Consider the following 136,490-nt stretch of genomic DNA (forward strand, 5'->3'; position numbering starts at 1 on the left):
TCTTTAAAAACTCACAATAGAAACTTTTAATAATTTTTGTAGAGCTCTTCTCTATTGCATCTTCTAGAATGATCTGATTTAATTAATAAAGCCTGGAGCAAAAATAAATATTTGCATTTAGAGTTACCATGCTTATGTCAGTGGTGCTAGTGAGTTCTCTTTTGATGAGCTAAGCTCCTGAGCCCATCTTTATCGCCATGAAGTCTAGAGCCTGTGTTTTGTTGTTGTGCGTATTTTTTAATTTAAAATGAAAGCTTTCGTTCTGCAGATTCTGAATATACCACACAGAACTCCACTGCTTAGATAGGCTGCACACAGTAATAAGGGTGAGGAGCTGGGAGCTTTGGCTCAGACTGAACAATTCCTGACCCTTAACAGGGACAGGCTGATAATTGCTTGGAGATAGATAGATAGATAGATATATGTGTGTGTGTGTATATATATATATGTATATATGTAAAAAGGGTATAAAAATATATTAAGAAGACAGTAAAATACATAATTTATTGATATTTCTCTTTAAACCAAAACATACACAACCATAAAACCTGAGTGATTTTATTTCTCACACAAAACCAAGAGAAGGATTTTGTCTAAGTGGTTTAATGGTAACACTGCAATTCTCATACTACATACAAAATTTATTCTAGATAGTTTTACATACTTTGATTTAAGTTTGTATTAGTGATGCCTTAAGTTTTAGCTTTCTTATTTTCCAGATCCTGTACTGCATTAGTATATAACTCTGAACTTCATATAAAGTGTTAGCAAGTTCTCCTCACAGTTTACTTAGATAAATCATTTTCCAGCCCAAGAACCAAGGACACCACTACAGCTTCAGGCCCAAAAAGTACAAGCAACAGTGAACTGAGGAGAGCAATCTGAAAGGATGAGACTTTATAACCTGAAGCTGTAATTGGACAATTAACCCCAGTATGTAAATGGAACAAAACTTATAAAAGTGTGAAAACATGTGACCCGTCGTCCATCTTGGGTGGAGCCACAGCTGGACTCCTGTACATCCCAAGCTGTATTCTTTGAAGGCCTATTAATAAATACCTACTTTATTTCTTTAACACGGTCTAGCCTCTGTTCTAGGTAGCCTCTCAAGTTATCATTAGAGTTGCATAGGTAAAACTATATGACAGACCACAGCAGATGGTAGATAATAAGTAAGTCCATGTCCTTCCCCTTGATGTCCAGTATTTCAATCCTATTGCTGAAGAGAAGCAATAAATGCTGCATCTAGCATTAATGATGAACTGGTGAATACATGAAAAGCCATGAACTACAGGCAAGAGTACAGTATCACAAAGAAAAAAAGAAACAAGACCTTACGTAGTAGTACAAAATGTTAAGATTAAATCCAGCCAGAAAAACAGTAGTTGACTACTAGGTATGGAGTCCTTAAATAGCATCTAAAAGTCTCTGTAGCTGGTGTTTATGGCTTAAACATATACAAAAGTTCTTCCTCATTTTTTTACTAAACACTTTCTGGGTTTATTTTATAGCATTAAGAATCTTCATCTTTTGCAGTATCCTTGAATAGCGTCCAAAAGTCTCTGTAGCTGGTGTTTATGGCTTAAATATATACAAAAGTTCTCCCTCCTTTTTTTTTATTAAACATTTTCTGTTTTTTTTAATAGCATTAAGAATCATCATCTTTTGCAGTATCACATACCATTTGGTAAACATAACAACTGAATCTCCTGTTAGGCTTCTGTTCTATATGTAATACAAGGTCTTTGTCAAAGTAAACTTCATGACTGTAAGTCTGAAATGAGAAAAAAAAAGTTCAGATTGCAGTCTGTATTTCATAACTTGATAATATCTGTATCATTTTCCACCAGGAACAAAAATTATTTAACAATGGTGAACTCCATGATCAGGCAGAAATTTTGTGTGGATACACAGAAATTACTCTTCCCGATAAAGGACAGAATTTTAAAACTTTGAGAGGTTTCTCACTCCCCTATTTTAGGAATCTAAGTTCTGAGCATCTGATTTAAGTTGTCTATGCAGTCAATGATAAAAGAGGTGTAAGAGTGCTGAAAATTTCAGACCATCTAAATTGGATGTTCACCTAAACTTGGACTGTATGAACAGCCCATTCCATCTTCCCAAATATACAGTGAGGTCCATGCTTCATTTTATGCATGAGTACTTCAAGTTAAACTAGGGAGACTATTTACAAGTTGTAAAGTTAGTCTGATGTAAATCCATATAGCCATGGACTATTTAAGTTGATAAATACTTCAGAAATACATTAAGGACAACCCTTACCCCAACCAAAACACCCCCAAACAAATGAACCAACCAGAAAAAAAAAAAAATCACTATTTCATATAATGGAGATTTTCAGGTAAATTAACTACTGTCTGATGGAGTACTTACAATTTTAGAGTTGAAATTATTGTTTTATGCAAATCTCATCCCTTTGCAACACTACTTACATATCTGCTTGAAATCAGAACAGAAGTGGTATGTAAATGACTATGGGCAAGAGACAGTGAGAAAAAGACAAGAATTTTCCTCACCACATCCCAGGACTCCTTTAATGGAATACTCTTAAGTAGAATCCCATGTTCATTGCAATGAAAGTCAAGGTGAGCTCTTCCATCAGCTCCTATCTGAGTAACTGCCACAGTGGATAATAAATCCAATTCATCTTCATAGTCCACAATTTTGAAAGTCTTAGGAAAAACAAAACCTCAAGTTTACAAATCAAACATAAATTCACATTCTCCTCTATCTAAATTGCATAACTCTTTTCTTCATGTGAAAGCAGAATTTGGCAAATTCTCATTCTTAGTCTTCTCATCCAAAAGAAAACTTTGGGAGCCTAATACCCAACAGGCATTTTTCCCAACATGAGCTGCCAGAGTATTTCAGCAAAATTCCTTAAGCAGGAGAAAAGGACATGATGTTCTGAAAAATACTAATGTGAAAGTACATGTATTTCATATGTAGCATAGAGAAAAGAAGTATTTCTGAAGTAGCCAAAGACATATGTTTAGGCTCTTGAAGCACAGATATTAAGAGACAGCGTAGCTTTAAACCATCATTGGTTCTGAGGGAATGGGTACATTAGAGTCATTCCATGAATATCTGTATGTTCTGTTCAGATCTCTCTCTTGCTCCATAGATTAGGTGTCAGTAAAGAACTGACACCAAAATGTGAAGATAGCTCACAGTCTTAATCGCCTTTATCTCATTGTGACATACTCTTCAAATTCATGCCAGTCTTTTTCTGCCATAATGTAAAAACATTTGCTAGAATCACAAGTGTAACATGAGGGAAAAAATAGTGTGCAATTATTTTTATTATGGTTAAAAGAAAAAGTGAATAGAAATAAACTACAGACTCTTAAGGATTATACTGGACTGTGCTATATTTTTACCACAGTAAAATCTATTTCCTCAGAATTAAGAATAGGAATTACTGCCAGAAACTGATGAATTTTACCTGTTGTGCTTATGTCAATTAGATCCAGCTCTAGATAGACAGCTAATTTTTTTTTTTCATAACCTTTTAAGAATCAAGTGTTTTTTTCATTCTCAAGAAGCAATTACTTAAAGGAAAAGTATTAAATGCCTTATTTTACAATCCAATCAAAGTAACTGGGAGAGAAAAATTAAAAGTTTAAAGATACAAAAAGGAGGATCCAAAAGAAGAGGAAAAGCAAGTTCATAAAATGCTTTATAAGAAATATAAATATATTCAAAGTAGATATTTAAATGGAGAAAAGAGTAATGATTTGTCACATTAACATATCTTTTCTGTGCCATTGAAGTCACGTGGTTATGGTATCGTGGGGCATAAAATCAGTTCTTGAAAGAAAGAAAAAATACAAAGCTCAAATGTCAACCAAGGAAAAAAGATGATAAACAGGATGTGAAGCAACTGGAAGAAGACAAAGAGAAGAGGAAAAAAGAACTCAAGGATATACACACCACTGCACCTGAAACAAGAAGGGCTTCTGGCTAGGTAAACACTAAAACAATCCATGAAGTGCTTTTACTACATCAGTTACCTCTTGTTCTGGGTCATCATCCAGCAAGGGAAAACGCTTCTTCACCACCCGACCAGAAGCTGTTACAGTAACACTGTTGTTCACCTTTGGAGAAACATTAAAAAAGTGTCTCTAGACTTCGGAGCAATTTAGTTTCTATCAACTGGATAATGTATCTGTTTCATATATTTTTCTTTCTGATCTGTTTACTCATATTCAGAGGTGTCCCACAGAGGTGGCAAAGGTTCTCAGCTACCATAATTTTTTGAACAGAAGTGACTAGAACCAAGACACTGGAATGACAATTAAGACTGCTAAATCACCACCTTTTTTTTCCTAAATTTTACTTCCAGAAGATGGGAAAAGTAGCATCTCAAACCACCGTGGCTGCTTCCACTGGGCTTCATGAACACCAGAAATATTAAAAAACAGGTCATCAGTGTCTTAATAGAAGTCAAAAGGAATAAGCACAGCAAAGGCAGGATTAGAACTCATATTTCTTTGTTCTTACTGTAACAGAAGAGACCTACACGACTTTCAAAAAGCAGTATGGCAACTTTTGAATTCAATGCAAGTTTGTTCTTGAGTTTGTGTAGATTTTTAATACACAAACCTTTTTTCCTGCAAAAGCTTGAAAATTAGCATCACAGATTTGCAGACATTTTACAGTATTCAAACCCTAAAAACTTAATTTTAGCTAAGACATAACCTTGTCTGCTGAATCAAAATGACAGTTCCAGGCACTACCTAGAATTTTTTCTAGGTGCTCTTTAACCTTTTTGACATTAGATTGTCTTTGACTCTTTATCACAAAAGACTTCATAAAACAACTGAGGTGATTTAAGAGCTCAGTTCTACCAGTAGTTTTAAATCATCTTCTCACACTTGATTGTACCTTTCTGCACTCTTCTGACCTACTGATGAGTCAGTCCTGTTCTGTTCCAGTTCAGCAAAACATGCAAGCAGAAAGCACTCACCTTTTCTGCCAGGTTATTATTCTGTTATTTCAGTGCACTGATTTGGCTCACCAAGGGTTAGATGAATGCCAGACTTGTCACAAGAGAATGACAGTGTGCATGGCCAGGAAAAGGAATGGACTTTTGAAAGCAATGCAGTGTCTTTGCTGTCTTATGCAAACTTACCCCTAAGGTATGAGAGACTTGAGACATTCCTAGCATTTGTAAGATCAACTTACCTGAGCACCAGAGATGCACAATTATTGCTTGGTGGCACCTTCATTTGAAGGAAATCTGTCACCATCTTTTAAATATGTTTTAAGTCCATGATACATGGTTACACTGCACACATTAAAGAATGCTGAAAACTAAAGAAAAGACTGGAGGTTTCAGAAATCTGTCCTGAAAGTGTTACTGTTAAATTCTTTTCATACTGCTTAAAAGTCCAATGAAGACAGAAAATGTCTTTCAATAAACCTTGGATAAAGCCCATAAAACAGTGATTACTCAAATATGCAAACTCCCTGTTTATAGCCCAAAATCACACATTGTGATCTCAGACACTAAACTCACACAGTTTTCTCTGTTGGCTACAATCGTAAAATCTTCTGCAATCTCCATTTGGTCTGCATGATTTTTAACTTCCTTAAGCTTTAAGACTCTACAAAAGAAACAAATTACAAAGTAAGTAATATATTCTAATGTGCTTACTACAACATTTCTATATGATTTTTTAAATCTACTACATTAAAGCATTGTAAATAAATAAAATGGAAATTAATTATTTTTGTAATTTATCAGTGAAATTTTGACACAGTGGTCCTTGAGAATTTTTCATATCAAAATTTAAACTACAACCTCTGGTACCCACATTCATCACAGAAATCTGCAGATGTTTCTAGAAGAACTTTTGATTCTGACAAGTTAATATATTTTACAGTTTCTATAGTCTGAGGAGTGTTTGGGCCTGCAAATTGTCAGACTACTGAATTTATGCAGTTACACAACTTCTCTAATGAATTAAAGATTTGAGAAGAAAAGGCTCATACTTTATCAAATTTGGTCCCACGTGGATTATTCTACCTGACATATCTGGATGGAAATATATCCAGTCAGGTTCAAGTGAACAGCATTTCATATCCTGTATGCCATTTTTTGCCTGAAGAAGAAAAGGAAAGCTTAGCATATTAGTATTTTGAAAGTCTCACAGATCTAATTAAAGAGGAAATACTGACCTCCTCACTACATACCTCTGGACATTTTAAGTATTGCTCCAAAACTAGACCAGAAAGTATGACAGTGCAACAATAATAAAAACAACAATAATAATAAAAAAACCTCAGTTCTGATTCTCAAGATACTCAGTGGAGCAGTTTTGAGATTTTTAATACGAAATAAGCAATAACCTTGTAACTTAGCTCTATATTATCCTATCTCTCCTGAAAATAAGCAGAATGAAGATTTAACCTACACTGTGCAAACACTTCAACAATTCCAGCTATTTGAGTATCCAAGACATGGGATGTGTCAAGACAAGCAACAAACATTAGCACAGAGTTTGACTTGAGCCACAAACCTCAGGCTTAGCCTCTTTGGTGGATATTATTTGTGGAGCATGTAAGCCTGGAATACCTTGTGATTTCAGCGATCAGATGCAAGCCAGTCAAAATCGTGGGATTTTGGCAGTGGCTTTCTGTTAAATTTAGCTGACATCAATCATTCAAATTGCCAAATATATGAACACATAGAAAAAAAAAAAACCAGATGAGAAAGGATTCTGCAAATCTATTTGAATCAAAATTGATCTTCAGGTACAACTGTGAAACATCAGTTTTGAAAATAAGATAGGAGGGAAATAATTGATCAGGAAAGCAAAAGAGATAAGGACGTTTACAGATGAGACTTGTTTAGTCAAGAAACTCTGAAAAGGCCCAGAAGTTGCTTGAAATACAGAATGATCTTCAGGTCAATTCCAATTCAAAATAAAAGCTGAGATGGAGAGTTCACACAAAATAGTATTCGTATGATGAACAGTACATAAACAAAAATAATAAGGAACAGATTAAACTAACTAATAAAACCCTTCTAGCGACAGAAGGGGATTAAATTGAGCAGTCTAATATTTTTAGGGAGAGAGAGAAGGTGCAAGTCAAAGATAAACAACAATCATTAAGCTCATTTATTCTGCAGTATCTTAAAATTTAAAATAATTCTGTAGTCAGCATTTAGTAGGCTGACTAGTCAGAAGTGCATTAGGATGTTACCAAGCAAGGAAACAGCTAATGAGACCTACCTTTTATGTCATGAATACCATGCTGTGTAGCTCTGACAGCACTACTATTGGATTGAAATGAAGGAAATATGAGAAGCAGTACTGATTCAGAAGAAAGTATTTTACACATGACTCCATAGGATAGCTCATTTGATACTGGGGTGAGCCCTGTGAAAGCACTACACTGGTAAACAAAGGTATAACCTACTCAGCATAAGAGATGAAGACAAACATAATAGACATTAATTTCAGAGAATCTCCTTTCTGAATATATTACCAAAGCATTGTCTTTCAGAGAACAAATATGGAAGACTCCTTTATGTTTTTTCTTGTTAGGTGTGATGATATAATGCCAAGGGTAACCTCCAATTTGAAATGCATTCTCCAGAGAAGATGCTTCAAATAGCAGAGGTGGGGTATCTGCAAATATTCAGTAATGTTAACACCATTAGTAGCAGAACAGTCATCATTCCATTGATCCTTACAATACTAAATTCCAGTAAAGCTACTAATTCTTCAGAACTTTTGAAGATTGGTGGAAACACATTGGCTATGAACTCTTTTCCAGTGCCAGCTATGCTACCTCACCCAGCATCCAGGTGCATATCTGCAGTTCCCTCTGGAGGGTTACTGCTTTCTAAGATCTTGGTGCTGAATACTCTTTGACTTATGAGCAAAGACACAGCAAATAATTACAATTAATCCAGTTCATCTGGTTGAGAAAGGATGCATACATGAACAGATCAGAGACCATATCAAAATTGTCCCTATTGTCTAAGGAAAACCAGTGATAAGTAACTGGAAACAGCAAGCAGCAACCTCAAATAACAGAATTAAATGCAGAAAGATAGAATATTCAGATTCTGCTTTCTCCTTTTGTGTAATACAACAAAATAATGTAGACCACAGTGGATGTAATCTGTAGCTGAGTTCATAAAAATCCATCAAAATATAGAAATTTTTGCAATTAATAGCAAAAGGTATCTAGTTTTCCTTGCAGTTCAGTTGGGATAAATTACTGACATGTACCAGGCCATTAGTACAAGTCATCTGTTTACTAAATGAGAGGCATCTTTGAATGAAATGGACTGCACAGAACTTCACAGCTTCTGCCAACTAGCTAAATTAAAGCAATTTCTACAGCTGCTATAACTGAATCAATTTGAGACTGAAGATCATCTCTTTCTAACAGTACAGAGAAAAGCTGGGGAAAAAACTGACAAGACATGGAGAAAATCTGCAATTTCAAGGGGCATTTAAACAGGCAGAATACAAAAACCCAAACTGAATTAGTGCAAGGAGAACAAGTTCTTATCTGGACTTTGAGTCCCAAAGGTCTTATCCAAATTTTGACTTGTCCTTATCCTGCTTTGTCTAGATAATTATCCTGATGCCAATGGTGCTGTCACATGACATCAGATATTATGTTAATGGAGTGCTTCTCTCTTCTTCCTTTGTTCATTTTTCTATCAATTTAGCCATTTAGATTGAATGGAATTAGTTCACTGCCAATGGAAATGAAGTCTTTCCTAAACTGGAAAGTGGCTGTGTCCCATTTGCCTTTTGGAGTGACACACAGGAATTGGGAGATTCTGTGCAAGACATAAACTATAGGTTATAGAAAACTCCTGCATCTGCTGGAAATGTAGAGAATGTTGAAGATGGAAGCATAAGCAAAGGATCTACTGATACTAAAATCCATCAGAAAATGAAAAATTATTTAAGGAAGTTTGTGACATTTTACCCAAACAATTTTATAAATATATCTTTTGTATCAAAGTCCCTCAAAATATTCTGGTAGATGGACTAAATGATTTATTATTTATACAATTAAATGTAGCTCAATAGAATACCGAGTAGCAGAGGCTGCTTATAAAAATATGCCTTTCCTTTTATGTTCACTTAGCAAAGATTTGCAAGATCATAGTCACATCAACCACTGTGATAATGTGATTCTGCTGCCTCAGCTCCATATTTCCCACTGTATGTCACTTGCTCTTGTTGCTTAACACTTCCTGTTTTATTGTTTGCAAGTCCTTTCCCAAGTCTTGCCAGTTTTCAATCTCCAGTTGAGCTTCTTTGTTCGCTTACTTTAAACTTTGCAAACTTATCTAAATGAAGTCATTCCTGGCAGCACTAACAAGTGTTTGTAAAACCAAAGAAACAACAAGAAAAGTTTTCTACAAAGTATAATTCTCCTTGCTTTTTTTCTGAAATTACTGTATCAGCTAACAATAAATCAAACTACAGTTTTAAGTTCAGAGAGCAACTAAGCTATCTGAAAATGTTTAACAGTTTTCTTGTTATGTTCTATATAATTATTACTGTAATTACAAGTAAAGCAAAACACATTTTACAATAATGTAAATCCAGAAATACATCTACAGCACAATAAGAGCACAGTAATTTCAATATTCTCTTAGTGTGAAATAAGACACAATCAATCCATAAAAGACACAGTCAAGGCAATACAAAGATCATAATTACCTGTTATTTTAATGTTACATGGAAGACCAAATGGATATTTTCCTACAACTCCCACCTGACCATTCCAGTTGAATTCTTGTCCCAAATCAAATGGTTGTTCCATGAACTAAAATAACACAGAACAATTTAACTTTACAGATGCATACTTACTTGCTGTTTAGTTTTACTCTCTATTACTACTGCATTCTTTCTCTTGCTAGTTACTGCTTGAGGTCTTATTTTTGAAATAATGTTTGATTTTTGATTGGAAGGATATAAACAACTCTAGCTGCAGTTCTGTTTGACATCAAACTTACCCATGCCCACCAGTTTCTGTCCTTAACAATCATCTATAACTACAGACTACGTGTGTAGGGAGAAGCACATCTGATGTATCTCCCCAGAAGTGCCTGTCTGACCCTGTATCTCTTATGTTTTGCCACCTGTAACTATTGCAAATAATTTTTCTGATAGTGTATCCATTTGTATTTTCTGACCCTAAATAGATCTAGGCAGGAACCTATATACCCCACATACTTGTGTAGAGTACATGAATATTTATGACTTGTTCCCCAAAAAACAGCACTGACTGTATGAAACCTCTTTATTTCATTACCTGTTCCAAAATGGCCTTGAAGTTATAGAGTCTGACCAGACCCATGCTATACATTACAATCAGGATTCCATTAGAAACAGCAACATCTGTCACACTATTACCAAAAATCTGGAATAAAATGAAGCAAAAAATATTCTATTAGAGAAGAAATTGAGAGAAAACACAAATAACTGACATTATAGCCTCAATTTTTCAATCACTTTATTTTTTTTTATTCTGACCAAATTCTATGATCAGTGTTTTCTGTAACTCATCTGTTTTGCTGTTTCTTTAATCCACTGCACTGCAGTAACACCTGAGGTTACATTAGTCATAGTCTGCAAGCAGATTCATGCTCTAATCAGTTCTCAGTATATCTTCATATCATGCTACCCAGTTATTATCATACACGAATAGATTATATTATTCAGCATCCCATGTTAGCAAAACTAGCAACTCGATGCAAAAGTCCTGATTTCAGATCTTCTGTTCTTTCTTCATCCCCAGGGTAAAATACTAGTCTAATCACAACTCTATGACTGCGTACAGCTGTACTAAAACTACATTATCCAGCTGTCACAGAGTACAGGGTTTTCTCTGAATCCAAATTAGACATATACATGAGAAGCTGACTTATCTTTTTTAATCATTATGCACTATTCATTTGTGCCACTGCTTAACACATCACTGAGCAAATCCCACAAACTAATTCTTAGTATTTAATACCAACATGTGAAGTTGATAGGGTTTTTTAATAGATAAGCTTGAAAATGTAGTTTTCTTTAATCTGACTCACTATGTGAAAAAGCAATTAAATCAGTTAAAACAGGCTTAAAAACAATAAAAAAACTAAAGAAACTCAAAAACTTTAAGACACCTACACCTTAATACTACCAGCAATTTTGTGATCTGTTTGGTTCTGAAAGACATATTCACCCAAGACTGCCTTCTATTTAGTTTTATGGCTCTTTCTTAATACATTTGTTACCTTAGATCAGTGTCTTTCAGACACAAACTCTAATAATGTTCCAACCCTAAAGTCTCCTTCCTGTCCTTGACACCTCAGCCACTCTGAACTCAGAATATATTGCGGCACACCATCTCAGCAAAGCTGACCTGTGAGGTGCATTCTGAAGCCTTAAGCAATAACACTAAGCCCAGCTCAAACCTAACAGTTACATTCCACTGATCTGTGTCAGGTCTGGCACTGCCTTCCCTGCTTGCATCTCCTGCTGGGTGGATTCTCACATCCCAAGTGCTGCCCCTTCCATTACAGTTTTAACAATTTCCCTGATGAGTGCTCACTACAGACCAGCTGAAGAAGTGCTTTTTCACGTGTTTTGCCTACTATGACCATGATGAATGTGGCATGCCATTCCTAAACAGATTGAGAATACCTTTGATACTGATAATGTTTTTTCCAGTCCTAAATACCAACTCTGAACAGAACAATACACAGTACCTCCAAGCTTTCATGGGCCCAAACGAAAAAGTTTAACCCCTGCCTTCACTTGCCAGGCCCGATTTCCATTACTGCCTCAACCCAACCTAGCACTAGCTAAAACTCTAGCTTATAGCTCCAGACCCTAAAAGACACTGCACCTCACAGAACCTAAAAGACAGAGTTTCCATGTTTGTACTGTTTCATGCTTGTATCCAGAGCTTCCTTGACTTAAAATAGAGCAGTCAAAACTACAGTCTGGCTCAAAGTTTGTTCCTAAGTATATACACTAACTTATAGGTCAGAAACTGAACTCAGGTTGGTTGTTCTTGACTGATAAAGCAAGACATATTTACTTTTGTCATTCAGTAACACTGATAATAAAAGTGTGAAACATTTATAACTGCATATAGAATTCATATTACTACGACTAGGACTGGGTCAGAGGCACATCTATGATTCTTTAAAGAGGTGAAAAGAAGTGTACAAACACTTTAGGGTTCGCCAGTTCTTATGACTGCTCTATGAAAAGGCTGAAGTCCTGCTGCATCTCAAAGAGTAACCCAGTAATAGAATCCATCTGTATCTTCTCTTCTGGCCATTAGAATTAAGAATATCTACCCCAACACCCCTATCAGACACAAGAACTGCTACTAATTAATGTTTCAATTGCTTTTACAAACTGTAAGTATGACTTCTGAAATTCTGAAATACGTGCCTAAACTATAGCTGTCATAGAACTACATTACAGATTATATATTATTAGAGAAATTAAATTACCTTTTTGTTTATTTCCAACATTCCAATGAATGAAAGAGGCAAAACTTGGAATACAGCAAGATAAAACAATACAGTCTGTTGGATTCCTGCCTGGGAAGGAACAATACTGAATACAGTTATCAAAGGTAGGACACCTTTATCTTGTACCATAATAACCAAGTATAACATCCCCATCTTTGTGCTTGTAAATTTTTTTTTGATCAATGTTGTAAAAAAAGTTTTTCAACACACTTACCTGCCGTGCTGCTGCAGGGAGCTTATTCTGAGCTGACTTTACAATCATTACTTCTTGAGGAGTATCCCAGCTCAGATACCTATTTGTGACAAGAAAGGCCTGTCTTAATCACTTAAAAACCACTTATTAATATATTATTTCACATCAAATGTAATCAACTATAACTAAGCAGTTGCCTGTGCCCAGGCAAACTTCAGTATTTGATTTGGAAGCAGTGCTCAAGATGTTTGCTGTTTGAAATAATGCAGAAATCCATGGAATTAGGAATGACTTATTTATATAGGATTGTGAGAAAAATTTGGAAAGCATGAATATTCACTATCTTAATTTTTCTCCTTCCCTTCATAACCACCACTTTCTTATCCTTCAGCCTAAAGAAAACATATTTTTTCCTGAAAATAAAAAAAAAAGAAGCAGTCCACTAGAAGCAGTAACTGCCCTGCTTTAAAAGAGAAATGTGGCTACCTTATGGAGAAGAACCTTTACAAATTAAAAACAGTTCAGACTTTAAACATATTATTTGTATGTTTGATCAGGTTTGGTTTTCAGCTCTTAAAATCCTCTCCTGATAGGTTGCCATTGCAATAGTAAAGGCTGTAAAGTTGTCAGAGAAAAGCAAATAGTAGGCTAGGTTCTGTGGAACTTGATACCAAATTTGACCCCATAATTCTTAAGCAGATTAAATTCTTCTGCAGGTAGGAGCATGCAGGAACAGTACTCCAGGTAATGTTCTAGATTAACAAGCCTGTTGTCAGCCCTAGGGTAGTACCAAAATAACACAATTACCCTTCTCCTCTATAGTACTAATCACTGTTAATTAAATAAACTCTCCTTCTCCACTGTACTACTACTGACTGTTAATGATACAAAGCCTAGCTGTTGTTTAATACCTGAAGAATTTGCAACAGGAACCAGCAAGATACACTTTTTCCAGTACTTCTCCACTATCAGCAGAGAGACGTAGAAGCCAGTTCTGCACTGTCAAGACTATCAGGGAAGCTTTATAATCTGATGGACTCGGTAGCATTTCCCCCTACATAAAAAAAGGCTATTAGAAAAAACTTTGTATCAGGAAGATACAAAATATTTTGACACAGTCAGAAGAACACATAAGTAAATACACATTCCTCAAAAACTGAAGGAGGAAAGCTGCCTGCTAATCAGATCAGTATCTCTAAGCTCCTGTCCATGCCAAATAATTACCTATGACATAATCTGCTGTCTCACTTTCTGCAAATCAGTTACCTTTTCTAAAAAAGGCACCTGTTAAAAAATCCTTGCCTTGCAAAACTCGACTGCTTATTTATGTAATTTATACCAATCTTGAAGAGAAAATTGCTTAAGTATTTCAAAATAAGACATTCAGTGGTAATTCAACAGTAATTGCTACAAATGGCATTTACAGTTTTCATTTTAGGCACTGCTAGTACTTCTAAGCTCTGTGGGCACTGGGTGAAGGAGAGAAGTTATGTAATTATCAGGTAGAAAGAAACATTAGAACAGTTTTTGGGCAGGGTCACTTCAATGGGTCTCCAGTGTATCTGCTTTTTGGGTTTTTTTGACGTCAACAGATCTGAAAAAAACTAAAATTCCCAGCTACTGTCCTTTCCATTTAAAAACTAGAGAAAAATATAAGTAGAATTTATTTTGTAAGGAATTCAGAATTAGTTGCTTAAGAATAAAAGCACTGGTTTTTAAATCTTCCATTAAAGCTTATGAAGAAAGCACTTGAATGCACTATTGAGACATTCAGAGAAGTATACCTCTAAATTAAAAGAGGTTAATATAAATAAGGCACATGTTGCAAACCTTTAATGACCTAACTCCATAAAAACATTGAGAAAATAGCTTGGAGGGAAAAAGCACTCCATCCTAAATGTTTAATCAAATTTTGCACAAAATGCTCTAGTAAAAAGTAATCTTACCAGTGGGCATTCCAATAATAAAGCATCTTCTATTTTTTCAGACTTGGCACACTTTGACTTTTGATAAATTAGTCTTGGCTGTTGTGCAATGCTAGAGGAAAATGATTGCTGATCATTAGTCTGTTTTATAGACCACTTTCTATCAAGTCATTTCATACAGTTTTATAAATCCTGCCTCCTCACGCAGGTCTGAAATCTAAGCATCTTATTTTTACTTTGTAAATATACCTGAAATTGCTCTCAAAATAAGGCCTGATAAAGAATAGTTAATATAATGTAATATTTGAAAGCTAACCTCTAAATCTTTTTGTCTGATTTTTTTTTGTTTGTTTTCAGTTTTGGGCTTACTTTTACTTCTAGTTTTGTTGGGGTTTTTTTTGTTTTAAGTAACAAACTTAATAGTAACATTCTTGCTCTAGTGATATACATTAAGAAGGAAGCATAATTCCAAAACTAATGATCATCCTGAAACCTTCCCCTCAAGTTCTTCCAATGCTGCCTTTCATAACAAAGGTGCGGCATCATGTTCAGATATTTAAAAAAAAGAACTCTACTAATTAAAATTGATGCCTTTTGGGTGTTTCCTGTTATACATTCTCTATATTCTTCACACATATATTTGTAATTCTATCACTTATTGTATTAGTAGCTAGTTTTCCCTGCACTTTTCCATGGCCTTTTCCTGGGCAGAAAGACAAAACAAATTCCGGAGCTCCAAGTCCGGGGATGTACAAGGCCCCTATGCTATCTTGGTTCTTCCTGGGAACCAAGGCTGAGAACAACTCTTGGAAATACATTCTCATGGACAAAGTACAACTGGTGCTGAAGGGGGGACTTCAGAGAAGGGGCTTGACCTGGGTGAAGGGGGAATTGCATCACCACTTGTCCTCCTAACCAGGGCTTTTTATCAATTATGCTAGTTTCCTAAAACCTATAAATGTGTACTCATCCCTGTAGGGGTGGGTTTTTGTGGACATCTTTCCATAACTGCCTCTGAAAGCCTTCATTAAATATCCCCTTTTATATTACCTCCTTACTAAGATTGAGTTTCATTTCCAGGTTGGGAAAAAGGCAACAAAATAAAAGCTTTGTACTGTGCAGAGTTTTGCCCTCTGGGAGAGGATGAGACAAAGAAGAACATGAAAGATGCTAGACAGGTTAACCCAATACTGAAAACATTCAGATAATGTAGGAATAAAAGCAAATTTAGATCTCAGTTGTGGGTGATAGAGTAACTTAATTAACTCTTAGTGGTTTACCCTGACAGAGTAGTTTGTCTCTTATGTATCATATAAGACTATCTCAAAACTGCTGTGCCCACAACCTCCTCAGCAATGCAGCTCTCGAGTCCATGCTACTTCCCTCACGGCAGGGACAGGCAAGGACAAGGGTGGGTGCACACAGATTTCCTGTCCTCCACCTTACCATGTGCTGCCTTCTAACCTGTGTCTCTGCAACTGACTGTGCAACAGGAGAACATTTTGGATCAGAGAACTGATCTACAAAATACGGTTGCCAAAACTAGAACATACTGCAGGCTGTACTTCTACATGAAGAATAATTTACTTATTTTATACAGAATTTACATAGTACCAAGTTTGTTACATAGGCTGATTCTGTGACACTCTTTAGCACAGTACAAGTTGCCAGACTACAAAGAGGTACTGTTCATTTGGCTTTTTTTATAGTGCAAGACTAGAAAACTGTGTTAATCTTGCATTCCTGAAAGCTGCGGTTATACTGCACCAGAAAGATGAGATTTATCACCTGCTTATTTTTTGTTCCCAAGTAAACTCCATTTAATTCACAGCAGCTATTTGTATGAATAAAGTTAGCAATATAACACAGAATCAGTCTCAAACCCGTAACTCACTACCTCACAATTGTAAATTTATTACCTGGTAATACAGCACTGGTAATTGTCCATGTAAATTCTTCCTCTTTCATATGCAATAGGAGATGCAGAATGAGTTGTCCAAACATTCTTGAATTTAGTACTTTCCTGAAATGCAATAGTTTTAACAGTGATGGCAGTTTGTAACAAACTTTGCTTCTGAAAAAAATGTTATTTGTCATTAACTGCATTGAAACTGGCAACTAAACTTCCATGGTGACTTTTGAAATCAAGGACTAAGCTCTCAGAATATAAATAAGCAGAGAATTCTTTTTTATGTAGTTAATTTGATTTATTAAACACTTAATTCCATTCTGCTGGTGGTACTTAGTCTGAAAGATAGAAAAATGTATTTACTGTTATTTGCAATAAATGCCCAAAATGCTAATAAAATAAACTGCTCACATTAAAGTTTCTTGCATGTATTTGAGAGATCAGGAGCCCTACACCATTAACAAAGGTTCCAATCTTAGAAAAAAGAAGTGTAAGTCAGACATACTTATTTTTATTTAAGTAAATGTTGCATGCCTATTGATCTAGTTACATAAGCAGACACTTCAGCTGACTTCCAATAAATGTATTTTCAATATAAGATAATTGCTAATTAATTTCCACATTCTTTTCTGATGTGTATCAACTACTGTATGGAAGCAGTAATTGTTTTGACAAAAAAAAAAGTTCACTTCACTTTGTAGTGGGTTTAATTCCTATTTTTTTCTGTAACATCAGTTTCACTGAGAACTGGGGTTACATTTACCTGAAAATCTCTTTATTAATTATCTTATTATGCCAACTCTTTTCAAATTTAACATGAAGCACTAAGAATTTAAGATTAGTATTAAATATGAAGCCATCTTAGGGGAACAGGTGATATAAAATCTCATAAAAGCTTATTTCTAACACAATTATTAGATATGCAAGTGCCTGTGCAGTTTTTCCTGTCTGCATTTCTAGGTCTGAGCCTTGTGAAATAAATTTAACCACTACTAACTGTTTTCATCAAAACTGCACCTTTTTTCTCCCCAGACTTGTCCTCCGGCGTGAGCAGGGATCTCCGGAACGCCTGGGCCGAGGACTGACACTCGGCCCCCTCGGCTGAGAGCCCGAACCCGCAGGGCTGCAGCCAGCGCCGAAACGCAGCCTTATTACCTGACACATGATCTTTCTGAGGAGTCCCAGGTTCTTCCTGTGGGCGACACCAGCATCTCTGGCATAGAAGCCGTGGGCCCTGCGGGTGAGGAGGCGGCAGACGTTGTGCACCCCGCACGCCCGGAGGGCGGTCCTGTCCCCGCCGGCGGCCGCCTGCGGGCATATCCTCGGCCCGCGGGGCGGGATCGCCTTTCTCCCCCGCTCCAGGCTCGCTCTCGGCAGGGCGTGCAGCCTTGCAGGGCTAGGCCCGCGCCGGGTTTATCTCCAACCCCGGCCCTGCCGGCGAGAGGTGAAGCGAAGCGGGGCCCGAGCGGCCCTTCGCTCCTCGACTCCCGAGCGAAGCAGGCCGAGGCCTCCCGACGGTGCTCCGCGCCCCGCGCTTCCCCGGCAGCCGCAGCGCCGGTTTCCGCAGACGCCAGGCGGGGACGGCCCCGCGCCGCCTCCCCGCGGTCTGCCGGGTACTGTAGTTTTTCCGCGAGTGGAATCGCCCGGCGCGCCCGGACTTCACCTCCCGCCGTGCCCCGCGGAGCGCCGCCGCCGCTCGTGGCCGGGCCGGGCCGGCTGAGGCGGCCGCGCGGTGCCCGCGGGTGCCGGGCGGAGCGCGGTCACGTCCGCGTACGGGAGCGCTGGGCGTTGGCCCTGATGAGGCACCGCTCCGGGAAGCGGGCAGGAGCGGGCGCTGCGCAGGGCTTGGTGAGAATCACCGGCGGCGGCCGCTGGCCGGTACCGCGGAGCCGCCCGCGCACCAGGAGCTCTGCCCCGGCCCGGCTCCCCGCCGAGCTGGAGAATGCGGGCGTGCAGATAGAAGCATCTTACCTGTTTTTTTTCTTCTTTTTTTTATATAATGCAAGAAAGTTTTGTTAGTGGTAGCTAGTCAAGGAGAGGTGGGAGCGGGTATCTTCTTTCTTCTAAAATATTCCTGCTGTAGAGCTCAGGAGCTCAGTCCTCGGGGTTGGGCGCGGGGCATTCCCGGGGGTGAACGCCCGGGCTGGCACCTGCGAGCCTTTGGGAACCGGCCGCAAACCGCCCTGGGTACGGCGGTGTGGGATTGATGTGCACCTCCAAGTGCCGGGACCTGGAGGGAAGGTTAAGGGATTTGTTCAAACCCGTTTAAAACTCCAAGTCAACAGAAACTTCTTAAGATGTATGACACTTCATTTTTGTATTTTTAGAGCTACGTCCCAAGTGTTGGCACAGTCGTCAATCGCTACTTGCCGGCAGAGCAACTGAAGTGAACGGACTTGTTTCTCCTCCTTGCCAGAGGCCAAGCGCCCAAATGGGGTAATCGAAAATTTCTGATCTTTTCGTGTGCCCTTATCTATTCTTCAGGGTCTGAGTGGAACCTTGAGTCTTCACTGATACTGAAGGAGAGAGTCCTTTAAGTTTCTGGTGCTTTGCAGTTACTGCTTGAAGGGAACTAAACACAAACACAATGGTTGCAATTGCTCCTTCGAAGAGCTGATTAGCGCAGTAAGTGGAGCGTTGCGTCCGGTGGATTTGCAACGTCGCCAGCGACTTCAGAGCTGGCAAGGCAGGTTGTAGCTTATCAAAGTCCACATGGACATCCAGAATCCTCTGCAAGAATGTAAATGGTTGAGATTCTCACATATAAACTGTAGACAGTAGTAAAATTCATGTTGCTCTATCCCAATTCTCATCACCTTTAATAAAAAAAACACATAGTTGATGTTGAGGCAAATAATCTTCTGTTAGGCAATACGTTTAAATATTCAGTTTGTAGATAATATGGTTAAAATAGTTTAAGTGATTGCACTTGGAGGCTTAGATATATCTTCACTGTGCAAGTATGTGTATATATACACGAAGTCTCACTAGCTCTTTTTTTTTTCCCCTTTTCACCCTTTCTGTGTAAGTAGCAGCCAGCAGAGGGTGTGCAGGGTAAGGAGGAACCCTTCTTCGATTATTCAAGCAAATGTTTCCAGTAAATCAGCAGGATTTATCTCCCCTTCTCTTTTGTAGCATGAACTATTTCCTCTTTGCTCTACTATTTTTAACAGGCTACCTTGCAGCTTGTGGAAGAACAGGCGCTTCACTCAGCATATGTATATGTGATTAAAATCATATCTGGTGGGGCAGGTTTGTTTGTTTTTATCTGCTTTGCTTTTTAACTAATTTTAGCTTTGTTGTCTCTATAGGAATCAGGATAAATCAAAGTATTTCTTCTTTTGTTTTTCTTTTCCCCTCGGAGGCACTGCTTTGCTGCAGTTTTACTGAAGTTGCTGTATGCTCACAGGGAGGTCTGCATCGTTCCTGGTGCATGAGAAAGGAAAACAGTTGAAATTTTCAGATCTGCTGAGTTTGAGAAGTTGTGAAATACCCTGTTGTTTCAAATGTGCATAATTTTTTGGAAGTATATAACTGAAAAACTAAGCATGAAGCCCCAAGAGAGCATGATTAGTCACTTGGGCAAATGGAATAGGATTAAGCACTTGGCTAGTGAATGAGTCTGGTTGACAGCAATGTCTCCCCACCCAGATTGGAAATACTAAGAAATATTAATATGTATGTATTTTAAAAATAACCACTGGTAATTCATAGTTACACCTCTGTGTTGCCATTATCTTGATTTTTTTTTCCCTTCTGTCCCCGATAACCACTTGAATCTGTTTTGTGTAAGGTGTTTTGAGTTTTGGTTGTGTTTGATGGTGATACTACAGATAAGCAAGGCTTTACAGAAGAACATTGGGGTTTAATGGTCATATGTTGTCTTGATAAGTTTCTAGGTACCAAGCAGGAGTAATTGTATGAAGTCAATTGTTTCCAGAATACTTTTCTGTATGGAATGGGAATGTAACAAAAGCTGTGCATACTGTTCCTAATGTAGGCTATTTTTGTTTGTATAACAGAGACTCTACAAGTAGACTTAGTGATTGGAGATGGAAGAAGTTGCTAGATTTGGAGCTGGGCCAAATGTCAAAATATTTTCATCCATTAAGTTCATTAAATCAGGTTCTTGGACAAAAGTAAAAGGTTATTTCTGTTCTGTTTGTTTTGGGGTTTTTTTTTCCCCTCTGACATCTCTCTCAGAATTGATACTTTTAAAGAATTTTTCTCATCAGTTAAGTGATTTCATACGTTTTGGGGTGTAATTCACAGTTAAAACATCTTAGAGCAGTTCTTTTCTCCTGTATCTATTTTTTCTTCCATGGGTGTGACTGCTCAGGGTTTTAATGATGACATCAATTAATTTAATGCTAACTTCAGGTCTGGATAGCAGTTGATGTGTGTACATTCTTCTGCACGTTCCCCTGCAAAAAGCTGTGCTAAAGATGCTTTGTTTGCTTGTGTCAGAAGGGAAGGAGTTTTAAGGCTGTTTCTTAAAATTTCTCAGTTAAACTGAGGACCTGATCTGTACTTGTAACAATGACAGAATTGTAAAGTCTAAAAGGCAGTCCTCCACAGGGAAGCAAAGACTTCCATGTTGTTCTTCAGCATGGTTCTCAAGTGCATTGTTTCTTTAAAGGCTTATTTTCCTGAAAATAGATATTATGCCACAAAATTATTTTTTATTGTAATTCAGTTTTATGTTAATTTCCTTAAAGATGAAAGTTGAATTGTTTTGCTTAATAATCAAATTTAAAGTATTCCTGACTGTGACTGTGAACAGGGAAAGAACTCCTAAATCTTTCAGGCAGCATTTCTTACTGTCATAACTTCAAGGTACGATCATTTTACCTGGTAACAAGAAAAGGTGTTTGCCTGTTTCATTAACAAACTTTAGTTAAAAAATCAAGCAATGACTCACTTCACAAAATGTAGTTTAATCTTACAAGTGATTTAATGCTTTTTGAGCTTTTAGTAGCTATGTTGCCCACTAATCTCAAAATCTGTGGATGATTTCTAGGTATCAGGTATATACATGCATGTCTTAAGGGAGTTTATTTAAATTTAACATTGATTACAGCAGTAAACTTCCTCACCTACCCCACTTGCCTTGCGTTTGCTGAATTTATATGCTAAAATTGTTCAATTATCACTCAAAGGCTCACTTTTTCATAGCAAGGCTTGCATAGCTGGATTTTACTGATGTAAGATCATCTTAGTCATCTGACTATAGTTCCCATCTGTGAATCTTTTCATGTTCTTATTGAGATATTTAGGAAGCCAAGAAAAATTATGTGACTAGCCTAGCAGCTGAATCATTGTATTTTATGGTGAATATCAATGCTGGCACAGGAAATGCAAGATACTAACTCAGGTCTTTTCAAATAATTGAGGGAAGAAGAGGATTTGTAAACAGTTTGTAATATAATAATGGAATCTTTATCCAAGCATTTCTGTAATTTAATAATTTTAGATTGTGGTTTGGGGTTTTGGAGGACTTTCTATTTGTTTTTATTTTGAAGAATTTTTTTTTCATTGCCTTTATGTAAATTACATATTTTGCAGAAGTTGTCGTGATGTCTTAATTTTCGTATCTCATTATTTCATTATATCACATATATGTTAATAATTATGGATTATGTTATGAAAAATGCATACATATTTTCAAATAATACCCATGAACAGCTTGTAGTAATTGAAGTATAAATTGGAATTGTTTTAGTTGCTGAGCCACATTTATTAAAAAAATCCCAAACAATAAACTCATTAACATTAGAAGTTGTTTTGATTTTTTTTTTTTTTTAAATAGGCCTAAATGTTACATTTTCACTGTATGGCAATGCTTCCATGTTGTGGTAATGTTGCAGTCTCAGCAGCCAAAATTAACAGTGGTTTTATTTGGCATTGTCAGCCATAAGGCAAACTCCATTTTATTTAAACTTTGACAAATACAAAGAAATGTTAATATTTTTTCTTTTTTACTGTAAGCTTAAAATGAATAAACAATGCCCTTTTAAAAGCATGACTCATTCAAAAGTACATGTTAAATGAGGAATTGTTCATTTAATTGAAGTGATTGTTTTGCCAGACTTTGTATTGATGTGTACATATTAACAATTTTCAATTCGCAGTACAAGACTTGTGATCAAATACTGTTTTCCTCGAGATAAAAATCTTTGTTTTGCAACCAGTTTGCACAGAATGTTTTTAGTAGTGTCTTGAGCCTGTTGTTTTGTAACTGCATATTGTATTTCCAGTGCATTACATTTGTAGGTCTATTTTTTATAGAAGCAGCACTGCAAAAAAAGAAGAGAAAAAATACAGGCGGAAATAGGATTTAGAATAATTTTAAGGAAAAAAGAACAAAAGCCCATCAGGGTTAAAGTAGTAGGAGGGGTATTTCCTTTTACTCGTCTCATTGAAAGCCTTCATTAACAAGAATATGCAAAAAACCCCACCAAAATTGCTAATACTAGCTACACACTTTTTCTCCTTTAATTATTGATCCTTAATGAAGATATTCCAAGTAAAGTAAATACAGCAATATAAGATAAACGTATACACGTACTAAAAAAATCTGAGTCACTTTTTAATTTCCATTGATAAAAATTAAATATGTATAACCATTACATTTCAAAGACAGCACTGAACAGGGATCAGGAGAATACATGGCAGAAGTGTTGGATGTCTTTATGTACATTATGTTTACACTTTAAAAAACTTATTTAATTTCCTATTTAAAAGCATAAAACCATAGTCACAGTTCTAGAGTGAAATATTCTGAAGAAAATGAGTGGGGTGAAAAATGTCAATTTTGCTGAAGTGTGTACCCACTAGACAAAGTGGTTTCTTTACTCATCATTTCTTTGCTTGTGTTCGTAAAGGTACAGTATCAGTCTTGGGTTATTGTTTTATTGTGTATTTCTTCTACTTCCCCTCCCTGATAGGATTTGAAATGATATCAGATAATTTATCTTTTGAATGGTTTCATTCCAGTAGCCTACTTTGGGATTATTTGGGCTTTCAGCACACTGAGGGAATGGTGCTGTTTTCTAAAAAGCATTTGAATTGATATTTTAGTAAATTATTTTTAGTATATCTGATACCTGTTCTTGGTTATTTGACCAGTCTCTCATATAAGTGACATAAACAATTAGGTTACTGCAAAACTGTAATTTGAGTTAAATGTGTTTTCAGGTCTCTCAACACAGTGAACTTCATTACAAGGCTTTCTGCTTTATGTCTGAGGAAAAGCAAGATGCAACACAGGCACCAAAGTAATAGACGACCAGCAGTTCCACTCGGATCACGGATTTTAACTGATCCTTCTAAGGTCTTCGAGCATAACATGTGGTGAGATGTTTCTTCAAGGCTGATTTTCATATAATTTTGTGTACTGTTTACTTTGCTGAATAATGGTGTGGGTGTATAAAACAAGGTGCTGCCAGAATAGACATAGGAAGGTAGCACTAGAGGAAACCTGATGGCTGTCACAAATTATCTGATAGTTATGAACTCTCAATGACTTGCATTAAAAGCTGCCAAGCAAATAGTTGGTCAAGGAGTGAAAGGCAAAATATTATTATGGATCAGTAATCAATTAGGAGACAGAGACTGTAGAGATAATATAGTCCCTGTTATTTAAAATGGCAGAAACTTTCTAGGTGCAATAACGTTGTGTACTGGATTAGTGTCCTAGTCTAAAAATGACACCATTTTGAAAGGAACATGTAAATTACTTTTGTTCTTGTAAAGGTGTACTGAAGATGTTACAGGTAACTCAGCAGAAATTTTCATGTACTGTGCAATTATCAAAAAAACTTAAATAAGCAATGTAATAGCAGAGAAGACATCAATGTGTAAATGCTGACAAGAATAAGAATTGCCCCATCTCCATCTCTAAAAGATGCTTTCATGATTAATGGGTGCTTAGAAAAGAATGAGACTGCTAGTCAACACAATGGGAAAAAATGAGACTGAAAAGCCTAAGGTTTTTGACTGTGGAATGGAGATGTACAAAAAGCAAATAAGTGATACAGGAAATGTTAGGAGGATAGAAGATTATCTAAATTTATTTAGAAAGTAGAGTATCTGGTCTCCCAGATATCTACCTAAGATATATGGGAGACCAGGAATTTCTATTCCTGAATTTCATCATTAAACCCAAGGAATATTTGTTCAGAAGCAAGAGATTTAGAAGCTATACAAAAAATTACTTCTTACAAAATTTTAACGTAGTTTTAAATTATGTCACCATTTTTGAGAGCAAAGGTTTAGCAAAATTAGGCAAAGGGACTGGATGTGGGTAACAATAACCAATGGGTAATAAATATAACATAGGAGTAACATGACACATTTCAGAACTTAAGATGACTTCATAGAAGTCATCTGCAATTCTTTTACTTTCCTCAGAGGTGTCTTCTGCTGTTAGCTGTCGGAGAAGTTACTGGACAAGCTTTTAACTTGCCAGGGATTTTAAAATATTTTTTTTACAACCCATGTTATTGTTCCTCTCGGCTTTTTAATTGAAATTATTTCAAAAGATTCTCTATATCAATATTCTGATGAATAAAAAAAATCTTAAGAATATGATAGAGAAGATTTTGTTGATAAACTAGTATCTTCATTACTCCTTTTAGTCTTTAAATTTGGGCTTAACTCATTAGTTAGATACACAATTAGATTTGTCACCTGTTAGTTCTACACTAGATGTCCCCGAGCTGTGGTCCCTGACACTTATCACATTAAGGCTGAATTTGGAGTTGGCTGTACTTCCTTAATCAAGGAAGCTGAAGCTGTGTGATTATTGTGTTAGGAATGTAAAATTTGTCTCTGTGTTTCATAGATCTATATGCAGTGTAGTTCTTAAGCATTTTCCAGCCTTAGTGCTTCCTGCTAGGTGGGCAAATCCTTTACATGTGTAAATGCTGATTGAAATGTAGGCTATATAATCAAGGTAGGAAAAGATTTTAAGAAAAGGGGCCGCCCTTTTTCTGTAATACTGTTTTTTGATGAAACTGTTTGTTTGTTTTATCATTTCCTTCAGAAAATTGATCGTGTGTAGCTTCACTATTTCCTGTTACCCTTTGGTGACAGTCTAACACAGACTTATCAAACTTTGATGCAGGTGGTTGGGATGGATTGTGAAGAAGGAAGTGAAAGAAACAGGGCTGTTCAGAAAGTGGATCTGCAGATGAATCTGTGTAGCTCAGACGGGGAAACAGGTGAAACTGAATTGAAGCAGAGGTGCATGCAAGTTGTGATGGTCTTGATAAATCAAGAACCTGGGGTAGGAATATGGGGTAGGTCATTGTTTCTGAAGCTCACTGAATTGGCAGGATTCTCACTAGGGAGATAAGGAGAATTAGGATGAGTGGTGGTAGTGATAAATAGATTATACAGGATGAGCATAAAATACTCATCTTCTCTAACATTGATGTATGACATCCTTTTGTTTTCCACTTATCATCTTTGGTAGTTCATAAAGTGGTGTTCTTGTTGTGTGAATTGGCAGAGAGCCAAGAGCTGCTACCATTGCTGCTAGAAATACTAAGTAAATTAAATTTAGGAACTAATGCTTTAGATGTTTATTGTGGTGCTTTTCTGTCGTTTGAGAGAGAAGTAATGAATGATGCTAAACATGGAAGCAAAAAATGCCTGCTTCTATTCAGGTCAGTAATTGACACAGATTTCACATTTTCACAGAGATTATTAAACCCTAAGTTAGCAAACAAGTTAGTGGAAAAGGACTAAGTTGAATAGACTGAACTGAAAGCAGCACTGTTTGATCTCATATAAGACCTACTCATGCTAACAGTTCTGGTGTGGTTAAAATGGATAGCTTGCTTTGCTGCCCTCAGTGTTTAGTTTAAAACACTTCTGTATTTGAGCACTTCTGTGCTTAGAATTCTTATGTGTCCTGCCTTCCTTCCAACTTGTATTGCTGAAGGAGCTGCCTCATTTGAAGCATCCATACTATGTAAATAATTTGTATAAGAGCTATGCAATGTGCCCTCTTTTGTAGATTTTGGTCAAGAAGTGCTGCAGCAGTATTATTTGGGATCTACCTTATAGAAATTTCTATAAAAGCACCATAAGGTGCTTTATGAATTTTCAAGGAGGGAAAAAAAAGGGGAAAAATATAAGGCTATTAATGAAGATGGAGGGCTTCAGGCACCTTTAGTATTGTGTGCAGAACCCCTAAGGGCTCTGACAGACACACAATGATGGATCAAAATTGATCAGCTAAAGATTACAGTGCAGCAAGTCATCTCTCAGAAAGGCTGACTGTGTATTATTGCCATCTGAATAGTCCTTGGTTTCAGCTTGCTGGAATAGGCAAGGTCAAAACGGGTGATAGCAGTGAGGGAAGCAGGTCTTTCCAAGAGGATGTCTGCCTGGTGATGTTTCAGTCATTCACTTTTATTCTACTGCAGCGTGTCTGTCAGAGCCATGACACTGCACAGGAGCATTTGGTATATGGACAAATACAGGAAGGGGAGAGGCAACCTGCTGGGGACAATAATGAGAAATATTTCAGTAGAGAGGCGGAAATCAAGTCTGAGGCAAGCAGACAAATACATACCAATTAGTCTCCCACAATTAACTAAAGAGGAACAGTGTAGATCTAAGAATTAAATTACCTATATGTCACCAAGTACGGAAAAGGAAGATGCTCATTAACTTTTAGAGACAATCAGCTCTTTTCAAGTTGGCACCTTCTTCCTTTTCCCATAGTAACCAGTGGAATTTTATTCATGGGCTTGCAGTTAGCCGAGTTCAGTAGGATTAGGATCTAATAGATTACTTGAATTATATTAACTAATTTAATCTGTTCAGACTGGACAATTTGGAGGGACAGCTGACTGACTTCTGAAAACATCCTGCAGCACGTTTTTGGGCACTTCCCATTGTGGTCTGAACCAAACCAGAATCTGCAGGGAAGGCAGTTTAGTCATCAGGATCAGATCTGGGCTTGGTTCTGTGACCATGGATTAACAAAACATTTAGGTAACCGCTTTACACAAATATAGATGGCATAGACTTTGGAAACATTGCACCATTGCTTGACTTTTCTTACAAATGTCTCATTCTGTGTTTTTTGTTTTTTTTTTTAATGTTGCCTTTATTCCTCGGAAAAATAAAATCCTGTTCATCAGTTCCACCTGTTCCAATTGAATAGGTTGATTATGCTTCCTGTTTCAGAACATCCAATTTCTTTGCTAGTCCTTAGTTCCTCATCATAAACACTATTAATGTGAGGTGTTTCTTTCATGTTTGTTGGTAGGTCTATTATTGTATTCAGTTAAATACAGTTCTAATGGGATACTCAAAATACACTCCTGTAAACACATTCAATTTGCAGGATATATATAATCCTGTTATTAATCAAAGAAATGCATTCTACTTCAGTCTCTTTGCAGTTGGGGCATGTTTCTTAATCACTTGACTTTCACCTAATTAGTAATTAATTTTTATCTTACATACACTGAAACTTAGTTTTGCAGTGTCAGTCTCCTTGTGGTCATTTGCTTGCATTCAAAAAACTAAAAAAAAGGTATTTGAGACAGTGTAGCTAATTCATGGCTGTTTTTCCTGGGAAAAAATATTATGAAAAACCCTATTGAAAAGCTGGTGTTTTCAACTGCCTTTTGCAGGGACCATATGCAATGGTCACAAGAAGAAGAGGAGAATGCCAAGAAAAAAGCAACAGAGAACTCTCTTGTGAAAGTTCAGTCAGAAGACCAAGGTAACAAATTTCTAATAGTATAAAAATTATTATTTTGATGCTCTGTATTAAAACATTGAAGATGCTGTAGAATTCAGGAACACTCTTTTTATTTCTACATTCTTTTGTCAAAAAAATTAAATTAGTTTTTGAGGGATTTTTTTCCCCTTTGTTGCCTCAAAAGATCTCACAGTGTGTTTTTCTGACAACACAGTTACTTATTTGAATAGTATTACAATTAGGGTGGCAATGGACTCTTAACAAGTGCATCAGTAGTGCAGTTGTTCTGACCTCTTTTGCAGTCCTTCAGAATACAACTTCTACTACACAAGGCTTTTACAGAATTAAAGGGAATGAATTTGCATTCAGCTAGGGTGCTGGGGATGAAGATTCCCATGTACAATATTCAAATGCTTTTTAGTGATTTGTGAACTATTTAGAGAGCTTGTATTTGTACATGGCACCGTATCTCGGTCGAATGCCATGGAAGTTGCAGTGGTCCTGGCTGGTCCCAGCTTGCTGTCTGTGCCAGGTTGAGCTAGGAGTGCTTCAGGAATCAGTGTGTTCACTTGGTGTGGAAGGTGTTGTAATATGTCCTGTACTGTCAGCTCTGTAAGGGATTAAGGAGTTTTGTGCCTGTCTTCAGAAGGGAAATTTAATATATTCTTGGTTTCTGAAGAGTGATAGCTCTAGGTTCAAACTGGCATGCTAAACCCCAGACAAAACTCTAGGGTAGTTATGAATGTGAAAGCTGGAGTATATACTTGATAGTAGCATGGAAGACTGGATTCTTAATTTGTTGTTCTGTTAGAAAGATATTCTGAAAGTGGTTACTTGGATATCCTGTGCCTCAGTTTACTTTAGCATGTTGGGAATCTGTCAGATAGGGTCATTATGGTCCTGTGCCTTGGTGTAACTAAGGCACGTGTTGGAGTTTATTTGAATTACCTGAGATTGTGCCTTGCACTGTGTGCCCTTCATCACCTTGAATACTCTGAGATGGTCAACCTGCCTTTCTCTGTTACCTCTCACATTCTTTATCTACATACAGGAGTATGTTTGTTTTTCAAAAATTGCATCTGATACCTTCATTTGATTTGTATAAAAAGCTGTAAAAGAGTTCATAATTGAAAAGTAAGCTGTGTGACCCTGTGGCTCATGGAACCTTTCATTCTTCATCTACAATCGATTAGAAGTTAGTTTGTGCTGGTGAGAAATGGAATAATCAGCCATTTGTCTATTGCCATGAAACACAAGAATCCAAGGATATTTCCTATGAATGCCCCTCTGTTTAGAACTTGAATAGGTGAGCATTGCTGATAATGTTCCTTCAGAAAGCTTCAGCTTCATTCTGCAAGTGGAAGTACATTTTGGCCTATTTGTGTAAACAATGGACTAGACCAAGGCTAATGAACAGGTTATTTTGGGGCCTTGAAAGCTACAGTAAGGGGGGAAAAGACAGATTTCAGCAATACTATTATATTACTAAAGTAGAAGAGCCCTGGTGAGCCTTTTCAAAGCCAAAGAAGTTAAATGGAATGAACTCATGATACTACCTTTAGGAATCTGATTTACTTATTAGCGTGTGCACTTTCTTCTCAGGTGTGCTTGCTTGCAGTGCAAGATCCTATTATGGAGAAAAATCGATAGGCAAAGTAAAAGGGTTTTTATCTGTTTGTTTTTGGTGGGGTTATTTTTTGGTTGGTGTTGGTTGGTGGGTGAAGTTTTTTTGTTGTTTGTTTTGGTTTTGTTTCTTTTGTTTGTTTTGGGCTTTTTGTTTGGTTAGGGGTATTTTGTTTGTTTTTTGTTTTTTCTTGGAAATTTATGTACTTTTTAGTTACGTAATTTTTACATGCTTTGGAAAATTCTGTGGGTAGGCTAATTAAATACACAATTAAATACACAATTAAATACACAATTAAATACAATGAAATAAAAGTTTGATAATACTGCATGCATGTTATGACGCAGAGATGCAGAAATGATCAGTGCAACAATGCAAAGAGTTCCTTCACTTGAACCCATGTAATTCTATACTAGTACTGTTTGAAAGGCTGACTTTAGCTATTGCTTTCCTTCAGTTCTGAAATCTGGAAAACTTGATGTGAATTTAAGTACAAGAGTTCTGAGCAGACTTGTAGGAAAATGGTGACTGTAGAAAGGAGTGTTAATAATTAAAGAATCTTTTGACTAGAAGGGTTTTTTGGTTTTTATGCTGAAGCTGAGCAATCTATAAATGTACCATTTAAACTGTTGAAATCTGATCTATATGTGACCTCAATCAACTCTGAACTTTTAATATAAAACAGGCCTGTACAATTACAATTACATGACTGGGTCTTGCCCTTTAATAATACAATTGGATGTATTAAATGTTAATTTTAAAACATTATGCAGATTTCTAGGACAAGGCATTCTGCCACCTCCTTACCACTTCCCACTGCCTGTCTGTGCCTCTAATGTAATTCTCAGCCTTGTTTATCTCTGAAAAGCTGTAGCAATTTAGGAAATAATATGTTAAGTTTTTAAGAGAGTAGTAGAAGTGCACTGTACATTTACTCTGTGCATTTATATTAAAAGAATTAATGTGTTGGTGTGAGTGAGAACAAAATAAGAAAGGCAACACATTATATGAGGTGCATTTTTGCAGCAAGAGATGTCAGGGGTAGCAAGATTGTTCTGCAAATGCTTTGGAAATAAGGGGAAAAAAACAAGAAAAAATATTTGGTTTGGTACTTAGGAGGGATAAGGAAGGAAAACTATCAACAAAAGAGACATTGAAAAGCTGTAATTCTGATCTTTTTATCAGCCTGCTTTTGAAAGGGTTAGCTAGCTCCAGTCCAGTGGCTAGCACAATTAGTGCTAGTGAGAAAGAGGAAAGATTTTGTTCTTGAACTGAGAAAGAACAGGTTACAAAGTGCATCCATAGAGTACATGGATGAATGGAAAAGCAGAAAAGAGAATATTAGGGTTTTTTTAAAAGGAGGTGGGAAAAAGAAGAGTCAGATAATTAGTTTCAGTTCCTGGAAAAATACTGGAAGAGTACATCCAGAGCTTGCAGACATTGGGTTCAGAAGAACAAAGGAGATGACTACTGGCCAACAAATATTTTTTTCAAGAATAAATAATGTAAAATCAAGCTAATTTCCTTCTTGGAGAAGGTTACAAGCCCTGGGGATAAAGGAAAAGCAGCAGACGCCCTGAAGTTTATCCTTAGTCAGGCTTCTGTCTTGCTTTACTTGACATTTTCATAAGCAAGTTAGGCAAGTGAGAGCTAATAAACTACTTTTGGGTGAATGAATGCCTAGAGAGATCCTTTCAGAATGGAAGTGCTGGCCAGAGGAGTGTTTTATTCTGTGTCCAGTTCTGCTTTGTATTTTCATTAGTGACCTTGGGAAATTATAGAGATTTGAAGATGATGTTAAGTGAAGAGATGTTTCAGGGTGAAGGACAGGATTAAGATTCAGAAAGATCTGGACAAGCAATGGAAAAATAATCTGAAATATATACATTTGCTAAAAATGAGTGCAGATTTTTTTGCTTCAGAATAATTCCCTGAGGGAAAAAACCCTAGGTTTTGGAACAATTGACTTGGTAGTCATTTTGCAGAAGATCTGGGAGCTGTGGTGAATCACTAGCTGAATCAGCAGTGTCACGCTGTTGCAAAATGGCAAGCTGGGAGTTATAAACAGGATTACAACCTGTAAGCCTCATAAAATACTTATTTTGCTCTGCAATAAGAATGCCTTTGCCAGAATACAAGACCCAAAAGTAGTAAATCAATTGGAGAGAATCTAGAGAAGAAACACTGAAATTACCAGAAGTCTAGAAATCAAAACGTAGAGAGGTTTGGATGATCTAGAAAAGAGATTGTTTATGGAGGTGTAGTAAAATACTTCAAATATGAAAATAGGTGTTGCAAAGAGAAAAGAGAGTAATCTTTGCTTTGTCTGCTTGATCCCTAGCTGGGACAGGAATTGCTCGACCTAATTGCAAGTTACATGTTTTTAGTTAGGTAGTGGAAGAGGTTTCTAACTGTGTAGAAAATTAAGGACTGTAATATATTACTGAAGAAAGTTGTATGTGAAAGGCAGTATTTTAATAATAATTTGGACAGATTTTTATGGAGAAGGAGTGTGAATTCCCTGACTGTGTGAAATCCCTTCCAGTCCTACTCTGACATTCTAACACTCAGTTAGAATGTTTTGTGAATTAAAAGTGAACACAAAAGTCTGTTTTAAGACTGAAGTGTTTTGAAAATAAGAAAGCAAGTATGTTCTTTCTGTATTGTTGAATGGTTAAAGTGTGAATTACTGTCTATTTGCTATGCAGCAGCAAAAAAATTAAAAAAAAAAAAATCAGTCCAGTTCACAGAACTGGAGTTTTTTTAAAGAGGTAATAAGATATCAACAAATTTCCAATTAATTACAGAATTTCATAAAGCATGAAAGAACTTCAATTTACTGTTTCTTAAATAATTGAAAAGATGCATTGTTTTTATAATTTGATACATGAAAGCTTGTCTAAGAGTCTTCAGGTTGTATATTTTGGTGCTGCTGTTCTGTGATGTCACTACATTTTTTAAAAAATGCAGTCAGCCTGTCTATGCCTTCCTAAGTGACATCAAATCTAATTAAACCTTTATAGGAGTTATTTTGAGCACAAGTTAAGGTGAGATGCAAAATCCATGTTTTAATTTAAATGTACAATGTGTGGAACTATGGATTTTTAAACTGTACATTTGAAGTCCAAATTATATGTTGCTCTAGAGCATTTTCTATCTAAGCTCATATTCACCAAGGTTTTGTTCTGCTTTAATTTCAGATAAATATGAGAGAGAAGCCAGTAAATATTGGAATGAATTTTACAAGACGCATAAAAATAATTTTTTCAAGGATCGCAATTGGCTCTTTCTGGAGTTTCCAGAAATTCTTCCAGAAAAAAGGAGGCAAGAGTTTAAAACAGAAAAAATATCTTCAGAACACACAAAAATAAATAATGACAACAGTTTTACGCTCAAAAATGCAATATTTGAAGAAGGAGAAAAATACTGGAAGAAAAATTATGGAGGCGGTTCTACTGTGCAAGGATTTGTATATAATGAAAATGAAGAAAAAGCTCTTACTGATAATCCTCAAGGTAAAAACTGTGGAGAAGAACTTGGCACAGTAGAATCCTTCCCTGGTTGTGATGCCACTTACCGAATATTAGAGGTAATGCACTGAAAATGTTCTGCCCATCATATAGAGCTCCACTTAATTACTCAAAAATCTGATAAAGACCCTTACTAACTATCAAGAAAGTAAGTCTTTGGAATTTTTACATACTACATTAATTTATGGCAGAAACTTGCAGAGAAACCTTAATCTGGACTTGGTATTCCCTTCAGGGATTTTCAAATCAGAATAGGGCTAGATTGTCAGATTCCATTTTCACTGAAGGTCAGATTTCTTACTTCCTAAGGAAAGGTATGAGTTTAAGTGCTTTGTCTAAATGGGCAAGTACTTGCCTCATTCTTGCCAAATGGTGAAACTGGACAAGAATATTGCATTTTCTTATGCAGTTTGAGAGACAAATTCTCTCTTAACTTTAGAAAGACACTGGGGAGAAACATGATCATGTAAATGATTTGAGAGTTGTGGTATGAGCTGATTTTTACCTCTTCTGTCCATCATACCTTCAAGTCTAATGGGTCCTGCTGGCCAACTAATTTAAGACAAAAAATAACAAAAAAAAGGTCTTACTTGCTCATTTATTTTAACTTTATCTTTCTTTTCTGATTTTAGGTTGGTTGTGGAGCTGGAAACAGTGTCTTTCCTATTCTGAAAGTTCTATGGTAAGTAGTGTTGGATTTCCAGATATTAATGTTGTATTCACATCTTCATTTTCACTAAATGTTGGTGCTGGATCAGTGCTGCAGGAAGTGTTGAGTGAACCATTTTACAGCCCTAAGATCCTTAGTGTGTCAGACCACAAATAATTTTGGTAGCATCAGTATAGGATATTCCTCATATTGCTCCACCCTGGTCTTGGGATCATATTTGCTGACAGAGTTTGTCTTTGGGTGCATTCAGGCTGATTTCTTGTAGTTAATCTCAGACAGGTGAAATATTCTCTTGTCTTATAGATCACTGTAATGCTACCAGGTCTCTCTTCAAAACCCCAGGATTACAGAGACCATAGATAACAGCATGTGATCTACTGTGAAGTTCTATTTTTTCTGAATTGGCTGGTATATTTGTCACATTACCTGTGGTTTTAGTGTCAAGGCACAAGTCCTGTATCAAATTACTTAATTCATTGAAACGTCTTAATCCACTTAGCTTCCAGTTTTAGAAAAATCTCTTGTGACAGCTTGTCCTCCCATCCATGTAGGCAGGAAGGTTTTATTGGAAAGGCTATGTATGTTTCAAGGGTTGAAATAGATTTCTTCATGCCTTTTAGAGCTTGAGAACAACACAATTCATTATTCTATCAATGAATTCTGATTGCTAGTATCACCATTATACAAAAATACTCAATTTTTCAGATATGGAAACACAGCAGGAAGAATTGAGTGATGCACCAGGGTCATATATGAAACCTCTGAGTGTTAGCAATGCATCTTCATCCCACAGCAAATGCTTTGCTTTAGACAGCATGTAGTGAAAGGGGAGCCTGGTTTCATGTGAAAACTTTAAAAGGAACCCTATATAGAAAAACATATCATGTGGCTTTATTGAAAAAGATGAGACAAATTTTTGTGTTTTCCTCACAGGAGGCATTAGTCATAGACTGGCATTTCTGATAATTAAGCATCTACTCATTAGGTGTTTTTCCTGGAGATCTCTATTCATATGTAAATCCTTCAGTCACATTGGTTGATACATTGAACAACTTGCTTGTTTGTCTGGTATATGACCTAATGGAAAGATCTCTTATCTCTAAGTAGGCTTGGCATTATACAACAGTTGATTTTACTCAGAATTTAATAATACAAGAATTTCCATTCTGGCAGTTATATGCATATAAAATAATGTATCTATATGCATGGAATTATGTGCATATTAAAACAAGCCAGTGTACCCTGACTACAGAAGAAAATTCACTAAGGTTAGCAATGTAACTCTTAAACATCTTCCCCTTGCCTCCCCTAAAATTTAAGTTATTGCTTTTTAATACATGTGTCATGAAAATGCCATCCAGATCAAGCCATGTATTTGTCTTAAGTGAACTTTCTACATAGTTCCTATTCTGCTCTGAAATAAAAAATTTAAAAACCCAAACATTTTAACAAGTGTATTTGGTAATCACCTTAACTTTCCCAATGGACTGCCAGGGTCCAAAGCTTGGCTGCTTGTCCTCATTCATAATAAATATGTAAATTCATCAGTTCTTGTGGTGGTCACAGAGCTGATAAAAGTTTTGCTCAGCAACAAGAATGGAGTATGTTTTGTTCCAGAAGCATTCTCCTGTTGAGCCTTCAGAAGTCACTAGCTTAGCTGTGTATACTGTGAGATCTTATAGGAACTGGCAGAGTATATTGATTCCCTTCTAAAGAAGCCATCTATCAAAAATCTGAAATATATTTTTAATTAACTAAATATATCATGAGGTCATCTCTCAGTGGGTTTTGAGTAGCTTTCTCAGTTTATCTTGCAGAGGTGAAAAAACTTCTCCCTAGAATTACTTGTACCTGATGAATGGTAAAAGGTAATTAGCAGCTGGCTGAGTCTTGGATGGGAAGAGAAGAGAAAACAGTGCTACAGGAAATTCTTTTTCAACCTAGCTGGAAAACAAAGGAGATAATGGAGTACAATAACCAATAATGCTTAATCAAATCAAAAGAACAGCAAGGTGATACATGGAAACCCAAACTTCTACAGAGCTGGATTACTTTAGCAACTATCCATCCCTGCCCAAATCATATTGCTAATTAAACTGCATGAATGGGCTAAGAATGCAGTGCTCCTGTAAGAAAATGTGACCTATTAATGTGCATTTATGCATTACAGCACCAGGACACTGTCATCAGTTCTGACAGCCCTCTGTGACCTTTTTTCTTTTCCTTTTTGCTTCCTCCCTGACAAGGCTATAATTCTTTTTGTACTAACTGTCTGTTGGTATTCTTATGAATTTGTCTGCCCTGTTGGTCCATTACAACCTATGTGGCTTTCCATGTGCTAGACATCAATAAAGCATGCTTGATCAAACCTGTGGAGAGCCCCAGAGGACCCTCTGAAGTTTCATGAACACTGATGTAGACTTTCATCTTATACATTAATAATTTTGTTAACTGATGTTGGTTTTGTTTTCCTAGCAATACACCTGGAACCTTTCTCTACTGTTGTGATTTTGCTTCAGGAGCAGTGGAGCTGGTAAAGGTAATTCATGCACTTCCTTTAGAGTACCTTACAAGCCTGTAATTCAGGAGGCTGCCAGGAAGCCATCTTCATGAAAAAGAAAGTGATGGCTTTGACAACTTTTAACTGAAGTTTTCAATATTCCAAAGAACAAAGTCATACTGTATGCAGAGAGGGATGAATACCATCAGTGAGCTTGCTTCTCAGCTTGAGTAAGATACCAGACAGAATAGGCTTTTATATGAGATGTTTTACAATGCAGAATAATTGAAGAAAAAAATGTTTCTTGAGTCACAGTAAACGTATTAACTACTACTGTTCTCTCTGTGCCTCTTTTCATCTTTTTCCTGACAGTCACATTCGTCCTACAATTCAGCCTGGTGTTCTGCCTTTGTTCATGATGTGTGTGATGATGCTTTACCCTATCCTTTTCCAGATGAGATCCTGGATGTCATTCTCCTTGTCTTTGTGCTCTCTACTATTCATCCTGACAGGTAAATGACGACTAAAGGGCAAAGCAAATGGGTTAAATCTCTTTTTTAACTGGAGGTTTTCAATAATAGCAAAAGAAGATGATGAATTTTTGTCACTTAATAAGCTCTAGCATATATAAGGTATTTTAAATTCTGTTTACCATTTTCAGGCTTCAAGAGAAAGGCTAATTATAATTAGTGAGTTCCCAGTCTCCATCAAAATACATGGGTTGTATTGTAACTAAGTACATCTCTATTAGAAGTGACAGATTCAAGAAGATGGCAAATTAAAAAAAAACAAAAACAGACTGACAGTCTTCTAGAAGGTAGTTATTTTTAGTGATCAAAACCAAACATTCATGATTTGGCAACTTAAAATATGTTGATATAGACTTAGATTGCTGATTTAGCCACATTCAAATGCTTACATGCAGCCCTTTTAAACTGAAATGCATCTATCATTTTGTAACTCGTTTGAATTAAGAACATTTGATCTAATTTTCACATGTGATGTTGAGTACTGTTAGCCTTTGCTAATGCCTCTCGATGTCTAATGAACCAAATTTTATGACTGTTAAGGTTGGCTGATTGTGAAAACACCCTTTTTTAATGCAAAAAGAGTAGAAGAGAGCATCTGAGTTCAAATTCTTGAATCTAACTAGGTTATATGAAGGGACATACATGCTGTTTGTGTGATAATAAATTTATTACTTCAAGAATGTCATTAAAATGGCCTTGGCCTAAAGAACAGTATTTGCCTAAGTCTGAGAACTGTTTCCCTGCTACTAGTGAAATCTTTATACAGAAAACCCTTTATACAGAAAACCCTTCCCTGTATAGAATATTTTCTCTTTCTGTTTATTCAAAGATGAGTACGAGTCACACAAAGCCAGGGTCCAGGTTTCAAAAACAATTCAATCAGGAGACTTCAGATCTCTGTAACTCCACCGATGCTGCCAAAAAGAAATTGGACAGCAGTGATTCATTCAGTCACAGTGCCTGTAGAACCAGTAATCAGAATTCTTCTGTTCTGTCAGAATTTCTGTGGATCTTTTCCTGTTAGTCTTTAAAAAATATATTTGAGGGTTTTGTGATTTATTTTCTGTTTTGTTTGTTTTCTTTTTTATTGTTTGTTTGTTGGGGGGGGGGGTGTCATTGTTTGTTTTCGTGTTTTGTTTTTTTTCCTCCAGGCTGACAGGGATGCTTTTGTGTGCATGTGTGTGTATACACACAAAGATTTTAATGTAATTATCTGTATTGTGAGACCCACTTTCCAAAGATGTGTTAGTCATTACTGCCATCTCACAGAATTAAAATGACTGCATAAAGAAAAAAGTGATCCAGATTCATCTTGCTCAGTATTAATTTTTTCTGGAAAATGAAAAAGAAAACCAAGGGAGTCATGATGCAGAACTTAGATACTTTGAAAAGATGGAAAATACAAGTGAGAGGGACACATTTATATTCAGCAAATCGTTACTTAGCAATTTCTGTCTAGGCTGTTGTAGCAATAATCAAAAATTAAACACTCTTGTAGACAATTTTTAACACACTTCAATTCTACTAGAAGGCAGAATTGGAAGTATTCTAAAATTTCTAAAAGTATTCTAAAAATTCTCTAAAATTTGATTGCAGAATTGGAAGTATTAAAACTTTCTTTAAGCTATAAAATTAATGTCTTTTAGTTCTGCTGGATAAAATTTCTCAAAGAATTTTCACTTTTTATGCACATACACTCCTTTCTGTGTGTGCAAAACTTCTGTTTATACAGGGAAGGCTGTAATTCTGTGCACAACTACTGTCCTGAAAGGTGGTGCTGCCTTTTTGTCTGTGGCAGCAAACTTGGTTGCTTATGTTTGCAAACTTCACCAGCATCTCATCTATTTTCTAAGGATGCAAAGAGTTGTAAATAGGTTGGCTAAGCTACTGAAACCTGGAGGAATGTTGTTATTTCGAGATTACGGAAGATATGATACAGCTCAACTTCGTTTTAAAAAAGGTAATTCCTGAATGATTCTGTAGCTCACTGTTCATTTTAGCTCTTTCTGGAAAAAAAAAGTGACATGTCCTTTTTCATTACTGCTCTTATTTTCTTAGGTCATTGCTTGTCAGAAAATTTTTATGTAAGAGGAGATGGAACCAGAGTATATTTCTTTACCAAAGGTACGAATGTTGTAGTTTCATGGAAAAGGTTGAGTGTTTCTTCTGATTTGGATTATGAAAGTTCATCTTAAAACATAAATTTAAAGAATATTGTATTGGCTTTTTAAAAAAGTTCTCTGCTTTTAGAAAGCCCAAAGCTAATTGTTGTAAGAAAATAATTTCCTTTGTGTGCACACTTGTTGCATTTAGCGTCCTGTAAGGCTGTTTACAGATATTAGTGGAAATTTTTCTTTAAGTATCCTGTGTGTAATTATATGCTCAAATTTTATTATTTAAACATGCACATGATTTCTCTGTTAAAATTGAGTTAAACATGCTTGGAAGGAGAGTCTGTAGCTATATTTGGCATAAAAGTCTGGATTGTCATTTGTCAGGGGAAATAGCTTTATCTTGATAATATGTGAACAGTGACCAAATGGCATGCATTTGCTTACTCAATTATGGCATCTTGAACCCTGTGAAGAAAGGGTATCTATGGATGCTGTGAGTAATAACTAATGTGGTTTGGGCCTCAGCATAACAATTCTAACTGCAATATAAATCAAGAGCTGTGGAAATGAATTTCTAACAAAAGCCTTATTACGGGCAGTGTCCTTTAGCTTTCAAATTGCAAACCAGATTTACTTCCATCTTTGATTGAACAACAGGTTGGTAATTACTACATTCTAGACATCACTTTTTTCTAATCACAATAATTCTTCATATGAAAAAATAGATGAGGTATGGAACATGTTCAACTTGGCTGGATTAACTGAAGTACAGAATTTAGTTGATCGGCGATTACAAGTAAACAGAAAGAAAAAAGTGAAAATGCAGCGAGTTTGGATACAAAGCAAGTTCCAGAAGCCATTGCTATCTCTGCATAATCCTGAAGAAACCACCAAAAGGCACCCTTGTAAATAATTGTACTCCAGAAATGTAGTACAGAATTGAACTTCAGAAACGGAAGCAAATTGAAGTATGTATATTTCCAGTTAATGTTGTGTTAGCCAGTGAAAAATATAAAAAAGTTCAATAAATGTATTGAACTGAAAACCTTTCTCTGACTTTCTTTTCTTCGTAAATACGCATGTGTGAGTAGAATCTGGGGGGCAAAAAAAGCCATTTTAGACTTCTGCTTTACATGCAGTAATCTTTTTATGACTGTGACCAGGCATTATTTTACTCCCTTGAATATGAGTAGTCAGTAAGTAGAAGTATATACCTCATTCCTGTTAAAATTCACAGTATGTAAAAAGCTTTAGTCTGAAGAATAATTGCTGCAGAGATTTAGAGAAATAGATTATCTGTTCTCACTATTACTACAGGCTGCACTGTGTTAATTTCTGAGTCACATCCTTTCCAACCGCTGTGTCTTAAAACTGTATTTCCTCTTTGGAGGGAAATTTCTTGGTGCATAAATAAGAAAGACAGAAAATCTTTTTCTGATTTGCATGTAGGTATTATTTCACACTAACTGTGTGTGATATGTATACATATCAGATTGCTCAGGGATTTTTGTCCTCCACTGTGACTGATTTATTATGCTGAAGTCTCCACTTTTCATCTACATGCTCATAAGGAACATGTCAAATTCAAGTACAATGCATGGCATTTCAAGTGCTTTAGATTGCAAACTGAACGTGTTTCATGTAGAAAAGAATTAACAAAATGCTAAAACAGTTCTGAAACCAAATAGTTAATATTGGATTGTTGTCTGGATAAATACAATTATTTTTTACGATATGTTAGATTTGCTAGAGGGAGGAGCAAAAACAGTAGTCCTGAGTGCATTTTATTAATATTGTTATGGGGTAATATAATCACACTGGAGTGGTAATCTACCTGGCAGCTTAGATATTTGTGTTGTTCACAAAAATAAGTTGCTTTCTTAGGGATTGTTTCTTAGAAAGAAAGAAAAAAGAATTTTTTTACTGACCGGGTGGGGATCCAGTAAAGGACAGGACTACATTAGTACTTGAAATTCTTTTAAGAAGAAAACGGAATTGCAGGCAATGTTTTCAAATATAGAACGTGATCCTGAGGCTGTTGAGCTTGTATTTAAAGATATCACTATGCCACTTTGCTATTTAAATGTAATTTTAAGTCAGTTTTCCACAAGGAGAAGAGAACAAGAAACAGGTGAATTAATAAAATAAATCTCTTATTTAAACAAGGATATGGGATTCATGTAATCTATAACATGTAATTTTGAGTGCCATTAATGCTGTGATACTCAAAATCTCTTTTGTTGCTTTTTTTAGTCTGAAGGGTAAACAAGTCACAGCTGACAGCCCAACCCATTCTTTTTGCAAGTTGATAGTTGCTAAGCTAAGGAGGACTGATGGTCTTCTAGGAAGAAAACCCTAAATTTTCTAAATGGGCATGCCAAGTAGCTTCATCCCCTTTAACCTAGATGTGTTTCAAGAATGAGGTGCAGTAAGGGGTCTGTCTTGGGTTTTTGATATATTTGAAACTCCCATTAGAGGCAAATACTGTTTTATGAATTAAGAGGCTTAGGAAGCTTTGATTAGCAATGGCATTATTGTTACCTGCAATAAAACTCTTGTGGTATAAATCAAAGGTTAAAACATAGCTGCATTTCTTAAATCCCTAAGGGCTTGTAGCATCCTCAAGGAAAATATATGTCTTATATTTTAAATATTTTCTTGTCACTTCTGAATAGACATAGCTAGCACAAATCGTTTTCACTTGTAGAATTTTCCAGGGGAGAGATGATGATATGTTCTCGGGCATCATGCAGTCTTATTCAAGTGTGTGACGTAAATTTTCCATTTGTCATGGAAATGTAACGTTTGGTTTAGCACTCACAAGGATATATTGATTCTAGTGAGATTTTAATATGCTATGTTGTTAGTTAAACCAAAGTGTGACATCACAAAAAAAAAACCCCTGAATTTTGAATGGCCTTAACCAAAATCAGCTGTTTCTCTCTTCCAGAATTTGCAGTGTAAGTATTGCCTGCCTCTTTTAGAATAATGGTGCCTGATTTGGAAGTAATAAGATCAGCTACTGTTTTAAGTGTAAAATACCCACTGTCTGAACAGTTTTAAGATTCACAGAAGGGGAAATGGAAAAAGGCATTCTTCCCAGTAAGAACTTCTGAATCTGAGAAGCACTTTCTGTATTTTGGCTTTATGACACTTCAGTTTTCAGAAAGGTTTATCAAAAACATACTTCTAAAACATTTCCAAATTATCTGTACTAAGCAAGGACTACTGAAATAAAAGAAGAAAAAACAGATGCAGACATCTATGTAGGAAAGGCAGTTTAAAACAGCTGATTGTTAATTAATTTCTGGAGGAAAGCAGAACTAGTTTATTAATATAGAAAAGTGCATTTAAGTTTCACTTCTGACATAAGAAGTTGATTCTTTAATCAGATGTGTACCTAAGATTAACTGATGCACATTCTATAAGTACTAAACATTTTAATTTGTAATTGTGAATTTTCTTCAATATTTTTGTGGAGATGGTTTTTTTGGTTGTTTCAAGCATGGCTTCCTAATGGCAATTAGAGAAAGGTAATCTTGCTAGAACTGAGCTTTGGCTTCATTGGCTTTGGCTTGCTTTTTTGGAATGCTAAGTATTTTTGACCAGATGTACATGGCACTTACTAGTTGAGACCCTGCTCAATTTTTAAGCAGTGTGAGGAAGTTAGGGTAAAGAAAGTGACCTGCGTTTTTTCCTGCACTAATTTTGAAGTATCTAGTCAATAACAATTGGCTCTTATTAAAAAATGTTGCCATTTTCCTATCAAAAACAAGGCAGGTGCAGGTGATGAGGAAACTCATCATGTTGAGTAGAACTCCAGGAACACTAGGGAAGAGTTTATTGTCTTGGAAACTGCACAGATAATTTCCTGATTTTGCTAGTTAATAATGACTAAAAATTTACAGCAAACAACCCCAGAATTTGTATTAAACAATGGTGGAAATCACTTAACATAAATTTTGCTACTTCATTTTCATTTGTGGTGTGAACTTGACTGACCCAGTGTGCTCTTTGATCTGTTGACATAGGGTTTGCTTCCTCTTTTTCCTATGCACAGTGGACAGCTAAGCAGTTTCTTCAGGAGCTATATACATGAACATTTCCAGTAAAGTTGACTGGATGAGTTATTGTTAGAATTGAAAAAATTGTATTTCTTTCTGTACAGATTGCTTTTTGTGTGAATGCAATGAATTTGTATAGATGCTAAATTATATGTTGTGGTGGTACCTCTATTTTTTCATTATTTTCAGTTAAGTGTCAGAGAATCATAGAATGTTTTGGGTTGGAAGGAACCTTAAAGGTGACCTAGTGCCAACCCCTCTGTTGCAGGCAGGGACACCTTCTACTAGACCAGGTTGCTCAAAGTCCCATCCAGCCTGTCCTTGAATATGGCTATGATGTCTATGTAAATAGTTCATATATAAACCATTTCTTCTCCATAGAGCATCTTCATAATGGGTGGTTGAACAACCTTGGAAATAAAACATGTATACATGTTGCAAAAAAATTAAACACTGCTATTGTTAATAACACAATTCACTTTGCCTTTCAGTATATGTAAACTTCTCTCCATGTTTGGAACAAGGATTGGACATGAGGGTTTTTTACATCAGCTACATGCCAATTCCCCTTCTCTTAAGAATCATCTAGAATTTGGACAAGTGTAAGTCTCCTATATGCAGTTGCACTTTGTATATTGTCAGTAAGAACTACCTGGGTTGCCATGGGCATCTTAGCAGGTTCTTCATTTTGGCTGTGCCTCCTGGCATACTGGTCATGTCTGGACTCGGCTTTGAGCTGAGAAGGAAACTTCTGTATTGAGAGACCATCCTTCACCTTTCACTAGTACCAAGCAACTGAAAGGAGAACTTGCCTAATTTGAAAGCAAGAGCCAGACATGCAGGAGGGGAGAAAAAGATGAAGATGCAGCTCAAAGGCAGGCAAGAAAGGGAGTGAGTCTTTCCTCTGGGAACTAGGGTGAGAAGGAATCTTGGACAGATTGACCAAAAAAATTGAGATGCAGAACAGGACACTGTAGGCACAGTTTATGTAGAAGATTTGTAACAGGATACAGTGTGGCAGAGTGAGGATCTTGGACCTAGATGAAATAGTGGAGATGAGAGAGAGGGGACTGACTGTTCATCACAAAAATAGGGTGAAGTCTGGGGAAGCAAAGCAATCAGTATAAGGACTGGAGGTGGAAAGACCTATCTTCAGAGTTTTTACTCTCCCAAGTGGTAATGTATTTTCACATCTTAGCAGAATTTTACAGGTGTTCTCTTCCATCCATATGTGCAACAATGCATTTCAATATATTTAAAAGATGGAATGTTTCATTTGTTGTAGTTTGTCTGTGCTATGCACACATTTTCAACAGTGCAGGCTAGTGTGTGGTACAGCTGCTTTTGCTTTCTCCTTAGGGAACAATGTTTTTACCTTCTTTCAAGTAGAACCCTATAGTGACAGAAGCTACGTTCCTAACCTCCTGGGAAGCAAATACCAGAGAATAGCAGAAGTGTGTATCCTGATTGTGTGCAATCAAGGTAGAACAATTAAATTTACTCCATGTGTTCTGATGATATCCCATCTAAATCAAGACAATATCTGCAGATTATCACTGTGAAGAGCCTCCCAATATCAGTTTCTGTTATATTTGCATCTGTTCAACAGAACTTAAAAAGAATTTGTAAACACTAGAAAAAAAACTTAAAAAAAGAAAAGTAGAATAGGCTTCATCTGGGAGCACAGCAATTTAGAGATGGAATATGTTTTGTTATTTTGAAACACTTATGGTTGCAGAGGAGCACTTATCCAAAGGCTGAAAATTTCGCTTATTTGAGGTATAATGTATGTCAAGAATATTAAAGCTAATATCTGTGTTTTGAAGCTTTGTATACTTAATGTTAGCTAAAGATATCTTGTCAGTTGTTGCTGTGAAAAAGGAGTTAGCAACAAGATAGTCTCAGTTTCAGAGGATGTTTTATTGATCGAGTTCCTACAATTTTGAAGGGAACTCAAAATATTAAGGAAGCAAGTGAATTAGCTTAATAAGGCTAAACCTGCAGATGACATATACAATTTGATAAATAATTAGATTAAGAATAATCTAGGCATTCATGTGTTTGATACTAAATGAAATTTTAAGTTCATTTAAAAAACAGACTTGGTGTATACTGCTAGTTGTAAAAACAACCAAAATGTTACATTTTTAAAGTGTGATGCAAAAACAGAATGCTGTATAGCTACTGCATAAATCCAGTGTATGGTCTTCTCTAGTGTGTCCTGTTGAGTGAGAAGAAAAAGATGCAGTAAAAATAGATAGTGAAGTTTTCTCATGCCTCTAGGAATTTTCATATGAAGACAGTTTTGGAAATGGAATGATAGTCAGTGTGAGAATGGCATATAATGTTATGTTTTAGTGTTTAGAAAGTCTAATTTATACCTTTACATGATACAAAAAGTAAAATAAATTAGTCAAGTTGGCAGGCAAGAAACCTTCATTGTATATATTTATCACCATGCCCTATAAAAACAAGGAATCACAGTGTTCACAAGGCTAAAGATTGGTGAGTTACCAAAAACTGGTTTTATTAGATTTTCCATTTTAATTTTTTATATGTGCAAATGGGAAATTTTGCATATTTACTGTTCAAGATTTTTAAATGCTTCTAATTAAAAAACCCCAAATAAACAAAGAAATAACAATTCTAAAACCTTTTTCGTTACCTTTTGTGAGATCCTAATACTGCTCAACAGTAGAGCTGAAGAATATGCCTGAATACAAAATGGGTCTAATTTTAAGTTACCAAATTAAGAAAAGATAGAGGGAAGGGGAAAGGTAGAAAAGTAGAGAACATACTAATTGGCATGACAACATGTAATCCTGTAGCAATCATACAGCACTTAGAATTTTGTATAGAAAGACAAATTCAGTACAGCTCCAGAGAAAGACAACAGTCTTGCCACACTTCTCTGTCACTCCCAACTGTAAACTGGCACGTGGACATGCCAAAAACCAAAGAATGAAAGTAATGGGGTTGCTATAAGAGTTACAATTGATTAATTGTGCTTGACTGTGACTGGCTGTTTTGGAAGGTTTCATTGACAAGGCAGCACTAATGTTTTCTTTCTTTGGTATCAGGCACTCTCTAGCCTCCATTTCCTTCTGATATAACAAGTGCTCTTTAAATGGAGGAGTGCATCTTTGAACTTGAATAAAAGGGTTGTTGTGCAGTGTAGGATTTAGCAGATGGGTTTAGAGAATCCAAACCTACCACTAGTCTTTTATTTTGTACTAGGAAAGGCTTTGCCATTTTAAATGGCTCTGTTTGCTACATTTCCTTCTAAGCACAGTAGTCAGATGTTGTTCTGAGGAATCGGGCAGCTTAGCTTCCAGTGACATTGATTACACTCAACAGTGAGAGCATGAGAAAGAGTAGTGGGTGGAGAAGTGAAAAGGCAGTGTGAGGCATTTCAAGGAGGAGATCTGCACTCTAGCACTTGCATGTGGGTGACAATCCCTCAGAGAAACAGTTTTTACTGTGAAGTGGAACAGAGTTGAATCTTCTGTGCTCACTTCAGGTTTAATCTCCATCCCTGCAAACTACCACTGCAGCCTGTAGTTAAACGTGCATTTATTTAAAATGAAAAGAAAATAACAAGAAGAAGCTGCATCTTTAGCATGGAGCTGTGATTCCACAGAGAGAGACACTGGCATGTTAATCCCTGGCATAAATGGGTGCAATTCTCAATGACAATGCTAAGCCTGTTTACACATGGGCTGAGCTGAACCCAAAGATGACACATAATGCTGTTCAAAATAATTCATTTAATCCCTTTTGAATTTTTGCGATCTAACAACCAGAGATGTTTGTGTTAAGAAAAGACGATACGGAAAAGCTGTCATTGTCACTGACCATGACTTTTCTCTGACTTACAAATTATGACAGTGATTATCCTATTTTAGAAAAAAAGCCATATTTTTATTCAAGAGTGAATATTAGTGAATTGAATAAATTCTCTGTGATAGTTACCAAACTGAAATAAGATCTGCTTTTTAAATCAGAAACAGTCTGAGCTAGCTTATACAAAGAAAAACAAAACCATCCTGGCAGTAAGGCTACATTTTATTTTACCAAAGTTTATAATGAATAAACCTTGGGTTTAGTTTCTTTTTCTTTTACATGTACTTATTTTAATAGCAAAAGAAAGCAGATGGAAAAGGAAGCTGCATGGTACAGTCTACAAAACATGCAAGTATTATTATATCACTTAAGATATTTAACAAGCTACTAAATCACACTCTTCTTCTTGCATCAATTGCCTGGAGGCAGAGTATCAGAAACAGTAAATATTTATTTTACTTAGAAACTATGTTAGTAAAAGGCCTCAGGGTTTAATCTGAAAGAAAAAAAAAAAATCCTTGAATCTTTGACCCAAATTTCCAGTGTCATTTATGTCAGTTAAAGTCCAGAAGACTCCTAAAGTTGATAGAGCTTCTTTAAGATTCTGGCTAGTTGTCCACAATTGGAATCCAAATTAATGGTGCCTGCTTTGGTTTTGGTTGGAGTAGAGTTAATTTTCTTCACAGTGGCTGGTATGGTGCTATGTTTTAGATTTGTGCTAAAAACAGTTTGGTTATATAGAGATGTTTTTGCTGTTGCTGAGCTGCACTTGCACAGTATGAAGGTCTTTTTAACTTCTTGTACTGCTTCACCAGCAAGAAGGCTGGGGCTGGGGTTGCACAAGGATATGGGAAGGGACACAGCACAGCTGACACCAGCTGACCAAAGGGATGTTACAAACCATGGAGTGTGTTGCTCAGCTTATAAACCTGGGGAAAATAGGAGGGTGAGGGGGACATCCAGAGTTACAGTGTTTGTCTTCCCAAGTCACCTTCGTGTGTGATAGAGCCCTGGCTGTCCTGGAGATGGCTGAGCACCTGCTGGCCTGTGGGAGGTGGTGAATGAATTCATTCTTTAGCTTTGCTTGCATGCACAGCTTTTGCTTTACCCATTGAACTGTCCTTATTTCAACCCATGACTTCTCTTGCTTTTACCCTCATGGCTCTCCCCCACTCCACCAGTGAAGTGAGCAGGCAGCTTGGTGGTGCTTAGTTCCTGTCTGGGTTTAATCCATGACAGGACCTAATACTACCTGTAAGGATAAAATCACAGACACTGAGGTACAAAAATACTTTGTTTGCTACTCTTACTTTGTTAAAGGGCTGAAATTTGGTTTGCTTACATATGTTTATATTTTTGTGTAGGATAATCGGAACTTCTGTCCTACAAAATTCTGTAGTGGGTAATAAGTTTTATCAAACTTAATAACCAACCAGATAAGCGTGATTGACTAAGATAAGTGATTTGTAATAAAATCCTTAAGACATGTTTGTATTTGTTGTTTTTCTCTCAATTACTTGAGGAAGTTCCTGTGAGAAAGTATGTCTATTCTTAAACCTAAAAGACCTTTGAAGTCCAAAAAGTCCAAAATAACAATGTTTGTGAAGAAAAGAAAGAAAAAAAAAAGGGGGGGGGGGGAAATGGCTTTTTTTAATGCATTTTCAGAAAGTGAAAATTCATGTTTATGTTTTCCTATGTTTTTACATTTCACAGATGTTGTAGCATTTCATTACCAAAAGACTTTGCACAATGGTACTTGAAACTAAGGAAATACCAGTAAAGCAATATAATCTAAATTTACATTATGCTTTGGGCTTCCGTTTTTTCCAATTGTTCATTCTCCTTTTTCTAAATTAGTCAGTCAGATTAAAAAAGAAAGCAAACATGACCCTCTTTGGAAGTCAGAGATAGCTGAAGGTAATGCAGGCAAGTATTAGCTGAGTGTTTTTTCTGGTGGACTTTCCTTTCCTGTATGAGATCAAGAGTACAGCAGTCTTATCTGGTGTGTTACCAGCAATTTTTTTTAGTAGAGGTATACTATATCTATGCTTATGATACTTTATATAATTTTTGTATTCTTGTTTCCAGCTACACTACCTTCTGATTTATCTTAATAAAGCTTTTGGAGACTCTCAAGTGGAGTGTAGGTAAGTATTACTTCGATGTTTTAAGTATATGTAAGTATTACTGGTTATATACATGAAGTAAATAAATAAAAAGTTTAACATAAGCACGCATGTGTATCCTTGTGTAACTACATGAACAATGACAATTTCAGGCTTCTTGGTTTTCATGCCCAGCTTGTTTGGTGAGATCAGCAATGAACATGCAAACTTTCCCCAGGGTAGCCTAGAGCAACCTTTTCTATCTCTCCAAAAATTTCAGTATTCCCTCATTTAAAAACAAAACAATTATTGCCAAAGATAAGCCTAACAGGCTTAGATTACACATATGTATATGTGTATGTATAAAAAGAAAATGAGAACATAGAGAACATGGGCAGGCTGAGAGGTAGAGAAATGGAAATTGGCTGGCATCCAAGTAAAGAAAGGTCCAGGCATGAGAAAAAAAAAAAAATCTTTAAATAGGCAATTAAAACGAGGTAAGAGAGAAAGGTTGTTTGCTTAGAAGTTTTTTCCTTTAGCAAGTGGTTGTATGGAATGAGTAGTAAAAGAAAAGTTGATAAAGATCTTTCTGTTCTTAATCAGGAAAAGTATACAAGCCATAACTTTCACATTTGGACTTTTAAAGCACTTTTATACAGGGGGCCTGCTGGGGATCCACATTCTTCTGCAGTCATTATGGATGCTGAGTCATCAGGAAAGCTGGCCATTTGGGTTTTGGTTTCTAAATATAGAGGTGGACATTTAAATCCCTAATCTGCTAACAATGGACACTCATATGCAGTATTGGTGACATGAATGATTTAGTTCTTAATAGGCTGGTATCAAAACCAATGCTGTGCTTGTATGGCACATACTCCTGAAGAACTATGGTTTCTATGACAAGAAAAACTAATTAAAATTTTAAAATTATTAAAAGAAATATAGAAGAGCAACAAGTTTCAGTCTTTGATGGGCATCAGAACCCTCTCATGGTAGCTTGTGTATCTTTGCTATATGCAGAGGAGGTGGAACACGTAGACTTCAGGTGAGGGAACATGTGATCACCCTAAATTGAGGAAGGAAGCTTAGATTAAGCCTTAGAAGGGGTGAATTTTGACTCTTTGGTTGGGTTTTAGCTATTGTATTCAGGGAATAAGGAGTTTGTGGGAGTCTGCCTGGAAATTGTCAATTTGAAAATAATATTATTGAATAATATTATCAGAGATTTATCCTAACATCACCTTTGCAGCTGGTACATTCTGTACATAGATTGCTGTGGGGTTTATTTCTGATGAAGTTCTGCACACTTGGTTTGCTTGGAAACTTTGCTAAAGTAGAACCTTTGACATTCAAAACGCTGTGACAGAATCAGAATTAAAACAGGCGTTTTCACTTTTCGCTTTAGATAATTTTGTGTAATTCAGTATTACACAGTAGGAGCTCGTTCTTAATAAAGCAAGGTTTTACAGTGGTGGTTCAGTGTTTTATTTTGACAGCATTCTCTGCCTTCTGCATAGATCCTAGCGGAAGAGATTCTTGCTGAGTGCTTTGCCACCTGAAAATGCGGGGCAGGGAGGGAGAAATCCTGCCTGGTCAGCCATAGCATCAGTTTGGCTAAGCACGCACATGGCGGCAGCAGCATCGCACCTCTGGCAGGGCAGACTCAGCCAGTGACTGACCCCTGGCTCTCGCTGCTCAAATCTGCTGCTGTAGAGCATGTGCAGCACAGGTGCCATCTCCCCATCGAGCTACCAAGGTCTTCCAGGAAAGTGAGTCCTCAAACAAGCTGTGAGGTCCCATGGGTATTGTTCTGGCAGGCTACGTACGGCCCAGGGGCGCTCCAGTGCCTGGCTCTGCTTTGAGTGAAGCACATGCTTCATTATTTAGATTGCTTACAGTCCAAGTGGGCAAAACTCCTTGTAACTCTGAATTAAGGAAAGACTATTTGGTAAGTGGATGGCAGCAGAGGAAAGGCTGTTTTGAGGAAAAATGTTTTTTTAATTTAAACTTTGTGTCAAACCTTCATCCTGAGTATACACAGTATGTTTCAAGAGCTGTTTTTTTGTAGGTGAACTAGCTGGTAACAGAACTCTTTAACAGGATGTAAAAGACCTGTAGCTATGTTAAGTGACAAAGCTCTGGCCATTGCATCCAACATGCAGTGCTTTTGTACAGTGGCAGCTGATTCATCAGTCAAAAAAACAGCCGTTACCTTACTATAAGGTGTGAGCTTCAAAATGAGGCTGTGCCCTCATTTTCTCTAAGAACTTAAAACAGACAAAGTTTGAGGTTTTAAAACACAGTCAGCCATGCATGACTTACAAAGCCACAACAAATTAGGAACTCATTAAATCTTGAAAATACTTGAATTTTATCAGTTTCCTTCCAACTGGTATAAGACTTAAGATAATTTTACAACAGAAGGGTGTTTCTTGACAATATTATAGCAGCATGATGAGAAGAATCTTTTTTCGATTGGACTAGGGCAGAGGACTCTCCTGACACTTGTGCTAAAAGGTCTGGCCCTAGCCATAAACATCTTGTCTGTTGCTCTGATGGAGTTTCTCAGCAGCTTGTAGGTGAAGTCAAGGTCTCTGGGCTCCAGAAGATAAATACCTAATATGTGACCTACAAGTGTATTTCTGCTGTCTGTGGTAGATATAAAGAAAACAAGAAAGTTCTGGTTTATTCCACTAGTAAAAAAATCAGTAAATGTTTATTATGCAGCCCATTTCCTAATGTTCTTTGGAGAAGACTGAATCCTTTCAATTATGCATGGTATGCTGAAGGTATTTATTTGGGACTTTATTACTAGTTTCTATTATAATTATCATTATTTTGGGTGCTGTCTTCACACAGACTGAAAATCATGATACATCTCTCTTTCTTAATTCAATTCTTTACTGCAATTTGCCTATTTTCTACCTACAACATTCCAGATACTAGTTATTTAATGTGTTCTACTATTAATACATAATGGTGATGCCTTGATACTGTTGAAAAATACAGAATAGAGCTGAGATGAGACAGAGATATGGAATGAATTACTGATTGTCTAAAATATAAACACAATTCCAGCTAAAACTCTTTATGTTGTGTGACCAGTTATTATGTCTTGTTTGAACCTTATGTGAAAAGAAAAAAAATACATATAAAATAAATTGAATATGCAAAATATTTACTGTGTTCACAAAACTGCTAGTGCTTCTTTTCCCAGTTTCACTCATCCCTGTTAATTCTGACAATGCTGCCACGTGACTTGTGGTGAAATTAAACTCCCATAAAAAATGCAATATAATAAAATATACTTGTGAATTTCTCTAATGAATGTGCCACAGAGGGTCCATAGCAGCTTACTGGTCAGTGACTATTACTGTGCACAAATAAAGTCCCTCTTGTGAGAACACTTCTATTAGGACACTTATAGTGTAATAAGACATGTTTTCTTTCATGTGATTCCTAGGATGACCCTGTCTCAAATTTGATACAACAAATACTGTTCTGACCCTCAGGAACCAAGTGAAAATTTTGCCACAGACTTCACTTAAGACAAGATCTCATCATAAAGAAATTTCATAGTCAGACCTAGAACTACTGTCCATACTGTTTCAGGGATCTGTTGACACTTTGGTGAGTGTAATATCAGGAGTTTCTTGGGCTGCATTTTCTGTGACTTTCTTGATATTTGTGGTTTTATGCTTCCAGATAGGAAAATGTAAACTCTCTTGGCAAAATGAAAAGGAAAGAAAAAATGCTGCAGTTTGAGTATATCTGTACATTGCTGTGTTGTCAGACCTGCTTTTTAAATTAGTTTTTAAGTTTTTATAAGAAATGCTTTAATAAAATACTGATATGAAATGTTCTGTTCAGCAGTCATAGAAAAGAAGCAGTCCATAGTCTGTATCTACTCAACACAGAAAAGGCCTGTAATTGAAGCAGCTGAATGACTTAATATGAAGAATTTTGAAAAAGGAAACTAAGCTATACTGCATTCTCATTTATTAGATGGGGAGAGGGAACTGAGGAGTAACCTTTAAGGAACCCAAGTTGCACCTGAATAATTTGCATTTAGAAAGGATGTACCTTTCATGTTCAATTGGTTTATTGAATCCATGCTAGATTTCTGTAAATGCTACACAGGTTTTGCATCTCCAGTATTTTGCCTAAATCAAAGACTAACCTCTGGAATCTGGCTTGGCTATATTACATTTGTGTTTAGTCTAATAGAGGTGAAGAAAGTCATTGAACTGAATGGCATAAATTCTCTTGGTCCTTTGGAAGCAGCTTAACAACAATCTCACTTGGATGTTCAGTTTGACAGGAATTTAACATCATTCCTATACATAGGAACATCCTTCTACTTGAAACAGCCTTCACAAATTCATGTTTCAGTAAATTACAAGGGCAGAATGTAGTGCTGAAGGAGGAAAAGCTGAATATACTTTTAATTCCTGTGTGAAATTAAAAAAAAGGCATGTGCTTTGAGTGGTGAGCAAGTCTGCCTTCATTTTGATTCTACTAGTCTGCCATAAAGAAACTTCAAACAATGCTTATTTTACTGAACAAAGATTTTTGAATATTATTGTCTTAAGGAGCTGTGGGGTTGGTTTGAATGTTTTGTTCCTTTAGTGTACAGTATATGTTGACAATAAATTCTTCTTGCAGACAGTGGTTATAAGAAGTTTTGCCTAGGGGGTTACACAGAATACTTTATTGGAAGTATAAAAGAAATCTTGCTTTGTATGTGGGACTTCTTAATAATACACCTGTTTCAGTCTCCTTCTGTTTCAGTCTTTGTGTGTAGATCTCTCAGGTACCTTGTACAGTCCTTGTGGACAAGATAGTATTTAACAAGGTGCATGAGACTTGTAATATTTTGGAATTTGTTCGTGATTTTTATGTAAAAGCAAAATCATATTGAAATCAGACAGGATCTAATTTGTGAATTACATTCAGGAAGTGCTTTGTGGAAAAATACCCAAATCAGTAATAGGGACTAGATATTTCATATTGTATTTAATATACTCAGCAGTAGATACATGAGACTGTAAATAGTGTTTTTGAGTTTATTCTTAGCAGTAAGTACTTGTTTGTGTTAAGGCAGGGTGATAGTTTGGTTCTCATCCTGAAAAGCAGGAAAAAGCAAATGTCTCTGTGGACTCTGCACTCACACTGTCTTTAAGGGAACTTAGCAATAACAGTGCAATTGCTCTTTCAGCTGGAGTCTGGGATGTCCTGAGTTATTCTGAATGTGTGTTAGCCTCAGTTATTGGCACCCTGGTCCCCAGATGGAATTTTTTCTTCCACTCCTCTGCAGCATTCCTTGTCAAAAAGGCTACTCTCACCCTTTACCCCATGACAGTAGAAGGGCTAGAGTTTGGAATGACGGTACTGAAAAGTGAAAGCTTCTATAAAAGAGGAATCACAACTTTCTCCCAAAAAATCCCTGTGTAATCTTTGCTTTTGTTTTGTTGAATCCCATGACAAGAAACTATCCAGTAAATGGTTTACTATTGCTAAACGTCAGGACTAAATAACAAGAGCCATAGGTAAGATAACCACCATAATAAAGGTTGACTAAAGCCATATATAAACAAAGGCTTCTCAGACAACCTGGATATTTTGTACATGTCCCATCAGCAAAAAAAGGTATGGCATGACTGCAATCCTTGAGTTCAGTACAGCTGCTAAACTGTAATTAGTTATGAACCTGTCTAAGAAATTGTCCCACCCTGGTGAATAATCATCTCATTCATTGTTAACTCACTGCTTGCTCATGGTTGGGTTGGAGTGAGTGGGATATGGTAACATGCACAGCAGTAAGTTTGGCACTGTAGTCTCAGAAACTACAGGTAAGGAACATAAATATCTGTATTTGTGTGTGTGTAAACCATAATAAAAATCCCTAAACAAAATAAGTTGACTTGCATCTTCCCAGCTCCACACAGAATCGTAGAACTACATAGATAGCAGTTGTGTTGCTTTGTGCATGCCTGAGGTGTGGTCAGGAATCAATACAGAAATATATTAAAAATTGAATGGAAAAAAGAAACTAATGTGCAGAAATGTCTTGCTGCTATTTTGTTTGCCTCTAAATGTTGCTGTAAATAAACGAGTATGTGCAATTGGCCATGGATTATCCTTTATACACGAGAATCTAAAAACTCAATTTGGAACAAGTTTTACAGCATACTTCATAACTTCTTTGGATTTTTAAAAACTTTTTAATAACTTCACATATGAATTTTTGAGTGTACTGTAGTACTGTCATCAAAAAGAAGATCAAAATAGTGACTAGAATAAATGAAAAGAGAGAGATAGAACTGGCACACAATCTGTATGGAACAAAGAAGTTACCTTTATTATTCAAAGTACAACTCCTGTTGGGAACTTGTGTAGGTATCACATGAATCATCATGGAATAGGTCCTCTAATGAAGGACCATTATGATGGGAAGCAGGTAGTCTCCATCTGAAATAAAAAGCTAGGCACAATTATACTGGTTGTTAGCGTGCAAGCAGCTAAAAGAGCCCTGTGTGTTATTAGGCACTTACCCTTACTACCTGAAGTGGAATTGTCTGATAGGAAAATTGGGTGGGACTTCCTGTGGAAAAAAATGCAAATTGTGTACAAAGTTGTCTGTATTATTCTTAAGACTGATTTTAGTAGTTTTAAGTTTTCTTGGTAATGAAAGAAGTATATTGGCTCTTCCTGAGGTCTGTAAGCTTTATTAAGCACATGCATGACAAGTAATCTGATAGCAAACTAGTCTTCTTTGCCTCCCTAGACCCTTTAATATTGACTGAATCCCTTCATCTGAGACAGGCATTGCTTTCACTGTTGTTTCTATGACAGATGATTATGAATGGTGAATCTGTCTTTGGAAGGCAGAAGATGAGATGCAATTTCTTTTAGTGGTCAAGTCTCATAGACATCCTTTTTTATGTGTCAGTATTGAGTCTTATAAAAGATTTTTCAAAAGTGAAAGTAAATTTTCCTGAGAGAGAAAGATAAGAAATAAAGGATTAGTAACTCCTACTGTGAAATTCTAGCTCCATTTCTAATGCTAGGTTAATAGTTGGAATTTGTGATCCTAAAGACCTATGATTCTAATAAGAGATTTGCTCCTGACTTCAGGATGATCAGTTTTACTCCTATGGTGCAGCTGGGCTTTCCTAGGAAAGCTAATGCCAGCACATCATGAATGCAACATGATGGGAAAAGGATAACAGTGAATGACATCCATAGCCAATAATAGCTGCTGTGAGCAATCCTGTCAATCAGTGTATTAATGTTAGTCACCAGCTTGATTAATGACATGGAAACACTCACTCTTTCTCTGAATAGTGTCTGAGTGCCTCCTGCCAGAGCAATGGAGATCACCTTCTGCTGAGCTTATACATATATGCAGGGATAGAGCCCTTATGGGTGCTTCAGTGCATTGTGTATTAGTCTCTTCCACATGAAGGGTGCTCTGAGACATCATTCTGTTTTATACCTGCCTGTATTTGTTTGCACATGTAAAATCACCTGACTCTCAGACCAAGGGGTGCCTTGTAGCTTTAAGCTCAGCAGTGGCTGTAGTCTGCTTTAGGGAATTTTTCTGTCACTATAAAAGAGAAAACAAGACTCATACTAAAGATGGCCCCAGAATTTCTTTGCAATGATCCTCCCTGAGAAACTTAAAGTTCCTTGATTGCAAATGGGAAAACACTTGAGGAAATGTGTGTGCATGGTAGAGAGAACTTGAAAAGGCAAAAAAAAGAAAAAGGATTTAATTGAATAATTTCCAAAAAATAAAGTGAAAAATAATTATTTACATCAAACCAGAAGGCAACAACAGTAGTGTGAGGGGACGGAGTCATTTTGCTGTCTGAAAGTACTGAAAGTTTTACTCAAGACTAGGCAAAGTTCTGCATTGTGGTGTTAGATGTCAAAATCATGAGATACTCAGCTTGTCACAGTGAGGCTACTTCATTGCCTCATTTCATGCTAGTGTGTTTCAGGCTGTTTATTCTATGTGCAATAGATTAAATTTTCCTATTTTGACAGGGAATATCTTCAGCAGTATGCTCTGAAATGCCTTAGGGATTCAAAATGTCCCTTAATCAATGCTGCAGACAATGCAGTTTTAATTTTTTTTTTTCTCTAGTATGTGAACTATGACACTAGATTCATCCTGGCATACATGTGTCAGACCAGACTGAAAGCATTCAGCTAGAGCCACTTCATTACCAGCACAGTGCCAACAAATAGGGGACAATCTAAAAAACAGGGATTGTAATATAGCATAGATGAGAAATGTATCTCAAAATAAGGTCATAATGGAGGATATAAATTGCACAGCAATCCAGACAGCAACAGGACATCCTTAAAACATGCTACAGTTTCTGCATGCTGATACTGACTTTTACAAATATGCAACAAATATGGATTGTTTGTGAAATGAACAGCTATGGGTCAAGATGTAACATAACAGAAAAACAACTTTGCAAATATAAATATTTATTATTAGTGGACAGTAAACGCTTCCTACTAAACTTGGCAAGAATTATGAACCCAACCCCCCCTTAGTACTTATTGGAGAATTAGAAGGCTAATGAGAGAGCAAAGAAACCTCTTCTGCCTTCTAGAAAAATTAGCAAAGCTGAACCATAATGAAGAATACTCCAGTGTATTGAGAGCTACTGGGCTTTAGATCCACCACTAAAATTCTCCAGTGCCTGATACTGAACCAAGAAAAGAAAAATACAAAATGAAAAATCCTGCATTGGCTGAAGGACATGCAGAATTCTTTCCCATCTGTATTTTTTGTGATTGTTAATATTTGTGTGAAACAGTGCTTGACTGCCATACAGCAAATTACAAGCAAGAGATGAATGTGTCTGGTTTGATCTTCCAGCTTCTTTGATAAGATGCAGGTAAGAGTTAATGTCATCTCAACATATTGTGGCGTGTTTAACATCTGCCATTCCTTTCTATGTTTGTTTGCAGTTTCAGTCCTTAACTTATGGCCTTTTCTTTTTTTTTTTTTTTAATTTAGCCATTGATTACACCCCAGAACATGAGGTTCATTTGAACTGCAAAATCCCTATTTCTTGTGGTACTAATAAGCATTGTGCCTACTGAAAGCTGTAGCAGAAGAGAAAGGGAGGAGGCCTAAGAGGCTTGACACTGTCTTTTGTCTGTGTTGCAGCAAGAAAAGGAAAGATGTATAGCAATTGTCTTATCATCATGCAGATATATACATGTACATAAGCATTTTTATTTGTTTATCTAATCTCTTGGATGCTTTTTCAATGCCTGTCTTAACCCTTTGTTCTTGAAGTAAGCAAGGAAAAACTGTATGACAGGCATTTAATTTTTTTCTTTTTCAAGAACAGCTAGTGTCCCTGTGCTGAGAAGAAAATGGGACTGTGTGGAAAGCTAAATTTCAATTAACACATCAAAGGGCAGTTTGTGGTGTTTTGCCTATAGCTAGGGTTTAACTGAGTTGCAGGACTCTGGGAATTTTGTGCTTTCTTACAGGCTCACTTAATGCATTCTTACCTTTCCTACTTTTCTGCTCTTCCTCCTCTTTTCTGAAGGGGACAAATGAAAGCAATATAATCTTGTTGAATATGGTTCTTGCTGATGAATTAGATGAACAGCTGCTGGGAACAGTCTAGGAATACAATTTGGTGAAAAAAAAAGAGATACAAAAAAAATCCCTTATGATGCCATTCATTCTATATGCAGTATTATACCATATTGGTAGAAAAATGGTAAGGCCTACAACTCAATTTCACTTTGAGCTGGTTTTAAAAGAAGCAATTCTACATACATTGCAGCCACAAAAATGTATATTTAGAAGCACAGACTTTTTCTTTGCAGGTTAAAACTGCACAGCTGTATACATTTGATTTTTTGCATGCATAAGAACTTACTTTTACAGGCACAACTATTGTACTTTCTTCTCAGTTTTACCCAAACAGTTATGCTAATTCTTACATTATGTAGTTCATCTACTTTTTTTTTTTTTTTTTTTGTGCTTTAAACCAGGTTGGGAAGGGGGAGAAAACCCTATATTTTGGCATGCAGGACAATCAAAAATCCAATCCAGAAAATGGAAGTGTCATTGGTGTGTCAGTATTCCTGCAATATCCTCCAGCTCACATTTTTGTGTTGTAAAAACCCAGCATGCCATTGTGTGTTAAGATTGGAAATTAAAGCTAATGTCCTCAGTTGCTTTATGAATGTTATACACCAAGTGAAGCAGTAACATTTTGCTTTCTTGTCTTGCTACTTTAGTGAATTCTTTCACAGTTCTTTTTTACCTAGCAGAGTCTGGGAAAAACACAGAGAATTAACACACCTGTTTCAAGAAATGGGAAATAATTACATTGATCTTGGATTGATTACCATTTAGTGTAGTTCTCATAATTCACATATTCTGGAAAGGTTGATGGGGATCTTGGTAATATAGAACCTGCTAAAGCCTTTGGCCACGTGTCCCATATTTTGAATCAGATGTCTGTGGTTTACTGACTACTTTCCTTTCATCCCACTGCAGGCCAGTAGTAGGAGTTGGAATTTTTCTTGATTGGGGAGTTTAAAACAACTGAAAACCTTCTTATGCTATGTACATTTTGTAAACTACAAGCTTGGTCGGAAAACATAACCATTTTAGAGTTTTAAGCAAGCAATTTTAAATAAATAATTTAAAATGTTATTCTGGAACAGAATTTTTTTTCATGCTTATAAAAATGGAAGAGGCCTTCTTGTTAGTTATGAAGAATGGAAAAAGAAACATTTTTAAAAATTAATTCTTAGAAATAATCTAAAAAGTTTAATAGTAGTCATGAAGATTTCAACATAAATGATGCTTTGGTTTCTTTAACAGGGATTGCATGAGTTCTTGGCATGGAAGTGTCATCAGATGAACTGTAACTATAGCTTGACACTCTGTGTGTCTGTGCATATGCATAGCTTGATGTTATCTAAATATCAGTAACACTGATACCTAAAGCTACTGTGGATGAACACAGGTTTCTGATGACAGCATCTTAAGTACAGGAGAAAAGCTCTTGTGCAGTTCATGTTTATAATACCATCATATCCCTGAGGTGCTGACAGAGCTTCATTCACAGTTTTTCTCTGAGTTGTTTTTCTGTATGTCATGTATCACTTTTCTCTTTCTTGATTAAAATCATTGATATTACTTCACTTTAAATAAGGACATTGAGAATTAACATCATAATAACTTTTAAGTACCCTAGTTATTTTAAAAGAATTCAAAATTTCAATTTGACTTCCTAATGGTTGTAAAAGGTATGTTTTGGATAATGGAATGGTATTTTAAGAAATAATGTAATTAATAAAGAATATTATTTTATGCATACATGTTTAAAAATACTAAAGCTAGGGGTTTTTTTTAATTCTCTGAATTATTTTTTATTTTATGTGGAGATTTGTTTTATTTTCCTGAGGCCTTGGTTTCCCAGTTGTAACAGTTGTACTGCTTAATATGTAGCAATCAAATTAAATGAAACAGGTTCTCCAGTCCTGAAATCATTACACTGGGGGAAAAAAAAATAAGGAGGTCCAGTCTACCCCTGTTGTAGCAGGAAATGGGTAACTAGGTCATCCCTGACAGATGTTTGTATAGGCTTCTGTTAAAAACCACAAATGAAGGGGATTCCACAGCCTCATAAATCTATTCCATCTAATCTAGACTTTCGGTTGAAAGGATTTCTTTTTGTCGTTGTTTTTGTTGTTGTTTAATTTTTTGTATCTAGACTACTCTTCTTTGATGCAAATTAAGCAGTTACTTGTTATATAATTCAGGTGTGTACTGTTGACCATGACTTTCTGTATGCACCCTTTTATGCATTTTCCACCCAGTCTTCTTTTTCTGAGGAAGCGAAGCCGCATTTCTTCAACCTTTCCTTGTAAGTCATATTCTCACAATATCATTCTTGTTGATTTCATTTCAGCTCCATCCAAATTGTTGAAATTGTTCTTGGAGTGCCTTGTCTAAAATTGCACAGAATGCTCCAGCTGAGACCTCAGCGCCAGTGAAGATTGCAAAATAATTAGGTCCTGCATCTCACATACTGCACACTTCCTAATACATCCTGGAATGTGAAATGCCTTTCTGAAACATCATCATATGTAGTTTGAAATCCACTTGAATCTTCCTATCCTTCTTTGCAATTCTGTTGCCTTGTTAAAGCATCATTGGGTTATATTTATATACTCTTTTATTTTTGACAATTTTGGTCTGTCTAGTATGAGCTTATTGCAGTTGTAGTTTCTCACCTTATCGAAATGTTTTGGATTCTGATCTGCTTACCTGAGTTTGCAACCCCATTCCAGACTTTTTGCAAATTTGATAAATTTACTCTCTTTTCTATTTTCCAAACTGTTCAATGAAAAATTGAATATGATAGGATGGATGAGAAGTCCCTGAAGGATGTTACTGCAATGCCATCCTACTCTGTCAGAGTAAATAAATACTTCTTGGGAGAAATACTTAACTACTTGTGTGTCAACTGTTACTTGACTTTGTCTACACTATTTTTTGTATTTCAGGCAAAATTAAGAGAGGACCCAACTAAAGGCTTGATACTACAGATACCACATTTACTGATTCCTTCTTATTCAATAGGCCTGCTGCCCTTTCTAGGAAGGAAATTGGAGAGGTTTGACACAATAATGATCCTAAGATTACATTTTAAAACCTTACTGCCTAATTGTTTTCTATCATATTGTTCTCTTCATGCCTATACACTAACTGCCTAATAACCTATGACAGTATCTCTCAGAGATGCATGGTTATTTATGAGAGCCAGTGGCATTTTGTTTCCTAAGGCAGTATTTTCATCATTTCTAGTCTTCTTGGAGCTCTCTTACACTTCATGAATTCTCAAAAAACCCAAAACAAAACAAAACCCCACTCCAGAACTCCCTCCCCCTGCTTCTGTCCCAGAATCATCATCCAGAGATTATTTTGTCTTTTAAGTGCTCCAGGCTAATTTTTAGCTCATTTTCCTATGGAAACACAGTTCATACAATCCCACATATGACCAGTCAGGCCACACCATGCTTTTTGAACTTGTTGCTTACTCTAACTGAACTGGACCAAGTAGTTGTGGTCTCAGGGATACCACATTTCTACAGATATATTGAAAATAAGCAGGAAAATAGAGAGCCTTCCATGACAAGGAATTCAGTGCAAATGAAATCCTGGTATCAGGTATTGGAAAACTCACAGTAGAATGTTATGAATATTCCAGCCATAAATTTCAGTCATACTTTTTGCCCTGGGCTAATGCAATCAGGAGAGACAAGGCTACAGGGAAGCTGGCTTTATTCACTGCTTTCTGAACTACATGTTTAAGTCAGCAGGATTGGAAACTGGCATTTCTAATATTGCTTAACACATTCCTTCCCTTTTCTGGTCTGTGTGTCTCAGACCTTTGTTAAAATTAATTGCTTTGCATGTCTGACACTAAGATATTTTGTAGACACATTAGGCAAATAAGCATTAAATATTTCAGAATTCTTTGTGTCACATTATTTGCTCTCTTTTACTTAGATACTTCATCTCCCTTTGTGTGTGTGTAACCTTCTATTGGCTTTAAAGTCCTTTCCTAGATTAACTTATATAACCTCTTAACCTTCATTCTTCATTCTTTGTGTGAGTTTAATATTCTTTGAAACTCATTTTTAGTCATTGGTTCTTGTTTTCACTGTTTTGCATGATTCCTTCCTGTTTTTCAGTTAACCAAATAGCTCCTGATGAAGCCTTGCTGTTCTCTTTTAGGGCTTACTTTACATCAGGGTAGTCTGCTGTTGTGCCTTTAATATATTTTTTTCAGTAACTGTTGGCTCTCTTATTCTCCTGTTTCCTTATGAATTTCTTCCAAAAGATCTACCCACCCGCTCATTCCGTAAACCAAGGAAAATCCACCTTTGGAAAGCCATATTCTTTCTGTCACTCTATGCTTTCTTTGGCATCATTAATTGTATTGTTTTGTGATCAGTTTCATATTTATATCTTCCTCCTTTGTCTCATTAGGAAGCATTAACTGATGAGCTAAATATGCAAAGCAGCCTTTCTTGTCTTATCTCTACAACTGTCTGAAATCTCAGTACCCTGAAAGAAAGGTTGTTTCAAATCTACTGACTATGGGGCTGTTATTTTTTTTTTGGAGGTGTGCTTGGACAGAACAAGGGATAGGACACTGAACTGAGTGGGTGTCAGAACAGCAGCAGACCAGCTCATCTGGAGCTGGAAGGGAACAGAGAAAGAGAATCTGTAATTAGAATACTGTTATTTTCATATCTAATATTTAATCATCTATCAGACTTATTGTTAGTGTTTTGTAGCCAAAATTTGAAGGCCTTATTCAACAATTACAAAAAAGCCCCAAACCAACAACCCTAAACTGGTAAGACTTTTGCCTGAAAAAAGCATCAAGACATGCCCCATTGCTATTGGAAACCACATACAGACATGGCTCTCTGCAAACACTGTCTGTCTCTAATGGCTTAAAATCAAAGGCAACAAAATAAGCTCCAGGCAAGACATATACTTCAGAAAAGAACATATAAGGTGTAAAGAGTGAGATAGAACTATGAAAGATGTGTGGAAAAGCATGATCTTAAAAAAACATGGAGAGGAAGCCTGACAGATAAGAGGGGCCTGTTTACCTGAGAGCAGCATTGTAAAAGGAGTAGTCTGAGTATAGAAAAAAATTGCAGGGAAGAGCAGACAAGTCGATTGCGAGGGACATGGGAAGAAAAGTAATATAATAAAATGAAAAGAGACAGATGGGGAGAAAGAAAGTGAATGTAGCATCCATCCAGACTTTTTTTGTTATTATTTTTCACCAGGGAACATTAAAAACCAAATTTCTTATTAAAATGACATAAACAGGAAGATTGTAAAACTGTCCTTGATTCTGACTAAAATGTAATTAATAATCAAAGTAGCTAGAGCTGGAGCCAAAAGGAACATTTCTATGGCAAAAAAAAGCAACCCAAATTCAGCTTAATTTTTGTGTTTGGTTTGAGAGGAAGTTGTTTGCAGGCTTCTTGGAGATTTGGAACAAAAATCATCATAGCAGAGGTGGATCACTGGATCTGACTAACGGTTCTGACTAACAGTGATGATATTAAAGGTATAATAAATGCAGTTTATGACAATTACATAAATGATGAAAATAGAACTGTGTTTACACAGTGTTTGTGTCTAGTTCTTAAATGTAGGCTTAATGTGATAACATTGTTTTCATTTTAGCTTCTCTGCATCTTGATAAGCTGGTAGGGAAGATATTTTTGCTAGTATTTTATTTATGTATGTTTTTGTTGCCTTGCAACTCAGAGTTGCTAGCAAGTGACATATTGAAAAAATTGTATAGCATGTAGTGCAGTATATAGCTTAAGGATACAGCTCTAATTCAGTGAGCCTCAAAATTTATGTGATCGGGTTCAAAATAACTTTTTCCTATAAAAGTGTTGCTGCACTAAACCAAAAAAAGTGTTGCTGCACTAAAGTTTTAGAAAACTTTAACTAAACTTTAAAATTAATGTTAGTACAATTGCAACATTCCTATTTGCTCATAAATAGAAATGCTTTGTGAGAAACAGGTGCAGAAGCTGTTCCAATCTGAGATGGTGTGCTATCACAGCAATGCTCTTGCTGTCACAGTCACGTGGCATTTTACCTTGTAGTTGTGCCAAAACTGCATTCTGAATCTTCTGACCTACACAACACAGACTGGAAGATTCTAGTCATTATCCCAACCCAGACTGGCCAGTAGCATATTGGTCTGATCCAGGGAGGGTCCATAACAGCTCAGCTGTGTTAGAAGGAAGGACAGTGTGTTTGAGCTACAAACTTCTAGCATTCACCAAGACAGAAGACAGTATTTTTTTCTGTTAGGTTTTTGCAGCATAGTACATTACATCTAACCTAGAAATGTCATAAATATATCATTTTGATGATAAAGTAATTTTGGTGTTTTCTACACAACCTGCTATAGCAGTGTGTCTATTTAGTTGCAAGAATATTTTTCTACTATGCTGGTTAAATCAGATTGGCTGCTGGTGTTGGCATAGTTATACGATGTGTGTAGGTCTTTCTATATATGGGGTAGGTGAGTATGTGTATACATATTTTTATGTATAAAATTCATAAATATTGGCAAATGTGCAGTGAGGCATACTGTATTGGCTTATGCTTTAAGAAAATACTGCTATGAGTCTATTATCCAGTGCTAGGCTGACAAGGAACTAACAAAGAATTTGAAACCTCTCTTTCACTGGCATTACAAATAATTGAGGGGATAAATCAAAGGATAGTAGGTTTTGGTTGTTCTACTGTCTTGTGCCAAGTCCAAGGAGATGGAAGAAAGCTGCATATAAAATAGATGCCAAAAGCATCAGAAGTAAATACCCTAATGATCTCCAACTTCTGTCATTTCCCTGATTTGTAGCTGACAGAGACTGATTTAAGTTTGGAAGCCTATAGTTTAGAGTATATAGTTTACTGCTTTCCAAGGATATTGTAATTTCTTGTAACTCTTGACCTTCATTCCTAAAAGAACCAGCCTGCTAAATCAAGTTCCTCTTCTACCTCTACTTCTTCCAATCATCTCGTGAATTGGAGGACTTCCTTCTAATTACTGAGATAATTTTAAAATGGTCTTATTTGGAACCTATATGTAAACCTATGTTATTCACACAATCAGTTTCCTGGTATGGTCGGTTGCTACGCCTTGGTATTTGCAGTATCTGCTGCTTGCATGAAACCTAAGCCAGCTAATAGCAAATGGACTTTGGTGGGGAAAAAGAGAAGTAAGATACATGCAGTTATTAAGAACATGTATTATTTGATGTTATTAGATACAAATCTTTCATGAGGACACCAAAAAGTGCTTGGTGCCTATGAACAAAGAAGGTCTCACAACAGGGAAGAAGCTGCCATATCTCTGTAAGTTTTCCCACAGTCATAGCATATTCTTCCTTAAGAACATGTGGGATAACCTCTGGATTTTGTGTGTAATGTTTGAAATTATGTCTGTTTCTCTAAAGGATGTATGTGGAAATTTTGTAATTGACATTTGAACCTGAGCACACAGTAATCTTTATAGATGCAATGTAGATGTCTCCAAAAACGCACTCGTGCTGTAATCTTCCTTATTATCATTATTCAGATCATTAATTCTTTCCTTTAAGAACCTTCCTTTGCTATCTGCCAGTTAACATTTTTACTTCCTAGACATAGAACTTACTGTGATAAAAGTTTCTTGCATAGATAATTCCACTGACAAAATTGAAAGTTCTTACAATTTTAAAGCTTTTCAGGATTTTGTTGCTTACCTTTTTATATTTTTTTTTAATCTGTGGAATAAGGAAAATTCCTTATGCTTTTCTGTTCTTCAGTTGTCCTCAATTAGAGAGTAACTACTGCCATAAATGTTTCTAACTTTCATTTGACACATTCTTAGGAGAAAAACTGCACACCGGTTTCTCACTCCTTTCTGTTCTGATCTGAGTTTTGAGATCCTCTTCCTTAGGAATTTGCAAAACTAAATCAGTTTTCTGGAGCTCCACCTGGAATCAAGTTTTCCCATGTAGGTAGGTGTATGGCACCTTATTCATTGTTATCCAGAGCAATCCCACTGAAAGTTGATTTCTCTGTATCTACTACCTCAAGTTATGCGTGATGTTGATGGTATGCAGTGTTCACATAAACCTTGATAGCAGACTATTCTGTACCTAAAAACTAGAAGGTAAAGAGAAAGATTTAGTATTTATTATATTTCTAAAATATAATTAGTAATACTTTGTACTGTTTGAGGTGGATTTAGTGTTTAACATTTTGGGCAGGTAATGCTGACTGAGTGCTCACCACTGTGAGAGAAAGGCCCTGTCTGGCCGCTGGATCATAAAATTTTACTGCAAAATAAAGACAGGGCATTCAAGGGAAAGCATTATGTACTATTTGATAGGGGAAGTCTTGAAATTTGAAATTTCTGAAAGGTACTAAGGAAGGTGTTCTCTCCTGCCATGATACTACTAAATTGGTAACAGTGAAGCAATGTGGCTTTACAAGTAAAGGGGTACATTAAAATCAGTGTCAGCTCTAACCCAGTAAAAAACTAGGTTTTCTGTAAACTTAAGAGGGGAATATACCCAGCTGCACATATTCTTGAAGTTATATGTGATTTCTCATCTGGAGATGATCTATATAATTCAGGGTCCTTTCAATCTCTACATCAACAACTAATGAAACCGAGAGATACAGCTCTACTATGTCACAAAATGCAGACTCAACCCATATTTTGCAACAGGTACTGTGCTCTGCTGGGAAGTCCTGCAGTGCCTGCCCACTCTCTCCTGGTCCCTTGATGAGGTGGTGTCTAACCATTATGAGTTGGCACAGATCTGATTATTTTTCATAGTGTTAATGTTTGAAAATATAGAAGACACTTCAGCATTTCTATAATAATTAAACTGCATGTCTGATAGAGGAAGTAATGAATGGGATGCTCTTCATGATGTCCTGCTCCCCTAATCAAAGCAAGTAATACTTTATTTAAACAAGAAGTCTTAATTGTGTCAGTGGAATGATTTGTAGGCAACAGTTTGTAAGCAAAACTGAAAGGAAGAATACTTGCTTATATATGGTTTTATAAGGATATCAGGGTTTTGTATAGAGTGGATGCAAAGGGCTATAAACAAAGAGAATTTCTTTCACTTCTTTCACTTACGGCTTTTTACTTGGCAGATTTTAAAAGCAGCATACTGCAGCAGGATATATTCATCAAGAAACGAGGTGTATGTTCACTTATGCTATCATATGGATTGTGGGATTATGTTTTCATTTTAAGCTAGCAAGAATATTCTATATCAGCTACTAAGTATTAATATTGCAGTCAGAGTGAACCAGCACTGTTTTACTTCATTCATTTCCAAGTACTGGAAATTTCCTGATGTAATTTGCTTAGATAAAGTCTGAGAAGTCTTTAGGATCAAATCCTTAAAAGCAGGTCTTTGTTGAAATATAAGATCACTTCTTTCTGGAAAAAAAAAAAAAAAGAGTATAGCTGTTACTAGATACATGTCCTGGAACAGACTTGTTTAGCAAGTAAACATACTAGTTTTTACTTTCAATTAATACCAAATGGCAAGGAAACTTCCAGTTATGCTGTATACTTGTGGGAGGTGAAGATCTTAGATAATTTGACAGATGTCACTTTAAAAAGAAGAGACAGATTTAGTAATATGTGTGTTGTGCAGAGAGCTGCAATCCAACATTAGTAATCTATTCCTGTCATTCTCAAATGGAGGGGAAAGTAGGTTAGTAGATGGCCAGGATGTCTCCACACAGCAACCACAAAATAAGCGCCGTGCCTGAAGGATGAATATATTCTTCAGATACGCAAAATGCAATATGTCTGCAACCGTGATTTTTTTGTAACTAATCAAAGTCATTGTTATCCCTGTTATACGTATAAATATATATAAAATATATTTACCAGTTGCATTGGTAAATTAAAAGGCTTTGTTTCAGAAGTGACTTTCCATATATCTCACATTCTCAGTCATGACTATGTTAATTCTAAGGAAGGAAAAACTGAAAAATTCGGCGAAGTTTGCACTTAGGTCTTTAAACTCAAGGCAGAGGGGGACGTTTTGAAATTTGCCAGGTCGCGGTTGGTGCCCAGCTGGGAAGCCCAGCCTGGTGGTCGAAGAGGGTGAAGTGGTGGGCCTGGTACACGGCTCCTGCCCGACTTCCAGTTGATCCGACGGAAGCTCCCGCTCCTCAGCGAAGCGAGTTGCGGCTGGCGGCCAAAGCCTTCTCCCTCGGGACATCAGCTTCCCCCGAGTCTCTGCCGCCGCAGCGTCGTGTCCGGGAAAAGAAGAGCACTGAGAAGCGGCAGGCGGCCGAAAGCCCCCGGAGACGTTGCCTGAACACCGTTCACCCGGACCGCGCTGGGAAGAGCCCGCTACAGCCCCGCCGCTGCCGCCCGCACTCCCGCAGCAGCGGGCTGGGCTGGCCGCACGCCGGGGAGGTGCCGGGCGGCGCGGCCCCGGCCCCGGCCCCGGCAGCCGCGCGTACCGTCTCCGTCCCCGCCGCCGCTCCCGCCCCCGCCGCCCCGCCCCGACACCACCATGGCCGTGGCGGCGGGGCGCGGGGGCAGGCGCGGCGGTCGGCGCGGGGGCACGGGCGGACCGTGCCGCCGAGAAAACCGAGACGGAGGGGAACGCCGCGGCCTCAGGGGAGCTAGCTCCGGCTGGGCCGGGGCGGCCAACGGAGGGCAGCCCGCGGCGGGGAAGGTGCGCGCTCGGGCGAGGAAGGGAGGTATCGCCGCGGGGCGGGCGCGCTCGGGAAGAAGGGTCAGCCGGCGGGGCGGCTGCGAGCCCATCGCGGCGGGAGCCCTGAGGCGGGAGCAGCCGGCAGGCTCGGGCCGCGCGGCGCGGTGGGGCCGGGGGCAGGTGCGTGCGCGGCTGGCGCCGCTCCCGCCGGCCGCCCCTGGGCGGCTCCGGCTCGGCGGGGCTCGGCTGGGCGCCGGCGGAGCGCGGCGCTCGCTCGGCTCGCGATCGTGTTTGCGCATGACCCCTCCCCGCCTGCGCCCTCCCCTCCCCTCCCCGGCGGCAGCGGCGGCGGCGGCGGCGGGGAAGGTTGGCCTCAGACACAGGCGGCTGCTCGGCGGCGGCGACGCAGTGCAGAGGTGCGGGCAGGTTGCGCTGGCCCCGCGCCCCGTCTCTCCCGCGCCTCGCCTGCCTCCGGAGCCCGCTCCCAGCCGGCGGCCTCCCCGCGCCGGTGTCGGGCCGGCCCCCCGGCCATGAGCGCGGCGCTGGGTGTCCCCCCGCCGCGCCGCCTTCCCCGCCGCCCCCGGCGGCTGCCGGGCTCCAGGAAAGTAGCTTGATGAGTGTCCAAAGTAGCAGTGGAAGTTTGGAGGGGCCGCCATCTTGGTCCCGGCTCTCCACGTCCCCACCGAGCCTGCAGGGCTGCTCCGCGGCGGCGGCGGCCTCCCAGCTGTACGGCGCGCCGCCCGGCAAGCCGCCCAAGGAAGGTAACCAGCGCCGCGGGGCTGCGCGGGGGGCCCGGCCCTTGGGAGGGGGGGCCCAGCCGCCGCCGCCGCCGGAGGCCGGTCCCGGGCCGCCGGGAAGCGGCGGCGGGAGAGGTCGGTGCCCCCGGCGGCGGCGCGGGGTCAGCGCTGGGCCCGGTGGCGGTGAGCGGAGCCTCGGGCGCTGGGCGAGCGGGGCCCTGCCGCCCCCGCCCGCTCGTCATCGCGGCGGCGCCTCGCTGTTTCCCCCCCCACCCCCCGCGCTGGGCCGCGCAGGGGGACCCGCCGTGCTCCCTCCGTCCCCGGGCCGTCCGCCTGCCGCAGCCGCTCGCGTCTCCTCGGGCGGCCGCTCGCCGCGTCCTTCCCGAAATCGGCTCCCCTCCGCCAGCGGCTAAGTAGAAGTGCTGCGCCGGAGGATGCAGCCGCTGTTGCTGGAGGGAGTTGGGCACTTTTAGCATCATGGAGGTGGGAAGGAGAGGGGCCGACACCAGAGGTTCGTCCCCATGGGGAAAGCGCCCCCGGGGGCGGCCGGGTTTGCGGCCAGAAGTGACAGGGCGCCTTGCGGCCGCCACGGAATGACTGCAACTTTCTCCTGTCCTCCATCACGCCTTCGATGATAATATTTTTCTCCTCCCTCCCCTGCTCCTCCCCTCTTGTGTTACACCGACAGCGACAGCAGGGTGTTGTGGGTGTTTGCAGGGAATATCTGTATGAAGGTTATGAGCAAACAAGTCCCTTCGCTGTTCCCTTTCGGGTATTGTCTGCTTTTCCTCCTTGTGTTGTGTTGCCACAAGATGTAGCAGTTATACAGCCAGTGAGTTGCTCGGCGCTTTTAGCTAAAATAGCTACTTGCAGAACGCCAGTTAGTGGTGGAGGAGAACTTTTATGCACAGATACATGCATACCGAGCAGTTGTATAATATTAATTGATTTGCCCCAGTTTAATGAATACCATGTAACATTTCTTGTAGCATCTGCAAAACGTCATTGCTAAGCAGGAAACTGGCTAACTTGAAATAGAAATAGTTGCGAAGATAGGGAATCTGTTTTTTAGGTCTTCCTGTAGTTGCTTGTTTGCTTTTTGGTTTTTTTTGGTTTTTTTGGTTTTTTTTTTTTTGGTTTTTTTTTGATTGATAAGCAGTGTAGGGACTTGGTAAGCAGGGATTCGACATCGTGAAAATGTATAATGCAGTCTGGTTTCTCCATTTTCCACACCAGTAGTTGTCAGACTTGTATCACTCTGTGTCACTTTTGCACACGCTCCTGCAGGTAGATTGACGTGAAATGCTCTAGAAAATACCTGGGAAGGAATTATGGTATATGTTAAAGATGCTGAGTAAAGTGGCAGGCATTTTGTGCTCATCTTCTCTGGGAAGCCAAAGCTGTTAGAAAAACGACCAGCACCAGCCAAATCCGTAGTTTTAAGTTTATTGAGAGTAGGTTTCTTCACTGTTGCAACTCTTGTTATTAATATGCATGCGGGTAATATGTGCATGTAGGATATTTTTGGATGTATTTCAAATACCTGCCATACAAGCTTGAAATGATTGTTGCAGTATAAATTATGTAGCTATTTATTTTAACAAAAAATGGTGGTCCTTGAGTACTTCTGTTGAGACAAGAAAAATGTATTTTATGAAACTCATTTTTAATATGATGATTATGCTATTTACGCTTTTCTTTCTTACAACTCATGCTGTTGGATTTTTCTGAGTTCTGCAATTTACATCCTCTAATAGAGATTAAGGGGTGAAAAGTAATCAAAACCTTGGTGTTTGCTTGTTGCTGTAATGTGTTATATTTGCATGGTGCTCCTGGGTTGCGTTTAAATTGTGTGTCCTCACTAGGTAGCTCTCTTTGGAAATGAGCACAAGCTGCCATGCTTGGGTTCGTGTTTTGCATTCATGCTTGTGGGATATTATTAATGCATCTTATTTTATGTATATATGTTATACAAAGAAGTATCAGAAGGCCTTGAAATATGCATTAGTGTGTTCATAGACATTGACTTATATATGTGAAAAATTAATGCCATATCTAACTAATCAGTGTGGAATATTTGCAGTGCAGTGTGTTTATGGGAGCCTGTGCCGTCATCAGTTCTGAGCTTGTGATACCTTGTGATGTTAATGGAGCTTGTGAGTTTTGGAGCAGTGCATAAGGCCACCGGCCCATACTGCATCACAGCTGCATCGCTGCTGGTGCCAGTTTTGAGTGGGTAATATTTACCAATACAGTGCATTTGGCACTTGTGCAGAGCTTCTTTCCCAGCCTGGCCTGCTTGTATGTGGATTAAAATCCCTTTGGTTGGCTCCTGTGAGAGTTATGTCCCTGTTGCCTTTGGAAGTGCAGACCTTCACAGAGTGTACCACGTGTGCTGTGGTTGATCTGACATCACCTATGAAGATCTGGTGTCATCTCACATGTCTCACATGGGCGTTTGAAGATTCTGGTTTATTAAGAAATTAAGAAACATTCAACACCTTGATTTAGGAAGTTCTAAAAAGATTTTTGGAATCCCTAATAGGAAAAAAAAGCAAAAAAGAAAAGTTCTGGTATATATAACAATTGCACAAATACATTTAAAAAAATGGCAATACCTTGTCAGTATCACAAGAGATTACTTGGGAAATATATGTGAATTTGGAAGAAATAATATTTTAAAAATATTTTAATCTTTTAAAGTGCACTGCAACGTTGTAGCAGCATTTTCCATTGGATGTTATCTTCTATATCTTGATCTAGAGTGGCCTCGTAGCTTAACTGTATTGATTTGAATTTATGTTTGGAGGTTTTGAAATGAAAAGTCTAGGATGGACTTGAATGCAGTTGCATCTGTACACTTTTACTGTATAACAACTATCTCTTGTTTGCATTTTAGTGTAGCTTGTAAATGTCTGTCGTTCTGTCAGTTGTTTTATATACCCATAACTTTGGTGTGGTATATGTGGTCACTTAAGAGCCCTGCAGTAGATGTTATCAGGAATTCAGGAGGACTGTTATGCGGTATTATTTTACATACTGTATGTGTGGTTGTGTGACTAAATCTTGTGCCATAGCTCATATAATTGCAGTCACACAATTTCCTGTTTGAAGCTTCTTGACTTTTGTCTGCTTTATCTGTGTTACTAAAAATATTAAAGATCATACCTGCAAAGTGCTGTTTTTTAAATGGAGACTGTTCAGGCCAGTGCTGACAAGGCAGAGTCAGAAGAGATTCCATAGATTGCCTGGGGTTGGGAGGGACTTGCAAAGATCATCTGGTTCCAACCCCCAGCCATGGGCAAGGACACCTCCCAGTAGACCAGGTTGCTCCAAGCCCCATTCTACTTGGCCTTGAACGCTTCCAGGGATGCAGCAGGCACAACTCCGCAACTGCTGGAGGCTCAACCTGTTACAGAGTCTAACCATCCCCAAAGTAAATGATTTATTCCTAATATCTGATCTAAATCTACTCTGCATCAATTTAAAGCTGTTGTCCCTTGTCCTGTCCTTTCATGCTCCTGTAAAAAGTCTCTGTCCACCTTTTGTATAGGCCCCCTTCAGGTACTGGCAGGTGCTGTATGGTCTCCCCAGAGCCTTTTCTTCCCCAGGCTGAGCAACTCCAACTCTCTCAGCCTGTCTTCATAACAGAGATGCTCCAGCCCTCTCATCATCTTTGTGGCCTTTGTCTGGGTTCTTCCAGCAGGTCCGTGTCCTTCATTGCTCTCCAGGTGGGCTCTCAGCAGAGTGGAGTAGAGGGGCAGAATCCCCTCCCTTCACATTCTGGACATGCTGCTTTTGGTGCAGCCCAGGACATGGTTGGCTCACTGGGCAGTGTTGCAGTGTCTGGTAATTAAGCATAAGTTAAGTTTATACAAGTTATTTTTTTGTGTGTGCTGTTGGTTTTCAATACTCTGCTAAAAGCAAAATAGAATGCTAGATAGAACTTTGAATTAACACAAAAGGAATGCGAATTTCAGTTTTCAGATTTGAGCCAAATCAATATATGATGGCAAAATGGTACATAAACTTCTGCCATGTCTTTGACAGACTTTGAAGAAGTTATGTTGTATGGGTAGCAAATTTTTTGGTAACTTTTTTTCCTAAAATTTGATAAATGTGTATTGTTTGTATTTATTGTTACCTAAAATGTGATGGTAATTGTGTGTCTGAGCACAAAGGTACAGTTTATTTCCTCCTTAAGTTTCCAGTCTAGAAAATGCTTCTAGATGCCAGGTTGTATGTATGCTACATAAAATATATTAGTCCATGAATATGAAAGTGACCTAAATTGTATTAAAAATTCCAGAGCAGTTGTTTTGTGTTGTTTGCGTTTAGTGTAAAACCTCAGCTACTTTATTTGCTTTAACAGGAAGTTCTCAGTAAGTTTGTTGGTTTTTATCACTCAACTGTAGGTTAAAAATTTTATGGATTTGTCCAGTTTTTATGGGAGCAGAGAAGAACAGGAACACTTTCTGTATTTAAAAGTGATGGCATACTTTTACTCAGAATGAGCACAGCAATCATAAAAGGATATTTAGGCTGGCTGTAGCATGAGCAGGTGTTGTCTGAGATTAGTGTTGTGCCAGTGATACACACGAATTCTAGCTTGTGATATTATTGCTGGTGTTGTTGAAGATGTGATTCTCATAGTAAGCTGATGCTTATGCCAAATTATTTGGAGATCTTGTAGCATGTCCAAATGAGAAATGGGAAAGGAAACCTTTTTTAATATGGATCCTTGTTTGAATCTGGTTTTCTAAAAGGCAAGTGCTGTAGCAAATAGAGTAAATTAGTTCTTGGCCAACTGTTTTGTTTTAATTCTGTTTTATTCTGCCTGGAATAGAATTTCCCGTTAACCCATTCCATTTTAAATGGAGAGGGAATCGATATAGGGACAGGATGTTTTTATTTATTTTCTCCATTCAAATTAGAAACTTGTTATTTCTGTCATTCTTTTTTTCCCCCTCTATGTTTTTTCCTTGTTTGCTTTTTCTTTCAGCAAGTAATCTTTTTCTCCACTGAGTTGAAGTAAACTTGCTTGTTAGTAATAAATGTAGTCTGCAGTTAGCATTGACATTTCTTTGGATTTTCTTAGAACCTGATAATTCTAAATGACTGCAAAATACTGTTGTGACTGCTGGGAAACACTACCATATATATGTGCATCATGACCAAAGTTAGTTATGTAGAATTTTGTTACATTTAAGAATTGAGATTATGGAACTATAACAGGCTTAAATAATCTTTTATGCTTTTTGTGTTCCTGGTATAAGGTTGTGAAGTGGTACTTGCTCCCAATCCATTTACTACCATACTAAATTTTTTGCTTCCATGCTGAGCTTTTTTACACAAGAAAAAATGTTGAAGTTTGTAAATTGTTTTTATGAAGTAGAGTAGCTCCTGAACTCTAGCTAAAAAACATAAAAGCACACAAGTGGGAGGAAGAAAAGCTTTATGAACTTCTTTCTGTTTGGCTTGGTGTGTTTCAGCTATAAAAGAGGAAAAGGGAAATTTGGGTTGCCAAATTGCTCTGGGTGGGTATGAAGGTGGGTAGAGGAAGAAGAGTGGTCAGGGTTTCTGTTGAGAATGCCAGTACTTCAGTTGTGGTCGTTGGAGAGCAGTTAAACAGAAGCTGGCCACCATAATATAACCCAGTTTTTCAGGTGTTGCAAGTGGAAAACTTCTAATAGTTGCTGAAAATAACAAGGAACAAGTACTGCACTTTACGTTCAGTACTTAAGGACAAAGTTCGCTAGGAATAGGGAAGCATTAGTAAGCATCAAAAGGTATTTTGGATCCTACATTTCCCATCATCTTGACTCCATCCTTATTGAGATGCTTTGTTTGGGATAGGAAGTAAGGGTCTGCTTCCTTCCCAGGCACCTTCTCTCTGGAGGTCTTACTCCTTCCTTTCATTCCTGAGCAGAGCGATGCCATATACCAGCAGAAAAATCTTGGCTCCTAGGCTTTCCGTAGGGAGGATGTGTTAGGTGGCAATGACTGCTTGTAAGCTTTAATCCACCTCAAACGTAGTCCTGGAAGAAGGGAGCAGAAGGTCTTAAGTGAAGTTGGACATGCTGAAGATGCTGGGGGAAGACTGGGACTCTGCGACCCTTTGGGATGGGTCCATGCTGGAGGGATTGACTGAAATAAGAGTGACTATATTATTAATTTTAATCATGACTTAAATCAGTGAGCAGGAAACCCTGATTAAATAATTGTTTTTAATTTTATTTTGCATTTGTGCTTAATTATTTTTCCTAAAGAAAAGTTGATTCTAATTGGTCTAATTTGATCATACCTCTTGCGAGGCAGGAGGGGACAAATCTATATGCATTTATTTAAGGAGTTACGCAGCTTAGATTCTCAATGTTTAAGAAACATAATTCCCCATGCTTTAGACAGCTTTTAGCTAGCTTTGCTAGTTAAAATGAATTCTAATGGTGCTATGTACATAATAAGAAACAAGTATATCCAAATGTGCTTTGCATTTAGACCAGATAAAGGATTGTCTGGTTTGTGAGATGAGTCGGTTACTTCAGGTCATGGTTCCTTGTGAAATGTGGAGTTAACAAATCAAATCTAGTGACCAGTCCTTTGTGTTCATCATTGGGAAGAGAAAGCCAGGTTTTCCTGCTTTCCAAGCTGTTGGTTGCTCTTTAGCAGTTCTGAGTAAACCAACTGCTGAAGTGGTTGAACAAATGAAAATGGCTGAAGCAGTTGCTGGTGAAAGCTGATCAAGTGCTTCAAAACTCCAGTTCAGGCAGCCCACCCACAGCTTCCAGTGATGTGATGGTCTGTTTGCCAAGTTTATAATGTTTGAATGTATCTTTCTCTTTTATGAATTTAATAGATCATAAACTTTAAACTTCACCATAGATTCTTATTGCTCCGAGCTTCGATTAAACGTTTGGTGCTGAAGTGTTTTTAAAATACACAAATAAGAAAAATTGCCTGCCTTGTGCTCAATAGCTTTATCTGGAAAGGCTCTGAAGCTGACAACTGTCCTCCAGGGATTTAAAGGGAGGGCTAGTGATTGTTGTGTGACTGCACAACTGAGACAGGAATCTGGTCGCTTTGGAGTGGGAAAGTAAATTTACTGGAGCTTTTATGTGGACGTCAAGGAGAAGGTTGGTATTCCCTAGGACCACCTCTGCTTGCTGAGAGGTGGCAGCAGGAGCATTAAGCAGTGTATCTTGCCTCATCATATCTGCAGTTGTAAGTAGGTGGAAACTCAGGGCTGCAGTGCTTTCTTTATAATGTTCTTAAGAACAAAGTACTCTGAGCTTTGTATTTTAAGAGACAGGGATGGTGGTAAGAAACTCTAGAGTGTCTTTTACAGGAAATGAAGCCTGATCATAGTTATTTCAGGAATTGAAGAGTACTAGATTCCATTTCTATGGACTTCTAATAGATCTATACCTATAAGAGAAAAATAACAATTTTTTTGAGGAAAAAAGGAAATCCTGATGCTTTTAGAAAAATCTGTTGTATGATGTCACATCCCCAACCAGATAGCTGTTTAATTTTGTAGCTTCCTTGAACTGAAAGCATGTAGATACTTCAAGCACTGTGTCTTGCATCTGTAACTTTTGGTAGATTTGTTTGTTTGTTTGTTTGTTTTTAATAAGTAAGCAAACTTCTGAACTATATGCTGAAGAGCAAGAAATTAGAAAGCAATCCTGCAAATAAATACACAAGTTTCATAAGTACTGCAAATCTGAAACAGTATGATTTAGAGCCTGGTGTTTCCACTGTGGGACTGTGATGCTCTTGGGATCATACAGATTGAACAGCAGAGGTGTTCCCCATTCCTGTTCTCTACCATGGAACTCTTTGGCCTCTTGGTTCTATGGAGACAAACTCCAATGATGCTACAAGTAAGATTTGTAATACTTCTTTTTTTCACTCTTGTGGCTTAGACTAATCTAACCTGTACACTGCATAGCTGTATTTGGTAAATACTTTTTTTTTTGTAGTTAATGCTGTATTCTCATAGGTTCCACAGTTTTGTCCTAAATTTTGCAACAGTGCCTTAGCCAATTTTCGTGTGTGTCCTAATACCCTCTTGCTAACTACTTTGCCTCTCACGGATGTTATAGCCTTTGTTATTTCTTAGATTATTCTTAGTAAAAGTGATGAGAAAAGTAGTATTCTTTAAGTTGATGTTTTCATTAGAAAGTAATTGAAAAGAAAATCTACACATTATTAATACTAATCACTTTAACGTAGAATATTCAAGAGTGGTGGTGGTCTAGGGAGTGTGATTATTTTTGTAAAGTAAGTTTTTTTATTTTAACTGTGATAGCAGTGGTTATAAAGAGTGGTTTTATAGGTATTACTAGGGTTTTTCTGTGGTTTTTCAGTTTTTTTTCAGCAATTCAGTTATTTCTTGAGCTGGTGGCTGTTTGGGTGTGGTTGCTGTGTCTTTGACACATCTTTTAGAAGCTTCTTGACTATTAAATTAATGTCATGGTTTAGTTTCAGTAGTTTTAGTCACAGTACTAAGGTTTGGCAAGAGGCTCTCTTGTAAGCTCTCCACAACTTTGAATGAAGTGGAGTAGTTCTTCTAGTACTCATGTTCTTAGTCTTATGAAGGATCATTATGAGGAGTGGGATTTTAATATTTTAAAGTTACAAGTAGGACTCAGATAGAAATAATTCCTGAAGATACAGGTTTAGAATTTTAAGATGAGATTTAAAAAGTACTTTCTGCTGTGCATGTTATGGCCTCAGTATGTGGTTGCTTTTTTGAAGTTTATTGCTTATTTAATTTACTTATACAATCAGATTGTATATTGCCTCTTTGTAATTAAATTGTATTATTGAATGATTGTAATCCAAATGATGCTTAAGAGCAGTTACAACAGTATTCAAACTGAAAAGCAAATGTCATGTTGGTCTTCCTTCTTAGGTGGTACTTTGTATTCTGCATCCATGCACAATTTTTTTTTCAGTTGCTTGCTTGGTACATGCTACCATGTCTAGAACATGCGAGTGGTTACTATTAAGGAAGCAGCAGTTTTATATGTCCTGAATGTACACATTTTTATATATACACAAACCATTGTCTCAGTGAACTGTTTTATCATTAGGAATACTAATGTTGCTGTTAGGACCCTGCAGTTCACAAAGCAGTCTCAAAAGCAAGCTAAACTTACACAAAGATTTCCGTTGCTTTTTAGTAAAAATGTTCTAAATCCCTTTTGTTTATTATTACATACCTCTTAAAAACTTGTTTCATTTTTTTCAAATATGTAATTTTGTTAAATCTGATGGTGATTGCAGATGGTACAAAGTTTGGCAGCTGGATTAATCATGCTAGTTTTGCCATATCATGAGTTTCTGGTTTTGGTATTGTTTGCTTTTAAACAGAAGAACAGAAACATGTGAAGTTCACACCAGCCTGGTTGTGTATTAGATGATACATTAAAAATGTGTTTCTTGTATTTTCTCCTATTGTGTTATACTTGCAACATATATCATAACTTGGGTGCAAAATAGTGAAGCTATGACAATGAAATAATCTTCAGTAAATTAGCCTAATAGGTGACAGGATTTGGGGATATTTCCCCCCATGTTGTGTGATTGCTAGTTGACCTGATTTGTTCTCTTGGCTAAATCACAACGTGTTGTTCTCTGAGCCTTTCACTTGTTTTTTTCCTCCAGAGAAGTGCAAACAACAGGCACCAGTCTCTGCCAGCGTCTGACACCACCTTCCTGCTGTTTCCCTTAAATCTTTCTCTTCAAGTTTGTTAAAAAAAATTTTTTTTACTGCTATTTTTACTATTTTTTGTGTTGTGTTGTTCTTGTTGCTTTGAAATCTTGTCTTTGTAAGGGAAGCAAGCAATGAGGCAGCAATACCAGTGACTGTCAGAAGTTGCAGAATTTGGGAGTGTGCCACCATCCCTGCTGTCCCTGGGTGGGATGTGTGCTCTCTCCTACACCACTGGGTCACTCAGCCTGCCTTCTTTCACTGCCAGTTTCCCTTCCTGACTGGTGCTGGGCTGCAAGGGTGACCTCCAGTACCATCCTGCTTCTCGGCTTCCCCTGTACTTCTGTAAGCAGTGGTCCTCCTGCTCAGTTTTCATTTGTGCACGCTGTCGATGCTGCCGGTGGGAGGGCAGTCTTTCCGTGCAGGGAGTGGGTCGCTGCAGAAGGAGCAGGAGCTTCTGGATGTCCGACCTCCCACGCTCAGCTGCAGGTGTGCTCAGTGACCCGGTGGTGTGAGGATGTACCTGGGACCTTCCTCCCATCCCGCAGTACATCACCCCCCAGGAGCTCTCCTGCTCTAGTGCTGGCAGCAAGGGCGAGTGCTTTATGCACTTAGGATTTCGCAGTCACAGGCGCCTGTGTCTCCAAAGATTGGAGAGGAATGCTGGTTTATCTAAGGTGTCAAAGTTCTCACTGACCACCAGTTACCATTTGAGAATAGCTGAAACCCAGTTTTAGGGTTGTTGTGGGTAATAGTTCAAATGGGAGATTTTTGGGAAATAACAGATGTTGTTAGTGGTTTTTTTAGTCTTTAGTGAAATTGCTCATGCATTTTTTAGGTTTAAGTTAAGACAAGTGGGTACAAATGCTTTTTGTTACATCCATCGAGTCACAAAATTTATTTGGTTTGTGTATCAATGATCCAAAGGTAGTGAGTGGAAGAGCTTTTTTTCTGAAAAATAAGCCGTTTTTAGTGGAGTTTTCTCATTTGGTAAATAATCTTGTTAGCATGTAGTACTCACAGAACAGTATTTTGTTGTGTGAAAGCAGTGCATCAGTGTTTCAGGTAACTACCAAAATAGGTAGCATGGCTATCTATTAGGGTTGGAAAGGGTTTCATTAGAGACTAGACTGATTTTATTTTAACAGTTAGACCCAAACCTGCCTACGCAGTTATTTGCATTGCTGTTTGCTGCCTATTTAGAAGTTTTCCAGTGGTTAGACTTTGTCACGTGTTCGTGTTTACTGTGGCAGTGCAGGAGCTGGAAGGGACAAAGCTGCCAGCTCTGGAGGCATGGGTGTGTGCTGGCCCTGCCAGCCATGGTAGCTCCTGGTGGGCACAGGCAGGATGAGGAAGGCAGCTTCCAGTTCAGCCTCTTTGTTCTTCAGGGAACTGCTGTTGGTGGAGCTTTCTCCTTACTGATGTGTTTTTATTAAATTGCTTTGAATGGTGCTTAAGGTTTTGTCACTGAGACAGCTCACTAAAGCAGCAGTCTGGGGTGGGGAGTGTGGTGCATGTGGTGGGTATATATCCCCATGCACCTGGAGACTTGTCAGGACCTTGGCTGTGTCTGACTCTAAGGCAGTGGTCTCATTTGGACTGTTTGTGTTTTCTTACTGATGGAGGTAAGCCTGGTCTGCTTCTGGGTCCTCTCTTAAGTCCATCATATGTTTGGTGATAGATGTATTCAGCTTTAAAGCATTTTCCATGTGGTTAGCTGGTGCTTAGTTACCCCAAAGTGGATCAGTTGTGTTATATGCACCAGGTAAGACATCCCAGTTTGTCAGCTGTTGGTAAGGTGTGCTGCTGCCTCCCAGTAGTGTGGTCTGTTCTGTCTCTGTTAAGTTGGCTTGAGGAAGTAGGCTCCACAAAACCCATCCAAGGGATTTCATGGTACTCCCCTGCCTCTGGTATGAGCTATTTTAAAAAGAAATCCTGCTTTATCTCCTGTCAGATGAGGAGGAGAGGTTTGATCACTTTTTTTTTGCTAAAATTATGCCTACAGTGGTCCACAGAAGGCAGTGTGACATCCTTATCCCTTAAGAATAAAAGGGCAGTAGTACTGTGAGTGTTCAGGTGCTTCTACACGGTGGATGATGTTAATTACTGATGAGTATTTTTACTGGTGTCTTGAAGTAGGTTTTAAACATATACCTCAAAATATTTTGTTTCTCAATTTGTGATATCAAAGACTTATTACTCTGCTCTTTCCTAATTTCTGGTTACCCCTAGGGCTTTCTGGTTACCCCTAGGGCTTTAACAGCATTTACGTTTTGAAGTTTTATTCATGTGATTGCAGACTGTGTTCCACGAGGTTCGCTTAGCCAGCAAGATGGGCAGTTCTTAGGAAGGGACTGTGTTGAAAGGAATGAAAATCCCTTCTGTTTTTTTTCTTCTAAAACTTGAATGAAAGTGATAGTATAGCAGAAAAGAAAGCTGGTTTAAAATTAGGCAATGAGCTTTGGGTAGGAGAAATGGCTGTAATGCAAATTTCTTTAATGATAATGCTGAGCAAAACTAAAACTGAATTTTTGACAGATGATTACATAGGAAGTTTCTTTGTGTGTGAACTGAGTGGGTTTTAAATTTTTAAAAATGTTCAGTACTCAAAGTTGCAACTGAATTCAGTGTATACTGTTGGTATCAACAGGCTTTGTAGCTGTGCTGTTAGGAGTAGAAAGGTTCAAAGATTCCACCCCCCAGCCTTAAACATAATTCTTTACTGATTCATGTGTCATTTCATGTAAGTATTTTTTTTTCTCTATCTGTAGAATAAGAACAATCCTGCAAGTCCCATAAAAATGTAGGTGTAGTCATTAACATGTCAGCTCTGTGTGTGTATAATTTGTCTAGCCATGTTCTGAGAGTCTCCTCCCTACAAGGGACCTTGAGGAAATGAGTTTCTTCCTGTGTTTAGTGAAACTTGGATTGTTTAAGATGTAAATTTAAAAACCAAAAAAGCAACCAAGTTTTGGTTTCAACCTGAAGGAAAAGTAGCTAGTTGCTTGCTTCTCTGAGCACCAACTAGGCAGGGTACCTCCAGGAGAAAACTGAGCCATCTCACAGGTGGCATGGCCTGCTTAGCATAGGGGATAGGATCCCTGTGGCACAAGCTCTGTGGTGGTGTGGGGTGAACCTTGTGATTCTGGAGTCTAAATGTCTTAATATATGTTATTTTTGTTTCAGTTTTTTGTGGTTTCTATGCTGTGTGGACCATACAGTATTTTGAAGAAGGAGGAAATTGATGGTGGTACTGGAGGTTAATACATTTTTCTTAAAATGCTGTAGTGCAAAAGCCAAAATATTTAATGTGTCTTGTAATTACAATGAGTGGTGAATTTAATCTCAGAGGTGTAATGAGTTTCTTTTCATGTTCAGTGTTAAAATTGTATGGAGGCTGATGTTCTAGTTGGTCACAATGTAATAAGTGAAATAGATGAATGTATTTGGAAAGACTTAGGATTTGGGTATTTTTTACTTTCTTATTTATAGCATGTTCCTTGCCATCTAATAGCAGAAACAATATGGATTGTGAGTTAGGTACTGTGGACAGCAGTTTGTCATGTGTGCTCCAGGGAGCAGAGCACTTGCCTTGAGGATCAGTGGACTGTCTGTGCTCGGGAGATTTTGAAGATCATGAAGGTGGAAATGGCAGTAGGAGCTACAGAAGTAAGGAGATTTGGAGGTTCAGGGAATTAACAACTGAAATGCACTTCTCTTGACACAAATGCAACTTTCAGATGCTAAATGACTGGTATTGTAACTCAGAAAAATAAATTTATTCTATTAAATTGTTGAGGGGTTTTGGCCTGCCTCTCTACCTTATGGGTAACTTCAAAAAAATTCTTTGGGGAAAAGCTGCAACATCTTGTATTTCTTCGTTCATAGTTTACTTTTTCTGAGGAGGGTGAGAACCAAAAGTCCCTATGGGAAGAGACATTGCTTGCTCTGTTCCTGCTTGATAGGTTGCCTCTGCTTTTGACTTCCTTCCCACTCCTTCAGATAGCAGAAGCTACTGTTTATTTTTGATGTGTGCAAAAGACCTGTGCCATTTTAAATTCTTGCAGAACAGCCATTTCGTGGACTTGAGTGTTTAGAGCTCTCAGTTTGCTGTCTTCTAACCAAATAACTGCAAATAAAATTTGCTGTACTTTCTGGTATTTCTCTAGGTAGATGTTTCTTCTTCAAGACTGCTCCTGGCTTTTAGTCCTTTTCAGCACAGAAATAAATGGAGGGATGGAATGTAGTGAGCCTTTTGTTCAGAGTGGGATGCATTTGAGAGTATCACAAAACTGGTGTTATCTTGTGACCTGTTAGTCTGCATCGCCAACAAGTGACCCATGAACTTGCAGTGTGCTTCTCCTGCTTGCTGCCTCTTCCCCTGGGGGACAGGGAGCATCTGGTTGTGCAGCAAATGAAGCTGAAATGGGCAAATTCTGCTGCTCTCTTTCTGTTTGGATACCTTTTACAGAGTTGCCTGGAAGCAAGAGTAATTGCTGCACATTTCTCTACATAGATGAAGAGGGAGATGCAGAGATAGGCAGGCAGCACGTCACCTGCATATGTGCAGCCCAGGCTGTTAGTTTTTATCTCTCTTGACATAATGTTGTGTTCGAGGCAGATGTTTGCTACATAGACAGGCAATTTTTTAGTGTTCTGCCACAGATGTCTTGCATAACTTTGGCCAAGACAATAGGTACTTTCAGTAAAGTATGAATAGGTTTTCTTACCTTATAGAGGAATTGTAAGCCTAAACTTGTCTGAGCATTGTATATCTGTTTGTTTCAGTGGGAGTAGTACAGCCTAATACATCAACATTGATACTGTGCTGTAGGACACTAGCAAGGACTTGTGTCTTGGACTTTTGATTTACAAAGGCAACCCTAAAGGGTGCCTCCATATTTTAACTTCTATTCTACCTTTGTAGTATACAGTCATAAAGCAATGTATTTAGTGGCATTTTTTCATAACCAGAACATTGATCTTAACTCTCAAGAAAGAAGTTACTGATTTTGACCTTATAACTGTGTAGAAAACCTTCCCTTTCCAGGAATAAGCTAGCTGCATGGAACCTGGATAGAATTGTCAAGGGCTTTTTGGGAGATTTTAAAGAGGTTAGGATCACATTTATGCATGCACAGACTATAGTGGTTGGAGATGATGAGAAACATGGGGTGAAGTGTTAGCTGGCTATCCAGTTGCTGCCAAAATGGACAGTTGTTTTGAACAAAACTTTATTAAAAGCACTTTCAAAGAGAGCTTTGTATCTCTGATTATCCTATCACTGTAGCAGATGTTCAAATCAGATGCTGTCATTAAAAACGAGTTTCCTGAAGATGCATTTGTTTTTCAGTATCTATATATTTGTCCTACACAGACTAAGGGCTTATAGCAGTACTTTAGACAGTGAGAGTTAACTAGTCAATAAGCCTGGTGTCTGGTATCACTTTCTTTAGCAATGAAGAATGCAAAATGGTCAGTGAGGACTGCCTCAACAAACCCATTTCTTTCTGTTTCTTTGTAGCATTCAGGCTCTGACAGCTTGCTGTTAAGTTGGCATTGTTGAAAAAACACCAAAATCCTTCTGCCAACTTAGGACTTGCTCTTGGTAGGTCAGAATGATACAGAGACCAGTTGGAAAGTGAGGAGTCCAGACCTTTTTAAAAAGCAAGTAAATGTGACTCTTGGGATGATAGAGAAACAAATTTCAAATAAATAGATAGCATTGCTGTAATGAACACATTCAGGATATCACCTGTGTGGTTTGTATATGTTCAGAGTGCTGAGTTGTCAGGCTTGTTCTGCATGTGGTGTTGTAGCCAACAACTTGAAATACCTGGTTTTACAAATTTCTTATTGTTTAAACTCCTAATTGTAGGAGTTCAGAATAAGCCTTATAAATTAGGGCATTTCCAGAAGGGATATTATTTGCTGTTGCTACTTTCCTGTGGTGTATTTTTTGGAGTGGCTTTTCTGTTTTATTGATATAGGAGGGCTTTCATGATGGAAAAAGATATTGCAGACTGGGATTTTGATATAGGAAGTACACTCTAATCTTGTCTAACTCGATACAGTTTATAAGAGCCTAGAAAGGATTACTGGACTTGGGGAGCGATTTTGGATGTGGGGAATTATTCTTCCAAGTGGACTGTTGTGCAGTGGGGCACAGCATTTGTTTCTGTTGCAGTGCCCATGAACTTATCTATTGAATTCAGTAAAGGTGTGTAAAGGAGAGGAGAGAATACAGTGACACCAGTCTTCAGAATGTAGCCTCCTAAGTGCCATTGAGGGGTGGCAATTCCAGATAAACATCTTTTGATCTATTAGTAATACAAAAATATAGAATCATCAGTGTTGGAAGAGACCTTCAAGATCATCCAGTCCAACCATTAGCCTAGCATTGTCATTGAAACCATTATATATCGCTCAGATCCAGACACCCCTTAAACATCTCCAGGGCTGATGAATCCACCACCTCCCTGGGCAGGTTATTCCAGTGTGTCACCACCCTAATAGTGTAAAAAAAAAATTAAATTATAATATTTAACTGAATTTCCCCTGTCTCAGCTTAAGGTCATTTCTTTGGGCCTTCTGACTTCAAGCACTATAGAAGAGACCAGTCCCCTCTCACTACAGCCTTCCTTGAGGGAGCTGTAGAGAGCCATGAGGCCCCTCCTGAGCCTTCCCAGGGCTACACAACTCACTCAGCCATTCCCCATAGCACAGGTTTTCTAGACCTTTCACAGCCTTGCTGCCCTTCACTTGACACGCTCCAGCACCTCAATGTCCTTTTTAAAGTGAGGGGCCCAGAACTGAACACAGTATTCAAGGTGTGACCTCACCAGTGCTGAGTACAAGGAGAAATACACTGCTTGTTCTTTCAATTGTTGTTTGTCCCTTCATTCATCACATTAGGCATTATTCAACAGACTCAGGAAGGACCTTGTCGTGGTTCTGTTGCTCATAGCAGTATTTGCTATGCTAACGCTTCCTGTACATGATGCACATGGAGTTATATTGAAGTCTGGGAAATGGATAGACAGATAGATACCAGGTTGAATGTGCTGTTCTAGATCTTATCTTCTCTTTATTAATTATTTCATACTTGCCAACTCCTATCATTAACATCCACAATGCAAAAATAATGGCATAATAATTTCCGGGGCAAGATGAGCAAAGTTTAATTGGTGAAGAATTCCTTCAAGAAAAGATGCCAGAAAGAAAAATCTGACCAAAAACTGACCTATTATCTGGTTTTACATGCCAAATAAAACTAAATATTGATTCATTTTCTGAATAATGAATAAAATTGAAATGAGACACAACATGCCATTGTTTCAATGAGTATTGTGAAAAAAGTACCTTTCAGACCATCAGCATAGTTAATTTAGTCTTCAGTCTTGTAATCTGTCGTAGACATGCAGATTTTACCATTTTTTATGCTTGGATGTAATTTTTAAAGGTGCTCAGTCAGTTGTGGCTTTTTTTTTTTTTTTCCTTTTCAGGTCTTTCTCTTGCATTACTGTTTGTTTTTCTTGAGTACTGCACTGCACCTCAAACAGATTGTATTTGCACCTGTGCGGCTGTTGTCTGTGGAATCGAAGGAAAGTGTAATTTCATGTATGCAATACACAGGGGAAATACTGTCACTCAGAAATTTCTGAGAATTCTTCATTGATTCAGGAGGCCCAAGCATTACTTTTGAGCCAGGTGTGTCTTTCAGGCAATTCAGTCATACTTCCAGGGGACAGGATTGGTAGGGTGACTAAGTGTTGTCTGTGGCAAGGTTGGATGCCTGGTTTAGCCCCAGTTACACTAGAACAGACCCCGGGGATCTCTTGTCCTCTCTGTTGTATAAATCACTTGCTCTCTGAACTCTGAATGAGCCACTCTGAGCTGCCATCCTCGTGGCATATACCCACTTGCAGGAGTATATGTTGCTGGTCTGGGGCCAAATGAAAGCATTGGTAGGCAACTTGTAAATTCATCTCTGCCTCTGCTGCCTACAGCCATCTGATGAGACACACAATCCTCAAGAGATCCCTAGAATACAGTGCCTAGCTGAAGGCAGGAGGAATTAAACGTTCTTAAATTGTTACCCACAAATGTCTCCTAGCTGCTCTGGAGTTGGCCCAAGTGCTTTATTCATAAGTCTTTTTTCAAGGTGTTGGCAGGGGTTCCCTCAGGAGCATATTTCTCCATAATTCTCTTCTCTTTTCCAGGTTGTTGGCCACAAAATTGAAATCCAAAACCTGGCAGCGCAGGCATGAAGTCTAAAGATCATTACGATTTTTTTTTTAGCTTTAAAGAATTGATTTCTGTTGTAGAATGATTTGCAGAAAATTATTTATCTATCCAGCAGCCAGAGTTTTCTTTATTTTAGATCAAATTTCTGGACTGTTGAACTGTTGGGAAAAGTGAAATAAACAATGTTCAAGGGCTACAGTCATTTTAAAAAGATTTCCAAAAGGAAATAGACTGCTGCATCTTGGGGAGAGGAGGGACATGGAATATTTTCCTGTTCTTTGGGCACCAGAAGAATTAATTTTGATTAACCTAGCAATCTTTCTAAAATGCGTTTCCTTGTCAACTTTTTAGTCCATAAGAAATTAGTTAAATGTTGCTGTGTTTGGGGGTATTTTTTTCTCCACATCAGAAGATCCTTTAATTCTCTGCTTAGTATTTTAATAAGTTTCCATCCAGCAATTATGAAACTTTAATCAGCATATATAAATCTATAATATTTGTCAAAAACTGCTCTCTTTTTGTGTTCATAGGAAAGATTTTTTTTTCCTTATACTCTCAGATTTTCCATAGTTGTGCTTTTTTAGACCAAAATTTGGCAGTTAGATTATTTTCCCTCCCACAGGTTTTATGTAGACCAAAGCCTGATCTGTCTGCTAATTATCTGTCTTTTACTCCTCAGTCCCCTTTAGATTAATAAGAGAAGCCTGTTAAGTTCACCCAGGCACCTTAGCTGTGCTGGGGGGACGTCTGCTGTGTTATGTACTTCAGTGTTCTCAGGTGCTGAGAAATACTGCATTTGCACTCTTGGTTAATTAAATAGATTCTGTTTTTTCTTTACCCTGGACTTAGATATATCTCTTTGTCATTAGGATTTTCTTACCTTTTATGGTCTTTTCAAAAGGCTAGTTTCACCTGAACATCAGGATATATTTTTATCTTTTCCTGTTTCATCTACTGCCACTATTAACTTCAGATACAGCTAAGGTTTTCAGCTTGAATGTAGTGCCCTGAACTTTTTCATGTTACCTGTTGTTTGGAGGTTGTAGTAGCTACGTAGTCTTTTACAGAAGTTAATCCTGTTCCTTGGGAAGTCAGTGATTTTAAGCATTTCTAAACTCCCAGGTTAAACTTTGTCATGAGTAATCTGTAGCTGTTTGTGAAGTATTTTGGAAGAGCCGTAACCCTGGGGCATTGGTAAGTAGTGTCCTCTAGGTTTTGGATTGTCTGGACATAAATATAGTTCTGGGTTTTTATTTTATTTGCTTTGAATCTCAGAGATTGTCTTTCTCTGCCCTACTGACTGCTGATTTTGATTGTGTGGGACCCTCTTGACTTCAGGATTATGATTCACATTGGATGGTGATGCACTTCAAAGCCTTCTGCTAAGAATGGGCTGTACTTTTGCTGTTACCTTGAAATTGAACTCTTCTCAAATTAAAACTGCTTGGCTTTATGCCATTATACTAGCATCTCAACTTCATTTCTTAGCACATCAGTAATTTTCAAGGCTGTTTCCAGTTCTGTTCTCTGTGATTCCCAAAACACACAGTGGAAAAGAGGCTATTCAAGACATGGTTTTGCAACACAGGTCAACTTTGTGACTTTTTGGTTTTTTGTTTTATTAATTTCTCAACCTCACTGCTCAAATGTTCTATTTTAGATTGAGCAGGTGTCATTTTCCAACTTAGAAATCAAGATTTCCAGTCATTGCATACAGTTTGATGTTAGTTTGTTTGCCTCGCAAAAAATTTTTCATTTGGCCAAACTCGTATTTTAGTGCTCCCTCTGTTCCTTGACTTGACAGCTTGTTCTGGGTCACTTTATTCCTATTGGCTCTTTTTAAAGCACTGAAAGTATAATCTGGAAGAGACCTGGATCAGCATTTACCTAACTACATAACGGTTTATTACTAAGTAGTTTGTTTTTCTTGGAGGCAGAAATACTAGCTTCATTTGCCTATTTTCCTGGAAATGAAAAAGTCCTCTCTGGCTGCTTCTGCAATAAGGAAAGCCCAGACTTTCAGAAAGATAGGGAAGAAGAGTGAAGTTGAGTGCACAGTTTGATTGGTTTGGTTTTGAGTTTGGTCTGGGTTGTTCGTTTTTTTTCCTACATGAAACAAGAGAAAAGCTCAATTAAAAGGAAATACATGTGGATGCAGATATGTATCTATCTACATGTTGGTGAATGGAGAAAACTAGTTGTGTGGCCTCATTTTTAAAAGACTGCTTAAGGGTTTAAAAATCTGGATTTAGTGATTTTCTGTAGTCTGTTCTGCATTTGATATTTTAAAGCTTTCCTTTTACCAGCTTGCTGGTGAATGTGTATTCTAGAATGATAAGAGCTATCATACTCCATTGTTATGAAGTTAAATTACTGGAGCATCAACATAGTGGAATAAATACATATTTAGGGTATTCCAAATTGAAATAAACAGTTACTTAAGGACTTCAAGAATTGCATTGCAGTGTTGTTAAACAGTGGTTTCTACACTTGGAATGGTTACAATGCTTGAAGTCTGGTTTGATACCTTTGAAGTAATCTTGAAAAAACAGATAAGGGTGCAAGGGCAGAAAAAACCCCTGCTTTCCAGGCTGCTTTTCCTGCTATTGGAAATGTGTGCAGTGCCCCTCACCCTTTTTTGCCCCTCACTGTTTTAGCTGGATATTAGAATTACTGTTCTCAAGGATGCTACTGCCATTGAGGAAGACTACATGACACCAGTATTACCAATGTTAATGTGAAGTTTTCCTAAAAATATGCTGCACATAACTGTCATACTGTGTGCGTTACCATAAAATCTGAGTGCCTACTAGGAGCACATCAGGAAATTCAATTTACATTTGGGCTATTGTTAAACTGCCTTTTTCTATTCAGCAGATAGGTCTCTGCGTTGAAGTATTTTGCTTTGGCATTAAAAGCTACATGCATATAAATGCATGAAAGAAACCAGACCAAACCAGTTTGGCTTTCACTTAAGTGAAAGGTGGTTTGTGCTGGCCTTGAATTCAGGAGAAGGGGGCCTCAATCTAATCTGGAGAGTTGTTCTAAGAAGAATCTGGCTTCTGCATAATGAACTTTATCTTCATTGTAGAAAGCTGACAATGTGTGAAGCTGTTGATCTTTCTTCATTTCAAAGCTGTAATTGATGGCCAGATAATAAGAGTCAGTTCAGAGTAATGAGAGAGTCAAAGATAAATACTGAGTTGTGGAGCTTGATTCCATATTTGGTGGAAAAGAATAGTGTGATCAGTCAACCCTTTGTGTTTGGATCTGCAGTGCTGCTCTGTGTAGTCTACCAGTGTTCAAGACAGAGGTTGTAGTACAAGAGTATCACAAAAGATGTAGTTTTAGGTGAAGAATAGTTACAGCTGCCACTCTCTGCTGAACCTTTTCTCCTAAAATAGCAATTTTATTGAGGCCTGAGCAAGTACTTGGTTAAATAAGTGGATCATTTGCAGTATTTGTGTATTTGGAGGTGTAGAACCTTAGGATACAGGTGTAGTTGCACTTCACAGTTTTTGGTCACTGGTTCTGAAAGTGTTCTAACTACTATGGAGAATCCTTTGAAACTTTACATCTCTGTTTTGCTAAGGTAGAGTATGGTATAATAGATTGTACCAAATGCCATGAAAAAGCTTGCAGATTGCTTCTGTGACTTAGAACTTTGGCTTTTGATGTACCCCATTGCTTAGGAAATTCTCAGAGGAATTTGGAGTTCTTTTCAAAAAAATCCTGCTAAAAATGTAATTTTCAGGACTAGATATCTGTATATTTAAATTAGTTTTTGGAGAAGAGACTTTATCGGTCTGATAAATTAATGTGGAGGATACCACCACTCCACAAAAATACAAAAGCGAGAAAATGGTGGTAATTTAAAAACCCCCAAAAAACTATCAGAAGAAGCATTCAGAATCTGTAGTGGTTACAAGAAATAAAGAAATATAGTTTTTAGGACTCTTCCCTGAATTTCAGGTAACCTTCCAGGGTTTTTTGGCAAGATAGTATAAGTTTGAATGGTGGTGGGTGGTAGCAATGCCAGTCTGTCCTATAGCATCATGGTAAATATGCTGTAGCTACTTGTGTAATGTGATTGGATGTCCCTTGAGTTAGTGAGTTGGCTTTCGGGTGCAGGAATGACATTACTTCAAAGAAGAAGTCTGGGTATATTTTCAGGACTGTAAATTATGTCAGTCTTGTTGGTTGCAAGGCATTCTGTGAGCAGGAGATTTTATAAAGGCTAATGCTTAAACAAATTATATCTTACTTACATTTAATACATAATTTTTATAATTAAAAAAATTTGTCCCTCACATGAAATGCCTTAAAACTGCCAGTACCTTTAAAAGTAGGTAACTTGTGCTGAGAATTGAAGGGTTGTACAGAGCTGCTTGTTTTTGATAAAACAGCTGTATGTTTGGATGTGGATGATATATTTAAATTACAGCGTAAATGAGGAAGGCAGTTCTTGGGATCCTTCCTGGGATTTCTCTCTGTTGAAATAAAGTTTGAATCCAGCTTTTCTGTCTTGTCCTTTAAATAACAAAGATGGCAGAGTGCTTGTTGCTTTTTGGTCTTGAATATTTAACAGTAACAAAACCCAAACCAAAATAAACCCCCCCTGACATCATAGCAAAAAAAACCCACTTCAGCAGAAATGTTGAAGAGAATGCAGTGTATTCATTAGTGTGTCTAAGCTTCAAAATCTGAGCACAAAGAGGAGGGGTTATATTTTTTCTGTGCTGTGGATTGGCCCTTTATGTGCTGCATCACCATTCGGAGCAGTGAGTTAACCCAGGGCTACTGATCTCTTTAGTGCATTCGTGTCTGGACACAGTACATGAGACCTGCAGTACTTCAGATGAGCCTTAGCTGGCCAGTGATTATAGTGTAATGTACACGTGGTTTTGTAATTGCTGGAGTTAACATCAGTGATTTTAAGTGGTTGTTGAACTTTTGTGGGCAGTCAAGCTAATACAAATATTGCTAGACCTGCTTCATTCAATGTTTTACTTTACTAAACTAAAATGTTTTTTTTCAGAGTGGCATACACTTAAAAACTTCCACTATAACAAAACAATAATAATTTAAACTTTCCTGACAAATCTATTATGATTAATTTCTTGGGCTTTTTCATAGCAGTACTTTCCCATTAAAGCATAGATTACATTCATATATACTGGGAAAGACATGTTGAACATCTCTGCTTAAAAAAATATATCCTTACCACATGGGTCCATAAATGTAAGAAATGTTTTTTATGCATATGAGAAGTGTTCAGTTTGTTATAGAAGCCCTTGAAAGCAGTACACAAGCACAATTTAGGGAGTAAGAGTTTAAAGAGGATTCCTGAGTGTTCTGCACTCAGCTTTACATGTACATATGGGGCTTTACAATCTAAAGGATGTAGAAATTGAAGAAATTTTTACTAGGCAGGTTCAGTAGCAGCGTTACAACTGCAGAGAAGCCAGCTGCAGTTTCAAACTGTGTAATTCCCCTGCGTTGTTGGAAAAGAGTCCTCCAGCTCTATATTATGGCTGCATTTGGGTATACTAACAAAGTATGGTATCTCCAACCTGCCACTCATGGTTTGATTTTTTTCAAAAGAATACTCTGCCACAAGTACATTTCCTGAATGTTTCCTTACCAGCTGCTTGTCTTGGTGTGATTTTCTTCCATCAGAGGAGGTCTGTTACCAGTTTCCCTGGGAAAGGAGCACTAGTACCACACCTGCTATCATCTGCCTTCCTACAGGAACAAGGGCAACTTGAATTAGCCAAATAGCAGAACCAGGACTTTCCATGCCAGGGGGCTTAGCTCTATGGCCAGGAGTGCCAAAATGTAAGATCTGTCTAGTGCTTCAATGCTGAAAATTTTGAGATACCCAAGAGTCCTGTAAGAAAGTGTCCTTTCACTTATTAATAGTTGGTGCACTGGTTTAACTGATGAGTAGAGGTTTATTGCAGCAGTTAAACTTTGAAAACTAGTTTTCACAAAAACAATTTTAAAAAAGTTTTTTTCATGGCACCATTTTTTTCTGAACTGCCATGTTGTCCTGTGGGACTGAAAAGCACCAATTTATTGTGTCTTAGTTGGAAAAAAATGAGGCTATTTTACTGTGTGGTACTTGAAGGATATGCTGTTACAATAGTGTATTAAGACTTCGACATGAAGTACCTTATTTAAAATAAAACAACTGAAATGTTTCCAATTGAAAATAAACCGAATGTTCAAGTAGTTGAAAAGATTAAAAAACACAGAACGCAGTTCGTGTAAATACGGAAGACTTATTTGTCTACATCATCTTTCAGACTCATTAAACAGCCATAAGTGATTTAAATACAAATTAGGAAGCTGCACATCATGTTGCAGCCTACTCATGTAGGCTGAGCTCATCAGAAACTCCTTTTGTTCCTCCATTTCCTTCCACCTTACTTTCCTTGCAGATGCCAGCAGCACTGCTTTACCCCATTTACAGGGCTCTGTTGAAGCCATCACCCCTGCAAGAGTCTCTGTTATTCTTGGTTCCTTTTATATTGCAGATCCTGCTCCTTTTTTCTCTGGCCTTTGGACTTCCATATAACAGTGCCTTCCTTTGCATGTGTTGAAGACTGTGATATACCTTCTGATTTTCCTTTTTCCCCTCATATAATTCCTGCTTGTTGATCTTTGACATTGATAGTCTAACATTTAAATAATACCAAAAACCAGAGCATTGCAGAATGCATTGCAGAATTGAGAGGTTTTATGCTGGAAAATATTTTGTTCCTGTCAGCTAGTTTTTAATCTATAAATAATTGCCTGGTTGGCGTATTGCATACTGCAGACTCTGTGTTTCTTACATGCCTCTAACAGGTTCTAGTTTTCAACCAGAATTGACAAGGCTATTCTGATATGCAGAACTTGCCTCAAAATTTTTGTAATTCCTTGAGTGCTTTGGTTATTTGGTAACAGATGGTGAGTCATTGTCAAGTTGAGGGTACAAATCCTTCCTTTGCATAGGCCAGCGGTATGTTTGACTTGTTTGTGAAATATTCCACTGCAAATATTAGGAAATATAATTAATTTATATATGTATTTTTTTAGGAGCAATGGATGAACTTCATAGCCTGGACCCAAGAAGACAAGAATTGTTAGAGGCAAGATTCACAGGAGTAGTAAGTGGCAGCACTGGGAGTACTGGAAGTTGCAGTGTTGGAGCTAAAGTAAGTCCTAAGAGCAATCATTCAGATCTGCCATGTTTGAAATACTAATTTATCTCACACCAGCTCAATTTCATATTGTCAGTGTGATTTACTTGTAAAAGCATTGGGTTGAAAGAGGCTCTCAGAAAAATCCTTGTTTGCCTTTTATTTTACTTCGACATAGTATTGTTTATCCTGAACCTTTCTGTGACATGGATGTTGAATTGTTCTTAAAAACACTGAAGAATGAGCTTATACAGGCTCTTTTGTGCATTTGCTGTAGTGCACATGTGATCAGAGATGGAAAATTTTCCCAGTATTTAGGTGGAGTTGTCTCTACTGCAATGACCATCTACTTGCAGTTACACTTGACATAGACACAGGGAGTCTGGTGTGATGTCTGTTTATAAGATCAAACTTTTTTGGAGATTAATACATATACATAAACAAATTATTTCAACATTTCCAGACATTTATATCAGTTTCTCTTACTTTCGTTGTAGACTTCTTGTCCTTTAGTATCTAAGCCAGAATGCAGGACTTAAGGAAGGTCCTTATGAACACTGAATAATTACCTTCCACATGTTGTATATTTCCCTTGAGTTAATACAGCTGCAAAAGAATTTTGGTTTTGTTGCATATTCTGTTCAAGTTCCTAGCTTCAGCATTCCAAGACTGATTTCTGCAATACTATTGCCTAACCAGAAGTACTCCATTTTGTGTTTGTGCATTTGAATGTTCTCCATCAAGTACAGTACTTCATAAACTGATATTAAAAAGGCGTAATACTAATTTTTAGGTGCATTTCCCTCATGACTAAATTACTTCTGAATTCTGTTTCTAAAGTGTTTGCAGTGTCCTCATGTTTTAAGTGCTTTACACAGACTTGTAGGATTTTTAGCTTCCTATGCTGTATTTTAGTTACCGGTATAGATTACAAAACAAAATACCTCCTAATAGCAGATATTGATGAAATTTCTGAAGATACATCATGTATTGATGACTATGAACAAACTACATGGAATTGAAATTATTACATAGTGATTTTGAAATGTATTTCAATTTGCTTTGGAGAGTGACATGAAGGTAATGGTCACAAAGCTGTAAAAAGGTGACACGCTTGTTACTACCATTTAAACCAAGAAGAGAGTTAAATAGTCAGGGGAAGAAATGAGGTTGGATTGACACACTGACGTTGATGCACTGTTTAATTTTCTTCTCATTATGATTGCAAAATTGTGTATTTGCAATATCTTATGCTTAAAAATCTTAGAAAGAGAGAAACACAATAATTCTGACCCACCTTTGTTTATTTATTCCTTGGTTTCTCTAGTATTGCTTACTCCCCTGATTAATTAACTCACTTTAAAAGCTCAGGTAGTTGCTCATAATTCAAATTACTATTTTATTTACTTTTTTATTACTAGATCTTTATTTCTAACTTCATTAAACTTTTACTTTTTGATACAGCTCTTTGGACCCTCACTTTATTGCAAATTCCCCTCATAATCTGTCTACTGCTGTATGTGTAATACAATTTTTTAAAGGCATTATCGAGTTTCTTGGGGTTCCTCTTCCTTAAACTTTGATTCTCTGTGAGTCACTGTTTACCATTTCCATAGGTGTCTTGAAGTCTTTTTTTGTTGTCTGTTGTTCATCTGATTTCAGCTGTTAGCCAAATTACATTCCACTTTCAAATTCTCAATTTGTTCATCCAAGTTAGCCAGAAAAAGAAATTTAAAATAAGTAATTTCCTTTTTCACTCTGTCACAAAAAAAATAAATTTCTTGTCCCTGGTGCATTCCAGGATTTATATCTCATCCAGTTGGTTTCCAAATGGATATCTAGATGAAGTAGTGGTTTTTTAATACTGTCAAATGCTTTGATAAATGTTTGCAGAAGATACTATTTCACTGTTTTCTTATAGACGCATATCCTCATCTAAGACACTGTTGTTCTTACCTTCTAGTCCTGTGATTTGTTACACTACCAGTAAAACCACAGTTATATCACTTTTGTTTGTATTTCTTTTATTTGTGACCATTCAGTGTATCCATGCAGATAATGTGAAGTGTAGTAGCTGATCTGGGCTGTGTTTGGAAAAAAATGCTTTTTAAAAAACATAGTCTGTAGTCTTGGTGAGGGGTGTTCAGACTGGCTTATCTGATTCTTATCATAAAAACTGATAAAACATTTTTGATCTGATGTTCAGGGGTAACTGGGGAAATGTGAGTTATAAATATAACATCCATTGATCTGCCTTCACTCTGAAGGCCAAAATGAGAAAACTTCTTTGTGTACAAATCCAAATCTCCATGTACCAGATTCCAATTTTCCTAAACTAGCAAGACAGTACACAGTTTGCAATGGTTCTTTTCTGAAATATTTTAGGTCATTATATTCTTCTAGTAATTAAATTGAAATGGACTCTTATTTATTGGGAATACTCCTTTGAAAGGCTACCCTTACCAACTGTTTTGCTGGAGAGTTTTGGAATTTCTGGGGGGAAAAAGCCCATCATGTTCAAGGAAGCAAGGTTGGAAATACAAATGTAGGTTGCTGATGTTATTGTTGTATGTGACTTGGATGACCAGATGCTGACACTGGGCAAGGAAGAACTACATGCAGACATTTCTGTACTGGAGACTGCCCTGGGGGTGAAAACATACATGGAAATTTTGTGTATTTAATTAACATTTCTCTGGAAATTGTAATTCAGAGGTGATCTAGCTATTCAGATGTCGCAGATGAGTACTGTCCTGCAAAGTGATACAGGGCTGGAATTTAATGCTCAGGAGCAAGCTGCCTTGGAACTAATTTCACTTCAAAGTGTGTGTTCTGCCTTCTTATGTAAAAGAGACCAGTCAGTGTAAGAGTTTTGGTGGGTTTTTTTTTTTTAATAAAAAGACACTCAGCTGATGATGACTCATTAAAATGTCCTTATGACATGCTGTGTTCAAAAGATCTCTGAATAAATCAGCTTTAGCAAATTTCTAAATAAATATTGTAATTTGGGACTATATCACTACTTTGTGGGGGTTTTGTGGTGTTTTTGTTTGTTTTCTTCCCTCACTAATGTAAATTTATTGTTTTGGGGGAAATAATATGTTTTAAGAATATAGAATAATACTGTCAATAGGTTTTAATTTTCTCCAAGACAGACTAGACAATTGCAAAGATAATTTAAAAAATCTATTTCATGACAGAAAATTAAAACCTATTTTAATTAACACCTCTTCTTCTTCAAAAATTGAAAAATTCTAGTAGTGTCCAGAACTTCCTCCAATGGTTTTGAATATTCTGGGGTTTTACTTGGCTTAAAAGCAATGGAAATTCAGAATTTACTGTGCCGTGTCAAAATATCCACCTGTCAAACTTCTTATCCCTCTTCAAGTCACAAGTGCTCTACAGTTAATTTTTCCATGAGAGCATGAAATGACTGTTACTTGTTGTAACTGAGTGATAACAGTGGTTTTTGTTGTATAATTCTGTGTGTGATGTTGAGTATTTTATTTGTCTTGGTAGGCCTCGACAAATAACGAGAGTTCAAATCACAGCTTTGGAAGCTTGGGATCTTTAAGTGATAAAGAATCAGAGGTGAGTGTATGGGGCAGATTCATTATTGCTTAGAATTTTAATGCTAACAAGTAATTTTTTTCTAGTCTACTTCGATGCCTGATTTGTATGGAAGCTTTTCAAGTAAAATGCAGACTACTCAGATAGATAGGAGAGAGCATAAATTACTGGAAGCCATTATCTCTTGGTAGAGGAGCCATGAGTGGAAGAAGTCAGTTTCTGTGGATTTTTGGTCATGAAGCTAGCTGCTTCTGCTTCTCTGGTTATCTGTGTAGTCATGGTCTGAGGATGCATGCAGTTCTTGGAGCTGAAAATGCTTATGTAGTTTGCTGTCTTTTGTTTAACACGTAATAAGTGTTTCATCAGCACAGATGACTTTGACTGATCTTGGGACGAATCCTTGAAAATACTCTAGAAACTAGTTGACTGTGTTTTCTTTTCAAGTACGGGTTTATGCCGAGGACAAGCATCCTTGGTAGCAGTCATCTTTATCTGTTAAAGCTGCAGTTGTCACTGTGTATTTTCTTACCTAAATCCAGTTTGCAATCCAAAAAAAGGATTCATGCTTTTATTAGGTTTAAATGTGCAGAGCTCAGATTTCCCTTGAGTAGAATATTTTCCTCTTAGTGATGAGCACTGATATAGTTGCACTAACCCTACAGCTCTTAGAATTTACCTATTTTGGGGTTGCTGAGTCCCTCTGACAGTTTTGCCTCTGTGTGTCACAGATTGTGTGGGTAAGATTATATCCTTTGTAACCAAGAGTGGATTTCTAGCCTAGGCTAGACCATGTGTGACAGTGTGTCATGCTGGAGAGATGGTTATTTGGAATGTGCTGTTGGTGTTATTTTCACATGTCAGAGCTTTACTTTCAGGCCTAATTGTTCATTTGCTCAGTCACTACAAGATGCTTTTTTACTAGGCTGCCAGCAAGTGAATTTAATTGGTTCCCAAAGCTGATACCTTATAAATAAAAGTTCTGTATATGTGATTTGTTTTTCTCCTTGAAAAAGCTCTGCTATGTGTTTTTTTCCACTCACCTATCCCAGCTGGATTATGCATCCAACTGCATAGACTATTTTCTTAACCAGAAGATTCTGCCTGCCTGTTGTTTTTGTTCATGGCTTTTCCTAGAAATACTCTGGGCAGTGATGCAGTTCTGGTGTAGGTGTGGGAATGGAAATGTGCTGCAGTAGCCTGAAGGTTATGATGCATTATTGCAATTCCTTGACAGAAAAACGTGTCTATGAGTAGTTGAGTGATCTCAGAACACTGACTATACATATAATAAGTTTCTATACATGAGATACAGAGGCAAAGCTTTTCCAAGGCCATGTGAATTTGAAAATCTCTGCACAGTGTTTTAACCTCAAGCCATGCTTCTGGGTAAGGATAATATTTTGTCTTTTAACTATTCTAAGACTTGTATTCTAAAATAGAAACTTCTTTTTTGAAAATGTCCCTGCACAGAAGTCCACTGTTCTCCATTGCACAGTGAAAGATGAGTCTTAATGACACTGAGTAGCAAAATAAATTTTCTTGACTTTTTCAGAAGTTGTTAGTTGTATTCACTTAAATTATAATTGTAGTAGCAAGTATGTTAATACATTTTTACAGCTCTTAAAATTACATCTGGTTACTTATATGCTAAAGTACCATAAAAAGTAAGCTGTAGATCTTTAGTATTGCAAACAGGTTGTGGGATTGTTTTGTTATGTTGGTTTTTGTTTGTTTTAATAACATGACCTTGGAGGTTTCCTAGTAGTAATGATGGTAGTGTGGAAATAGGAAGACTTGCTCATTGGGAAGCAGTGCCATCATTTGACAATGAAAGAGCACTGTCGTATTGCAATAGTTCTTGGAAGCTAAAAAAAAAAAAGGTAGATACACAAATCTCAGAATCATTGAAATTAATTTCTAGCAAGAGTGCCAGTTTCTGATCAAACCCTGATGATCCATTCATGTCGTTACTCTGTGCTCTCATCATGAAGTGGCACATTAAATCTGGGAATGTGAAAGGAGGACTCAGGGGAAGCACAGTGAAATCGAGGGCAAAACTGGGATCAAGACCAAGATGTATGAGGTTCTGCTAATATGCCAAGCTGTGTGTGACTTTAATACAACTTTACAATCTAGCATTGGGTAACCTTAAAACTATTTTATCATGCTTATGAAGTAATAAGATTTTAATCTAAATCTTGGCTATATGTAAATACCTCAGCAGGTGCAGAAAGTAGCTTTAGTCTTCATTTATCAAGGAGATAGTCCCCAGCCCCATTAGTCTTCAGTTTCTTGTAATTCATGTGACTCCATTCATTAGAAAGGATTTTGGAGTACATTTTCTAGTGATTGATGTGTGCTGTACATTATCATGCGAATTTTGTGCTTAGAAAAGGGGAACATGACCTTGTTGAGTAACCTCATTAATAACCTCATTAGTGTGCTAGTACTTTCTAGTTTGGAAGGTTAAATTAAACACGGAAAGAAATCAGAAGAGCTTAAGGAAATAGACTTTTATGAATTACTTGAGTTTTAAAACTATAAACCTCTTTAAATGGATGGTTTTTAAATACAAGCCACAGCAGCTAGAAACTAATTTTGGTGGGGGAAATCTTACATGTTTGGTCATTAATTTGCTTTTAAACTTTTGTTTTCTTTTTTTTTTTTTTCTTGATATGGTAGATAAAAATGACTACATTGGAGTGTAACTGCAAAATTAAAAGTTGGAAAACAAGAATAACATGCAAATGCTTGGTTAAGCAGTTTCAATTTGTTTTGTGGAAAGGCAGCTTAATGTTACTAAAGTAAAATTTCTAAGCTATGCTTTCTGCTTTTAGAATCAATAGTCTTGAGATAACTCTGTTTCCAGGAGTCTGTGTTGTATATTCTGCTAGTGTATGAAAGTGCTGTAAAAGATGCAGATGTCAGTTGGATGAGTTTATTTAAAATAAAATATATTTAATTTAAACTTAATTTACAGCCTGATAATACAACATTTACAGTTGTAAAACTTCCAAAGATATCTTCACGAAGCTACACAGGGAGTCAAAACACATAAAAAATACATGGTTATGGGTAAGGAAGACCTTTCTTATCCTGCTGGTTCTCTTATAGCCTAATAATTTTCTAGGGATCACAGGCAGCTTAAAGTGGTTCTTGCCAACAGTATTTGTTGATTATACTTGAAGATTTTGGAATTGAAACATCCTTGAAATGATTTTATAATATATAAAATATAATAATTTGCTGTGTTAAGAAAGCATACTTGGAGCACCAAATGATAGGTACAATGAAATGATGGTATCATAAATGAACCATCTTGTCACTGATCTCAAATTTAGTCTGAGCTATTTTAAGGGCCTTTGGTTTACTGGTAAAATAGTACTGATAAAATAGCTCATATAATGTCTCCTATGCTTTCTCCAGTTACATATGAGGCACATTGAAGAATACACACACACAGAGCTGCAATATGCTGAGCAAAAGTGGCTGTTATTATTTTACTTAAATTAGGGAGACTCACTGGTTTGAATCCTGAGATCAAAGAGAAGCAAATGTAATTTAGAGATACTTCTGATCACAGCCCATTCTTGTTATCTGTGTTGTACATGGTGATTGTAATTTCTAGAAATTTATTCCAGAAAATGGTATAGAAAAGTTTATTCCAGAAATATTAACAGATTTATAATTTTTCACTTATCATTGATGCTTTTCTTTCTTTTCCTTGAGATGAAAAGTATATGGGGAGGACGACACTTTTAAAGTGGATAGATATTAACATTTTGAGCAATTTTTGCTCTCTACTTTTTCTTTTTCTTTCTTTTTAATTCTCAGCAGATTCTAGAAATCTATACAGTTTTTTATTAGTTTGGAAATAGCTTTTGCACTATTATATAGTGCACTATTATTAATAGCTTATGCAGCATTACTAATAATGTTGCACTAAGAAGTGTAACATTATTGGCTTCCTATTGAAGCACTAGAACTTTATGTTTATGCTACAGCAGTGTGTAGAAAACACCACTGAGAATCAGATTATTTCACTTAAGTATTAAACTTTAAAACACCTGCACCAAAATACAGAGATCTTGGTAAAATGTAGACATAAATGAAACAGAAATGGGTGTTCATAAACCCTGGAATGAATGAAAAGGAGTAATTGCTTAACAATTAATACGTGGAATTGCCTTTTGGGAAATGATTTAAGAATTACTTCTCTCTTTCTTGAATACCTCTTCTAGCTTGTACCTGATTCACCAAAGATCATATTATCTAGTTTAACTACGGTCTGAAATTGCATCTCTGCTGAATTTTGAAATCATGTTTTATGGATGAGGATTTAAATTTATTTCACAATAATGCAAATAAATAGAGCTTATGTTGCATCATGTTCTTTTTGTTGTTTGTAGACTCCAGAGAAGAAACAGTCAGAACCTTCCAGAGGAAGAAAAAGAAAAGCAGACACTCAGAGTGAAAGCAGCCAAGGTAAATTAAAATGTCAATTGATTAGGTAGTGAATGCATGTAGCACAGTTTTGACTGTTAGCTTTAAAAATTCTGTGTATTTGCTTATGTGAGATGGGTGTTAACATTTTGGATGGTAAGTTATTTTTTCTTCTCACCCTCCCATTTGTCACTGGAAGGGATGGGCAAGTAAAACATGAACTGGACTGGTAATTAATTACCCAAAGGAATCATGAGCTACTGTATGTGTAACTCACAGCTATGATGCAGCTCTGTAATCTTTTTAAGAATTGCAGCAGTTCTTCTCATGCAAAGTACCTTGTGGTTTGAATTTCTTTTCAGGAGATAAGGGGAAAAAAGGGATTACTGAGTATAGTATCTGGTGCTGGTTTTACAGGTATATATAAAATTGAATTTTATTCTTCTTTTTCTGTGGAAGATTGTAGTAGTCTAGAGGGGTGGGGAAATCATGATGAGACTGATTTCTAATACAATATTTACAAAGTTTAGTTTTTTATCATTCCTCTCTTTAGTGTGGCTTTTAGGTGAGGACTGGTGGAAATTTAACCTCAAGATAAAAATTCATCAGAAGGGGAGCAGAAATAGTTTTGATAACATCTGTATCAACTTCATTTTTCATTCTAACAGTGCTAGAAAATGTCACTTCAGATATAAAGAAATGGGCTCCATATTTGGAAGTCATCATGATGCAGCATACTATGAGTAGAAGAATCATGGTTTTTGATTAAAATTAATTTCTTCCTAAGTGTTACTTCATAGACACCTGCTTTGTTCAAAGAACCTGAATGAAATCTCCTATTTTCATTGTTCTAATAGCTTATCCTTCCTGTTGCTAATGAGTGTTGAAATTAGAGATGATGGAAATTTTTGCAACCTTTTAATACAGAAAACATAATTATAATGTCTTATAATCACTGTTTTAGTTCCAGCAGCAGTAAAACCAAGTAGTAGAATCTGCACTGCAATATTCTCAAGGAGCTGGCCTAGGAAACTACAGGCTTTTGGAGTGGCACAGTGCAGTTGAAGCACAGCAAAAAAACTCCTATTGTATTGGAAAAAAGAAACAAGAAATCAATCTCTTCTATATTACGTACCCAGGATATTGACTTTGTAATATGTAAATTAATCCATAAATGCTGAAGAAAAGGATTGTTTAGATAGGAGTAATTGGAAAGTGACATAAATCAGTGTAAATCTATTCATAATTGGCTGTGCCAAAATAATTTGACGTATTTCTTCAGTGCAGAGTTCTGTAACATGGCATCAGATAGATTTTTCTATCTTGAAAAGGAATGCAGTCTGTGTCATTGATCTGCATGAAAGCAAATTTGATAAAGTGATATATGAGAATTAAGCATGAGGACAGAAATCACTAGCAGAATTACAGGGTAGGTAAAGAATTGGCTGGAGGGAAGTAGCAGCAATGAGGGCACTGACTGGGTAACTACTGGAGAAGTTGGCTGTTTGCTGTTCTAGTTCCTGGAATTATTTTATCTACATTTTTCTGTTCAAAGTCTTGACACAAAAAGGGCTGCCAAATGTTTCTGGTTTTGTTTGTGTTACTTCTTAGTGACCCAGCATTATGCAGTAGTGTCAGTACAGAGGTATATTGAACTAGAGAGAATTCATCAGGGCTGAAACTATAGAAAAGCTTGAAAATCTTTGCTGAAAAGTGGAAGTTTAACTTATTTATCTATGGGTAATGATCTGCTAATATATTGCAAAAATTTCTTTCTATAAAGTAAAAAGCTTTGAGCAGTAGTCCATTTCCAAGATATCTCCTAACAGATTGTCTGACTTCTACAGCAGAAAAGCCCAGTCTTAAGATTTATTGGACATCTTAGGGCCAAAGAGAAGAAAACATTTGTGCATTGGATAAGATACAGGTGCAGTCTTTGGACTGCCACATACGGGTCAGGTCCTCCTGTTGAAGAAGTACAATTCATGTCAGTTCTCCTGAAGTCTCAATCCATTTGAGATAAATTCTAATCTCATTCTCTGGTGTTTTATTTCCCTAGTTAACACTGTGAGTTACCCAATTCATAATCAGGTTAAGAAGACTGGAAATACTTGTCATTCTCTATTCCCTCACTGTTACTAGCACCTAGGAAAATCCTTGGGCAGAATATTTGGGCATAATGACTCACCTGGAGTATATAATGTTGGTTAATTTGATAGTTCAAGATAGTGCTTGAAAAGGGAAGGGACTTAAAGCTAAAGGTTTGATCTGTAGGATGAGAGATGAGTTTCCTGTTATCTAGAAAAGGTCTAGGGTTTCTGTAAAGTCTCCTCTAAACTGGTTTAGGAATTGAGGGTGACTTAATATCTGATTTCTCAATGAATGGAATATGCAAATCCCTTTGTTTTGGCAATCCCTTAATTGCCTATATAGGGACATCATGTATTACTACATAAAGAAAACCAATTAAGAAGCTATAAGATTTTGCTATAATTATTTTATAGATAAAAATGTAAGACACCTCAACAAGTAATTTATCTAACCAACTCTAATGTATTGTATTTATTGCAGGAAAGAATATTGGGGGACGTGGTCACAAGATTAGTGACTATTTTGAGGTAAGAATTTTGTAAAATTTACTTTGGCTTTAAAATTTCCTTTTAAAATACCCTTTTAGCTTTTTTTGGATGCTACCACGTTTTTGGTTGTAATGGGCAGGCCTCTTGAGAGGTTACTTCTATTTTTCTTTATGTAAGCTCCTGAGATTAAACCTTCAAGTGGAGATGCAGTCACCTCTTGACAGAGCCTGAACTAAAATGCAAAAACTATTATCTTTCACACTGCTCTTTAAACAGCTAAAGGCTGCACTGATAAAAGCAATACAATCTGATTTACAAATTCCATGTACAGACGGGCTGTAGGGTGTACTGTGTCCATTCAGTAGATGTATAATGTATTTTGAGAAGACTGGCTGACTGGGGATCCATGTGTGCTCCACAGTACCAAGGTGGAAACGGCTCGAGTCCAGTGCGAGGCGTACCTCCTGCAATCCGCTCTCCTCAGAACTCACATTCCGCTCCTTCTTCTGTAAGTCTGGGAACTTCAGAACTGCTGCACATACTTTTATGGTCCAAACATAGCAACACTGAAAATAATCTATATTCAAGGGGAGAGTTTTGAAAGGAACAGTCCTGGGGAAGGATTCATTCTTCCAGCAGGGAAAGGAAAATCAAATTAAATGTTAAAACTAAATTTTTCATTAACACTGGGTCATTTTTTTCTTAAACATTTTCTTTAATACAAGGTAGTTATGTAAAATGTTGAATAAAGTGCTGTAATGACATCTATTCATAGGCCTCACACAAAAAAGGGGAGGGGTTTTTGTTACTTACAAGGAAACTTGGATCCCTAGCTTGGGACTTTAAAAGCTGAGTTTTTGATAAATTGTAATTTTTTTCAATAATTGATGCCTAATATGCCTTTAAAATTCTCTTTGTTGGTCATGCTAATTCATTCTTTTCCTTCTCATAAGCACAATTTCAGTGTTCAGCATACCAACATGTTATTCTAAATGGCCAAACAAATTTTGCCAGCTACAGAAATGATTTGTTTTCTCTGATGGTAGACATCAGCTTTTTTTTCCGTGTGCTTTCAACTTCAGGCATCCTCTTGGTCTTGCCAACAATATGGAATGTAATACAGATTTTGGAATTTGGCTTGTAAAAGGTCTCATTCACACAAACTAGGTTCATTAACAGGATTTGTGTTCTGATCTGCACTAGCTTCCCCTCTCTGGTTCTCCCACGAGAGCTAAACACTCCAAAAATAACTCACATTATTCTTGAATTGTGAAAGCTCAGAATCAGAAAAATAAGTCTGTAAGACTGACATCACCTTATGTCAGTCTTGTATTGTCTTAAATCTTTAAGTCTGTTTCCCAAAAGTGACAATCTTAGTTTTCTCAGAGAATATATTGCATTCTTCCTGAACTGCAAGTGGTATGCAATGCCATCCTGAGAGCTCTCAATGGAGTGCTCCAAGTGGTAGCATGTGTAAAAAATATCTTATTTCTCTGTACTTTGAGGTGTTCCTGCCAAAAGTTGTACCAAGGCTATGCTCATAATTAAGTATTACAGATGTATCTAAAGTACTTTGCTTTCATGCCTTTCAGGTTCGACAGAATAGTCCTTCTCCTACTTCATTAGCTTTTGGGGACCACCCTCTCACACAACCAAAGCAGTTATCTATTAAAATTACTCAGGTAACTTTTTGAGTTGATCACTTTAGAATGCAGAAAAAAACCAAAAAAACAAGTAGTTATGTTAGCTATTTCTTTGTCTTTTAACTTCTTCTAAACTCTTAAAGACTTTCAAAAGCTTTGCTTTTTAGTATTGCCAAAGCATTTTTCTCTTAAGCTCAGTAGCTCATAATTTAAATAGCTCTGGTGAGTTTTGCATTCTGCACTTGCTCAGCTCCCAGCATTGTACTTCATGATTACAGAGATGACCATGTCATTGGTAGGTTTTTGCTCAAGATTTTAGCTGTTGTGTGATTTTAGAAGTAGAGGCTGCTTTTTCAGGCAGTGTTTGAATTGACAGCTGCCATTGTCATCCTGCATTTAAAATCTGACATTGAAGAGAAAAATGAGATGGCAATCAAAACGATCAACTCACAATTCTGACGTGACTTTTAAAAGCTGAAATCAACTGTTTCATTCTCTCTGCCGTTTCTGACTTGATCTGTTCTGTCTTTCACATTAGTCAGGAAAAGGTTGCTTCACCTCTTGACCAATACAGAGAAATTAATCAGTTGACATTTGCCTTCTTGTCCTGTTTTTGATGTTTTTATGAGCAGTAACTTCTCAGTTAGTGATGAAATCTCTTAATACTGTTCACGTTTTGTCCCAACTGTTCACAGTTGTCCTCATGAAGAGGGCAAGTGATTCTGAGTAAGAACCTTTCATGACGCTTCCAAACACCTGAAAATAAGATTTGCTAGTCTTGTTAAATGTTTTAAAGTAGTTTATTTCTCTGCCTAATGAGCATAAGAAAAGTAGTGCTGTAGTTGTGAAAGGAAAGGATAAACATTTCAAAATGTTTTTTCTAGACTGATCTTACAATGCTGAAATTAGCTGCACTAGAAAGTAATAAAAATCAAGACTTGGAAAAGAAAGAAGGTCGTATAGATGACTTACTCAGGGTAAGTGTTGGACATGAGGTATAGGTCTGAATATGAGGACAAATTTTAGTTTTTTTTAAAATAACTTAAATAAAAAGTTGTAACAAATTTTTAATTTTTATAATTTTTTTTAATCTAATGTCTATATAATGATTTTTTCAGCTTCTGTGCTACAACTTGTTAATTATTAAATAAGTTTATAGATTTCTGAAGGTGCAGTGTTTGCTAGCAGTTAATTAATTTCTTGAATTCATAATTTAGTTCATCTAACAGGTGTTTTTTTGAGTTTTTTTGGTTTTAATTGTGAATAGCCATTACCTGTGGAACAACTGTTGGCATTTTCAGAATGGAGGTGATTGAGACAAATAATTGCATGCCATTAATAGCTACTTTCAATCAGAAAACCATGCTACACTGTGCTCGAAGACCTGTTTTCAGAAAAAAAAGTTAATGCTTATCAAGAAGGAAGCACTGGAGAGGGGATATACAGAAATATGAAACAAACCTGTATTCACAAGTCCTAGTCTGTTTAGTGTTTGTATGTGTACATATATAGGTACAATGCATAAAAATATTAACCCATGCAATCATGTAATATGAATTTCTATATGTAGATTGTTTTAACACATGTTCAACAGTATGGGATAGACATCCCTAAACTATTTTCAAAAAAAAATTGTTTTAATCAAAATAATATTGTGGCATTTTAAGGTAATAAGTTAAATATAGCTGGAACACAAGGAATTTGTTCAACTTCGTACTCAGGTAATTGAAACTTTTGTCATTGTGAAATTTTTGCTTTCTTTTAAATTGAAGATGTTAGGATTCACATGACTTCAGAAATAATATATAAAGATCTTAATTTAAACTTCCAGTTTGAATGTAAGTGTAGCCCTCAGTGGAGAGCTGAACATGAGATTGGTACAGAGCTTTTATATATTCTCATTATGCTGAATGCTCTGTAATACAGATTGCAGGACAATGTAAAGGAAATGAAAAAGAAGCAAGGCATCCTTCTGTAGATAGGGATAGGTCTGTGAAATTAAATTTTTATTTAGATAAATAGATGTGTTTATGCATGTATGTTCCTTACTTTAGTCACATGAAAGTAGGTATATTTCTTTACCATGACAGCTGATTTAAAAAACAGTGTTTCAATATATCTCTTCATATTTTGTATGTATTTATTAGGCTAATTGTGATCTTAGAAGACAAATAGATGAACAACAAAAACTACTTGAAAAATACAAAGAAAGGTTAAACAAATGTATTTCAATGAGCAAGAAGCTACTAATTGAAAAGGTAAGTTCACTGCTCTTAAAACCATTGTGATAAAAGCTGGGAGATTGAATTAAAACTCCATTATGATTCCTTCATTTTCATTTCAACTTTTCCACATTAGTCACTTGAGATTGAGAGTTCATATCCATGGTCTCTATCTGGCAGTATTTTTATAAACCAGAATAAGCTAAATAAAACGTTTAGCCTTTTTCAGATAGTGGAAAATGTACCTTTTTAAATTTAGGGATTTACCCATCGTTAGTAATTCAAAATAGCAAAGCACAAAAGTTAGGAATTTAGTATATGGCATGTTTTCTGGACAATCCACTGTTAGATCACAGTGGATGACAGAATTTTTGAATATAATCTGTTTTGAAGAGGAGATGGATAATGTCTCTTTGTGAGACACTTGAGTGGCTAAGGTAGTTTTTGATGTAAAATGATAAAGTGCCATGTTAATTAGAATTAATGGAAAAAGGAAATGAAGATGAGTCCTTTCATGTTACTATTAATGAAAGAATTATTTTTTGATATTTCACGCCAATTATATTTAAACTAGTAGCAATGTATTAGAAGCCAAGGATACCCTGTTTCTTTCCCTCTTCTTTAAAATAGCTTCATTTTCAACAAATCTTAAAGTTAATAGCAAATCATGTAACTAGAAATTAAGGTACAAAAAAGTTGATGATAAACAGCCATAGCACTTCCATAGTGCTCGCTGCTGGATCCTGCTGTCATACACAATGGCACAAAGTGAGCCATTGGAGGATTCAGGGGAGTTTTCTCACTAGCATGTCATAAATAAATTATTGCAGATCTTTATAAGTTCCAGCATGAGGGGAATGCAGGCAAAAGATGCATCAGATCCGTTTGGTGTGCTAGTAAGTGCATACCTTCAGACTGAGAGTGCCACAAGGGATGTTTCCTGTGAGAGGCCCTTGTTTAGTCTAGAAATCTCTTTGTAAAATGATCCATAATTCTGACGACTTCTCACTTTTTTGTGTGTGTGATTTCAGGCCACAGACATTTCTTACGAAGCGAGCATTTCTAACAGTTAAAAGAGGTTTCCTTGCATTAGTTGTTCATAGTGCTCTTTCTTCTCTGAGGGAGACCAGGCAGACTGGATGGGTTTTCACATCCCAAGGAAGCTTGTGGTAGCTGTGCTGGTTCTAAGAGCTAAGAATTCTGCTTCTGTCAGTGCCAGTGAATATCTGATTGCAGTTAAGCCTGCCCACCACAGTGCCTTGCCACACAGCGGTCCCTGCCCCAAGTCACTTTGGTACAAGTAGTAAGAAGGATGCTCTGTCAAGGAAGTTTCCAGGCTAAGTACAGGAGGTGTTTTCTTTATGATATCTGAGTCAGCTCATTTGCTGCAGTAGACATGTACAGATAAAATCTTAATTATATCCTCTATGATGCTGATACTCTAAATAAAGTGGTTTTTTAATGATGAAGAGCAGCAAACTTTATAGGAAAACTGAGCCAAACTCAGCTGGGTTTTTTGGTGCATAAATTGTCCTCTAGTACTGGTTCTGGCAAATGCAGAAGCTTGAGTTCTGTAGAAATTAGAATAAATGGAGCAAATACTGAAACATATTTTTGTTTACTCTCTCTTACCCTTGCCTTAAAAGGCTGTTGAAGGAGAAAAAAAACCCCTTGAGTGTTTTATTGACTTTTTGAACACTTGGGTGTTACTAAATACAAATTTTTTTTTGTTTTCTTAGAGCACACAGGAGAAGCTGGCAAGCAGAGAGAAGAGCATGCAAGACAGATTACGCCTGGGGCATTTTACAACAGTTCGTCATGGTGCTTCATTTACTGAACAGTGGACAGATGGCTTTGCATTTCAAAATCTTGTGAAGTTAGTCTATGCTATGTTCTTAAAATTCTCAGTAATTGTTACTTCCCTCTAGTGGACTTTTTTATTACTAGTGTTCTAGGATTGAAGCAGCTTTTCGTATGTTGTATTTTGCTTTTCCTTTTGAAGACTGAGAATAGAGTACAGAACTCCATTAATCAGCTGAGGGAATGCTAAGGTTGTGTGTCTTTAAAAACCAGTTTGGTTTCACATTGTTTTAACTATCTTTCGAACAGCATGAATGTAGTAAATAAGCAGCATGCAATCATTCCACTCAGCTGACAGAACTATAAAGGTAAATCAGTGATTTTTCAGGAAGCTAACCATGTATCACTGGTGGTTATTGGGACAGGTTGAAGTCTCTGCAGCTTTCACTGGTCACGTAGGTGCTAACTGCACGTCCTCATGGCAGCAGCTTTTTCCTGCATCCTGCTCCTTGGTGGTGTGAAGGAGCACTGACAAATCTCAGATAAGGTCTAGTGCAAGTGGATGGGGGAGAGCAACCACCTGGAAAAGAGCTGCCATAGCAGGTGTTTCAGCAGAGATGGGGCCGAGGAAGAGGGCTCTGCAAGACTCTCAGAGATGGTGGTAAAATATTATGCAGTGCTTCCAAATGGGTTCTTTGGTAATAAGTCTGATTCATTGGACATACAAATAGATATACATTTGGAAGAATACATGTTTTTAAAAAAATAATTCACCAAGATTTTAATTGTTGAGGGGCAGTATTTACTCTTAGCATTATGGGATTTTCTGTTTTTCTAAACAGTCTTTAAAACTGTCTGTAGATGTGTTTTACATAAAAGCTGCAACCATTTGCCATACAACCAAATGGATGATTTATTTGGGAATGACCAGATCATATTCAGTATTTGGCCTATAAAAATCAGGTACTCTCTATTGATGCTCTCAGGGGTGTTTTTTATGGTATAAAATAAGGGATCCACCAGCTCAGATTTTTTTTTTCTCTTTCTAGTGCAGACGTCACGTGTAACACTTTCAAAAACAAAAAACCCCACAAACCCCCAAAACAACAACAAAAAGCAAACAATCCCCTGAAACCACCATATATTTAAAAAAGCAAATTGTGCCATAACTTTACCAAATTTTTCCGCTTCATGAAGAACACTGGTGTTCATTCTCCTAGGAAACATTTTCACATGTACAGTGAGTTTTGAAAAATTTCTAAATGCCTTATCAGTTAAAAAGATAGTTCTTGAAAAAATGCAAATTGACGAAACTTTAATAAAGCTTTTTTTTGGGGTTTACAGGCAGCAAGAGTGGGTGAATCAACAAAGGGAAGACATTGAAAGGCAAAGAAAGCTCCTGGCCAAGCGAAAGCCTCCAACTACAAATAATTCTCAGGCACCATCTGCCAATTCTGAACCCAAGCAGAGGAAAAATAAAGCTGTGAATGGGGCAGAAAACGATCCCTTTGTTAGACCCAATTTACCACAGCTGTAAGTTTAACATTTCAATCAGTCTTTTACATAAATTCTCAGATATTGTCTGTGTGTGTTCTATTCAAATAACAGCATAAAAAGACACTCGGTATATTCAGCAGCTATATTCTCACTGAGGACTTGCTGATGTTAGGGAAATTGGCACCACTGTCTATGAAGTTGTTGTAGAATTGCACTGTTTGTGAAGTTGGTGTACAATTTATTTTTGGTAAATTCACCAGAGAAGGGCCCATTCTTGGGATAGGCAATGTTCTTTATGTTATCCTGAGCTAGAAGTGTCCTTATCCTGGCTTCTTAGTCTTGTAATGTCACTGATACCAATTGAACTTTTCTTTATCCACATTGGTTTAAGAGCTCTTTTAGTTGGAGATTTTTTTTTTCCATGTAACAGTATTTAGTTGACAAAAACATTTTTTTCAGTCTTTAGTATTTGAAGACATGTCTTAAAACAAATGGAAATCTTTTCCTTCCTTTCTGAAGGGTACATCCTAGACCAACAGTCAGAAGTTACTGATCTCATTTCAGATATTGACAGTGTTGTAATTTTTTGTCATTCAAACATAAAAATTGAAAGTTATTAAAGAACTTTCTTTTTTCTAGGGACGTTTTTTTCCTGCGGACAGAAAGGGTATAATTCAAGCCACACAAAGATGTGTTCTTGACATTTAATTAGAATATTTTATGAAATTGCTGCTTCAATATATTAGTTACTGTCCTTTATGCTAAGAGGCTGCAGCTGATAGTGTATCTGTTCCTAGTTTATTTTTAAGTAAGAAGTAAATAATTAGGTTTAAAAAGAGTAGCAAATTAATCTGTGTTATGTTGTAGAAGTAAGCTACCTGTATTGAGCATGGTCACTTGTCACCTCTCTGTGTGGAGGCAATAATTTATACCTCCTGGGATGGAGAGTATATAAATTGCTCTGGTTAGATCTGCTAAATAAATACATTTGGACCATCCCTTTGAAGACAGCTGCATGTGTTTTGCATAATGCATCTTTCTTAAAATTCTACTTGTGAAATTGTTTTACTGTGCCAAAAAAGCCCATGAAGATACAGTAGTAAGGCTGGCAGTGTAAGCATTGCTCATGTTTTAGTAGAGAGCTGAAGAGTCATTGCTCATTGTGCCTCCAGTAATGCATAGTGCCTGTGTTTCTTCTTAAACCATAATTAATATTTCAGAATATCAGTAAATATTGCTGTTGTCTTAAAAAAAATACTGCTGTGTGTTTGAACGTAATCCCTCCTGTTATTAAAAGTAACATTTAAGTAATGGAAAATACCTGAAAATTTACAGAAGTTTTAATTTGCTTACTTTTGGCTGGTTATACTCCCATAATCTTGTTGCTGCTTTGAGAGATTATAAAATATAAATTGGGGAAAAAATACAGACAACATCTTCTAATTTTTAAGTAGGACAAGATGAATTCCCGCTAATAAACTTCAGAATATTTTCTGGTGTTACATGGTGTTAAATAATTACCAATTTACTAAAGACTGCAAATTTTAATTTCACCTGATTTAACCAGTTACATGTTAAATGACACATGAAAATGCTTGCTTGTTATGGAATCACCAGGAGAACAATCAAATTTGTCCTTTTGTATCTAATGCTAGCAAAAATGTAAGCAGTTACTGAACCAAAACTGTTTTGCATTAAGTATTGTAGTTCAATCATTGTGTAATCTAGATATCAGATTACTTGCTTGTATTGTAAATTTATAAATTTTGTTTCAGATCTTTGAGGAGGTCTGTAATGGGTCCTTAAATCACAGAATCATTTAGATACATTATGTGTGCTCTTAGGCCTTTACTTGAAAGGGGAATTTTGTATTTAGGATTTGTTATAACTCTGTATTGTAGTATTATGTGTTGACTCCTTTCTGCTTCTCAGTACAGAATTAATTGTTTTGTGTATCTTGGTAAAACATGAATTATGTACTTCCATTTTAGAGTAAATTTGTCATGTGCTCTATGTGATTCTCTCCTATTACATTGCTTATGACTGTTTCTGCATTACTTTGGCAGTAATGATCTTAATTAGTATAGTCAAATGGAAAAGTTTCCGTTTATATGAGGCATGAGGAAATACAGAGCTGCTTGAGATTAATGAACTAAACCAGTAGTGAATTAGTACAACATGCATGCAAGTGATCAAGCAGGTTTATTTTAAACATACAAACAGCTTGCTAGGGATTGTTACCAACAGGTGTCCTTACCACTGCATTGTTTGCTTTAAAAAATATCTCCAGTTTCTGGTATTGACAAATGATTTATAGCTTTGTAACAATCAGGAGTATTGAAGCTTTTTCTGGATACAGATGTCAACTATTTTGAAACAAATCGAAGGTGTTGCCTGAGGCATTCTTAATAAGGGCATTATTTTAATTTAGCTGAATATACTGTGGTCTGTGATGGAAATGTAAAAGCAGATTTCTTTCTCTGAAGTTACTGGTACAAAAGTGGTCAGATTTCCAGTGGCTTGTGAGTGAATGATGGCTTAGTGCTTCAAGTAACATGGAACACATGAATCTAAACACTGTCCTGTTTTTTCATCATTCTTCCCCTTTTTGTGGCCTAAGCCAAAACTAAAAAGTAGCCTCAATTTTGAGAGTTCTGTTTTCTATTGAGCAAAATAGTTTTATTAGTCTTATGTGACAGGAATAAATTTTAATGTATTTAAAGAAAAAATATTTATCTGAAGTAGAGGTTGCCTTCTTAGCCCTGGAAAAGAATCTGTTTGAAAACTCTATTCCAAATTCTTTGGAGACTGTGAGAGGATTTTGTAATATTATAATGCAGGCCCCCACTTTTTGGAAGCGGCTCTCATTTCACAAGACAGTTACTTATCAGAGCAATGTTTGTTTGGTTTTGATGGTGGAATCCTTCCTCTGCAGCTTCAGCCATTTCAGTTGTATTCACTTCCCTGTCACCTCTTCAAGTGCTTCCCAGTTCCTCCATGGTAGCCTGTATGTGTCCTTGTCCCTGCATGCAGTTTGGACTAGGAGAGCACAGAGAGCTGGCAGGGTTTGTTACTGTGGCTGAACAAATGCATCATTTAGCAGGAGCATTCTGTTCTGTATGGAACAAATAAAAATATTCTCAGGAACTTTTTCACTCTGAAGTGCCAACAATGTGTCTGGGCTTTACTGGACATGTAAAGACAGCTCCTTCCCTGAGGCAGTCTATTTTTTAAGGCAAACATGGAAACAATGGGTGAAAAGATGTCATGAAAGGTTTTGACTTGGTTGAAGTTTGTTTGTCCTTGTGGAAATTTGGGGAACTGGAGTGAGAATAAACTTGGACCAAAAGAGAAGGGCTTCAGAAATTGCAGCCAGAAGACTTGTATTGGATGTGCAGATGGCTGTTTGGAAGCATGGCTGCATTCTGCTGTGCCTATATATGCAGGATGATTTTCCAGCAGAGCAGAGGTGGGAAGAGAAGAGAGATGCTTGTAAACATACCAGGCTTGATCGTAGTAAAGACCAAGGAACACATGGCTAGTTTGAGTTTTTTGTCTTGTCTGGACCCACTAGTAAAATAATTTTGATTGTAGAATATTTTGTCTGCACATGTGAGGAAGAAGTAAAAAGAAGACTGGTTATGTCTATACATGTATATTGTGACAAAACCTTTGAACTTTGGTGGTGAAAACTTAAGTCTTTGAAAGGCCTATTCTTTCTAATTAAAAAAAGAAGAGTTTTAATTGGTGGTAATCAAGCCTTTCAGGCCAGGAGAGCTGTTTACTTTCTTCCAGCAACAAGTAAGAGTGGCATATCGTGACACCTATATGTCACAGGAGAATTATGCTACATGCACAGAGTATGTCCAGTGCATTTTGGGGAATTTCAGGGATTTATTGCATGTGTTTCAGAGTTTTATTTGGCTGCAGACAGTTAAAATCCAACATCTATTGTACAGCAATTTTGTGCAGAAAAGATCATGGTCAGGACCAGACTGTTGCCACATTAATTCATGCAACCTGTTCCCAGCTGCCCTTCTTCCCCAGTGCTCCTTAGATTAACCCCAGGCCTGACTATCCAGTTTAAGATGGCAGCAGCCTTTTTTCAGGTTGATATCCCTTCTCACCTGACCTGTGTGTCTCAGGTGATAGAGGAGCAACCCCTTGTGCAGGAAACTATGGTGTCTTGTAGGTGCCTTGGATGGTGCTCTTGAGCAACCAGATCTAGTAGGTGACATCCCTGCCCATGACAGGAGGGTTGGAACTAGATGATCTTCAAGGTCCCTTCCAACCCAGACATTGTGTGATTCTGTAATTCTGTTTTCAAAAGGTGCCTGCAGTATGCCACTGCCCTGTAAAAGGTGTGGTGAGTGGTTGCAGGTAGAAAGTGGTGGGCTGATGAGGAGCAGTCTCTAGGCTGGTAGGATGTTTTCAGACTGCCCTACAGCCAGAAAACAGACACTATTATTGGCTTACTGCTGTTTGTTGTGTGCTATTTTAGTATGAAATACACTGTATTTTTAAATAAAAGCTATTAAACTCCCTCCCCCCCTCCCAAACAAAAACTGTTTCCGAGTATGAGAGAATAAAGTTTTTTTCAGAAGTAAATGAACAAAATCCAAAGTGACTGCACTGTGTACAGCTCTGTGTTTTATATGCCTTTCTCTGAAATGTGGTGGTCAGTAATGACAGTTTTAGATTGCTGTGAAACATGCTGTGCTTCTAATAGAGTTAGATTTGTAAGGAAATAAAAAAATGGAAAACAATCATTTATTGGGTTATGGCATAGAAAGATGGAAAGAGTGACTTTGAATCTTAATGTTTTCAGTATGATGTCCAAGTTGTGCTCTGTGCTCAAGAGGGCTGTTTCAGGACTTTTTGAAAGGTGATACTTACTAGAGCTGTCTGGGCACTTTGTAACTCTGTGTGGACACCTCAGGTTTTATAAAAAGGACCAGATTTTCCATATTATGTCAGTTTTCAAGGGGATCTGTGGTTTTAAGGCTCTCAGTGCTCACCGAAAGTTCTGGTAGGTCATGTCATAAACTTTGTATTTTGAGCGTGTTTTACTGGTGGTTCAGCATTGCAAAGCCACCTAAAATACTCACTCTTCCTGAGAAAGACAAACTTCATTATCTGTATTTCTGGAAAATGCACAAGCTGTATTTTATACTGTAGAAAAGAATCTGGAAATGACACTATTCACATTGGCATTGGTCTTTTTTAGCTGAGAATCCACATTAGAGTAGTTTGCTGTTTTAATAGAAGTATTAAAAGTGTCAGGGATATTCTTGTAAGTCGTTTAGCATGGTCTGGATTTCTTTGATAGTGCTAGTAGATGTATTACAGCAGGAATTGGAGCATTTGTTTCCTATGTTTCTTGCTGTTGCTGAGACTGTATGAAGTCCAAGTGCATTGCCAGCTTTCCTAGCTATGGAGACAGCCCGTTTCACATTTGCTTTAATGTTTCTTTTTTTTAAGATGTAGCATACATTGTCTAAACCCAGAGGAGATTCTGCTAGGAAAAAATTATAGATGTTGGGTCCTAAAATCTGATAGTAAGAGACCTTCTGTCTTTCTCTGAGAGGCAAATTTTCTCCCTCCATTGCCTTCAGAGTGTTTGGAGATGCCAATTGACTGTAATACAAGACTGCTCTGAATTCCAGTAAGGAAAAAAAAAAAAAAGATGCAGGGTAACTTTGTATGACATGTCTTAAAAGAAACGGTTGCTTGCCTCTCAGATTCTGACAGGATGTGATGATGGGTGCTTTTGTCGCCTGATCTGAGTGTTTTCTATATGTTACAGACCCAGAAGGCTGATGAAATAACTACAGTGTTTCCAATTTCTTGAAAATTTGGATGGTGTGGTCAAAAAAACTGCTCAGTAATTTCACTGAGATTTGGTTCAGTCAGCTTTCTGTCTTGGTCAAATCAGAAAATGGGCAGCAAAATTCAGTATTTATAATAAGAGGAATGGAAGGGGTTCTATGTAAGCTTCAGAACCACCAGATTTTGTCTGAAAAGGTGGCACTCCTTTATCAACAACTTTTGAGACAATAAAATTACAGGTGCTGGAATTCTGAAAACTGTGGTGAACTTGAAATTTAAGGGGGAGGAAGAAGTCTTACAATCTATTAGATTTCTGCAGATTTTATTGAAGTTGGCTGACCTTTGATGTAAGAAAAATCCAAATTAGTGTCCCTTATCTCTGGGAAAACGACTGGTGATTCTCAAGACCTTCTAGTCCTCAGACTTGCAATAAAAGCAGTATGCATAGCCTTCTAACCACTTGGCTAATGCTCTTCCCAGCTGATAGCTGAACCCACAGAAATAGGGACTTTGTGAGAAACTTTGTGAGAATGTATTAACTCGAGTTTTAGCTGTATATCATGCAAAAAGTATTAGGTCTAGGCAAAACAATAAAAAGTGTAATTTTAATTTCTTTTGTGGGGATTTATGTGAACCCTTTGAACGAGGCCCTACCTCTTTTCTCCTTCCCCATCCCGTTTCTCTTCCTTGCATGTGCATGGTTTCTTATCTGTAACTTAAAAGTCTCTTGGGTTTATTTTTTGAGTGGTTTGTCTTTTTTGTTTATCAGACGGATACTGCATGCAGTCAGTTCACAGGTTTCTTAGTTACTCTGTGCAAACAGTCCAGATTCTCTGTATGATAACTGAATTTATGTCTGAGCAAGTCTATAGACAGTAAGGGACCACTGAATTACTTGTAGCCAGAAATTGCTGAGAAGAGGAAGATGCAAAGAGAGCAAGGAAGAGAGTCATATGTGAATTCAAAACTGAGTTTGTGGTTTCATGCAAAATGTAGTGCTAATGAACTTGAAATGTATGGTTTTGCACTACCATCTGTAAATCACAGCTCAGAAACCCAGTGTTACCATTCTTGTCTAATTTCTGAATGCGTTAGAGTTGAGAACCAAGCAGTGGAGTAGCATTAGCTAAAATCTGGGATGGTGATATGATTCAGGATGCACCTAGGTAATTAACAGGCTGTCTGGATGAATCGAAATGGTTCAGTGGGAGAAGCAGTTAATATTGTAAAATACCAAATATAGGCATTCTGTAAGTACGTTTTGATCCTGAAATGACAAATCCAAGATGTTCAGATGGTTCAAAAATGTGCTTCTAGTAGCAATAAATAACAAGATACTGGATATACTGAAGTTTTAAAGTAAAAATGCTATTGTTCTGTTTACCACCATGATTGTTTTCATTTTTCAGATTAACTCTAGCAGAGTACCATGAGCAGGAAGAAATTTTCAAGCTTCGATTAGGACATCTCAAAAAGGTATGTTTTTTAAATCACGACGAAACCCATAAAAAGTAGTACTATCAAAATGAAGAGAAAGGTTGTTGAGAGCTGTCTGATTAAAAAACCCAATACTAATACTAGCCTTCCTTTTGTTTCTGTTTGTGTAACTTTTCATAAACACTGGGATTACGGGGGAGCAATAATGAGTCTATCCAGTGTAACACTGTACTGGTTCCTTAAATCCAAGAGTGCAAACAGTGATGATGCCACCAATCCTGCTCTTCCCATTCCACTTTCTGAGCTCTTGTTTCAGAGCTTAGTGAGACAGCCAAGTTTGGTGTATGGGCTTTTTCTTTTTGTTTTTGGCCTTTAAAAAGGTCCAATTCTCAAGCATTGTACTTCTGAATTAATAGAACGTTTTAATTGTCTGCAGTATTCACTTTAGTTAGCATATTACCTATCACAAGAGAATATAATTTTCCTACTTTATGGAAAATCTTTTCTCTATGTCTTAAATTATTTTTGCAGTCAGTTATTTTTCTCCAGTCTTTGACTTCTGAAAAAACCTTCTTCTTGAACCTCATCATTCTAATAAATCTGTGTAGTGAGATAATTATTAAATGAAGAAACTATTGCTCATTCAGGCAAAGGTTTTGAGGAATAATCTCCAAAATGGAATGGCAGTTGGTGCAGGCAGAAATAGCTCAACAAGAGTGAAAGAAAAGGAATTATATGTACTCAGTAGTAGTTCCTGAGTTGTTGAGTCAAAACAGGTTGTAGTGTTTTTCCCCTTGAAATGTTGCAGGAGTCTCTTTCAGGCCTGTTTTCTTCAAATTTACAAGCCACCTGTTAAAAATCCTACTCTATTAAACTGAACTGGCCCCTTGAGAAAGCTGCAGCTGTTTCTAAAGAATATGACAGGAAAGTATTTGAATCTGTAGTAGGAAATCTGCATATAATTTTCTGGCACTAATGAAGTAGACTGCCCACATTGTTCTTCATTGTTAATGGTTTAGAAGCTCCAGCTTCACATAAAATTCTGTTAGGAAATTCTGTAGGTTTTTTTTCCCATGCTTTAACTTTATGTAAGTCTAATGGGAATTCCAAATGATAGATTAAATAAACTGTTACAGGGTTATTTTATATCAGATTTTTGGTTTCACCTTGAGCATCAATGCTGGAGTATTTTGCAAAAGATGGAAATTCCTTGACTAAATGCCAGGGGGAAACAAATGTTATTCTTAGCAAATCATACTTGAGTATATCTGAAGAAAATAATAAAATACATTTTTACATTTTAATTCTTATGTGTGATACAGATTTTTTCATTAAGAACACCAATTTTGTTACCTTCATTTTAGATGGCTGTATTGCTACTCTGTGCTTCTTTGCTATTTGCATTTTTTTTTTCTTAATTCCTTTAGCATATGCTGTTTTGCTGACTGCTCCTCTTCCTTTTCACTTTTGAGATGCTTTCCTGGTGCTCTTCTTTTTGGTGCCCTGTACATGCTGCCACCACCAGTTTTCTTTTCCTACTGCTACCCAGGAAATTCTTTTCCAGCTAGTTGCTTTGGTCCTGGAGAGAGCCTCTTGTTTTCTCATTTCCTTTTATATAGCAGTGACCTGAGGCAGCTAAGCTGATTCATTCTTGCTTAAAGGTATTCACAGCCTGAGTGTCCTAAATAACAGCTGGAAACAATGCAACCAGCCAGTTCTTTTTGGACTAACATTGGCCTATGAACCACATTTTAAGAACCACTGAATTGCATAATATATGAACAAAAAGGTCCACAAGAGGCATAACTGATGGATTTTTTTTTTTTGTTAGCCCTTGGGAAGAGCATAGACAATTGTGTGTATGAGTGTATGGCCTTTTGTGATGGGAGAAGGACTAAAATTCTTATAAAGGACTACTGGGTTATGAGGAACTGCCTGTCATTTCAGGGTATTTAACAGAGAACTGCAGGGATGTGTGTAAATATAGAAAAAATAATTTAACACTATACAGACAGGGTAAGACCCAACTCTTGACATTGTATCTTAGGAAAAATAAATGGTCCATCCAAATCTGCTGTTAGATTAGTGCTACTTCATTTAGCTTTTAAATTACTAGGAATTTGATTTTCATTCCTTCCACGGAGGTTCATCTCTTGTTTTGGGATGAGAAGTTTTTTCCATCACTTATGGGGATGGTTTCAGGATAATCACTGAAATCATCTAGTCCAGACTCAATTCATTGGCTATGTGGTCATTTAATATGTGGGTTTGGTCATACAAATACTGTTGTTGCTTCAGAACTATATCATTATGGCATTTTCTCTCTACCTTGCTGACTTGTGCCTCCATCCCATTGTGCCATGGCTTGTTGCCCTGTTGCTTTTACCAGCACTACCAGGTTGTACAGTCAGAGAATAAATTGGATTGGAGAACTGATCTAGCTTCTTGCAAAAAGCAAGTATGTTTGGGTTTTTTTGTGATGCTAGTTTCTTTTTTTTTTTCCCTTTTCTTATGTTTATTTTTTTTTTCCTTAAAGAAAAGATTAGTATTCCAGTTTGATATACCATGTGGCTGTGCAAAAGGCTGTGCCAAAATAACAAGAGGTGATGATGGGTGCTGCTACTGAAAAATACGTATCAGATGCCAGGGTTTTTTCTTTTTCAACTAAAATAATTCCATAATTATGAACTTTCTGATATGGACTAATTTTGTCTCCCCTTTCTTCAATTTTTCAAGTTCTAGAGGCACTAACTCTGAAATCAATATAACCCTCTCTACAGTATCTTTCAATGAATATGTTTTGCAATTTGAGTATACATAGGTTTCCACAAATTAGGCATCATGAAATCTTTATGATTTTAGAGGACCTGAATAAATAATTATTTCATTGTTTCCTAATGCACAGAATAAAGATGAGATGAAATTAAGTGCTGAAATTAGCTAAGGAATGTGCTCCTACCTGACATGCTTCTTTTGAAGTTGTGCTTAAGATCTTGCGCAATACACATTCTTCATTTGTTATTTTAATAAGGTACAAATGGAAAAATCTTTTCAAATTAGATTGGGTTTGGTGTCTTGTATCAGCACCTTAAGAATATTTCTGCTGTAATGATGTGCTCTTTTATTCTTTTACTTGATTTGCACTTCAGCCTTAAAATATTTTACATGTCTTTTCTTAATCTGTTGGTTTGTGCAGAATCTATAATAGCCCAGATCTCAGTTTTTTCTTCCTTTGTACATCCATTTCAGACCGCTTCCCAGATAATTTATCTCTTTGGCTGAGGTACAAAACCCAGCTGCCTCTCATTTCAAATAGCATCCCTACAGTGCAGAACAAAATCATGAACATCCCATTACCTGTGGGTTCATGAACAGAAAAAATTCTTGAAACAGGCTTTTGCCTTATCTTTCTGAATTTTTCTGGCTTTAAGAGAAAAGCAGTGCTTTCTTCTAGTTCAGCAGGGTTTTGTAATGTAATGTTCCTCCATCACCACTAGTATTGATGCAGGGGTAAAAATACCCTCTTCAAATGGGAAATAAATGAGCTTTTATATTTCCTTCTTTTCATTTGCAGGAGGAGGCTGAAATACAAGCAGAACTTGAACGTTTGGAAAGAGTTAGGAATCTTCACATAAGAGAACTGAAAAGAATAAATAATGAAGATAATTCACAGTAAGTCTTTACTGTCTTAATTTTGCATGTCTATTTTTAATGTGGTTCTCTAGTATCACATTTTACCTATAGAAGAGAGACTTGTTCATAATTTCTTTTTGGTTCCCTATGTTTATGTGTGTATTTTCAACACCAATTTATTAAAACTTGACTAAAATTTCTTGCAATTTGGTCAATTTATTAATGTTTTTGTTGAGTGTGCAAAAAATAACATACCTACACAGCTTACAGTGAAGAGCTGAAACTTGCTAGACTGTATTACTAAGCAAAAAAAAACCACTTGTGAGATAACTTAGTGCAGTTCACTTAGTTGATAATAATGCAAGAAAATGGCAGGGAGGTTTGATGTGCCAGCAGCAATTTTGTGCTGCACTTAAAATGAGTTTTGTGTTTGTGGCACTGTGATTTCATTCCCACTAGGTATATGTACCTAGCAGGAAAAAGCCATATTTTGTTGTTACTTTGTATTTCACCTTGAATGGCAACTCTCAGGATGTTAAATTGCTACATAATATGAACTGTTACTGTGTAGTTTTGAAAGTAATAATTACCTAATTTAAAGAATTAAGTCTGTTTTCCTTGATGACAAATAGAGACACTACAGTTTCACCAACACTTTCAGCTGTCACTGTTGCTTGAAAGGAGCTGGTTCTGCCTCTCTCTGGTTACTTAGCCCTGTTTTCTTTCACATGCTTGCAATGACATTTCTTCACTGAACCCATGCTGGAAATCGATCCAAATTAAAACCGGCTCCTGTGGTTTATTTTTCTGGTTTCATTTTAATCCAGGATCAATTTCCTGGTCTAGTTCTTTGCCCAGTTGCAAAAATATTTATTTTGCCATGAGGAGAGAGGGCAGTGCAAGGGTGGAATGAACCAGGGGGAAGGACATGGTGGGACTGGACTTCTCACGTTCTGCACTAGGAAATGTTTATGAAACAGTAGCCTTAAGCCTTCAGAATTTTATTTTTTACTTTTTAGACAAAATAAAATTGGGCATACACTAAGACTTTTAAATATTAAAAGAAAAGATACGGTAAATTGTGCCTAACTGTTCTGATGATACCTACCATGCAGTAATACTGAAATTTTTTGTTACCATTTTGCTTTAATGCTAATTGATAACTAAATTGTGTTGTGTTTTGGGTATGAAGAATAACAGGTGTTGATATTTATGTATTGATGGCAGAGTATTTTCTTTTAAAAACGGATAATATATTTTGAGATTAAAATATACAATATTATTTTAAAGTAAATATCCTACAACAAATAAACAAGCAGGTTAAATGACAACCTTTTTAAATCTGCAGTGTTTGCATTAGAGCAGGTTTAGGTGTTTTTAAAAAGAATCCTTCAACAGTAAGGAATAAATGGCACAGGAAAATGACAGGCTTTGACTGTGAAAATACTACATACGTGGGGCAGAGAACGTCCAAATTGCAGTCACAGTTGAAAACAGTTACAGGATGTGGACAAGCAGAATAGTGCAGCATAACTACTCATCTGCAGTTTTATGGTGCTGGATGAATAACTTTGAACTGTGTTCATGTTTTTGTGATAGTCTAGACTAGTATTTAGCAAGTGGCCACAGCTTATAGTCATCATGTAGAAGAGAGAAGCAATGGAAGAATAATTTAGGTCTGCAGCCCCTGCTGTCTTTCCTAAGGTGTCTTGGTGATGTGGCAGTTTGGTAAGGGAGAGAGTTCTCAGCCAAAGCAGCTGCTGGATTCTGACTCAGATCCCATTGGGGTTTCTGCTTCCAGCTGTGGTGTAAAGCTAAGCCCATTTTGTTGTTCTAGCAACAAGTCCATCTACCCATGGGTAAACTTGGTACCCATGGTAACCTCCACTGGAATAATGGGACAAGTTGGGAGTGTGGGTTAAGGCTTCCCTGTTTGGCTTTGCAGCCCATGTGATGTTGGGGATGCAGGTTCTGAGCCATGGAGAGCCACACAGAGCAGCAAAAGCAGGTGGTAAGATTCACAAGATTGGCCTGCTAGAGGTACACATGTAATAGAAAGACCATAAAACAGGAATTGGGCTACTGATCACACAACATCAGATGCCTAATGATGCTGCTTCTAAATTTGTCCTTTTTTTTTCTACACTGAATATATTACTTACTGTTTATGGTTTCTTTAAAAATATTTAGCATTGAAATATGTATCTTTATAGTGAAGAATAATGAAAGTTTTATTTCTAAGAGGGGCAAGAATATGCATCTTCTCTCAAATACTTGACTACCTATGCCCATACTTCCAGAACTGTAGAGAATATGGAAGGATGGGATGAGCTATTGGCAGGCTGGCCCTAAACTCTTCCTTTAAGTTTTCTATGGAGCATAACTGGCAGCTTGCCTTAGATTCTTGCCTTGTCTCATTATTGTACTAAGAATGTGATGAATATTCAGATCCCTTCCCTTTAATTAGATAGAAGAATGTATTTTGTCTTCTATATATGTTAGAACAGATAGTTTTTCTTGGTGTGGTGGCATAATTTTGTATTTGGAAGAAATGTTTTCATTTTGCTTTTGCTTAGAGTGTGAGCAGATACTTCTTTCATGCATTTTCCCTATGTTGCTGTTTCTGATTTGTTATAACTTCTTAGTGTTATATAAAATCCATGTTTTAAAAAAGAGGCAGTAATATACAACATATCTGGTCATGTTTTGTGTGAAATGGGAAGAATGTCCTTGTTGTCTGTTCCAGAAAGTTGAAGTGTGAGTCTTCTCTGAAATTTGGCACAGCAGAGACCCACGTATTACATGTTGAAATTTAAGCACCCTTTTCTTGTCCTCAGAAAACTAGAGAAAAATAACAAAGTGTTTGCCAAGATTGACTGTTTTGATGACAGTGTTGTGATAGTATGTGTAAACTAACTAAATAGTCAAAAGGTACTGAAATTGGTCACGTTGTACAGTTGTGTCATAAGATTTCTTGTGGTATAATGTTGCTCAGCATATTACATGTTGTTTCTAAATAGAAAACTTTATTTGATGAGTAATACTAAGAAATTTACATTTTAGATGCTATTTGTATACCTTAAAGAGAATAAACTGATTTTTTTTTTCTTTCAAGATTTAAAGATCACCCCACATTGAATGAACGATATTTGTTACTCCATTTACTTGGCCGAGGTGGCTTCAGTGAAGTATACAAGGTAGAGTTTGTTGAGTTGGATAAATCTAATTTTTGAGCCATGTACATTTAATCTGGGGGGGGGGGAACAAAAGGAGATCTAATTAAGTAGGATTATAATGGGTTGACCAGATTTCATTTAACCCATGGAAGGTAGCATGACAGTAACCTTGTCAACAAACTTGTCACTTATATGCCAGCTTTTTTCCTCACTTTATTCAGTGTTATTTTTATCACTTTTGGTTATAACTTTGCCATATTTATGCATTTCTTTTTTAGGCTTTTGATCTTTATGAACAAAGATACGCTGCTGTGAAGATTCACCAGCTTAACAAAAGCTGGAGGGATGAAAAGAAAGAAAACTACCACAAGTAAATATTAATTACTTACGCCTCATATGTTAAGCTTAATAGCATTACGTTGATTGTAGAAGGTTGATATATCCATCTTCTTTTAGACATGCCTGCAGAGAGTATAGAATACACAAAGAACTGGATCACCCCCGAATAGTTAAACTGTATGACTACTTCTCCCTGGATACAGATACGTAAGTATCTGGCAAGGATTTTAGTGCTGTATATTAGATAAACAGAAATGAAGGGTATTTGAACAAAAATAATGTATGTTCTTGCTTTCAGCCAAAACATCTTAAAAAAAACCCACACTATTTGCAAAATTTTGTCTGCTAAATATTGCAGGCCTTGTGTAACATGATGAAGAGAATGTTTTGCAATGCCTGACTGGCATCAAAAGGCTGCTATATCTTGGACAATTTTCCAAGACTAAATGACATCAGGAACATTACTAGCCTAGGTGTAGCCCCTGGTGACTGGGCTGCACCTCCTTACATGAAATTGTCACATCTTAAGGGATAGTTAAGGTATTTTGATTCTGAGAAATGTTGCTGCTATAAATAAAGAGGTTTTTCTTAATTTCTCATCTGTATGGATGCATTCTCTCTTTTAGTGAGTATGAATGTTCTGGTTTACATCAGTTTTCATAAGCTAATAGTTATACCATGTCTTTTATGAACAATTTCATTCATATATTTTAATATTGAGGTAACCATTCTTAAACTTGTCAGAATTAAACTAGGTTGTAATGTCTGTTCCTGATCGTGCAGTATGATACATTCTTTCATTTTGTCTCTCTAAATTCTGCCCTAGGTTTTGCACGGTTTTAGAATACTGTGAAGGCAATGACTTGGATTTCTATCTCAAGCAACATAAATTAATGTCAGAGAAAGAAGCTAGGTCCATTGTAATGCAAATAGTAAATGCACTACGGTATCTCAATGAGATCAAGCCCCCTATTATACACTATGATCTTAAACCAGGTAAGTGAGGAATGTGGTGATTGGAAATGTAATTTATTTTTTATCCCTTACTTTGCCTGAAAATGCCAGAGTTATCTTCTGTGTGTCAAGGTTATTGTAAACAACTGGGAAAAGTATGTGTTTTTCTTCAGAATTTCATTGCCGGAATCTCCTGCCTTTTCTGTGGAAAATGTTTTTTGCAGCTTTTCTACTTTGCATTAATTTGATTTGAATTTGTAGGGAAAAATAGTAGATAATAGATACATGCAGTGGTAGTTAGCAGTGTAAACAGATAAAATCATTAGTAGGCTCAGTTGTGTCTGGTAATTGTGGAATACTGATGTATAATTAATTTTTCTCATATATTTTTTTAAACCTGTAAATACATAATCAATCACTTTCAGCATCCCAGCATAAGCACTCCAAAACAGAGAGTTTTCTTTACAATGAATAATAAATATTTTTATAAACTATATTTGTCCTGATTCCATGGCCTTTGTTTTACCATTTTGCATTAATGATGCTTATATTCTTCATGTGCTTTAATCTGCTGCACTTCCAAGTGTGGGGTTTCTAAAGTAATTCTAAGTGCCAGGCTGTTTGCTTTCTGTTCTGTAATAAACTGTTCACACAGGTTTCTCTTGTCTTATGAAATTGTACAGAATGTGTTCTTAGTCTCATTAGTTTTTGTTCTCAGAGGACCTTCATCAAATAATTTTTATATCAAGAAAATATTGTACAGCTTTAACACGCGGAGTAAGATTTGTAGGATTGCAGCAATTTCTTGGCACAATTTTATGGCATATGCAAACCCTGAAAACTGTAAAGTTTGTTCTGGCAGAAAAATAATGAAACTTATTTGTAAGTAGTATACTGCTGCATTCTGATGTTTCCTCACTCCATTTTGGTGTTTCTTTGCTGACCAGCCAGCTCCCCGCTGAGAGAGCCATTTCAGATATGATGGCAACCTAGAGAGTTGCTGAAACTGCACAGCAACTTGTCATAGTCAAGTTACACTAGACTTGAGGATGTCAGGGCTACCTAAATGTATCTCAGCTGGTTCAAACATGGTGCTAATAACACCAAGGCTGGGGGTTTGGTCATGGGTCCCTTTTAACCCACACTATTTTATGGTACTGAGTCTTTGATTCTGTAAAATTGTCACCCTCATGAAGTTAGATGTTCTTGAAAATTGAACTTGGTTTTGAAAATAAAGCATTCTGTTCCCTTTCTTGAAGTAATTTTCCCTTTTTTCCCCCTGAATAGGTAATATCCTTCTTGTAGATGGAACAGCATGTGGAGAAATAAAAATTACTGACTTTGGTCTGTCCAAAATAATGGATGATGATAGCTATGGGGTGGATGGAATGGATTTAACTTCACAGGGAGCAGGAACTTACTGGTAAGGCCTGGTTTGATTTTTGCTGTTTAGACTTTGGATCGTTCAGATTTTATAAATGCTTATAAGTGTCTTATAAAGCAGATTTGGAGAGACAACTAGGACCTAGAATATTTACATGGATGACAAACAAAGGTTTTTGCGCAGTGCTGTGATGTTGATATTCCCAAGTGTTAGAAGAATAACGTAACAAGTAAAATAAGAGTGTATGCATGATATTTATTTATTTATTTATAAATATGTATATATTAATAAGTGTGGAGATGATCACCGTGATTTAGAGACATGGTGTCCTCTGAAGAAGGTATTTAATCTTTGGCTGCTGGTGGTTGAAGACATTTGACATTTGAGCTATGATGATTATGTGTGGGTGCTTAGTACTTGGAAATAGTAGAAGAGGGATTACCAACAGATAATGTCCTTAGGACAAAAGAGTAGTTACTCTTCCTTCCTAAAGGTCAATGACAGCTCAGAAGCTGTGATTTATTTTTTGTGTACTTGCATGCTCATCCAAAACACTAGAATTTTAGAGCTGCCAAGGCATAGGAATGACAATAAGCATTTTGTTGCTTACAGAAAATCAGTTTTTAGAATTTGGTCTCTAAAGATGCAGATTCTTCATGGCACAGTAGCTCTTTGAGCCTGGGTATGTGCTGGCTGTGTCAGGGTGGGTGGATTAGAAATCCTGTACTGGCTGGGTTGTTACAAGTCATTTGCTCTGCAGAGAAGCCAGTGTTATTCCCATTTGCTTTGTACATCTTCCCATCCCATGCTCAGGAGTTGTATGTAATAAAGTTTTTGCCTTTTCCTTCAGAGTTTTTAGAAAAGGAAACCCATACTCTTCCACAAATTCCATGGTGTGCATGCTGTGGAATAATGATAACTCAAGTTGAAGCATTTTAGAAGTGTTAGGTTTTTGCAACTCTTTTGAATGCTTCACCTATTAAAACACCAGTTCAAATGTTTTATTTTAGGAATACATATCAGAAAAATTTGGGCTTTTGGATTTCATCTAGAATGCCTCAGACACTAGTGGTGCTGCAAACTTAACAATTACAGATCTTTTTTTCTTTTGTAGATTCATAATTAATTTCTGCATTTCTAATTCATGCTTTCTCCGAGCCTCAGCCTTCATTAGGGAAGGAAGTACTTAGAGTGAGTTTGAGACTGAGTCTGTTCAGAGTACATTGCACAGGCTGTCAGCAGAATAGCTCTGGAAGGGATTTCTTGAGTCACTGGGTCCAGTTACCTGCCTTGCCAGGCAGTTAGGTTTTATAATCTTTTTGGTAAACTTCTGGATGTTTTGATTAAATTTAGTTAGTCTTTTGGCCTCAGTAATCTGATTGGAAGTGTCTTCTGTAGCCTCAGTTCTCTGATCATTAGAAACCTAATCCTCTAATTTACAGACTGTGTGTATTTGTGGCCAGTTTGTACTGGTTTGTTCCTGTGCTTAACATAGTCCTCCCTCAAGTAGGTTGTGGCCCTTTTCTAGTACTTGCTCCTTGGTGTTTTTGTAGCCTTCACATTTTTTCCCCCTGAACTGTAGGCTATCCATTCTTCAGATCATTTTAGTAACCTTCTTCACATTTGTATCACTTTAAGATCACTTGTCTTGATTGCTGTAATCAGAATTGCAGACAAGTATTCCAGAAGAGAGTTTGTGATACTGTTTTAAATTGTTGCATTTTCATCTCTTTTTTTTCTGCCTATTTCCATTTCTACAAATATTTCTTCAAAGTTTCTATTTAAGTGTTATATGTTGTTAATGAAAGAGTGCCTGTTCTGTAGTTGCCCTAATAGTTTTTTTGCCTTTTTCAGTTTTAAATATTACAGTCAATAATACTTGAATGCACTTAAATGAATACATTTGGAAGGTTTTGTTTGCTTTGTAAAGGAAGTTCCATTTCATCAGTTATTCTGTAATTCAGGAATAGCATGGGAACTTCCTCAACTTTCATTAAGTTTCTTTCTGCAGAATATAGGGACGGAAATAACAATCACCTTTGTCTATTATATACGCCTCTGGGTAATGTTACCATTTTTACTAAAAACTTAGGTAAAGGGTCTTTCTTTGTTTCCTAACCAGGTCTTTCTGTAAAATGCCCTATTTGACTTTTATCTTTTCTTGCTTTGATAGATGGCTTCACATTTAACCTGGGGTCCCAATTAAAAAAAAAAAAAAAATTATAATCGGCAGTTTAGGTAAAAAAAAAAAAACTGTATTTGTGCTTTTGACCCCTTTATTTGACTAACTGTACAAAAAAGTATAATATCAGTTTTGGTGGGTTGCAAGGTGCTGGAATGCAGATTGTAGGGCAACTGTGCAGTTTTCAAAAGCTCAGAGATGTGTAGGTGAGGTGTTTGTACAGCTGGATAATTGAGCATGTTCTACTGATGCCGTACTTAAAGACTGAAATGCCTCTTTTGTTTTCCAGGTACTTGCCTCCAGAGTGTTTTGTAGTTGGCAAAGAGCCACCAAAGATTTCTAATAAGGTTGACGTGTGGTCAGTTGGAGTAATCTTTTTCCAATGCCTTTATGGTAGAAAGGTAAGAAAAACTTCAGAAAATCTAAAGAGTTTTAGTGTAGGTGGCTGATCTCAGTAGACTCTGAATTATATTCATAAAGACATGAATCTGCATGGAAAGTTACTTGTGTTACTTTATGGTGATGTACACTGATTTTGCAAAAAATTAGAAAATCTTGCCTGTAACTTTTTTATTTGCAGAATAGTTAGCAGTTTGTATTAACACTGCAACAACTTACTCTAGCATAAATATTTATGAAATCAAAGTAGTTGGATAAATCTCCTGAAAAAAGTAATGTGCTTGTTTTGCAGCCATTTGGCCACAATCAATCACAGCAAGATATCTTACAAGAAAATACAATATTAAAAGCCACAGAAGTTCAATTCCCTGTCAAACCTGTTGTAAGCAATGAAGCCAAGGTAACTTTTACTATAATATCCAAGTAAAACATTAATTTTAAAGGATTGAGATGTAAAATTGTTGTTAACCCAAGAATGCTGTGGGACATAATAACTAAGTATGTAGAAAAACATAATTGAGAACTAGTATTTGGATGTTTTTATTTAAGCAACCTTATTCTGAGACTTCTCAAAATCATGTACTTCAAAGCAAAACTATGTATATTTTTTCCAGAAATTTGCAAGTGGTTTTTAAGTAGGCCACCTCAAAAATTGTCTGCTTTACTTTTTCCCAGAGGATTTTATGTGTCTCATTCAGGCTGTCTCACTAGAAGTTCTTGTGAAATGCTGCTGCTAACAGTAGCAAGCTCTTTCTGAAAACAGTGGATGTTATTCTCTGCAGCTTTATTGGTAGAACTCTTTGACTACCAGGTGCCTGAAGGATATGACCTCTAATACTCTTCTCCTTGAAAGGTCATAGTATGTGTGTATTAACTTAAATCTGAGTTTAGAAACATGAATTTTTGAGATTAAGAATCTAGAAGATATTTTGATACTGATTCAGAAAATAAAACTGCCAAAATAGTTGATCTGCTATTTAGGTGTAAATTCTACACAGCCTGGCTATTCAGAAAAAGATTAAGGTGGTTTCCCAAATGATAACTACTGTGAGCATCTGTAACACATGTCCAATTCTCTGAAAGTGGAAGAAAATATTATCTCTTACTTGCTTGTAAAAACTCTCCTGCTTTTTGAAAGATATATTCATAACCAGAGGCAATAGGTGTCCTCTTTGGAAAAAAAAAAAAAAGCCAAGATAATAGAATGCTTATTCAAATTTCAGCAACTAATTAAACATACTTAGATTTTGGCCACAAGATGCCAAAGAGTTAGGAATGTTAAGATTCAGCTTCTAGAGATTAAAAGGAAAGGAAACATATTTCTAGAGGCAGTAACTTCCCAAGAAAATAAGTCTGCTGAGTGCATAAACTTGCTGTTACAAGTAGTGGTATATTTCTGTTCATTATATTTTCTAAAAGTAGTGTTAGTAAGAGAGTTGCAGTTAAGGTTATGAAAAACTGGTTGAAGAGTTGTGGTTTTGATTGAGGTTTTTGTTTGCTGTTGGTATTTCACTGGCATTTGAAAAAACTCCCTTGAATGCAGTTGACAAATACACATCATGTTACTTATAGCTTTACATAGTAAGAGTTTATATCTGTGTCTTTTAACTTTTCATTTCTTTGTCAGTAGTTTTTATATAGAGAATGTTAGGAAAGAGTAGGCAGTTCAGCATGGAGAATTAGCAGCATTTTGCATTCTCTATTTATTTGCATGCTCTGTTTGTTTGAAAGACTAAAATAAACTTCCAGTATTCTCCACTCATATTAACCATTGTCATGATAGCTGTGAGAGAGAAGGAGAAATTATTCTCTGGTGGAAATGCTGTAAAACAATTTCAGACTAACTTCTTAATGCAGACCATTTACAATGAATATGTAGCATCCAAATTGGTTTTCAGATTTATAGACCGGGCAGTTGCAAAAGAACAGCTTGTAAACTGAAATTCTGATTTAGAAAACATGGAGACTCAATAAATATGGAACCTCAAATGACATTGTTTGTTAGTTTTCAGACTGTAACTGTACTTTGATCCTCCTCACTGTTTCCTGTTTTGTGCAGTGGTCTCCTTTGCTTCACACTAGTATGGCTACAGTGCCACAAAACTGTGAAGTGTTTTAAAAACATTCTAGACACAAATTGTTACTCTGAGGATCTTGTGAGTAACTGTTTACAGTTCATTTGTTTTGAAGGATTTACTGTGGAGAATTTGATTAAAATCTGTACTATCCAAGAACATGTGAATATCCACTAACAGATGTGCATGATATTTATATTGTACCTTGTTCATGCTGGATATGCAAATGATAGAAGTAAATTCTAGCATGATTCTTTGAAACTTACCACAGATTTTCTCCTTTAATCTCCAGTTTTTAATTGGAGCAAAGAACAAACAGATGAACAGATTTATCAAAGAAGATATATGTAATTCTTTTAAATTAAGTTCTAAATTAAGTAATGATGTGCTAATCAGTTCTGTAGCAATAATAAGGATTTTCTATCATTAAAAGTTGAAGCCCAGGCTCTCAGGAGACCAAATGTTCTGTGTGTGCCAGACATAAGACTTGACAGAAACTTTTAGAACAAAATGATTGGCATACACCTTATGGACCTAAATGTGGGGATGACATAGTGAATGTAGCTACAGAGTTTTTCAATTGATTGGATAATTTTTAGCAGGTGTGATTGAGTTGTTCATGGCAAGAGAGTTTCAGCAAGGTAGGAGTTTCCTAAATACTCTTTATATAATGCCTATTGAGCGTGGCAACCATCAATGTCAATTTTGCAATACCCTGTCATGGCACATGTGCAAATGCCTGTGTTCAAAAGTCAACTAAAGCATTGAAATTCTGTCTCTGCATCATCCACCTATTCTTCCCCACTCAATGGTTTTAGAAGCTCATTGGAGAAAGTAGAAAGGTCTCCTTTTTCAATCCTCTGACACTTGGTCCTGGTTTTTATTAGTCTGTTCAGACATAAAACATGCAAAAATCTAATAACTGGGTGAGGTGCTAATGTTTTATTTGTAAATACAGTTCCCAAACATGAAAATACATATTTGAAGAGCGATTATTTGAAGCAAATTAATTTGCTGATTTTTATCTATCTGCCATGATGCTACATTTCTTCAGTGGGCTCAACAGTAAAATGTTGTATTGTCATTTGAATTGAATTATTTAAGAACAGGAATTTATTTAGAAGCTAGTTTATCTAGGAGGACTAGCCTATTTGCCTGAAAGCAAATGTAAGTATTTGGAATGTTACTGTAACTTTCTACACTTCTTTTCTAGGCCTTTATCAGACGCTGTTTAGCATACCGAAAAGAGGATAGATTTGATGTCCACCAGCTGGCTAATGATCCTTATCTTCTCCCTCATATGAGGAGATCAAATTCTTCAGGAAACTTGCATATGACTGGCCTAGCAGCATCCCCTACACCACCTACTTCAAGCATTATTTCGTACTGAAATTTCTCCAGCTGAGGAATGGAATGATACCTTTGTTTAGTTTTCAGATGCAGACTTGAGCTTGAGAGCATTTGAGTGTTTTTACACAGGACAAGTTTGATAACTGTGTTTTCAGACTGAAGTCCTCCTACATAGTGTCATTTGTATGATTGGATGGATCATGGACTGTGAATAAATGTACCCTTCTGAGAAACACCGCTAAACATTGAAGGATGAAGGATGACACTTTCTGTTACAAACTAGCAGGTATACTGTGTTTAAGACTGAAGAAAAGGTTTTTAGTTTTTTTTCTGGGGAACATTGTAAATAATCTTTTTAATACTTAAAGTACATTTGGTGGATACTGGAAAGTTCTAACATGAAGGGTAGTTTTTCATTATTTAAATAAAAAAGGGTAGTGAGCAAATTTGAAAACGCAGGAAAAATTGTGCCTGGTTACAAACTAAATGAACTGCCA

General features: G+C 37.1%; 3 protein-coding genes across 5 annotated transcripts; 2 read left to right on the top strand and 1 right to left on the bottom strand.

Moving 5' to 3' along the window:
* Positions 1-485: 485 nt before the first annotated feature.
* Positions 486-18,628, bottom strand: DCAF17 (DDB1 and CUL4 associated factor 17). Of its 2 annotated transcripts, XM_062498610.1 has the most exons (15): positions 18,543-18,628; positions 17,727-17,805; positions 16,582-16,685; positions 14,684-14,774; positions 13,649-13,791; positions 12,759-12,837; positions 12,524-12,613; positions 10,324-10,431; positions 9,729-9,834; positions 7,519-7,661; positions 6,019-6,128; positions 5,543-5,630; positions 4,035-4,118; positions 2,538-2,693; positions 486-1,774 (listed from the first exon to the last, which is right to left on the bottom strand). In XM_062498610.1, exons 2-15 carry the CDS (start codon positions 17,733-17,735, stop codon positions 1,649-1,651), a joined length of 1,437 nt encoding a protein of 478 aa, XP_062354594.1. In that variant the 5' UTR covers positions 17,736-17,805; positions 18,543-18,628; the 3' UTR covers positions 486-1,648. The 2 variants fall into 2 exon arrangements, with proteins under 2 accessions (XP_062354594.1, XP_062354595.1); XM_062498611.1 differs by lacking the exon at positions 18,543-18,628 and having other exon boundaries at positions 17,727-17,960.
* METTL8 (methyltransferase 8, tRNA N3-cytidine) lies at positions 18,305-61,276 on the top strand. Of its 2 annotated transcripts, XM_062498612.1 has the most exons (14): positions 18,305-18,419; positions 18,899-19,007; positions 23,769-23,924; positions 28,229-28,320; positions 33,124-33,512; positions 34,086-34,135; positions 36,599-36,662; positions 36,996-37,135; positions 39,007-39,113; positions 39,212-39,277; positions 39,993-40,235; positions 43,823-43,933; positions 49,263-49,321; positions 61,255-61,276. In XM_062498612.1, exons 2-11 carry the CDS (start codon positions 19,003-19,005, stop codon positions 40,178-40,180), a joined length of 1,257 nt encoding a protein of 418 aa, XP_062354596.1. In that variant the 5' UTR covers positions 18,305-18,419; positions 18,899-19,002; the 3' UTR covers positions 40,181-40,235; positions 43,823-43,933; positions 49,263-49,321; positions 61,255-61,276. The 2 variants fall into 2 exon arrangements, with proteins under 2 accessions (XP_062354596.1, XP_062354597.1); XM_062498613.1 differs by lacking the exons at positions 43,823-43,933; positions 49,263-49,321; positions 61,255-61,276 and having other exon boundaries at positions 39,925-40,076.
* Positions 61,277-70,044: 8,768 nt separating this feature from the next.
* On the top strand, positions 70,045-136,483 carry TLK1 (tousled like kinase 1). Its single transcript, XM_062498754.1, has 21 exons — positions 70,045-70,353; positions 95,378-95,496; positions 99,001-99,072; positions 103,461-103,536; positions 106,066-106,112; positions 106,495-106,581; positions 107,666-107,755; positions 108,601-108,693; positions 109,864-109,974; positions 111,678-111,814; positions 113,083-113,271; positions 120,474-120,540; positions 124,076-124,173; positions 127,250-127,331; positions 127,589-127,680; positions 127,767-127,856; positions 128,476-128,645; positions 129,891-130,026; positions 132,459-132,570; positions 132,861-132,968; positions 135,857-136,483. Exons 1-21 carry the CDS (start codon positions 70,206-70,208, stop codon positions 136,031-136,033), a joined length of 2,301 nt encoding a protein of 766 aa, XP_062354738.1. The 5' UTR covers positions 70,045-70,205; the 3' UTR covers positions 136,034-136,483.
* The last annotated feature ends 7 nt before the right edge of the window (positions 136,484-136,490 follow it).

The sequence above is a fragment of the Cinclus cinclus genome, chromosome 9, assembly GCF_963662255.1.
Source record: "Cinclus cinclus chromosome 9, bCinCin1.1, whole genome shotgun sequence".
NCBI lineage: Eukaryota > Metazoa > Chordata > Aves > Passeriformes > Cinclidae > Cinclus > Cinclus cinclus.

Bases quoted from the DNA above. Each gene is read 5' to 3' on its own strand.
- DCAF17 (XM_062498610.1), bottom strand. The intron at 12,614-12,758 runs GTAAGTGTGTTG...GTTCCTTCCCAG, and splicing joins TCCCTGCAGCAGCACGGCAG to GCAGGAATCCAACAGACTGT. The intron at 10,432-12,523 runs GTAATTTAATTT...ATTTTATTCCAG, and splicing joins TGTTGGAAATAAACAAAAAG to ATTTTTGGTAATAGTGTGAC.
- METTL8 (XM_062498612.1), top strand. The intron at 28,321-33,123 runs GTAACAAATTTC...CTTTAATTTCAG, and splicing joins AGTTCAGTCAGAAGACCAAG to ATAAATATGAGAGAGAAGCC. The intron at 37,136-39,006 runs GTAAATGACGAC...CTATTTTCTAAG, and splicing joins TCTACTATTCATCCTGACAG to GATGCAAAGAGTTGTAAATA.
- TLK1 (XM_062498754.1), top strand. From the start codon at position 70,206: ATGAGTGTCCAAAGTAGCAGTGGAAGTTTGGAGGGGCCGCCATCTTGG. The intron at 106,113-106,494 runs GTAAGAATTTTG...TGTGCTCCACAG, and splicing joins AGATTAGTGACTATTTTGAG to TACCAAGGTGGAAACGGCTC. The intron at 130,027-132,458 runs GTAAGGCCTGGT...TTTGTTTTCCAG, and splicing joins CAGGGAGCAGGAACTTACTG to GTACTTGCCTCCAGAGTGTT.